This window comes from Mugil cephalus, chromosome 1, assembly GCF_022458985.1.
Source record: "Mugil cephalus isolate CIBA_MC_2020 chromosome 1, CIBA_Mcephalus_1.1, whole genome shotgun sequence".
In the NCBI taxonomy this organism is placed as follows: Eukaryota; Metazoa; Chordata; class Actinopteri; order Mugiliformes; family Mugilidae; genus Mugil; species Mugil cephalus.
The window spans coordinates 39,386,401-39,506,543 of NC_061770.1; the positions used below are offsets into that span (position 1 = coordinate 39,386,401).

Sequence of the window (120,143 nt, forward strand, 5' to 3'; positions counted from 1 at the left end):
GTGAGGGTAGAATTGAGCGAGAGATCAACAGACGAATCTGAGCAGCGTCTGCAGTGTTGCGGGTGCTTAACCGGTCCGTCATGGTGAAGAGAAAGCTGAGCAGAAAGGCGAAGCTCTCAATTTACCGGTCGATCTATGTTCCAACCCTCACCTATGGTCATCAGCTTTGGGCGATGACCGAAAGAACAAGATTGCGGATACAAGCGGCCAAAATGAGTTTCCTCTGTAGGGTGGCTGGGCTCAGCCAGAGAGATAGGGTAAGGAGCTCGGACCCTCGGGAGGAGCTCAGAGTAGAACCACTGCTCCTCCACTTCGAGAGGAGTCAGTTGAGGTGGTCTGGGCATCTGGTGAGGTCACCTCCCTTTAGAGGAGTTCCGGGCATGTCCCACCGGTAGGAGGCCTCGGGGTCACCCCAGGACGCGATGGAGGGATTATATCTCCCGTCTGGCCTGGGAGCGCCTGGGGATTCCTCTGGAGGAGCTGGTGGAAGTGGCCGGGGAGAGGGATGTCTGGACCTCCCTCCTAAAGCTGCTGCCCCCGCGACCCGGACCCGGATAAGCGGAAGACGACGAGACAAGACGAGAAATGGAAACTGAATGTCTTTTTACCCATTGCACGACTCAGTGTAAAATTATATATATATAAAACTCACATTGCTGTTAGAAAAAAGGAGAGTCCATGGGAAAATGAAATGGCGACACTGCCCCCTGCTGGCAAAACTGAAACACTCTCGTGGTTTTACTATGGGATAATAACTGGCCACTGTAGCTGATGTTATGAATATTTCTCTTACAGAAATACTATTAAATTATTACAATAAAATAAACCAATATTGCATAAAATCTGACCATATCATAGGTCAACACATACACATTTTTGACTAAATGTTCATTATGTTACAGCTGATGTCATACTGTATAACTACAGGTTCTTTTTTAGGAAAAGATCATAAGAACTCATGAGAACACAATGCAAAATTTGAACAGCCTGAAGGTGTGTTTGAATGTGCCACTAACTAGCTCAGGTAACAAATGGTAATCTGAGAGTGCCATGTCATTAACAATTTAATAATTTTCTCTTCAGGCTGAGTGCAAGTCAAAGATGGACGAGCTGTGGCCTTGGAGCGATTCAAGTCTCTAACACCTATTTCTATATCTTTTACTTTATGGAAACAGCTGGAGGTTCAGTGACATCAAGTAAAACCAACAATTCATTAACAAACCATGTATATGGTGCCATATTATTTACTATGATTTCATGATAACAGCAGAATATGGGGTAAAATATAAGGACAGGTTGATTTATACATTTATATTTAAGGTCCTCAAAGAACCTGAAGGCTGTAGAGAGGCTTGTGATCGTCTTTGAGATAAGAGTGAGTTATATTCTCCCATATTCTGACTTCATGTGGTTTATTGTGACACAACATTAGTATGTTTATAAATCCACAGTGGAAGTGATTCCATTTGCTTGCGTAATCATTGTTGCTCAGTTTCATTTCATCGGTGTGTTAGTATGACTGTTGTTTCCCGATGTGCTTCGTTTACTTATCATTTGCTTCTTGTTATTCTATAAAAGGTATTTAGTTAAATTTGATACACCTTAAGAAAAAACCTAACAAACTGTAACAATCGGTCATATCATAAGTTTTGTTATTCTAACGCTGCAATCCCAAGTCACTGAATACCAGTGTGATACGTTTCAGAGGAAAAACATGAAAATACATATCCATCTATCTAAAAATGGGGTATAAATGCATAAATAGGCATAAATGCATACATCCTGTCTGGGTGCTACTGAGAGGACTTCATTAAAGTAGATCTGTTCTGTCCGTTGTAACGTTTCTGGCACTGTCTCAATATTTTTGTGTAATTCACATTTTTGTGCAATACATTTTGCACAATATTTAATTACCTTCCACCTGGGGCCGTCACTTAGGAATTTGTGTGGTCTAACTGACGTCGGTGTGCAGATGTGAAGCGAAACAAACCAATGTCATTTCTGTAAAAGTGAAACAAAGCTCCCAACCTGCTTTGCAGTTACCTCAGGGTTTCTACTAAGGTAAAAACCTGATCTGCATATAACGAGGTACAAAGAAAGACACTGTTGCAAATACCCGCCCATACGCCCATTTACACGCACAAGCTACGGAAGTTCACACCAGTTTTATATAAATCACGCTGCTGCGTGTCATCATTTCATTCTTCCTTTGGTCACCTTCATTTTACCTCACAGGTAAGTACAGAAACAATAACTTTAATGCTACTCAACTTAAAACATTTTAATATATAAGTAAAATGTTGCTGATATATTTGTGATGAAAGCATTTTCTTTTATTTTAAGTGTTTATCAGCTTTTAATCAGACCCATGATGGCAGCAGCAGATCTCTCCAGACTGGTCCTCATCTTCAGCCTGCTGTGTCTGGTCGGCTTCGCCAGCGCCCTGATTGACAAGAGTGACCTGGTAAATTAATTATAGTTTAACCTTCCTGTGTAGAAACCTATGTCACATTTATTTGTGTGTCACTATGGGCCATCACAAGCAAGTTCAGACTTGAACTTTTTAATTTTCTTCATGTCCAGTTGGTTACATGTTTACTATATCTCAGCTGATTTATTTTATTTTATTTTATTTTTTCAAGGAAAGGCTCAAAGAAAGTCATGAAAAAGCACGACACCATTTGGACAACCTGAAGGTCAGTTTGAATGCATATAGCTTATATAAAATGTCTCTGATTACATTGAGTAAAACACTCACTAATATGATAAACCTTATCATAATGTAACAATGTAGCAAACTGAGAGTGTGTATGTACCATGTCATAAACAATTTAATGTTTTCCTCTTCAGACTTCAGAGTCAGAGATGGACGACACTTCAGAAGTTATTACCAAACAGATAAGATTCTTGGAAGCACTGGCAGAACAGCACAAGGAGGCTGAAGAAGGACTGCCTGATGACTTTCCCTCAACGGCCGTATTTCTGGAGACCACAATGGTTCAAATGCAGAACCTCAAAGCTTATAATGAAAAAACGAAGGAGAAACTTGGCAGACAAATAGATGACTTTGAAAAGAATTGTGAAAAACAAGCAAAATTCATCAAGTTCCTTGAGGAGCAGCGGGATGAATTGTAAACAATCATGTCAGTTAACCCACCTGTCTGCATCTACTGGCTCTTTGACTCTTTCTTTGGGTGAAACTTTATCAGCGTTTCTGGAAGCGGCCTTTAACTCATGAATTGCGTCTTTTGTTTGAAATAAAATATGTCAATGAAATTATGAAATATATTAGAAAAGCCTTATTATTCACATAGATGATATTTTGATGTACTGGCAATACATTGTGCGTGTTGATCAAACATTTGAGAAATGGGAAATAATATGTTTGCAAAAATGACGTAAAATAAACAAATTTAAATACATTTCTTGTCAAATGCTTTATATGCAAAACTTTTTTTGTGGCATATTCAGGCTTATCTTAGTAAATAGAAACAACAACACACATTTTGATGTTAATACTGTGGCGGGTAGTATGAACTAAGATGTGCTGTTACCACTTGTAACTGCAGGTGTCGCCAAATCAACAATGGCTGAAAATTTTTTACCTATAATGCAAACTGAGTGTTGCATGATTTTAAAACTGATTTCACAGTTGCTTCAGGTGCCACCAATAATATTATACAAATTCATTAATGCTTTACATTACACTGGAAGCATTCTATGATGTGTTCCCCTTTTATATGAGGTATATAGGAGGCTGATGTACTGTTTATTGTGATTGAAGTGTACATTTCTAGATTTTTTTTAACCTTTGTGAAGAATCTGAAATCATCTGTTTTCTTGTGGTTTGAATAAACATTTGTGCCAGGAAGGAATCTTGAATGTCTCTGAATTCCTCCCCCACCTACTTTTCTAGGTGCTTTCAGTTTCAAAAATAATCTTCTTCTCTGGCCACACCTTCTTTTGTGAATCCGTGCTTCCTGTTCTTCCTGCCGCACTAAAGCACCAGATATAGACACACGGTGAGGACAAAAAGAAGAAGGCTGTCAAAAAAAAAACAAGGTGAGTTATGAAATTATGCAGAAATCATTTAATAACTTCTTGAATGCAGCTTTGTTCAGTTTCTGTTCTGCCATCGTTTCCATCTGTCTGTCAGTTTCTCTCTATGCAGCAATGACATGTCATGTATTTGATTAAAGCTTATACAGAATATTATATGGACCACACGTTAATATTATCCATATATTATATTATTATACATTATATTATAACATCATCAAGGTTATGGTCTTTTATTATGTTTATTATAAGGTGCCTGTGTAATACAGTCACTTCTGTGCCAAGTTGTTTCACTTTCACTTATGCCCTGATGTTATTTTATATATCTTCAAGTATTTACTTGAGACCTACACACAAAAAAAAGAGGATGTCAGTGTCATGAAATATTTTGCGATCAAATGGGTGAAAACCTTTCGAAACCTGTTTATTGTACGTGTAGGATACACTCGTTGCTTACTACGTGGTGCTGTAAGATGTGATCAAAGTCCTCTAAGGAGTGTCTGGACTGTAGCTTCCTCTCAGTATCAGCTGTTTAGATCAATGTGCTGACTGTACATGACACAAGTGGCAGATTTTACATCATTTCTGATGTGCAGTAATTGCATTTCACTGATGATTTATTCTTTCAACTGCCTCACTGCACTCAGGCCTCCCTCATCCTGTGGAAGTCTGCCTTTTCTTGAATGTAAGCTTGTGTCATTGCCACCGTCTCCTGTCCTTTCGTCACATACAGCCTTTCGTTTGGTATTGCAGGTATACTCAAATGGCAAGGCCCATCTTTTCTTTCTTTTTTCTGTTATTAAAACAGTCTTTTCTATCCATGCCTCGAGTTGTGACGCACGGCAAGTTAAGAACGCAAGTGCAGGATGCACGGAAGCTAAACAACTTGAAATGAAAACTAAAATCGAAAAAAAAAGTGCAGAAGTAATGAGGCAGGGTTTCTCAGAGTAGCTTGAAAAAAATGAAAGCTGAACAAAAACTGAAAAGAAAACATGAAAGCATAAGGAACTGAAACAGGCCACATGACAGAAGTAACATAACACATGACTTGAGTAAGAACAAAGTGGAAGGCAGGGCTATATAAGCACACATGTTCAGAGGGGGGCTGACGAGACACAGGTGAAACTAATGAACCCATCAAACAATCAAAGCTGGGAAATCCCAGGAAGTTAAACTGGTCAAGAAACACCAAGAAAAAAATAACAATAAGAATAATAATAATAATAATAATAATAATAATAACAGAAACCAGATAGGACGACAACAAATGTATTAGGACATCAGGACAGAAAATACTCAAAAGTCTATATCATCACATGAGTTACTTTTAATTTGTTTCTTTTTTAACCTTTGAATGACTGACTGACAGACTCTTCCCTGCCCTACCCTACCCTACTCTTTTTGAAGGATTTCTTTAGTTTTCCATGATACTAAAGTAAACTCAAAACTGCCTATGTAATGATAGATAATGTGACTTCATATCAACAGTATATTCACCCACGTCAATGTTTTCTTTCAGATTAATTCAGCTCGGACATAATTAGCTTTGCTGTCCAAAAAGGCTTCTGGTCTCTGAAACTTTACATGCCAAATGTTAAGTTAACTTATGATTTACTTTCCGTTTCTATATTTTGGCATTTATTCTACTTGGCACCAAAAAGGTTATTCCAGTAAACCATCCACAGATGAAGTGTGAAAAAAATGTATCACAAGTTCAGTGTTAAGTGCGTGTGGTCAACGCACAGCTCGGTGTGCTGAATAAACAAAAAAGCTGCCATTATTGTTCTTCTCTCTTTAGTCTAAAAACACAGAATGCAAAATATTGGTTTGCAACATCTGTATTCTTGACCTGAACACATATTATAACGTCTGACACAAAACCATGGTAATATAAGCTTGAACTACTGTCAGCTGTAGCCCACACACATTCTGTTTGACACCTCTGCAGCTCTAGCTCTGCCATAACTTCCTCTCTCACATGGTGCATTCACTGACATCAAGGACAAAACCACGCTCTAGAAGAACAGTGACAATGACAACTAAAAGAACTCAACAGAACTGAACATCAACACATGAGCTTATTAATACTCTGCACTGCAGATATGTTTAGCCTATATATGTCAACACTGTATTTCACAGCAGGTTGTAAGAAAGGCTAATGTAGCCGAGATAAAAAAAAAATGCTGTATATCCATAAATCAGCTAAAGGTCTAATAATTGCAGACAATGAAATTTACCAACAAATTGCTGATATGCAGCCTCCTGTTGAAGTTGTTAACTGACTGGCATAGAAAGGATTTGGACCGTTCCTCTGCTAGTGTTAGCGATTACTTTTTGAGCATTGCAGTACAGTACATTTGTTGTATTTCAGGAACGATTTACAAATTTTCAATGTCAGGGCAAATTGGGCTTCATCTTTAGTGAAGTATTTCCACACACTCACCTGTCTCATTCTAGGAATTGTCTATGTTGTTATTGTCGTCAGTGACAAGTCGACTTCCTGCTTAAAGCTCATGGCACGGCAGCAAAGTCGACTACAACTCCAAGTTCATAGAGTACCTTTGAACATCACGACCCTTTCTGAAATAAAAATAGAAATAGGCTTTTCCACACTTATCAATGAGTTAAACCAAGTGCAAAGAATGAAACATGTACAAACTGCTTTGACTGTTCAGGTGGCATTCTGTCAAGAACTTGAGCTTGTCTCGTTTGAACAGGTGATGGCCTCATCCACTTCTCAGCAGTCCAGTTTTAACTGCTGCATTTGTCTTGACGACTTCACTGAGCCTGTCTCCACTCCTTGTGGACACAACTTTTGCAAAATCTGCATATACACTTATTGGGAGTCAACAAACATTATCCAGTGTCCGATTTGTCAACAAGAGTTCAAGAAAGGTCTGCAGCTAAACGTGAACATCCTGCTCAGAGATCTCATTGAGGAAAAACAGAGTAAAACCCAGAAGGCTTCAGAGGAAACGAACCAAACGCAGGATATTTTGTGTGATTTGTGTGCTGGAGAGAAGAAGGTGATAGCAACCAAATCCTGTCTGGACTGTGAGCAGTCTTTCTGTTGTGAACATGTGAAATCTCACCATGATGACGCTGAGCTGAAGACTCACGAGCTGCTGGATCCTGTGAGCAGACTGAAGGACAGGTGAGGACAGGTGTATAAATGAGAACACTGATAACATAATAACACTATTACACTAGACTATAAGGCACCAGATTGTATGGTCCATGTAACCCTAACCGTGCCACAAAACATGCAACATTATACTAAGTCTCTGTTGACCAGATATGATGCGTCTGTCATTTCTCCACCAGGGTTTGTAAGAGTCACAAAAAACTTTTGGAACTGGTTTGCCGTGAGGATCTGACTTGCGTGTGCGTGTTGTGCATAAAATCAAACCACCAGAACCATCTGTGTGTCCCTCTGAAGAGCCGCCTGAGAAGGAAAAAGGTACAACAACGAACCAGAACTAATGTACTCCAACAGCTTCCCATATCTGACCATACAGCTGTAAAAAGGTACTCATGAAATCTGAAATGCAGTGAATTGTTATTCATTACATCCAGTCCAAGGTAGACCAAGAACTGGACGAGGTGCTAAATGAGATCAAGGACAGGAAGAAGATGTTGGTGACGGTTGAGGGATCAGGAGAAATTGGAAAGGTAAGTCAAGGTAATTATGGATGGAAGAATATATGCATAGAAATGTATCAAAACTAATATGAACACGTGGAAGGAGGAGGTATATCACAAATACTGCAAATGCAAACAAACAACAACAAAAATGCAAAGTAGAAGCACAAGCATTTAAAATGTTCCTAACACCTCCATAATCATCAAGTTTATCTTAAAAAAAAAAAGAGATGTGATGAGTTTGTAGACAAATTCACAAAGAATATCCAAATAAACCCCTCCCTGGCCTATGTCACTGTAATAACAGTGTTAGCTGGAGGCAAAACAGAGGGAAGCTTGAGGTGAACACTGTCACTTTCAACAATGAAAATGTTGTCTTGCTGTATTTTTTGGTGCCAAAATGAAAAACACTAACTTGAAGTTTTGTCACATACCAGCCACTGCCAGTCGTAGACAACTATGGTTTGTGTTTGGTGATTAAAAGAAAGGACTGGAGTGAGACAATCAACAACGCGCACACTTCAAATCAGGTCAGATTAATATGTAAGGCATCATCAGTTTCAGCCTGGAAAACAGATTAGAAAAATAGATTAGACTAAATCGTGACTGAAATCACGTTAATGCTTATTTAGGGGATTCTCATTGTTAATGCTAATGCTAACTGCTAGCTAACGCAACATTAGTTGTATGTTTCAAGGTTGTCAAAGCAGAAGTTGTATTTACCCTCCAAAGTAATATCTTTGTTGGAGACGCTTCACTTGATAAAGACAGACCAGACTCTGTGTCCTCCTTTCGTCAAATCATCCGTCCAGTGAACATAGTCCCACCAGTCAGAGTCAACTTTTTAAAATAACACTCGGGGAGTGAGTGTATTAATATATTCTCTAAAATATGGGTTTTCTACGTCCATTCATGCCAAAATGGTCTGCTGAAATATGCAAACCGCCGTTTACAGGCTATAGTGTTTCATCCGGCTAATCATTGTTTACAAACCGGGAGGAAGTCTCCTAATCCTTAGAGCTAACAGGGAACTTACATCCTTATCGTGTCAGCTGCTGTTTCCAGGTAGTTGGTCCAGACAAGCAAGATGCTTCAGGAAGAAAACCAAAGAAGACACACATATTGTCCTCAGGTGTTGGAGGAAACGACAATAGCAACATTGCAGTGGCTGATCTACAGACACAAAAGCTAGTAGCATTTGCATTTTGTCGTTACTAAATAATTAAAGACTGCTAAATATACCCAATAAAACATATGAATGCCGTCGGGAAGCCTTTGTTTAGATGCACATGTAGATTTGTTCACAGTTCCAACTGCAACAGCAACTTCAACTTCCTCGGCTGTGCACAAAATTTAGTACTTGATAGGAATATAGTAACTCCGCCACGGCGTCTGTCGTTATCCCACAGCAGCTTCACGTCAAAAAAAGTTATTAGATAACCACGGGTGCATCTTAATTGCAGTGGCAAACAACACATCACTGTCACTGACTCAAATAATTCCACCTCAGAAAAACGTGAGGACCGACATCGCAGACGTCCGGAGGATCTTCAATCAACTCAAAAGTGTGCTACAGACAGGTGAGTCGGGGCTTGTGACAGCCCTCGCCTTGCTACAAAGAAAAACTGAAAAACGCAGAGAGGACATGAAAGAAAAGCTTCAGGAAGAAATCATCTCACTGGAGGAGAGGAAAGAGGAACTGGATCACCTCTCTAAGATTGGAGACGACCTGCGTTTTCTACAGGTCTGTTATTTCTTAGTAGTGATTTCTTCTTGCGTGCTCACATCCAGCTTATCTGTTCATCCTGAATTCTTTGCACAGACTTGGCACTCTCTGAGTGACCCACCCGTTACTAAAGACTGGTCCGGGATCAGTGTCTACAGTGATTCAGCGGTGGGGAGCGTGCGAAGCGGTTTCATCAGGCTGCTAAGTGAACTCCGCAACAAGATGAATGATGAAAGGAAAACGCTGGTTTCAAAGGGTAAGTGGAGGTTTTATTATTTTCATATTCACATACTTATCAGCTATTTTTCATAATATGTTCATCATTTGTCATTTGTCTCTTCATGAATTCCCTCGTAGAGATAAAGAGAATCCAGCAATATGCAGGTAAATCTTATGAGTTTACTGAAACACACGCGAGGAGTCCTCTTCCGCTCGTAGTTCTCACGGTTAATCAACTTCCTGCTGTTCTTTTCAATCCCCGTCAGTCGATGTAACTTTGGACCCCGACACAGCGAACAATCTCCTCGTTGTGTCTGATGATGGGAAGGAGTTGAGAAACGAAGGATTTCCTCAGACACTTGCAGACAACCCGGAGAGGTTTGACACTCTCCTCGGGGTTCTGGGTAAAGAAGGCTATTCCTCTGGCGCCTTCTACTTCGAGGTCAGTGGTTTTCCCGGTGTCCAGATTTGTCCCGTGTTTGTCTGCTTAGAACATGAATGCAGTGTTTGCATGTCTTTCCCACAGGTGCAAGTGGAAGGCAAGGTTGCATGGGACATTGGGGTTGCGTTGGAGACGGTCGACAGAAAAGGGCAAACCGATGTCTGCCTGCGAAACGGCTACGCGGTCCTGATGCTGAGGGACGGGAAGAATTTCAAGGCTTGTGACCGACCCCCGGTGGAAATTGTTCTCAGCCAGACACCCAGAAAAGTCGGGGTGTTTGTGGACTATGAGGAGGGGGAGGTCTGCTTTTACGATGTCGGGAACGAGGCTCACATCTACTCCTTCACGCGCTGCAGATTTCCCAACGGGAAGTTGCTGCCGTATTTTAACACCTGCACCCACCACGAGGAAAACAACGGCCCAATGGTTATCACCCCCGTTAGTTAGAAGCGACAGATTTGCTGTTTGCATTTAACAAATTCTACAAAAAGTGTTATGATGAAGGAATGACGGATGAATGAAGCATTTGTGTTTTGTTTTTTTGTGCAATACATGTAGAGATCAAAAAATAAACTGTTAAGCATCCTGGTCGTGTAAATAAGAAAACATTAATCAGTATTGTTCATGTTCTAAACTTCATGTATAAGAGCTTCACAGGGTCTTGGTCTCTGTTCTATGTCGACTGTGCCAGATACTAATTATTTGTAGTAGAAGGATTTAAAGGGCAGGTGATTGCTTTCAGTGGGTTGTTCTCTGTATCTGCCTCTGTGTTCTGAGTTTACACAAATCTAAGCTCATTACGATGGCAGAAGTTGTGGTGCTAACTTCTGCATGTCATTTATTTTCAGGGAGTAATGTATGATGTATTATATTGTTGCTAATTTGCAATAAACACTAAGTGCCACTGTGACTGGGAAATGCTTATAGTATTTCACAGTATTTATTCATAAACCAAAGTGAATCAATGTTTTTTTTTTTTTTTTTATTTTATTTTTTTTTTATCAAGGAATCAAAGTTATTATAAATCATTCCCCTGGAAACCACAAATGTCCATTCCATGGCCCCGTATGATTCACCCCGTGGAAAACATGAACTCATGTTAACCTGTGAACAGTGATGCCGGTAACGCGTTACTAAGTAACTGTTACTTAGTAACGCGTTACCCTAATCTGACTACTTTATTCCAGTAACGAGTAATCTAACGCAGGGGTCTTCAACATTTTTCGGGCTAAGGAAACTGATGGACAGATTAAGTAGGGACCCCCTAACTACTATATGTGTTCTATATTAAACTTGGCCTAATGCAAATTTATAAATATACATTATTATTATTATCATTTTGCATTGTATTAAGCTATTCAAATAACATTTTTTTTTTATTTCAAATTTGTGCAGCAATAGTCTGACCGTGCAACTGCTGTAAACAACTGGCTAGTGTAATATGCGGCCTCCTGATTGGCTCAGCAGCAATAGGGGCGGGGCCTAGTGTGTGCAGGAGGCTTCGATTGACAGGTCTAGTGTGGCGCTCCGTGTGAAAAGCTGCTGAGACAGCTCTTGTATCGCTGGATGTGTGAAGTGCTGAAAGAAAGATAACGTCTTCTGCCTTTTATTATTATTTATCCCTTTACTAAAATATGTTGGATTCGTATTAATGAGTTTTTAAATAAATTTAAAAGTGTGGGGAAAAATATAAAAAGTAGCTCCATCTAATGCATTTTTATTCCCAAACCAGTAATCGGATTTAAGTTACTTATCCAAGTTACTGTGCATTAATATTTTTCCTATTTTAAGGGAAATTTTATTTTATTTTATTTTATATTTTTGAGATGAGTGTTTTCGAGTTTGAAAAGAAGATTTACTAAGGAGGTGTGACTGGATTATATATCCAGGGTGAGGCTTTCTAAACCTCTGATGTACACATTTATTTTGCCATCTGATCCGGAGCTCACACATCACACTGCACGTGGAAAGCAGGCTTCAATATCCAGACGTGTTCCTGTAGGCGACGGTGCTGACTACTGATTTTCTCTGAGATCCAAATCAGCGTTGCAGCAAGGTGAGTAATTCTTAGGTTCCAAGAGCTCATTATTTGTTCTTTGAATTCTGTGTGGAAATGTGGATTTTGAAATAGTTTACCCTACTTGTGCTTCCATTGTTTCTGGTGTACACAGCACAGGGCGACACATCGTAAAGACATCATGGCAGTAAGCAGAGGATTCTTGCTCCTCGGTTTTCCTGTGCTTCTTGTTATCCTGTTCCTTTCTCAATGGGATAAGTTACAAGAGAAGACAGGTAACACAAGTGTGTTTCTGTCTAAGAACAAATGCCCTTTCTTTAACTGCCTAATAAATAGGAGCTGTATTTCATAACGGATCTCCAGCCCGAACCCCTGATTACACTTGGGCTATCGTGGATTAGCTTTAACGTGACAGTTCATTCTTCAGCTGAGTGGAGCATTTTTGTTGAAACAAGGGTTTGGCCTCTGACTTTTGTCTGTGATCTTAAGAGAAATGGCACCCTGGGGTGCATTTATTCAGCCCTGATAATTTTATTATTTTAAGCATTTTAGATATTTTTTTGTCGTAACAGAGAGGATCAATCCGACACAGGAGCAGAGAAAGCAGACGCTGAGAGAATCGTGCAAGGGATTTACTGGAGGGAAGAGCAGTATAAAAACCCTGACTAACGGTGACTTGAAACAGTTCATCGTGGACGACACTCATGGCATCATCTACTGTTACATTCCCAAGGTGATCTTGAGCAGAAGCCACACTTGTAATAATTCAGTCTGGGCCTTAACTACTGTCCATCAGGAAAGTGCAACCAGGGAAATCATGTGTATTAGTGGTGGTTCAGTTCAATTTAGTGTCCAAGTATTAAGATTTGACAGTAAACCACGACTCACTCTTACCTACAGGTGGCATGCACCAACTGGAAGAGGGTCATGTTTGCCCTGACTCAAAGCGAGCCATACCCTGACCCCATGTCCATCTCTGGTGACCTTGTCCACATACCCGACAAGTTCAGGCAACTAAACCACTTCTCGAGACCACAGATGAGGGTGAGTTCACACAGCGTCCTGAGGGCAGCCACAGTCGGACACATGTTCGCGTGACAGATGATCGGTGTTGTTTGCTTATCACAGGCAAGGCTGAGACACTACACCAAGTTCCTGTTCGTTCGGGACCCGTTCGTCCGTCTCATCTCCGCCTACCGGGACAAGTTCCAGCCACGTAATGAATATTACTACCAAAACTTTGGTAGGGAAATTCTACGTCTGTATGGCAACCAGCCCCATCCACCGCTAACGGTGGATGAGGCGTTTGCATCGGGGGTGCACGTCTCTTTCTACAATTTTATTCAGTACATACTGGACCCCCGCACAGAAGCGTATGTATCCTTCGAGCCGCACTGGAAGCAGATGCACCGCCTGTGCCACCCCTGCCTCATAGAGTAAGACAGGTTAACACCAACGACGCAAAAGTTAATTTAACTTTATAGATTGTGCAAAGTTTGACGTTTTTTTTTTTTTCCTCAGCTATGATTTTGTTGGCCACCAGGAGACTCTTCAGGACGATGCTAAAGAGCTGCTGAAGACCTTGAAGTTGGAGCATGACATTAATTTCCCTCCTTCCTACGAAAACATGACCTCTCCCAAGTCTGTGACGGACTGGTTCAGAACAGTGCCCCTAGAGGACAGGAGGAAGCTGTACAAGCTCTATGAGGGAGACTTCAAGCTCCTTGGCTATAGAAAGCCAAGTGAACTGCTTGACGGTTGAGATGAAGTTATGATTCCAGTTGAATATTAGATTGCACCACAAGCCTTTTATGCCTAAGCTTTGTATTACTGGAAGTAGACAGGTAGACTTGTGTGTGACTTTTTCTAAGAGAAATGTGTGATGTCCACAAAGATTCTGTTGTGATTCTTGACATTAAACTATAAAATGCGTTACAGGTCTTGAAATTTGTCCTTTCTCACCAGACATTATAGCAACGGGATGAATGCAACGCTTATTTTTTTTAATATTTTTTAATTTTATTACAAAACAACATGACAAAAACAATACATTATTATACTTCAATCCACACTCACAAAATGAGGTGATGTCGGCTTGGCAAGGTCCATCGCTGTGAAACGAACTCCACGTCCTTCAGAAGAAATTCCGCCTCATTAACGGTCCACGTGCACCTGCTGCACATCTTCAGTTTTCCACACATATCAGACTCTCAACCTCTGCAGCACCGCAGACAGGGACAGCCCCGTCACAGTCACCGCAGGCCGTCCGCGGGCTCTGCAGTGGATTTACGTGTCTTCAGTCTCTGAAGGTGACACCTCTGTGTTTGAAGCCCAGTACCGGTTCAGTCTGACTGGACAGTCTATGGCTCAGCAGTCACATTTGGACCCATCAAGGTTTGAGATTTGAGTGGCGTGTCAAGAGATTGAGAAATTCAAATGGTGAGAGACAGACAGAGGTGCTGAGAGAAAAGTGCACTTTTTTCCCCTTTGCAGTGCCATCAGGGAAACGAGAGAGCAGGCGACGACAACGACGAAAGGAAAGGAGGACATTATGGCTTTTCAACATCTACGCACGTAGATATTTCATCTTTGATTATTTCTTTTCGTATTGTTAACATTTGAAATAACGTTCACGCTCGCAGTCGACTTCACACCGCTTGTATTTACATCTTCTATGTACATCGGTTTACTCGGCTGTGGCTCTCGTCCTGAGTGACAGTCGATCCCGACCAGGTTTACTTCGCTGCCATATATTACAGGTCTCTCTCAAATACTTAGACATTAACTTATTATATATTTCTCATAAATCTCTGTAGTCTCTCGTCGTGCCACAGCTCCCATTCGAAGGCGTTTGGCAGCAGCCGCTTTGCGTTCATCCCAGCAGGAGTCAGTTCATTTGGACGATGTGAAAGGATGCAGCACGTTTCCGTCATATTGAACTCTCTTCGCACTGCGCCAGCGGTGCTGCCGACTTGAACATGGGGAAGCTGGCGATCTCCTCCTCTAGCCGTTTAATCCCTTCCCCAAAGCCGTCCCCGAGTCCGTCGACTTCATCCCTGTCCCCCAGCTCCCTCTCTCCTCCCTCCTGCCTCACCCTCTCCCGCTCCCCCGTCCTCCCGTCCAGCATGTCCGCGGCTAGAATTTCGGAGGCGAACGTGAGGCCGCCGCCCGCGTTGCAGTTGGCGTAGATGGAGTTCCCGTGTCCGTTGCTGGAGTTGCTGTTCATCAGGCCGCCGCTGTAACTGTTGCCGTGGTGACCCCCGTTGCCCTGGTGGCTGAGGAGCGTCGTGGCGGTCGTGGTCGTGGTCGCCGTCCCGTTTCGCTTCTCCGCCAGGCGGAACCCCTCGGACAGGAGGCTGGCGCTGCTGGGGGACTGCGGGGTGGCCGAGGAGCCCAGCAGTTCCCGCCCCTTCTCCGACGACAGCGAATTGTCCGGCAGGTGGTGCCCCTGGTGGGCGATGTCACGGCGGCGGTTCACGCAGTGCAGGGCGATGCCACCGAGCAGAGCGCCTATGAAAAAGAATAAGATGTAGAAGGCCAGTACGTGGCGACTCCCCGCTTTCGCGACCGCTCCTCCGGCGCTGGGGTCTTCCAGCGTCAGCTGATAGGCCGCTCGGCGGCAGGGAGTGGGGTCCGTGATGCCTGGCCCTGCCTCCTAAAAGGAGAAGAGACGGGAAGAATTTCATCCTTAGTGCTTTTCCGTGGGTAAGTGACAAAGCAGGTTAGAGAGGCAGCTGCCTGTGTGTGCGCGTGAACGTGCTCGCGTACCTGGCAAGTGCAGACGTACGTTCCCAGGCTGTCGTCTGTGACGGTCACCTCTAAGTCAGAGTTGTGCTGCTTGGTGTGTCGGTGCGGGGGGTGCTCCCAGGTGCAGGGCCTGGGGGACAGCTGGACGCACGGCAACAAGAGGCGCAGGCCATTGGAGACGCGCAGCTCCCTGATGGGCGGCTTGCAACGTCCTAAAGGAGAGGACGAGAAAGGAGGCAACAAGGAGCTGAATGAAAGGAGATTTAAAAAATACAAAAATGGGATGCAATCAAAAATATGGGATATAATTACCTTCTTCTTGATGACACTTTCTCAAGGCATTGTCCACCACGTCACCTGGACCAGGCCTGGACGTGCACAGAAAATAATCACCGTTAATACCAATACCTGCAGACGAGACTGTTTCGTGAAGCAAAGTACACGACAGGATTGACAAACCTGTCAAAAAGCCATTTTTTAGTTAATTTAAGCTGTTGTTTAAGCTATTCCCGGTCATACTCACTGTTCCGTACTGAGTCTGCAGGCCTCCTCTTTCCACACACAGCCCAGTCCTCTGGCTCGGGCGCACACCTCGCAGCCGCTGTACAGAGCGCAGCCTTCAGCCCGGACACGAGCCAGAGACAGGGGGCTGCCCACCAGGGCCCGGCCCTGCAAGCACGGGGAACCGTTGCAGAATTACCGAGCAATAAAGCAGATTTTTGCTGAACGAAAGTGTGTATGACTACACTGTGCTCTACCTGGTGCAGTAATATATTGTTGACGGGCTCCAGAGACGTGAACAGAGGAATCTCCTGCAGTAGGGTGGCGTTCTTATCCACCACTGCCACACGGTGGAGCTCTCCGCGATCTGCAACGCGCACACAGAGAGAAAGGTATTTGCATTATCAGTTCTCAGCCTCTTCCTCTATCCTCTTTATTCCATCTCATTCTCTGCTCACCCGTTCCGAGGTGCAGCACCGCCCCCCTCCGCTCCTCTCCGCTGCCCGTCAGGCTGACGGCCAGCTTGGTGTATCTGATGCCCTTCCGGACGAGCAGCGGCGCAGCAGTGACGCTGTTCTCCATCAGGGGGTGGTCCCTCACGAAGGTGAGCACTTTGTCGGGAAGCTTCAGGGACGACTCGAACCCTTCAGCCTTTAGCGCGTTGTTCAGACACTGAAAAACAAATGAGATGGGACTCGTTGAGTTTTCTGAGCTTATTTATTTATTTTGTGTTTTTCTAGTATGACTTTGTACCTGGCCAGGCCTCGGTGTGGGAACAGGTTCAGGATTGATCCAGTTGTCGCATGTTTTCTTCAGCTCTTTGAAGGGACCGTCCATCACTTTGCTGATGTCAGAGAGACTGAAGACACACACAGCTGACAACTCCTCACGCTCCCTGTTGAAAAAAAAAACGAGAAAAGTATTAACATTTAACCGTTTCTGCTTGTCGACTACTCATAACCTGTACCGTACACCAGAGCCGTTTACAGATAGAGTCTTTCCAACGAGGGAACGATCTGAACTATCCCACTATGAGCTGATGGGTTCTGAGCTGGTCACGTGTTTCCTTGGCGCCATGTTAGATATATTTTACCAATATTCACCCATAGAGAAGTGAGGGCCTTTTATATATTGACAGATGTTGGTAATATGGTAACATTTACAGACCTGTTAATGGTGAAAATAAGACATTTATTTCAACGTAGCCCATTCAGGTTGCACTGTAAAACCTTCCCTCCAATGCATGCCTCCACACATGCAGCTACTGCTGCTTAGCTTAGCTTAGCATTAAGACTGAAAACTGGCTAGTCTGCTTTTCTTGCAGTCACTGTAAAATTGTGAGGAGGTCAATAAAAAGAGCTCGTCTTGGGAATTTGAACAGGCGCTCTGTGTTTAAAACATAGGTCAGCGTAAAGCTAAGCCGACTCTCTCTTGGCTGTGTATCGTGCACTTTTAAGGAAGGTATTTTCATTATGAAATGTTTTCTATTTGGGCTCCACGCCTGCCTGTTCCTCAGCTCACCACTGGGAGGTGAAGAGTCCGTAGAAGTGAGTGCTGCCGGGGTCGCCTGGAGTGTGTTGCGCGGTGAAGACGTCGGTTAGGATGTTGTAGCGCTGACCGCTGGGTTTGTCCTCACACACTAGCTGGGCCTTGAGAAAAGTGGTCCAGCGTCGCTGCAGAGTCTTCATCCCTCCCACATCAGACTGGAAAAAAAAAGAAGAAGAAGAGGAGGAATCAGCGAAGGCAAATACAGAAATCAGTCAGTGGCTCAAATCAAGGCGGCGTGTTACCTTGCAGACCCGTGCCACCCTGGGCACTTTGACTTTGGTGTACAGGTCGTACTCTTTGGCCACCTCAGTGAAGAAGAAGTAGATTTTGTCATCGTCTCCTGTGGGGTTGCTGTCGGCGGACTGCTCTATGAAGGCTGAGCTGACAAACTCTGGGTCTGATGGGACAAACACAGACACACAACTTCACTCATCACAAGAGCAGCGTGTTTTTTTTTGTTTTTGTTTTTGCACTGGACTGTCGCGAATGTGCGCATGCGTGCGCGCGTTTCTCACCGCTGAGCCAGTTGATGGATCGCTCGGTCCGGATGCGCTCCTGCTCGGGGCCCGTCGCCCTGGAGATGTCGAAGAGCGTTCCCAGGAAGTTACTGGTGGCTGCTGTGTACAGGGTGCCGCCTACACAAAAGGAAAGACAGATATGTTTTATTTCCTCACTGCACAATGAGATCCAATAAAAGCTTGAAAGGCATTAACCACAAAACTAAACATTCACTGACCTGCCATAACAGCTGTGTAATGTTGACTGGGTTCAAAGGGACACTTGCCCTTCCCCGTCTCCATCTTCACCCCTCCGTCCTCGGCTTTCTCCAGGGTGTAGGAGGACACCTCCTGCAGGATGAGAGGAAGAGAGAGAGATATATGATAGGTACAATAAAATGGAAACTGATTTTTAATTAAAAAGGCCTTGGTCTCCTTTTTTATTTCCTAGGGGTGGCAGATGTGCTGCTTAAAATGTCACTCCTCTGTGCTGAAAGCATCAGCGACATTAGCACTCATAGTGCACGTCATAGGCAACAAAACATCCTTTGTTGCCTGACTGGCACCAGTTGCCAGTTGCTGAAAAAAAAAATGTGTGACTGTAGTGTGAAAACAAAAAAAACAAAAAAAAAAAAAGTGAATGAATTCACTGAAGCAAACAACACAAATGAGAGAGACAGTCAGTGTGTTTGCCCTTTTGCAAAATCCTTTTTTTGCTTTTATTGGAAAAGCTGAGGTTAATGTCTTCAGTGTCATTTTTGCACTTTTTTGCAAATTTATGGCGGTCCATTTTCGGGCCGCGGGCCATATGTTTGACAACGCTGAGTTAGAGGATGGAGGCACTAACCAAGAAGGCACACTGGGGGTCAAAGGCGTAGGTCCCACACACGTAGATTCGTCCGTCTCCCAGGAACTCCAGCAGGCGGATGTAGTTATTGCAGTCAACCTGCAGGGGGAGACAAACACACAGAAATAAAGAGTCAACTTATATAATAAGATGTATAAGTTCTTCCAATCAAAATACACACTGTCTAAAAACTGTAGTGACAATAACACTGGAATTTAAAAACTCTGACAATAATTATATATATATATATTCACATATGAGGAAAGTAACACATTTTAATTTATGTTTAGAAAAACATGTAGTTTTAAGGTCAAAATCACGTGTGTTTTTTTTTGTTTTTGTTTTGAGCACACGTGGTCTCAAATTACCCACAATGGGGTTTTGGAGAAAGGTGGAATAAGATTCTGAGAACAGCTGCAGCATCAATGATTCTGACTGGAAATTGGAGACCCCCACTGCTGATAGTGACACCTGAGACCCCCCCCCCATCTGCTGGCAGAGACCACCCTCACACACAGCCTTAGAAAGCTAAGACCAATACATATAATGCACATAAAATAGATATATTTTTCTCGATAGGTCTCATAAATACACAATCTATGAGATGTACTGTATTGTTTTTCCTCACTTCTCTCCTTTACACGTATATATGCCGTCAGCAACTGTTGTGGAAAAAAACCACCCCCATGTCCCACTGCGATTACCATGAAACCATGACGCAAACAATTTTTTATTAAGCTTGTGTGTGTGTGTATGTGTGTGTGTGTGTGTGTGTGTGTGTGTGTGTGTGTGTGTGTGCGCCATCCCGGATCACCCTTCAGGCCTGAGTCACCTACTCCTCCAGAGACCTGATCCTCTCCACCGCCCGGATCATGTCACCTAAATAAACCCTCCTCCGCTTGCATCATACAACTCCCCCCTCCACTCCTCACCCCGTCGTGCTGGTACAACTCCACGTGACACGACCGGAGAGAAAAAGAACAGGAGCTCAAGCTGGTGACAATGAGATCATCTTGGGATTAGCTTTTCCACTGGCTCAAATGAACCTCATTCATACTAATAAGCTTCATTCGCACTTATGAGGTGGATGGATTGGCTGTGCTCTATTCAAGTCTATTCTATTCTTGATCATAATTATGTCTCGTTTTTATTAATTTATTTTCTTTTATGTTAAAAGCTTCCATGACTTCTGTGCTCACCGTGGAAAATTAAACGTCCTGCCACCAACGTCTAAAAGCTTTTCATGCTCGCTGACATTTACCTTCCGACGGCAATTTTCCAGTAATTACAGAGATGTGAGTGGACGCGGCGAAACTTTCTGCTCTTCACCTAATGCTCCGCTCTCCGACCCCATTACCGCCTTCAAACTTAAATGCACACACAACTTCCTTCAATCACATTTTGCTCCAGCGCCAAATATTTCTACGGCTAAGTGACATTAGCAGAGAACAACGAGCAGACTTTAAATGTTAGATTACGTTTCCTTCAAAGCAGCGGTTTACAGTTTTACGGTTTTTCAGCTCACAGTTTGGTTTTCAGGATGCCATGCTGTACGCTACCAACCCAGAAACAAAACAGAAACCCGAGAACCTGTATCAGTTAGTTAGTAAAGATGGGCATATTTAATAATAATAATAATAATAATAATAATAATAATAATAATTGCAAGCAAACAAGCTGCAATCATTTGACACCTTTATTCAATGCAGTTATATAATAGCTGCAAAACATACTGGGTTTGGCAATACGATACGATACGTATCACGATACTTGAGTCACGATACGATACATTATTGTAATACTACGATACTGCGATATATTGCAATATTCTGCATAGTTCAGTGATAAATTTTAAATGCAGCTTAAAATACAAGTTGCAAATATGTAGGAGGTTTCCTTAAAAGAGGGATATTTATCAACCTTTAATTCTCTAAAATCTAGTGATGATGATAAAATAGCTGCTACACCCCCCTCCCCTTTTTATCTCGATATTAAATTGATATTGTATCGGAAGAAAAGGTATCGCAATATATTGCCACATCAATATTTTTTCCTACCCCTAAAATAAACTTTTTTTCTATCGTTCTTTAAGAGGAATGAGTCTTTACAGTGGGGGAAATAAGTATTTGATCCCCTGCTGAATTTGTAAGTTTGCCCACTTCCATAGAAATGATCAGACTCTGGTTTTTATGGTTGTTTACTGGTTATGGGTATAGACAGAATATCAGTCGAAAATGCATAAAAAACACACAATCTAAAAGTTATAAATTGTTATGTATTTTATTAAGGGAAATAAATATTTGATCCCCAAGCACAACACAAGTCAGTACTTTGTAGAGAAACCTTTGTTGGCAAGCACAGCGATGAGACGTTTCTTGTAGTTGGTCACCAGGTTTGCACACAGCGCAGGAGGGATTTTGGCCCATTCATCTTTACAGACAGTCTCTAAATCCTTCAAGTTTCTTGGCTGCCTCTTGGAAACTCGGAGCTTCAGCTCCCTCCACAGGTTTTCGATCGGGTTAAGGTCTGGAGACTGACTAGGCCACTCCATGACCTTAATATGCTTCTTCTTGAGCCACTCCTTTGTTGTCCTGGCAGTATGTTTTGGGTCATTGTCATGTTGGAAAACCCACCCACGAGGCATCTTCAGTGTTCTTGCTGAGGAAAGAAGGTTTTTGTCCAAGATGTTACAGTACATGGCTGCATTCATTGGCCCCATAATGCGGTGAAGTTGCCCTGTACCCTTTGCTGAAAAACAGCCCCAAAACATGATGTTTCCACCTCCATGCTTAACCGTGGGTATGGTGTTCTTTGGGTCATACTCACGTTTTTTCATCCTCCAAACACGGCGGGTCGAGTTAATGCCAAATAGCTCAACTTTGGTTTCGTCAGACCACAGCACTTTCTCCCAAGCCTTCTCTGAGTCATTTAGATGTTCACTGGCAAACTTAAGGCGGGCCTGTACATGTGCCTTCTTGAGCAGGGGGACCTTGCGGGCACTGCAAGAGTTCAATCCATAACAGCGCAGTGTGTTGCCAACTGTTTTCTTGGTGACAGAGGTCCCAACTGCTTCCAGATCATTAACAAGCTCCTGCCGTGTTGTTTTAGGCTGCTCCCTCACCTTTCTCATCATCATCCTCACTCCATGAGGCGAGATTTTGCGGGGAGCTCCAGACCAAGGACAGTTGATGGTCCTTTTATGGGTCTTCCACTTGCGAATAATGGCACCAATAGTTGTCACCTTCTCACCAAGCCTTTTGCTGATGGTTTTGTAACCTATACCAGCCTTGTGCAGGTCTACAATCTTGTCCCTGACATCTTTTGACAGCTCTTTGGTCTTGCCCACGGTGCTGTAGAAGTTGGAATGTAAGAAACTGATTCTTAGAGCAGGTGTGCTTTATATACATGACGAGTTAAGATCAGGAGTATTGGTAATTAGTTGACTGAGCACAGCTGTGTGCCACATGCGCACCAGCCAATCTGTAGGAGCCTGAATTCTAAGTGAATTGTTGGGGATCAAATACTTATTTCCCTTAATAAAATACATAACAATTTATAACTTTTAGATTGTGTGTTTTTTATGCATTTTCGACTGATATTCTGTCTAAACCCATAACCAGTAAACAACCATAAAAACCAGAGTCTGATCATTTCTATGGAAGTGGGCAAACTTACAAATTCAGCAGGGGATCAAATACTTATTTCCCCCACTGTACATGAGGTTTGTGTTGCAGCTGTTCATCTAACAGCTTATCATAGCTGGTTCTCCTGGTTCCTCCTGCTATATTCTTTCAAACCAATTTCGTGGGCATATTTCCGATAAACAAGAGCAGTACATTCTACTGGAAGCCTGCGACTACTTCATAATAAAAGTTGTTTTGTCTATTAAATACTTTTAAGGTGAAGCTGCAGCCGTCGGAAATTTCCCGTTCCCCCACAGAAATCTCTAAACATTCTGTATTCGTAACCAGGCAGATACCTGGGAGATAACACTAGCATTTTCCAGGAATGTCAACACAGGCACTCAGTTCATGAAAATGCAAATAGCTTAAATTTGCAATACTTTCATCTTTGGGCCAGGCTCAGTTCCTATTATCTCATCTGGTGACACTTAACAGCTATTTATTTAAATGAAAACCCTTGAGCTCGCCACTGCACAATTTCAGCTTAAACTCTCCCCCTTCATTAAACACTCTTAGAATTGATGACTACTAGGAAACTATGTTAGATTTTTTCCAAAGATGACTGTTTGATTAACCTGTCCGTACCCCTGGCAGCTTTTTTTTGTTTCATTTTTTTTTTTTACAAAAACCTTTGTTCCATCTCGTGGTGAATGTAGAAACCTGGTGTTATTCATAATGTCAACATCCCTGCGCGTTCCTGTGCCTACTAACTTCCTGCTGATAGTAAGGGCAACATTGTGTAACCCCGTTAACTCACCCAGATTTGTCAGTCTATGGTTTCTGTATGATTCACTCACGGACTCTCCCCTCGCTCCTTGTTCCTCCTGACTCACTCCTGTTATCTTGAAATAAAAAAAAAAAACAAAAAAACGAGCCCTTTTCTTTCCCTCCGTTATCAGCCCTTCACTTCCATGCGTGGGTACAGAGCAGGGCTGGTGGTGGTTGTTTAAAATGGGTCAAATCTAATTGCACTTCCCTCCCATTGAAACACTGACCTTCCGTGGGCTTTGTTTATCTTTTGATTTGACCCCATTTTTCTGGACCGTGGCCTTTCTTAGCATTAAGAGGTCATTTCAGAAAACATGGTTTGATTTGTCTCCCTCCACTACATTAATCTCAGATCTCCACTGTGACGCTGAAGCTCTTATCAGTCTGCCGGCGCCTCTTAAAACCAATGAGACACAACTTGACAGACACAGCTCCACTGTACACTTAAGCTTGCAGCCACACAACAGAACGAGATTTGCAGCTCGAGTGTGCGGTACGCTCTATTTGATCAGTTTCCATGGACAGTTACTGGACATCTGCGACTTCATAGACATACACACACATACCCTCTCTTTCTATAACATTTTTCACGTCTACACACACACACACACCCTTGATGAAGCCCTGGCATTAGTCCCAGAACTTCCCCTCCGATGCTTAACAGCATGAAACACACACACAAATGCACAATAAACTGTACATGAAATCTCATAATTTAAATTTCGGGGCTAAACGACTCTAATAAATCATACTTAAAGATTAACTGATATTTAATATTTTCTTCATAACATAAATTAGCCTTTTCAATAAATGAGTGAATGAACTGTGTAAGAGCTGTGACAGTGTAGCGTGTTGCTGCGATACATTATGATTAGCGCCCTAAGGCTTTGCAAACTTTATTTATTTATTCCTTTTATGGGACTTCGGGTATAAACTTAACCAAATCCTGATTATATTGCCTGTATATGTTTGTCTTTTAATAATCGCATTAAATCCACATATAAATAACTTGAATCAAATCTCTTATAATCACATTTTAATGTAATGTTGCTGTGTTTTTCAGGGGGTTCCTGGGTTGGAACAGGAATAATGAAAGGCAGCGCTACTCTAACGTACAGGCGTGATTGCGTGTTCTGGTGTGTTAGCATAAGTCCCAACCAATAATAGTATTTGACCTAAATTGGATAAAACAGAGAATGTGTGTGGGTTGTGTCACCACTTCCTTGATTGCATTTATCAAACTGGCTGCGGAGCTCGGATCGAGGGTAGAGCCACAACACTGATGACCCAACCACACTCCCTCCAGACTCATTCACATTTCACTGAATCAATACTACGCACTGCCAGTTACGAGGAAATGTCTGACTATACACTGTAGGTGTGACAGCTGGCCATTATGTCAGATCCTCTTTTTATAGCGTCAAATTACCAACGAAAACGAAACTTATTTGACTTCTGTTTAATGTTTTAGTTTGGCACAAGTCACCAACTACAGAGAATGTGGAGCTTATGACCTATACTGCAGCCAGACACCAGGGGGAGCTCTACTCGTTTCAGCTAGGCCGTTCCACGTTTATCCTCCTGAGACCCTGCGTCCTCATATGGGGACATGTTTGTCTGCCATGTACTTGTAATGAAGGATCAATACACTCATTCATTTATGCTTCTAGTTTCATATGACATGCAAATTTAACAAATTCACAAGTACATGTTTGAGGACGTTGGGATTTGATCATCTCCAATTCTGCTTTTGCATTAAAATAAACAGTTTTATATTTTGTTGCACATTGTCTACTTAAATTGTGACATACAGTGAAATAATTCCTGTATCCACGTATCTGTTTTCTTCCAAAAGCTACTTCCCGTTCAAAGATGATGCTTATTATTATTATTTTTTTTATACTTCTTAGGTTGTAATAATCCCAAATACCTAAAAATCTTCAACTTAAATTCCAAACAAATGCTTGGGCCTCAGGAGGTTATACTAACTGTGGTTGAAACATGCACACATAGTAAGTTTTTACCTCTGTTTTTCCCTTTGCCACACAAGAATCCCTCTTCTCCTTTGGTACGTCCCAAACAATCTAGAGGAAGAGACAAAAAAAAGAGAGACACAGAGAGAGCTGGATAAGTCACCGTCGGTAGCTGATTAGTAATCACTAATTAGTTTGATTCATCACCTGGAAGTTTCTCTTCCCATCCCCTGTCGACATAATTGCTATAGAAACTCAACAGGGACGAGACGCCCGCAGAGTCTTGAACGGGTTCACATCCCGTACCACTGTTTGTGAATCCAGCCACACACACACACACACACAGGCTGCACAGAGTCCACCTACCACGCGTGGAGACGCCTTCGGTTTGTTGGTGTCCACGGCCACTATCGCGTCCCTGGCGCCCAGGAAGAGCATGCCCGACGAGCTATCCAGCAGGAAGGTGCTGAAGTTCCCCACGCCCTTGAACGTGTCTCTTTCCAGGACGACGTCTGCGGAACCGAAACAGAGACGAGAGAGAGAGGGAGTGAGACTTTCAAGAGTCAAGAGAAGTTAGTGTTGAAGTCAGTCACCCGTCAGAGAAGCTGGCAAACGCAATGGAATAAAAGACATGTTTACACCACCTTTGTCACACTTATAACTGTGATAAAAGGTGATGAACACGTGTACACAGCAGAAGGTTTAAAGAGATGAGTAACCCTTGTTTCACCCTGACCTCTGACACAATCTCACTATTTTAATCCCTTGAACCCATTTCTTCCTCATTTCAAACCTCAACACACTCTCCATCCTAGGATATATATATATATATATATATACACACACTACACTAAATACTGAGCAGAAACAACAAAGTAAATTATGTATCATCATGATATGTAATGAATGAATCATCCTTTCGTAATACATGGTGTGTAATAAAAGCTATATCTGTCTCCTCATGATGAAATATATCCCATGAATCAAACGCCTTTGACTTGGGCTCCAGTCGTTCTCCCACCTACTCTTTCTAGTACAGGACAAAGTGTGTGTGTGTGTGTGTGTGTGTGTGTGTGTGTGTGTGTGTGTGTGTGTGTGTGTGTGTGTGTGCGTGTGTGTGTGTGCGTGCGTGTGTGTGTTCACCTCCCATCTGGGAGTAAAGAGCACAGCTGTGTGTTGAGTTTCTTTCGAGCGCCTTTGAAAGACTGTGTGTTCTCAGTCCACAGACGTTTAGCCCGTTTTAGTTGATGTTTTTGATCACACAGACATGTTCAGAGGACGGAATGAAAAAAAAAATTATATTTATATATATATCGCAGTCGCATTTCCACTCCCAATAGGTTTCCACATTGTAATCAAACACAGACACGACGGAGATGAAAGCACTTTGAGACACAGATGACAGATCGGGGGAGAGATAAAATGCTGATGAGTAAACCATGTAAATTTAACCTCAAACAGTAGAACAAGCAGATATCACATATTACTCAATTGCACAATTAAACAATTAATGAGTCGTGAAGTCTTATAAAAGAGCCTACGTCCATGTTTATTCGCGCAGCAGACAGCACACGCTCTTACTAAATGATTCGTTAGTAATGTCTAACACACACAAAAGCATGTAAGGGTCGAATGAGTTAATGAAATACGTCTCGATTTGGACTGATATTCAGAAGGGATGTTATCACAAATCTGCAGACAAGAGATCAAACAAGATCAGTGCTCACGTCAAAACACGAGCAGACTTTTATCATGAATTACTCACAGCAAATGCAACGTTTGTTTTTTTTCTTCTTTTTTTTCCAGTGAGCTCAGCACTTAACACTACACAAAAAAAAAAAGTGTCTACAAGACAAGACCACGGTGTCAAACTTGAGACAACTGAAAACACTGCAGGAAGTAGTGGAACAAGGAGGAGCAGCCGCACTGAAGCTGTTTGGATGCAGAGCTGCACATCTGTACAGGTGACGGCCCTACGTACACTCCTGTTACTCACGCAGTCTGCAGCATAACACCAGACGCTCGTGGGATGATGGAAAAAGGTCGACCGTTGCCAGACCTCGCTATTAAAAAGCCGTTTTTCGGTTTTGTTTGCAGTTTTCATCTGCAGAATTACGTGACTTGCATTACCGCATTTGCTTTTACCACCAGTAACCTATAGCAGGTGTCAGGGTACTCAAAACAGCCACTCACAACTGCAGTCGCACGCACAACGAACAAACCTCCCCGAGTTACGTATATGTGAATATGACCAGAGAGGCACATAAAAGGTGCATGTTGTGCCCTTTATTATCAGAACTGATAAATATCGCAGTATTTACCGACTTCCATTGACAAACCCTTTTATCAACTCCTGATCATGACAGAATAACTAAGGCCGAACACTTCTGTCGACCGAATCAAGCGTTTCCTTCACGGTTCCTCCTTTTCATGTACGAGAGGTGTTTTCATCCTTTCATCTCTCCAACAGCCTTTTCATGTTAATGTCCAGGCTTGCAACTGATTTAGCAATTTCATAGATACAAGACAAGGAGACGGGCAGCATTCATCCGCGCCTTTTTAAACAAAATGGGAAATTATAGGGAGGCGTAAAGTGGAGTGAACCATTTATTATTCCGCAGGTGGAGCTGAGAAGGTGACCCTCAGACGCAATAACAGAGGATAAACACAATACGACAACATTCATTAGTTCAGCTAAGGAAGGCGATGGTGTAATAAGAACTAAATAAGAACTTGATAAAATCTGTAAATGACAGGAAAGAAATATTCCTAAAAGGAAATCACACACATTACAAAGTCAGCAGGAAAGGTCTGTATATGTTTTGGTCATTTCCTGTTCAGAAAATGATATTAAAAAACAAAAAACAAACCAAAAAGTAGTGATTATTTGATTTTCATTGTAAAATTCAAAAATTTAAATTTATATTTAATTTCTTTATCGGGGTCGAGAATGGATGAACTAAAATGTTCTATTTCCAAAAGTAAAAAAATGAAATGGAAAGCGCCCACTCTTTTTTTCATATATTGTGTGACAGCAAGTTGTCGTTTTCAAAATAAGAGCAAGTATGAAGACGGCGCTGTGTAACAGAAGTTGATGGACATGGATCGGCAAGAGTCTCAGGCAAGACGACACGACTGCAGAAAAACTAGGCCATATATTTCAGGTAGAAACTAAAAACAACTACATATAATCAGGGAATTAGTAGCTACTCGCTAACATTACTTGGATATGCATGCAGAGATTTCTACAGATAACAAGCCTTGTTTTGCCCTGTCAAAAATCATCAAAATCCGTTTTAGCCTGGACTAGTCTACGGAAACCACAGATAGAAGTCATGTATTTTGGCGCTCATGTCATAAACGCGGTACCGTCCTTATACGTGCTCTTACTTTGAAAACGGCCACTTCCGGTTTTTGTTTCTGTCTTCTAACGACTTTATATTTTATTTTTAGAAACAGAAAATTAAAATAGACCGGTTTTAAAAGCTTTGTTTATCCATTCTCGACCCTGATGAAGAAAATGCCTTGAATTTAATTTTTATTTTATTTTTTAATTTTTTTTATATATCCTTTTCTGAACAGAAAATCCAATCACCAAAACATACATGGGCCGAGGGGCATGAACCCCAGTTTGGCAGCTGTCCACTAAAAGATTTAAACTAGTACAGTGGCTTTCTGTTTCTGTAACAGTGGATGAGACGACATCAGGACATTCTGCTAAATGGCACTCGGCGCTGACATGGTTTTCCACTTAGGGCCACAGTCTGTGAGTCCGTCTGTGTTTTTTTTTTCCTTTCTTTTTTTTCTTCCCTGCGAAATCAAAAAAGATCCCAGCATCTGCCTGTAACAGAATCGCGGACACTTTCTCTCCTACCCTGCCTCCATCCACTCAGTCTGCGTCTGTTTTCCCCGCAACATTTCAACGTGAATGTCACTTCTCATTCACTAAGAAGCCATCTGTTCAGCTAAAAGCCTCCAGGCTCTCAAATAGCAAGAGTCTGACTCTGACTTGCTCGCAGAGGGACGGCACCTCGTGAAAAGCAGCCAATGCGACGATGCAACAGAATCAATACAACCGAAGTAGGAGCACACACACATATATCTCTAAATGGTCCTCGAAGGCAACACAGCTGTTGATATCATACGAGTTCACGTCGCTGAATTATCTCCATGTTGTCTTTGATTAAAAGTTTTTTTTGTGCTGCCGTGTCTTTTCACTTTCACAGCCCGAGCTGGTGAAATAAACACCTCGGTCTGTCAGTCAGAGCTGACTTCAAATAAAAATCGAAGGGGGGCCGTCTCATTCCCTCAATCTTCTCCTTTTTTTATATTTGCATCCTTTTCTTTGTCACCTCTCTTCATCTCCTCAGTCACACATCCGTTTTTTATTTTTTATTTTCTTGCCGCCCTGCAGCCTCATCCACCACCTCTTCGAAACCCATCGCTGATACAAACGGGGAAAGAAGACATGAGTGTTAGTGACACGGGCCGAAGGCAAGGTCTGCAGAGATGTCCTTGTGTACTGGCTGTGTAGGACACAACAAACACACACACATGCACATGCACACAGGGCCACCACCTGCTGTGCACCCTAATGTAGAGAGATGAATCCTAGAGCTACACCATCTGCCCTTGTCACACACATATACACACACACATCTGAACCTACACATCCGGGCTTTAACATAGACTCTTACAGGAACACGACGCACGACGACAGCTTCCCAGCCAGTGTTTGTCTTTTATCCTCATCGTGACTCGCGCGGCTGTTGATTCGAGGGTGAATGCATTTGATTTGACGTGTGTCACGAGGGGGAAGAGAGAGGGAGGATGCTCTGCAGGTCGGTCGGAGTAAACGCCTGCCTCTGTGACAGCAGGAGGCTGCAGCTCCCCACGTATCAGATCTCACCTCCCGTCCGTCTGTCTCTCTGTCTGTCTTTGTCCATCCGAGCGTGGCCGGTGTGCACGCGTGGCGGAGAAGACACATGTTGCAACAGACAACAGGAGGCGATGTATATAATCTTTCAAATCCATGCGCCGTGTAATACAATAGATTAGTAGATTAACATGGTAATAGGTTAATGAAGTGGGTCTCATGTCCGACCGCTCTGTGGTAGCGGGGAACTGGCTAAGTGCGTATGATTGAATTAACTGGAGGCAATATAATCTTTCAACCAGGTCAAATCCAGTTCACATGCGCGCTTTGCATTTGCGATTCAGCCTTACCGTTAGCTCTGGTTTTGTTGTGTTTGGAAACTGTATGAAAGTTGTGGATGGAGTCGACGGACGCGCCGGTGCGTCCGAATCACACAACAGATTTAAGGCGATGTAGCAGCGAGACGCAGCGTCACTGAATCTCCGTTTCAACTTTTATAGAAAGAGCTAACTTCAAACCATAGACCAGTTTTTAAATGGTGTTAATAAGTAAAGCTAGGCTCATTATAAATGATTTACGCGTCTGTTGCATAAGAGAAGCGGTGAAAAGCAAAATGCTAGCAAGTGGAGATCGCTAGCCAGCTTCAAATGCTCGAAAGCAAAAAAAACAAACAAAAAAAAACCAAATGGGACATTTAATACTATTATTACTTATCGTTACACCTGATAGTTCTGCAAATGTTTGTTGATAGTTGTACAAAAATGCATTTCCTTCATTATAAATAGCTTTGTTTGCTAAATTTGCACATAAGCTTTTGAAATTTACACTTAAAGTTGTAAAAACTGTTCGTTAAACAGGTCTGTGGTTTTCAAAGTGAAAAGTCTAACAGTTTTAGTGTTGTTTTAGGTCCAGTGTGTGAATACAGTTTGTCAAAATTAAAAAAAAAAAAAACTGTAAAATGACACGGGTGAGGTTGTGCTGAAAAAAATGACACCAAACACGGCAATGTAAACCGACTTGAGCACGTGTTGATATACAAATATGAGCAAAAGCCGCTGTAAATACTAGAAACATTTATTTATGCCTGCCAGCCGAGGCTCTATTTAAATGCTGTGGCGGGACATGGGTTTAACTTGGACAATAGACAATGTGTAGGTGTTGCACAATGACAATTACATGTTTAGAGAACCTGGTGACCTTAAACGTGCTAAAATAAAATCGCACCCCGAGTTAAAAAGCGGCTGGTGTGGGTATAAATGAATAAGTAGTCCTAAAATATAAAATTCACTCCCCTGTCATGAATCATTCATTCATTATACATTAAACATGACAGCGAGGCATCCTGGGAGGGAGACCAGCCGAGTCTGTCTGTGTGTGTGTGTGTGTGTGTGTGTGTGTCTGCAAGTGTGTGTGTGTGTGTGTGTGTGTGCATGTGTGGGGGGTGTCCATTAAAGGTTTAATAAACTGACTTTTGCTCTGGGGGATCAAACCTGGTCCCTTGCTGCAGGGCATTGTGGGACTGGACCAACCAGGAAGTGATAAATTATACACCTCCCTGCTTCATCTGTCAGTCAAAATTGACGGCATGGAGAGAGGAGATGTGGAGAAGCGCACACACACGAACACACACACACACACACACACACGCACACACGCTCCTACTCAGACAGCCTCTTAGCGTGCACACACACACACACACACACACACACACACAAAGAACCTGCGGTGAGACAGGACACAGCTGCATGATCAACACAATCCCACACACACATATTTAGAGCGCCATCATCCACTCAATGCCGTTTTCTTTTTTTTCCCCCTCAAATTTCCAGCTGCTGTTTCCTTTGAATTGTTCTGCAGCGGTCGGTGGTACCTCACAGGTTAAAAAGAATGCGCCAGCTTCAGGCAGATTGTCCTGTTAGACAACCCCTACTCCATGCTAACACTTGCAGCGTGCACCACAGTGAATGACAGCAGACGGCTGGTACCATCCAAAGGGGGGAAAATCTTCCCGTCATTTATGCACAGCTGTAAAGCTGAGCTTTTGTTTTCAAAGACAATAGAAAAAAAGAGATTAGAGATTAGAAGTTTAGAAATTAGCCCATTTTCTTTCTTTGTGTAATTATTTTAGGTTGCACTACAGGTATTCATGGGTAAAAATCAGATTAAAGAAAAGTTAAAGTGGAGCTATGTTTCTTGATTACTATGTAATGCTATGTTACAATCCCTTGTGCCAAGATCCGAGGAAAAACAAGCCCAGTCTAAATGTGGCTAACAGTCAGCTACCAGCTAGCAACCAACAAGAAGACACCAGCTAACTAGCCTAGCGATCAGCAGTGGGTATGAAGTGATGGGATATGTGACCACATGTCAACCAACACTTCTCCCCTCTGCAAAACACATTGAGAAACCCAGTCCAACTGAAAAAAAATATGAATGTATTTCAACTTTTTTCGAGAAATTTCAACATTTTTCTCAAAGTGCACGATGAAAGAAAAAAAAATCTACCTCCTCTATTTTTTTTCTTCTCATGGGTGGCCCTAATACTCGTCCGTATGTAACAGACTACGTTTACATGGTTAACTGTTCACACGGAGGCTAAAATAATCTAATATGAAAAAACGACAATGATCTGATTAGATCATTATCATAAACCTTTACACGCTCCATAAAAACAATCAGAAGATGACAGAGATAGAGCCTCGTTTTTGTTCATCTGTTTGAACACTTTTACACGTTGCTGTTTTGCCACAGCCAAGCTCATCGGACGTGCAGAACGAACTTTTTGAATTTTGAAATATTTGTACCGTTGAGGTCAGACTCTGTTCACGCAATGTTCTTACAACACTCCCTGATATATACGACGCTGTTCTGGGCTCTGGGGCAAATGTCGCAATAACATCTGAGGATGCACACAAGCGACGCCCTTAACCGACACAAACAGCTGGTAAAAGTCTGCGTGCAAACATATAGTTATAAGCAAAAAAAAATCTCTATATGTTTGTTATCACTTAGAACCCAGAGACAATAAGTGGAAATGCCTGATTACAGTATTCTGTTTAAATTTTGCAGACATGATAATTTATTATATAGGCCTATGTTATAATTTACAACAAGAAAAGTGCAGTGTCTGTTACAGCATCTAGACAATGAAAATGGTTACTGAGATGGCGTTTGTGTCTGTGTGTGTGTGTGTGTGTGTGTGTGTGTTAATGTTTGGTTAACCCCTTGTTATTGTTCCTAAGTGGTTCATTGTCTTGGCTTTGATTGATGACAGTTGGCGGCCATTCAGGCGTATCCTGTGTCAAGAGCCGCTTCTAAAGTAGAAGAGAGCGTGGCAGAGATTTCAGCCGAGAAGATCCCGGGATTTAAAAATGAAAACACGAACAGGTGTCAATAGGTTGGCTGCATCTTCCTGCAAGACTTCGTCTGCAGCGTTGGATTGACACCATGTCTGATGAGTTGTGTTTGTGACTGACATCAAGAGACAGTGAGTCAAAGGGACATTGACAGTCCTCCTATTATAAAGCGGGTCGTGGTGAATTTCTTTTTTTTTTGCTTCGTTTTGGTCAATAAACGGCCTCACAAAGCCTTCAAAGCATCAAAGCGGCGCGGCTCGCACGGACACAAAGAAGCTGGTCATAATTTCGACTCCTCTCGGCATCAGTCATCACACAGCAACGCGGCTGAAAGCTACAAAGGCCGGAACATGCCATCCGTGTCAAGTCCTATGTACGGCCACACTTGGATTTGAAAAGTTAATTTGGCTGAAGCGCTTGCAGCAGTTTTCGGCCTGCGTGCTAGCGACCGCAACAACAAAGAGACTCGGCGCAGACAGAAAAGGGCCGCTGTGAAGCCGTCGCTTCATTTTTTTTTTTTTTGCAAGAACAAAATGAAAAATCACCATTAATTTTACACCAATGTCACGGCCGCATTCGCCACATACAAGCTAATCCACTCCCAATCCCTTTTTTATTTTTTTTATTTAGCACCAATAACAAACAAATCTGTCTCAAGAGGCTTTTCCAGAAGCAAGAGCCTGACAAACAAGGTTGCGAGGCTCACTCACACATCATAGAGTCTTTTTTTCTTTTCTTTTCTTTTCTTTCGCGTTCGATATATTAGAGCCACAGCAAAGAGCTGCGTGCCTGCCTGCCCGTCTGCAGATTTCATCAAGTCAGACGTAATGGCTCGTAAGGCCTTTAAATAGCTGCCACGCTGAAGTACAAAACCACTCCAGCTACTGAAATGAACTTTGAAATGAAAAAATAAAATGTTTCTATCACAGCTCATGGTCGGAGCCGAGAAACCACAAGATCTCTGGACTTTTAAAAAATTAAATGGGGCGTGTTTAACAGCGCCGCGGTGGCCTTCTAACAACTAATACTTCATGTGAAAGCTACTGGGTTGTGATCCAAAACATTTGGTTGCAGTCGCTGTGATTTTTAAGGATTTTGTTAAATATTAATCAATTGTAAACAGCCACATTTGGGGGGAAAATATACTTTGTTTAGTGCTTTTATGTTTATGTTTGCACCTCATTGAGGACTTTTATTAACATTATGAATACCTATAAACTGTTGGTGCCTTGGAGCGCTCTCCTTGGTTGAAGCCAAAAGGGATATTTCACACATCCTGTAAGCCACAAAACATTTCCTGCTAAAACTTTTACGAATAATAATATGAAGTCCTGAGGGAAGGTGTGGGGAAGCAGCTTTGTGGAGGGGGGGTCACAGGTTTGTTCATGGCTGAGTCACCTTGAGAAAGCACCTGACCCCTTAATTGCTCTCCGGGTGCTACACAAGTGGAAGTTCATTGTTACGAGAAAGTTAAAATGACTTAAACATTGAAGATTTTACTTGCATTTAAAACAACGACTGCACTTTGTAACTGCACTTCTGAAAACCTACGCCGATCAGCCATAACATTATGACCATCTTGTGACAATCCAATGTTCTGCCGGGAAACTTTTGGACCTGGCATGTTACATAGACATGTTGCACCCACCTAGACCAGACCAGACACCCCAACCCCATAGCAATGACACTCCTTGATGACAGACACACAACCCCAACACAACACACCTCCCAACCCAGAGGGGTCTGTTGTGAGACACCACAGGACACCCTCAGAGGGCCCTTGTTCATTGATGTGTTGGAGGCACGAGGGACACCTACACAATATAAAGACTGCATCGGTTCCCAAAGCAGTTGGGATCACGTGATATCCGACTCATACCATTCAAATCTGGGGGGCAGCACAGCGGCCCGGTGACTAGCACTGATGCCTCCCAGCGAGAAGGTCCGGGTTTGAGTCCAATTTGCATGTTCTCTCCTTGTGTCCGTGTGGGGTTTCCTCCCACCTCCAAAGACATGCTCGTTAGGCTGATTGGTGACTCTAAATTGACCCTATGTGTTAGCCCTGCGATAGACTGGCGACCTGTCCAGGCTGTACCCTGCCTCTCGCCCAATGACAGCTGGGATAGGCTCCAGAAACCCCCGCGACCCTAGTGAAGGATAAGGAGTAGCTGGAGATGAGATGAGAATATTTCGAAGGAAACAGCCACCACTCGTTGCTATGGGAGGTGGATATGACGCCAATGACAACAGGCAACCGAAATGAAACAAACTCTAGGTTGCAACATGCAACCACAAGCAACTGCAACTATATATGTATATATATGTATAGTCGCTTTTAAGCATCTCAGTGTTTACGTGTGATATATTTAAGGCGAGCTCAAATATAGTTTCCCAACTTCGACGAGTAAACACGGTTTGCACATTTATCACTCTGCAGCGAAGCAGCAATGAGCACGACACATGTTTGAGTACAAGGGGGGGCAGCCATTAGTTTCAACTCATAAACCTTTTGTGAAGCGCCCTGTTAGAGAGGGGTGCCTCCTCCACAGACCATGTCCCCTATCTGGCCGTCGTCCTCTCCGCTCCAAGAGGTGAAGACATCAAAAAAAAAAAAAAAAAAGTGAAACGACCCCCGACGCACAAAGTTGAACTCTTCTTTGAGGTTCTGCTTCACAGGCCCTCGCACAAAGTCAAGGCCCAAGAGGGGGTGGAGGATCACCAAGAATAAAGAAAGGGTTGACAGAGAAGGAAAAAGGAGGTTAGAAGAAGATGTAGGAGGAAGAAAAGGAAGCATCGGGAAGTAAATGATATTGAGAGTCAGGGAGGAGGAGGAGGAGGTTCAAGGTTGCGGTGAGTGACTGACTGTCTTTTCATTATTCTGTCTCCTTGTGCTGCTTAAACGCGGATGCTTTTATAGGAATGGCATTAAGGAACAAATTCCTTTATGCGAATCCATGTTGCCATGCATGCCGCTCGCCTCCTTCTCCCTGCCTCCCACCACCTCTTCCGCTTCCCCAATTTCCTAATTTCTCTCCCACCCCCAAACCACTACTGTCTCCCTCCCTCTCTCCGTCTCCTTCTCTCTCTGGCTCTGGGTGATAAGCAGTAGCACTACTAATCAGGCTTGCCCTAAATTCGTCCATGCCCTGCAGGATTAGCATGTGTGATAGTGTGCGCAGTGTGTGTGTGTGTGTGTGTGTGTGTTGGTTCAGCAGCAGCCCTCACACGGGAGGCGGCGTGTGTACATAAAAGCCAGTGTGTATGGAAGGGAGTAAGTTTCTGTATGAATGAGTCAGAATCGGGCTATTTTTACCTTACAGTAAGACTGTACCGCTACATGTAATAAAAGGATCCTGTTCCATAATATTAGAGTCTCAGATATAAGTTTCTCAGGGATCTTTAAATGGCTTTTAAAAGAGTAGCTCTATAAGGAGAAGACGAAGAAGGAAAAGGTAGATGGTAATAAATATCAATATATATTGAGAATCTCTACAATACTGGCTCCTCAAAGGAAGTAAAACCAAAGTCTGGCCTCGTGCGACGAATAAAGAGCTGCACAATAATTAAATCTGTCCGGGAGCCAACGCGGGGCCGTCTTTCACGCGCAGACACACCTGGCTCGCAGTGTTTAAGTTCTGGCCGGTGGACTCAGACTAAACAAGGAGAGAATCAGTGTCTCCAAAGCCAAACAGAGCGGGGGAACAGCACATAACATCTGTCACACTAGAGCTGTTGTTCCCGGGTCTTTTTTGGCTCGTTTAGGCCTCAAAGTGACGCAGAGCGTTACGTGCGAAGCCTCAGCGCCGGCTACGGCCCTTTGTATAAATCACGAGAGGTTCAAAGTAATCTTCCCCTCTCCGAGTGTTTCATCTGAACGGAGGCTGCGTATAGCTCCGAAAGAACAATGCTTAAGCGTGGCTGAGTGTTTATCCCTGTACGGCTCGCGCGTGGGACCGTGCCCGAGTGGAAGCGAACGCTCAGCATCCACCGAGTTGAAAGTGAAGAACCGCCGAGCTTTGACCTTTGACCCCGGCCGCGCAGGGGATTAATACAAAAGACAATATCCGCACGGGGATCAGTCACGCTTAAAAAGATGCGAGAGACAATCAACAGCACTGCTCGTAACAAACTGCTCCCTCCCCCCGGAGAATTGCAGTACAGGAGGAGGACGTCTCTCTTTTCTGACTGAATGAACACGAAGCTTGTGCTGCGTTATCGGAGGACCGACTCCGCGGCTGCAGATGTTCTCCCTCGGGTGAAGAGAAAAACAACGTGAGACACAGAAACAACGTGAGACACAGAAACGCATCAGCGCGCAGATGTTTTGCACCTGATGCGTTTGGTGGAGCGGCTGGTACACGCGCAGATATACGGCCTTTGCCACCAGACTTTGTGCAATTGGAAAATCCACGCAACTGCTGTCATTTCTCCTTTAATTCTCTTCCTTTAAAACTTTACTGTGTCTTTATCCGCTACGCACGCAACCACACATTGGGCCCCACACATTTTCTCATTAAAGCTGGAGGCACCACACAGTTGCGCCACACACACACACACACACACACACACACACACAAAGGCCCGATGCCACTGGTGCAACAGATGGTCAGAGTCACATGAGTGTCGCTGAAGACCTGTGGGGTCACCAAAGCCAAAGGTTACCCATCACACGCTGTAGATCAATGAGGCCGGGACCCACATGGGCGTGCACAGCAAATAACACACACACAGGCGCAGATTAGTCTTAATAATCACGGTTTTCTCTCTCTGTGGGAATTTCAAAATCTGTTATTTGCAGTTGTTGGATGGACACGAAGCCGACGGCTTAGATAGATAAAAGCAGATCAAAAGTCCGTCGTGACGTTGTTATTTGGAAAGTATTACCACTTCCTTTCCACAAAAAAGGCCGCTGGGGTTTTATGACAGAAAACCAAAATGTTCTGGGTAAAGGTCAACACCAAGCACACCCATGACACACAAAGCCTCAAAATGTACCATATAGATAAATGAAACAATGAGGGTTTTTTTTTTTTTGTGGCAACAATGACTAAGACGTGGCAATAAGTTCCCTGTGAACTGCTCATGATGCAACTAAATGACTGTTCGTCCTGTGACTGTGTGAGGAAATCGGCCCAGTGAGGGAGAGACAGCCTTTGGCCTGGAAACAGCTTTACGTGGCAAACCATTGGTGAACCAGATAGTAGCACATGCTAATAGAGAGGAGAGACTAGAGCTAATCAATAATGGATACATCAGTTAGTTGTTGGCTGAGAGGAGAGGATGAAGAATGGCTTCTCTCTCTCTCTACATAGCAGTTATTATTACCTCCCTTTCTCCTTTTACCCCTTTTTGTTTCATGTACCCCTCCCTGTTTCAGTAATGGTGCCACGGTGCACTAGGTCCAGAGGTTAAAGGTTGCATCACCGACACTTACAATACAATTAATCCCGATTAAATATCAGTCAGTGATCAGTGATACAATATAAATACTGAAGTTGTCATGATGTATATTTTCGAGCTGTGGTCATCTGTTCAAAAACGCTATAGCTCAAAAGGTATAAAACCTACAGCTTAGACATTTGTGTATATATAATGTGTTCACGGAAATTTACATTTTGGAGTTAACATCCTCAACCATTTGAATGACTAGCAACGGTTAGAAAATGAGCTATGATTATTACACAGGATGAGATGTTACAATCCCTTGTGCCACGGGAAAAACCAACCAGCAGGCTAGCAGCTAGCTACCAACTAGCAACCGACAAGAAGACACCAGCTAACTAGCCTAGCCAACGGCAGTAGGTAAGAAGTGATGGGACATGCGACTACATGTATCAACCAACAGTTTTCCCCTCTGCAAAACACATTCAGAAACCCAGTTCAGCTGGAAAAAAAGAAAAAAAAAAGTTGACCAGCAGGCTAGCAGTAAGCTACCAGCTACCAACCAACAAGAAGACACCAGCTAACTAGCCTAGCCAACAGCAGTAGGTAAGAAGTGATGGGATATGCGACTACATGTCAACCAACACTTATCCCCTCTACAAAACACATTTAAAAAAGGGTCCATCTATAAAAAAAAAGTTGACCAGCAGGCTAACAGTAAGCTACCACCTAGCAACCAACAAGAAGACGCCAGCTAACTAGCCTAGCCAACAGCAGTAGGCAGTATGCGGCACATCATTGGGGTTTTCAAGTGGGCACCTCCCTTCACCGATGTTTCGTTGAGTTAGACCCACGACACCACAACAAGAAATTAAGCATTTTATTGTCTACTGCTGCTACTACTATAAAAGATCAACCATGTGGTTACGATGCCAAAGGGTTAATGTTAACCTCACTGTATGTCACTGTATACAAAAAAAGGGAAGCGTTAAGATGAAGTGAAAAGAGTGGCTGTCAAATTGACACCAATGTCTAATAACAAGGGTTTTTGATAAAGTGTACGACTGAGCTGAGGTCAGAGAAATGAAAATAGACGAGTTAAATAGAATGAAGTGCACCGCGAGGACGCACACCAGACCTGCACACACCTCATTACTGCGGGTAATGGGGTAATTCCATCCACAGCAGCCACAGTGAATGACACACATGTACCAAGTGGCCCCACATCCCAGACACCACAACCGAACACCCCCTACTGCTAAACGCAGCGCTGTTTGCACCGACCACATTTCCATTACACGTCAATTTAGAGAACCAATTTAGAGACACGTCTGTAAACCCGACATGAACGTTTCAGACGCTTTATTTCTGCAGCACTTTTTTTTTTAAATGAAACAAAACGAATTTAATTAAAAAAGTCAGACTAAAGCAGCAGGTATTGAGTTTAGTTTTAAAAATTCCCAGTTCCCCTCAGATCTTCGAGAAAACTAGACCGTGAGGATGTTTCAGTGCTGGTTTTCATCCATGTTGCGCATGTTTGGTTTTCACTTCCTACAATGTCCTTTCTTTCACAAAGATATACCTGCTTTAAGGCAGAACAGTTCCCTAAACTTGTCCAAAGAAGCCAAATAAAGATTATTTGAGACATAAAAATATAAAGTAAACGCACGCAGGATAACACTGGAGGGATGCTCTATAGGATGCTCCCAAGACAAAACAGAACACGAGGGACCGACCGAGTTGCGTGCCGAAAGTCACCTCTTCTGAACCAAGTGTGAACACGGAACGACTTGTCTGGTGCACGCTCCCCCTAGATAAGATTAGAGAAGGGAAGCGGTCAAAGCAAAAAAAGTTGCAGGACTCAGATACGATGAGTCTGGTGTCTGCACGCACACAATTCAGTGCTCAAATCTGACAAATCAATGATGTGAAAAGGGGAAGCAGAGAAATATTCAATGTCGTTGCCTGTTTAAGAGACTGTGCTGTTTCCTCTACTTCCTGCACTGGTATTGATCATTAGCAGAAGACAAAAGATATAAAATGAAAATGTGTCCAATATGAACAGAATCCCATTTGGGATAGTGGGATATATGAAACAGCCCTTTTTTCTTTGTGCAGAAGATGGCTTGGAAACAACATACTTTAACTCCCATTCAGTCCATGGTGACAGGGGCTGGGTTTATTCTTGGCTCTGAACAGAGCAGTCAGTGTGTCGAAGTGAGTTTGGCCACTGAAACAGACCGCGGATCAAAGGAACCGACATTCAGCCTCTATCATCTGTTTTTGAGGAATGAATCCTTCATTACTGCGTTCGGAACAACTTGCCAAGTCAGTCTTGAATGAAATGCTGATTAGATAACCCTCCAAAGTCTATTAATACACTGCAACATTGTGCCACGTTATCCAGCTGCTGTAAATCTGTCTCACACTTCCTGTCTTCGTCAGTCGCTGGCTCTCCAGTAGCCGGAGCTGCCGCTGGATGAGAGATGCTCTCAGCGGCTCCCTCGCCCTCGATTCTCCACTCCTTTCCTTTCATTTTTTTTTTTTTTATTCAATGTAAAGAACAATGAGCACATTGTTTCCGCGACTCTCCCTCTGTCTCACGTTACCAAAATAATTACCTCTTCCCGGACTGTACAGAACCGGTTCACCCCTACGAACACACACAGCTCACCATGTGGCTGCGTTCACTCCACCGTTTCTCACACCGACACAAACACGACACCCTCCTTGACCCGTGACCCCTCTCTCTCCGTTCAGATCCTTTCACACACGTCTACCACCGCGGTAAGTGATAACCCCTCGGTTGGTCGGTATCAGTGTAATGTGTAATGTGTGTGTGTTTGGAGGACAATGACCTTCCAGCTGCTGCACAGAAACCAGTCGCACAAAATAACAACGTGATAACGAGGAGTGAGTTCCAAAACAGACGGACAGAGACAGAGGCAGCGATGCGGAAAGGAAGAGGGAGAAATGGATGTTTCCTGTTGGAAACGCAGAACCCCACTTCCACCCGTCTTGAGCTCTGTTTCCTCCCTGCTACCCATGCTTCCCTCCATACTTGGCTGCTTCATCAAGGTCAGTTGCATCCCGGTTTGTTTTGATGCTCCTTCAAATTGCATTTGTTGCAGTCACTGAGTGTGTGTCTGTGTATATATATATATATATGTGTGTGTGTGTGTGTGTGAGAGTGAGAGCAGTTTTAGAAGCTATTTAGCATACCACCAAATCACACAACAGGAGCTCCACAGGGGGGGTAGAAAGCGGGAGAGTTAAAAGCGATAGAGAAGAGCAGGCACTGGGGAATCTGAATAAATAAGAGGACTGGAGAGATTGAAAGGAAAGAGGGGGGAGAGAGCGGCTGAGTGTGAGGAAGAGGTAGAAATTGGAAGAGGAAGAGGGAGAAGTTCAGGTGCGCTCGGCGACAATAAACAAGTTACGTGCAAACCAATTACAAGCCTTACAATAAAGACTGTTAAGAGCCCACTGAGACTACACACAGTATTACTAAGTATTGTCTTACACCGCACCCCTGTATATGAACTTCATTTGGCAGGCAGCATAAAGTTGCGCGTTTAAAATTCTGTAATTATCTTCTGTAACTCAAACACTAGAATTACCAACTTGTGTTTGTGTTATAACAATAGCTCAAACGCATCTTAATTTCTTTTTATTAGTAGGATTAGTAAGAAGTATAAAAAATAAGTATAGTCTCTGAACTGGAAGTAGGTTTATAACAATTATTTCACTGTATATTACAATGTAAGTCACAAGTGTGTCACCAAAACATAAAACTGTTAATTTTAATGCAAAAGCAGAAGTGGAAAACGACGAAACCCCAACGTCCTCAAACGTGTTCCTGTGAATTTCTTAAATTTGCATGTCGTATCCAACTAGAAGAGTTAATAAGCATAAATAAACAACTGCATGGACCCTTCACTACTAGTACATGATTATTGAGGACAACAGGACTAAATGAAGCAGAATAAGCTGCTACAAACCTAAAACGTAACGTCCCCATACGAGGACGTCGGGTCTCAGGAGGATAAGACTTTGAAGAAATGTCAAATAAATACATATTTTCAGTCACTTCATCTTTTCCTTTTTTTTTTTTTTAACATTTATGTCTAACTTGTGACATTAGAAGAGTTTTGTGGTTTGTTGAGGTGACACCGACCTTTCACCCCTGAGCTCCAAATCCCAGTCACCTCATCTCGAGTCCAAGTGGACGCATGTGCCAAATCTGCTGCCCTCACGACAATGGGACACAACAGTGACCTTGAACCGCGGCCTTCTACCACCGAACTCTAAACATCCTCGAGTCTAAAAGGACGCCTGAACCGCATTAACTCGAGGAAATCCTGTGATATCGATCACCTTCACAAGAATGGGCGACCACTTAGAACCAAAATCTAATCAATTCAAAGTTTCCTGGAGCCCCAGCTGGATTTCCCCGGGGGTATGGCTTTAACACTTTCGATTAAAGAGCTCACATACGACAGCATTCACCTGCTTACACATTAACCCAACAGAGATTATAACAAAATGACTCTTCTAATTCAGACTCTAGCCACAGAAGACGACTGACTTCACTAAATATTACATGATATATTAGATTGTATGTAGAACGAATATATTTGAAAATGCATCTGACAGAGAGAGAAAGAGAGAAAGGGAAGTGGACAGATAATTGTGGCTCGAAACCAGGGTTGTTTTCAGAACCCTCATTTCCCCGAAAGAGCTGCTGTGGTTTCGCGTGATGTGAAGTGATATATAGCAGTAAAGGTCGGTGGGTTAAGTGGTCTGTTCTCGTGAAATGGGTGCCAGAGGTCCTCTCTGTGTCTGCAGAGCCGATTCCTCCCTCTGTCCTGCAGGCAACTACCTGTTTCCAATCGGCAGATGGAGCCTCGTACATCATGCACGTCCCGCTCCAGCCATCAGTCTTTTAAAGGCTTACTTATCTGGTAAAAAACATTATTTAAAAAGTCTCCCTAAAACCACGGCTGTAAGACTTACGGGGAAATAATTGCCAGTTATAAATAACCATCACCTGATGACGGATGTCACAGGTAACAGGTATGATGTGCCGTAAATGCTCGGTTTGGATGAAAAATTGTGCAGCTGCATGAAAATGTCATCCTTCCAGGACGCTAATGAAACGCAGCCTTTAATTTGGCTGCACAACCAAGCGCATCGGAAAATGTAATTTTCTCTCTGGATCCCAGAGGTCGTAGGAACTTATGTGATATAATCTCGGATAAAAAATAAATGAAAAACACGTCCGGGAGGCGGCGAAAAGCAAAAGCAAAACAAGATTACTTTTAAGTGCGAGAGGAAAAACTGATAATTGATGAGAATTAGCTTTTGTTTGCAGCTGAATGAAGGAATGAATCCTCAAGCCACAAATCATTGTCCACCCAGGGCCTGTTGTTGACTGCAGAGACACACCTCTTAAACACACAGTCACGCACAGACACAACAGAGACCAGGGTGTGTGAGACAATGTGTCATAACAACAAATGAGCGCAGAGTCTCAAGGGTTGAGCACTTTCAAATGTCTATCACCTCCAGCATTTAGTCAGATTTCCCCACACGTGTGAAACGCCTCAGTGAGGCTCAAATAAAGTTTATGTTAGGTTCAAGCCTGGGCAGGAATTTGAGAAACACACCAAGTTTACATCTACATTTTTCAGAGAGACGTCAGAAGGCCCGAATATGTGGAAAAATAAATAATAAAACTCAACAAGTGATGTCACGCCCCTAAGCAGGTAAGTAGCTTCTCTAGTCCTGAATGACTGATGGGGAGTTTTTATTTGGATCGACTGCGATCGGCCCCAACCTGAGCTTGGCTTGAACAAACTCTGGCCTGTAACGACCTGATACTCGGCTCTAAGGTGTTTTTAACCCGTTTCCCCAGTGAATGATACTCCACTGACCAATTAATGCCTGTCAGGACAAGTTAAATTCAAGCATTTTGATCTCCTAAGGTTCAAAAAAGTGGTCTCCACCCATTTTAATTTGCCACAAAGGCTGTCGGCAGCAGCAAAAGACCAGAACTGTCCATAACCTCCCGAGACCTGACGTCCTCATGTGGGGACATTACGTTTTAGCTTTGTTGCAGCTTATTCTGCTTCATTTAGACAAGGAGACACTTTAGTCTTGTTAACGAAGGGTCGGTGCACTTGTTTATTTCTGCTATTAACTTTTCTTTTCTACAAATTTAACAAATTAACAAGTACTCGTTTGAGGACGTTGGAATTTCATCGTTTCCAGGTTGATATTTTCGTACACATTCCTGTCTTAAATTGTAATATGTAGTGAAATAATCCCTGTGTCCACATAATGTCTTTCAAAAACTACTTCCCGGGTCAAAGATGATGCTTACCTTTTTTTGGGCGAGGAGTTTGATGCGACGACTGCAGACGGCCGCAACACCAAGACCACCATCACTTTTGATTAATTTTTATCTTATCTTAAAAAAATGATTCCAAATAAATGCTTGGGTCTCAGGACGATAAGGCGAACACCTTAACATCTAGCTAACCAGCGTCAGCTAAATCTTGTTTGCTGCTGTTAAAGGCCCGTGCAAAAACAGCATTATCATTACCATCAAGCCGCTCTGTGGGAACTACTTGTGCGCGTGTGAAAAAGCAGACCTGCAACCCTTTGTGTTTGCATAGATGCCATCGCAAACCCCACATCGTCTTTCTGTGTGTGAACTGTGTGAGCGGTTTCCAGGTCGAGAAGACAGTATGTGACATGAGTACCTTTGTTTAGCCACCGACTTCCAAGCACTGGTAATTGTAGACACGTGAGAAAGTGCCTCACCTAAAAGAGGCACGATACGCAGGCTTTAAAATGCAACAACAACAACAACTTGTGTGTCTTGCAGCCACCTACAAACAAACACTCACAAGGATGCAATGCAAAATAGATGATGCGTATTATTTCCACATGGCTGCAGCTCATGTGCTGATTCACTGCGCTGTCAGAAGTAAGATGAACTGTGCGTGCACACACACACACATTTGGAGAAATAGCCTTAACACGTGAGCACACATCATGCATTAAAGATTTCAAACCACCGATGTTTCGTATGCAGAGGCAAGGGTGAGGGGTGGGTTGGAGGGAAGTCAAAGGGTGATGCACAAGTCACTGGAAGGTTGTTCATGTGGAAGCTGGAGGCAGAACGAGGGTGTGGGATGAAGCTCGGGCAGCTAGGAGCCACGGGGCTGGAGGCCGAAGGTTAGCGGCGCTTTCTTTTCTCAGAGCAAGAAAACGCTTGGAAAATGTCGCAGCACCAGCTTCATGCAACCGACGCTGCGTCGCGTGCATTGGGTTTGGCGGGTTGAGTTACACTTCCACCCTACGGGGGTAAAACAACCACTAGAATGGAGAATACAGAATGGAGCTTCTGTATATGTGTGTGTGTGTGTGTGTGTGTGTGTGACACAAGGAGGATTGTCAGTTCTACCTTTCCCCGTGTGTTAGTTTCCTGCTCAAAGCTCTTGTCAGTCATTTTGATTAGATGTCAACCTGAAACTGCCTCCAGCCGGAAACAGCAAACAAGCCACTTGAGGAGGTGGTGGAGTGGAAGAGGACAGTAAATCAGTGTGGAGTGGACCACTGGCTTGTTCCACTTCAACGCAATACATTTCTTACTATGCTGCATGCGCCGGTGGGTGGAGTATGACTCAAGGTACTCCAAAGTAATGTCACAAACTCAAAAAATGGGAGCATTTAAACCAGAATAAAAAGGGGTCTATTCAACACAACATAGCATTAAGTGTTTTTTTTATCAGAATATCTGCCTCTTTCTCTAATCAGTGTCTAATCCGCGTTTACAGCAACATTTTTTGAGTCTTAAAGCCTCTCATTTTTCCTCCAGCTGGCACCTCAAACACGCCAATTATTTACCTCATGAATGTTTCCTCAAAAATGATTAACCACTGCAGAGCGGAAATGTGTCGTTGCAAGTTAATGATTATCCTCCCGTGTTTCCTCGAGGCTTATTTGCTCTTAATATTACAAAAATTCCACTCACTGGAAATCAAAATCCAAAGCTTTCTAGTAAGAAGAAATAAAGGCAAACAGTCCCATTAATCAAAGATATTTTTCCCCTCCTCCATATGATTAATGCCTGACCAAAAAAATCAATACCCTAAACCATTCCAACGTACCCGTGGATGGAGAGCAAGCGGCGCTACGTTAACTCCGTACCTGGAATGCATGCGTTTCCGTTTACAGTTTAAATGTTAGAAAGTTCAAGACAAGAAACTGACAGTGAGAGCTGGAAAATACCACACACGCTTGCTAGCTGATGGCCACCGACACCCTTCAGTGTATTGCTGATAGACGGTATGTATGTGTTTGTGTGCGCGGGGGTTGAGATAATGGAGGCCTGACATTTACAAAATTTCCGCTTATGGGTGAAGGTGAAAACGATGCACACTTTGCTTTGCAATTACATGTATGAAATGTTTTACGCTTCCCGCAAATCACGCAAACTGAACAGTACACATCGCTGATTAACAAATCCCCTGGTGAGGGACGCCTGAGGTGCGTCTTTGGTTTACCTCGTGCTGAGCAGAGGTGTCATTCACAGAGGTTTGGTTGTTTTAAACTTGATAGTGTCATATAATGTTTTTTTTTTGTTTGTTTCATGTTTCAAATGTCCCTCCTGACTCAAAATTGGAGCAACACCATCAGCCTGTTTGAGTCAGTGTCATCATAGGATGTGAAACTTCAACTTCACCACTGTCTATCATGATCCATATCAGTGTTTACAGGTTTTGCTACAGTTCAGATGAAACGCTCACATTAGAGATATTTATCGTTTTGAATTTGAAAGCAGCACGTCTTTCGACACAACGGCTTTTAAATAAACAAAGACAAATCTACTGTAAATTAATGAATTTTAATTGCACTGCAAAAAATGAATTTCAAGATAGGAAATAGTCCTTCTATCAAAGAAATACATGTCATATGTTGTTCAGAGACAAGAACTTTGTGCTTATTTTAAGAGTTTTTGTCAAGTAAAATAAGCTAAACCCATTGGCAGACTTTTTTTTTTCTTCATACAAGACGATTTGATTGTATTTAAGAATATTTTGCTTCTTTCTAGTAATGTTTTTGCAGTGTAGAATGTGTTTGTTAAATGGGAATATATTTCAAGCAAGAGTAAGGATGATAGAGCCTCTACGTCAAAAGAACATTTTTATGAAGTACTCTTATTGTTTTAGAGTCAAATGTCTCAGTTACCAGCACAATTAGCTTAGCTTAGCTTAGCTTAGCCGAAGATGGCTCTAAACACATAATTTACCTACTAGAGCTGTACAGTGTGTGAAAAAGGCATGTTTTTTTGGACGGGTTGTGTACTGGTCTAAATCTTGGATGACACGTGTCATGTCAACCAGATGGTTGCCAGGCAACAGTGGGACACTCCAGGAACCTGCCCAAAAACTATCCACACACACATAAACCCCACCATAAAAAACAAAAAAACATATTTTCTTCACCAGTTTTCAGACAGAAGCAGCTTCATATTTTGCCAAATTAAACAAAACACAAACAAATATCCTGATAATACCTTAACAGGCCGTGCGTGTAAAGTTAATGCTAAAACCATTTTAGTCACAGATTAAAAGGACTACACCTAAAAAATCAATAGAGCTATTTTTCATGCACAGTTTAGCTAAGAGCGCATTTAGCACATTCGCTCCGCACGTCGTAGATGTATCTTACTGCGCACAGCAGGAGTTTATTTTCATGGGCTTCAATTATTGGTAATAAGGTCCTGACACATACAGATTGAGGTTAGCGGCAGCAGCAGCACAGTATCACACATAATAAACACTCGAGCTCAGTGTGTCTGCTCGTTAATCATGTCAGTGGGGTTGCCTCCGTCCATTTATCTGTCCCCTCACCCCTTCTCTCTCTCTCTCTCAAACACACACTCATGCACACACACACACACACACACACATGGACAGTGACTAATCGCTGACATGGGGAGAATTTTACAGAGTCGGGGGATGAGCGTCCCACGAGTCCAACCCCCACTAACCTGATTTCATATATCTCTTTCTCTTTTTCTGCCTCCCTCCCGTGGCTCACACTCATGCACACACACACACACACACACACACACAAACAAATGCGGCCCGCATGCATCTTCATGTGCAGAGGTCTAAAGGGCATTTCCCACGATGCCCTGCAGCTCCAGGGTCTTCTGTGACGTCATCATCACTCCGGGCGACAAGAGGAAATAAAGAGGCGGGGCTTTTCCTTCCTGACACCATCTCCAATACAATGGACAGTGTTTGGAGTAGCGCAGGAAAGGCTCTCGGATGGGTTCAGGCCAAACCGTGTGCATGTAAAAATGTGTGTGTGTGTGTGTTTGACTTCCCTGTTTTATGAACTCCACTCAGCTGCTTCTGAAGGTGACTTATAAATGCAAACAAAGAGGCGGAGCGGGAGTCGACTTTTTGGGAGCAGTTCCAAGCGCGGCAGGAAGTAAAACTAAATGTGACGAGCAGGTGGTTACAGAAATCAGTCAGACAGCAGAAGTTCGAGGTCTTCAACTGACCGCCACGTAATCAGGGAAAGCGCTCCTGGAAATGAAAATACAGAACCAACACCAAAACAAACACTGTCCGACTGGCATTTCATCAGAGTGGAAGTAAAGCAAAGTGAGACGGAAACAGACCACATCACTTGAAACGCCATATTTCTGTAAGCTGATCGTCACGGGTATAAGAGAAGGAAACGAGTTTAGCTGGTCTGGTGTCCTTCTCTTGAAATTCTCTTGAAATTCCCTTGAAATTCTTTTAATCAGGATGTACTGAGAGACATTATTATGATGCAGGAGGGCCAGTGTGTGCACATAAACACATAAACGAATGGCGTTCGTGTCGGCCAAGCTCAGCCCACTCTCTCACGCTCGTCCAGTGACACTGAGCTAAAATAAATCCAAGAAACAAAAGGTAAACTGTGCAGAAATTTAGATTTTCATAATCTAAAAACATCCGTTTAGAAAACCCCCATCATAGATAAGATTCAAGGGGGAGATTTCAGATACATGCTACGCAGCACATTTGCCTTCAGGCTGTTGTGCAGAACCCGTATCCCCAGGTAGTATCCGCCCCCTCATCCTTCCTGCCAATCACACAAACATGCAGGACCTGTTCTACTACTGTACCGAGTAATGTGCACGTCATTGTGCGTGTGCGCATGTGTGTGTGTGTGTGTGTTGCAAAACACTAAAACTGGGTCAGCTCGGTGGGGTCAGTCATCAGCCACAACCTGCCAGCTTGTTGCCGAGCCAAGCGGCAGCGTAAGGAGGGGAAGGGGGAGAGAGTTCAGACAGTTTATGGCTGCGGTGAGGCAGTGTAAGGCAGTTGGATAAGGTAATTGCAGTAGCATGAGTCTTTTCCTGGAATGCAGCTTTTACAGCAGGCAACATCCTGCATACGTTTCCTCCCAACAGCCGACATCCTTCTGCAGAACCCGCGTCTTGAGATTCAGTCGGGAAACCGAAATCACTTGAAAAAGATGTTGAACAGGGCACAAGCAAAACAACTTAAGGGAAATGCACACCCTGTTGAAGTGTCCTAAAGCAGACACTTGAAAAAATTTAATTACTGCCTTAATCCGACTTTAACCGGACAACTTAAGCGTGTCCTGTAAACTTGTACTTCGACTAAGATCAGAGTTCTCCTTAGCTGATTAAGACACCCAGATACGCCCTCTGCATTTTCACTGGCTATACAGGTGTGCTTGGCCTGTATCTCGGCCTAATCACCTTAATCAGCCACACCTGAGCAGACTGACTAAAAGGCCTTGTTGAAGAGGCCTGAGGGATGACTTTTCCACTGCAGAAGCTCACCATGGCTCACCTGTTTTTCTGTCCCTTCTTGTAAAATAAATACTTTTTGAAACTCCATCATGTGTCTCCGCTTTTATGTTGCTCCTCTCGAGCCGGGGCATAACACTGGACAACACGTGTGTGCACATGCGCCACAACCATATGACCCCGGAACAAAAACATCCAAGAAAGACGGTCGCAGAAGAAGAAGAAGGTAAACAGAGCCGGTAGAAGAACCACCTGAGCACATCTTGTTGTTGTCACATGAACGACTCGTTTATTATTTAACGTAATAGGTCAACCGGAAAGGCGTCTGTATTAACCAGCTGAAAAGACACATATCGCCCCCTAGTGTGGAGGAGGAGGACATGTTCCCATCAGGGATTCGATTTTCTCCTTTGCATTTAAACTGGAACCAGGATCGCATTCAGAGAGTCGTATCTCGATCATAGCTCGATTAAGCATGGAAACACAAAGGAGTAAATGTTTACCATCTCACTGGATGACTGTCCAACAAATAGCTGTCATACCAATCAAACAAAGTGAATCTATTTAAGGAATGAACATAAGGTTCATCAGATCACCTCGCCCTTCATTTTCATTTTCGTTTATCCTCCTTCATTAGCGTAATTAGGCGTGAGTCAGCATCACAACACAGGTGAAAGGTGTTTTGCAAGTGAGTTGTAAGTCTCCTCTCGTGATATCCGAAATATCTCGTCATGCAAGACTTCACTTGGAGGAAGATGGACTTGAAAAACCACTTCACGAGAGCGTAAAAGCAGTTTAGCTTTAGATATTTGAGAGCTTTTTCGAAATGTAGGCGTCTCCATTGCCAGTGTTTTTTACTGCGAAATGTAAGTTTTGAGCAACGGAAACGCAGCATATGTTCCCGTCGGCCGCTTTCTGCAGCACAGTTGCATTTGGTGAGTGAGGGGAGCTCGGTAAAATGCAGCTGGGCTAAAAAAAATCAGGAAGAAGTAGAAGCAGCCAAGAGTGTATAAAGTATTGAAAGGGAAGGGTGTCCTCACATCCTCCCTTCGCCCGAGGAGACGCCGCGCTGCAACAAAAAAAAAAAAAAACTCTGGAGAGCTGCTGTGTCATTACATAATCGGCACTAAAGATCAGTCGCTCATGTGCGAGCACAGTGTGCAAAACGTGTACTTAAGAATATATACACACACACAAACAGGGCAGTGTATTGATACTGACATGAACAACACTCGGATAAAACGATGTCCAGACACATGCAGCACATCTCCCCCGTGCTTTTAATTTTCTTTCACGTCAAAGCGACGTGTTTCTTCTTCTGTCTGGTTGCTCCCTGACGTCAAATTGCCATTTTCTGTTTCCCCTCCCGTCGCCTCGGTGCGACTCCCTCCCTTCCCTCCCCCCTCTCAGCCTCCTCTCTCCCCCGTCAGGGCCAGCTCCATCCACTGTGCGAGCCAGCAGGGGTGGTCGCTCTCATCTAATAAGCCCCTGTCACACAGATTAATACCCGCTGGTGATAAATCTCCCCCCGGATCGGGTCGGACCAACTGTCTGCACCATTAAACCCAAAGGGAGCGGCAGTGCGGGTCAAACAGTGTGAGAGAGAGAGGAGGGAGAAAACTCCCCTTTTCCTCCGTCCTCCTCTCAGGCTGCCATCAGTCCACGGGACGTGACAGCTCGCCTCGACTTCCTGCACCTCTTTCTCATCTTTCGTCCTCTCTTCCCATCCACTTTCATATTTCTCCCATTGATGCGAAAATGTCCCTTTCACCTCTTCCCTTTCATCTTACTTTTATCCTGCCTCCGTACACGGGCGCAAGCGCAGATTTATTCCAGCGGAAAAACAAGCCCAAAAATTTCTTTCATTTTCTTTTATCTCCTGGCTGTGTCCTCTTCCTCTTATCTTCTCTCGTGGGCTAATCCTGGAAACACCTCGCCTCATCCTTTCATAGCGAGCTCAACCTATTTTCTCTCCGTATCCTTCGATAGGGGTTTATGTGCTGTGTTCCAAGGTATCGAAAACCACAGACTTGTTTCCGCAACTTCTTCTTTTTTTGTTTTTTTTATGAGTTCAAAAAAGTTTAGTGAACAGCAGACTTACTCTGGCCTGATGTGGTTTAAAGCATCTAATAGACCCATTAAAGTGAAGTGGCTAATCGGCTTCAGTGACGTAAGGCACACGTCATTGTCATTTGGTCGGTGTCATCATGAAACACAGACAAATTAACTGACATTCATTCATTTTCTGGAACTGCTTGTCCTCTGGAGGGTCGTGGGGGGCTGGAGCCTTTCCCAGCTGTCATCGGGTGAAAAGGTGGTGGGGGTTAATTTAATTTGTTCCCAAGGTTTGCTTTAAATTCAGTCTTAATATCTTAAAAAAAAGTAGGACTCGACTGATTTTGATCATTTTTTCGGGCCTAATTTAAGTTTAGTTGTTTAATATAAACATGTAAAATTAAATTAAATTAGTCGGGGTTACAGACCAAACCTTAACCTAAGGGCCACTTACACTTTACTGCTTTACTCCAGGGGTCTGCATCGTTTTCCAGGTCAAGGACCCGAAACTGATGAGAGATTAAGTAGAGACTCTCTACCTACTAATGTGTTCTATGTTAATCTCGGCCTAGTGCTGTTTATAAATATACATTATTATCATCATTTTGCATTCAATATTAACATATTCAAATAATACACAGATTTCACCTGGGGACTGAAAAAGCTCTCGGCCAATTGTGGGGAACCTGACACATTCAGGGTGATTGGCTGATGCAGTGATAGGGGCGTGGCCTAACGCGTACAGGAGGCTTAGATTGACAGGTCTAGTGTGAAACAGTGCGCTGCTGCTCCTGTATTGCTGAATGGGCCTGAAAGATGACGTCTTCTGCCTCCATTTACTCCAAAATATGTTGGTTTCATGTTCATATGTATTTAAAGAAATTTAAATTTGTTGGGAAAATCAAAAATATAAAAAAATGCTTAATCAACCGAAGATTTTGCGACTCTCCCTACTGTGCAGTTGGTCTGTGGATCCCCTAGGGGTCGCAAACCCCCTGTTGAAGACCCATGTTTTACTCTATTTATGTAACAGCTACCAAGCACATTTCAGTTAATTCAATAAAAAGCCAACTGAGGATAAATCTCCTCCCTGCTGTGCAGATTAAACTACAGCAAATGGAGCAGCAAATCATTTGTGCCTCTATCAATTAAACCTGAGTTACCTCTTATATATTGTATTACTGCATCAATAGTAGTATAGTATAATCCTAACCCAGTGGGGCTGAGATACATTCAAAAACAACAAAATACTGTTTTGTGGCTACTGGAAAAGCTTTTAATCAGCACAGACAGTAAGAGGGAACTGGTTTAATCCGATGTACCCCCTGCTTCCATAATCACTCAAAAGGTCACAAATCCTCTTCTTCACTGCCGATGCTTCACACTGGAAAACACCTGTTTGCTACTGCAACAATCGTCTGTTGGATGTGGTTTGATGTTGCGCGCGGAAACGCTGGGGAGCAATATATTACGTGCGCACATCAACGTTTTGTAAGTGGTTTGTAAGGTGCACTTTATGTTGGTGTCTACGGCTACAAGTAACCTGAAGAAAGACCTGGAGTTTGAGGGTAAACGACACAAGCAAATCTAAAGAACGAAGGTTGGATTTCTCCAGACCAGAGCTGGAGATGTTTGACGAAGGAGAAGTGAGGAGGCTGGTGGTTGAGTGTGTCGTGGAGGATGCGTTGCCTCTTTTTTACAGCTGAGTCGGCGGCGTTTCATAAGCTTGTCGGCAAAATCCCTGTTCGACCAAGTGACAAGGTAAAAACTAATCTCTAATGATTTAGTCCTATTGTTAAGGTGTAAACACATTCCCACAGATAGTTTATTTAAGATGAGACACTACGGGTGGTGTTAGAGGTGATTCAGTGATTAAAAATGGTCTTAAGTTGTTAAGTCGGTTGTGTTTGCAGAGGGATTTTCACGGTTGTTATTGTCACATCATCTCAGAATACTTTAACACTGAAGTAAAACATAAACGTCTTCATGTTTTACAGTACTCATAAATGAGACTCTCTCAATAAATGGTAATGAACAAAGCGCCGACTAAGAAAAAATATGGATAGAAATATATAAAGGAAAAATCATTCACGGAAGACAACTTTTAAAACTGTGCAAATAAATACATTTCAGTTCATATACTTGCAGCAGATTAAAAGAATACAAGTGAAAATATTAAAAGGACTATTCGCCGTGACAAAATGTTGCCTTCATTTTGTAATGCCTTGTTGTAAATGTTTATTTTGGTGAAAGTAACTAAAACGTAAGTAACTTATTACTCTACGGAGAAGGTAATATTGTAAAGAAACGTATTACTTTCAAAGCAAGTAACTTGCAATATGAAATATGTTACACTTTAGAAGTAACTCGCTCAACAGTGGAGATGGAATAGTTGGTGTGTGTGTGTGTGTGTGTGTGTGTGTGTGTGTGTGTGTGTGTGTGTGTTTGTGTGAGAAGTGGTATTCCACTGAAGCTGCACCGCCCAGTCAATTTACTTTACAACACAGACATGTGGTTGCACCTGTACGTGGGAACACACCTGGAGGGAGGAGCTTGAGAGAATTTGGCTTCAGAGAAACAATGTGTGAGACGGAAAAACAACACGGAGGTATTTTAGACGAGGTGGGGGGGGCGTGGTTATTTATTTCTCGGCCCGTCAGCTTGTGTGCATGAATATTCAGTGTGTGTCATGTTGAAGTTGGTGTGTTTTCTCCAAGCAAAGCAAGATTAATGAGCCTTAGCTCATTCCTGGCAAATGCTGAGATCTGTGTGTGTGCGTGTGTGTGTGTGTGTGTGCGTGTGTGTGTGTGTGTGTGTGTGTGTGTGTGTGTGTGTAGGTGACCTAACAAGGGAAGCTTTGTCCGTGTAATGGCTTTTAGCTGCACATCAACCTGATGATCAGCTGTATCTGTATGTGCGCAGACAGAGGAAGTGTATTTTTTTAGATATTGAGATATAGAGAGAGAGAGAGAGCGGAGTGATGTCCTATATTTCGGTTCAGCTACAGGCGTGAATTTGTTCACTTCCTTGCGTCTGAAAATAAAATAAACCTGTGCAGCCGCCAGTGTCAGTTTCTTCTGCGCTAAGTTACAGTTTCGTAACGTTGGCCGTGCAGGCCGTTTGACATCTTCATCGGAGACGAAAGCTTGAAAACCGGCGCCATGTTGCTGACTAGGTGACCAAACACACACCCAAGAAAAGCACACACACACAGACACGCAGGTCCAAATAAGAAGCTGCAGAAACTAGAATGAAAACAAAATTTGTTATAATGCATGTGTATGTGGGAATAAATCATTTCCCAGAGGTCACAGTTAAATCTATTCATGTATTCATTATTAGGACTCTTTATACGCTTCACTCAGCAATGTGGCAACGTTCATTACTCTGCATGTATGGCTCTGGCCTGGGACATATGACTGGGACATGCAAATTCTAATTCTATAATAGATAGTGAGAAAATATAATAACGGACGGTAGAAAGATTAGGAGTGAATAATTGACCGGTGCATTAGCTCTTTGCTCCTCTCAGCGTGTTTTTTAAAGTATTTCATGTTTTCTGCACCACTTGCGTTGTTTTCTGCGTCAGAAAGTGTTGACAACTCACTTGACTGTCACAACACGCCTCTCTCAGGTGACAATGCAAATAAGCCTGCAGATGGAAACTGTTTAAATAAAAAAAAAAAAAGGAATAACTGAGCTGACACTCTGCTACTTGGCTGCACGGGAAGTAGCCTCTTCTTTACGTCGATGCACGTGAGTTGCAGCCCTCTGACAAAAACTGTATGAGATCATGCCAGACGTATGACTGCTCATGCTTAGCAACCATTCTCCAAATCTGCAGACTTCCCCTTTAAGAAGCATATGTAAAACTATAACTATATTATGTAGCTGTTCTAATCTATGGCCCTCCCTGGCTTGAGTCTGCGCAGGTATCTCCACCTGATGACCAACAACACACGACGACATGCAAACACATCGCTCATTAATAATGCAAACCAGCGCCTAAAGCAGACACACCCATCACGGTCAACGTGACACACATTCTTAACATGTCAGGGATTCAGTTCACTTTCACAGCACAAAAACCTGCAACCAGTGGCTCTGACGGCCTCACCTTTAAAAGTAAATGCAGTAAACTTATTGCAGTGTAAAGCATGCTCGGGCTAAACGGTTCATTCGTCCATTACATCCTCGGTCAACCTTCAGTCGGCACGGTGGCGTCGTCCCTCCGACTCTTTTTCCTGCTATAAATAGTGAGGAAAGTGACATTTACAGCAGTTATTAATGGGACTGTGCCTTTAAGACCACACGGGCACTTTGCATGCCCTGCTGTTCACCTTCAGCTGCCGCTGTACATGTGTGTGTCAGGATATCTGTGTGATAAAAAGGACTCATGAGGTAGGGTAAAGTGCACCTGCTAAAACAAACAAACCCTTATTTGTTTAAAAAAAAAATACCAGGAAGTTTTTTTTTTTGCTTCTTATTGACAGACTGGAGGAAGGAAAATGACAAACCTACAAGTGCAAGTGCATTCAACCACCTGAAACATTTAAATAATCTGCCAAATCTTTATTTATTTTAACAACATCCACGGGGGAAGTTGGTTCTGGGTTTGCCGCTCGCTAGCGTCTCCACGCATAAATCCCCTCTGCCCTATGACACGTAGCATGGACAAGCTGTGCAAGGTAATGGGATGTTACCAAGCGCGGTACAGTACAGTGAGTCTCATTATTCGCTGCTGAGAAGATTGTGTGCACAGGCAGGTAAACATCAGCTCCCCGGTGCACGTGGGTAAGTCGCTAATGCATCTGCATGTGTGCAGAGGGAGGAAGTCTCATAGATGGGGTACTAGCATGAATTCAACCGTGAACTTCCTGTTCATATTCGTATGAACTTAGCACTGCATCCTGCAGGCACAAAGCAACAGAAAAGGTCGTGTGTTAGCATAATTATAAAGATTGCACACAACATACACGAGCCTCAGAAGATCTCGGAGTAGTTTAACATTAGGTCCCAAACTACAAGCTCATTAGCCCCATGTCACACCCCCCGAATTCCCTCTTAAGCACACACAGTTTGACTAAACCCATATGTTTGGGTGGGATAAGTCCAAATCACCTCTTAGTGTCTTTAATGCATTAAGTCTTTTCTTTCAAACCCCCTGTTAGTGGGACTCCACTCAACACACACACAAGCAGACCCGCTAACGGACTGGCCTCCGTTCACTCCTCTGTTAGCTCGGCAGCTGAAGGCTTTGACTTGTCCGAAGCCGACTGCCGACCAAACACTGTCACCGCGGCGTTAAAGAAAGACCGGCCTGTGTGTACGTTAGATTCACTTAAAGGTGCTATTTGCACGAATAAGATTGAAAAATGTGTTGGAATTATCAACATTTTAGCAGATGTCCTGCTCTCGCGTCCGGTGTTTTTGGCTGTTGGCTCGTTACAGTCGCGAGTAACACAGAAGTCACGACGGCGTACGAACATGCAAACTTCATCCGTAGTGGATGGTTTACGTTACAGTCAGCTAAGTCCGGTTTTAGTACGAGCAGATGGTTCGTTGCGTTTACCTCGGGAGGCAGAATTTGGCGTCGTCTGCGTTTTAGTTACAGAAGTCGGAAAAGTAGACGGCCACAAAAGCTCTTGACTGGTCCGAATATAACTTGTTGTGTGTTCAGTAATTGATTTTTTTGAGTGAAATTAAAGTTTTTTCATCATTGATATCATGTTAAACTCAATTTAGGCTATTTAAGCTGCACAAGTCATGATTTTTTTTACTAGAACTATTTACAGTGATGAAATCTGCAACAAAATAGTAGCAACAAAAGCTTTAATTGTTTCATTTAAAAGTACAAAAAAATACGCTATTACTCACAGTTTGCCACGATGGTGTTTCGCATTGTTTTGTTTTTAGCCGTTATTAGCATGGCACAGGGCTTGTAGCTCCCATGTAACTCATTAAAAACTTAAATTACACTGTAACAGCATTTCAACACACGTATGTTGAAAAATACTGTCTGTACAATCGATTTAACGCAACAAGAACTAATCAGAAGAGCTAATGAACAGAATATTACAGCAGCTTCTAACTGCTGTTTACAATTGGGGCGGCCATCTTGGTAACTCATCTCGGGGTTAGTGAGGATTCAACGACTTTCCAGTTGGAAATTACAACTACAAATTTGGAAGTTTGACTTACAAACCCATCTTGAAACGTCTTCATCATTTAAAACACTTAAAAAACAAAACTAAATAAAATATAAAATGACATCAAGTCACTTATTCACACAAATTCAGGTTGATGCTCACATGATTAAATCATTTCAGTCTTAGCTGCATTTGTGCACGCGTTTTTTTGTGTGTGTGTGTGTGCACTCCTCCACATATTAGGCAGCGTGACGTTAATCTAATCCGGACTGCTGGGATCTCGGGGTCCATCCCGCTCCACGTGGACAAGGGAGCCGTTTTATATAAGAGCACTTAAGCTGATGAGATCGGCCCGAGGCGAGAGGGGGGGGGCGGCCGCTGTGATGTCCCGACGCCACACGACTGCACAATCTGACTACAGTGATGTCATCGGAAACCTTTCTTTATAAGTTACGATCAGTTCGGCACCGTTTGATGTCGCTTCCATTTCTGGGTGGCGGTTGTCTTGAGCTTTGGTCCGACCCATTACCGTCCTCTCCCATCGGTCGGTCCACGTCTACGCAGCGTCCTTGTAGTGCTTTGTAATGTCGACATGCTCACTAGATCAGTGTGATAATGCTTTTAGGAGGCTTTTTCCAGCCTCCTGAGTAATGTTTCGCACACACACACACACACACATATATTTGATGGGAGTCTGTCCTCTATTGTGATGTTAAGCTAAAAGATGAAAGTATGGTGTCTGTCTGGCTCTAAAGACCCTCTCCTGCTCTCTCCGTATTCCCCCTGGACGCGCACACACACACACACACACACACACACACACAAAGTCCACAAACGGGCTCAGCAGACACCTCAATTATGATAATGTGGATCAGCATTAATGTAACCTTACAGCGCGGCTGGCTTTCAACGTCGCTGCGTGCCGGTGTGTGTTTTGTGTGTTTTTTGTCCCAGACAGCAGGAGAGGAGGGGCGGCTACTGTATCTCATTTAACACGGAGTTGCTCCCCGCGGAAAAGAAAAGAAAAAAAAAAAGCCTTTATAGACAAACAAGAATATGAACAAACGGAATGATTTGAGGCGCCGAGAAGTGCTGAAGTCAGAAAGTAATAAAAAGAAACAAAGAGGAAACAAAGAGGACGTGAGGACTTTAGGGTGTTATTTTAAAAGCACACAGGCCTCAAGTAGATGTATTTACCACCTTTTTTTTTTCTTTTCTATCTGTGCGTAAATCAGCGCAGACTCCAGACGTGCTGCAGCAGCTCAGACCACAGCGGCTAGAGGACGTTAAGTAATAGAAATAGAACAGTGAGGCAGATGAAAGCGTCCACAAACTGTGAGCTCTAGTGCTAAAAGCGGAGAAGCAGGACGGGGGTTTCACCTGAGAAAACGCCAACGAGCCAGTTCTCAACAACTGGCCCCCTCGTCCCTTCACGCACCTCTTTCATCGGAGCCACGCCGTTCCTTTTTCTTCCTCCTCCTCTTACCTCCTTCTTCCTCCCTCCTCCTGTTTCCCCCCCCCCTCTCCCTCCATCCCTGTAATTACCACCTCAGACTCCAATTAAAAGAAACCACAATAAAGAGAGCAGAGGAGGGAGGCTGAGGGGCGGTGGAAGGGAAGGAGAGAGGGGACGGCGGTGAGAGACATGGGGGGGGATTTAATGAGAAGTTTGTCCACACACACACACACACACACACACACACACACACACACACACACACACACACACACACACACACACACACACACACACACACGGGAAATTGGGAGTCGGTGCAGGTAACTTTAAAGGCTTTTTAAACGGCGAAATATAAGTTTTAAAAAGTTTGGTGACATTTGCATTCGCAGGAAAGTTAGAGGAAACGTCCACATAGATGTGCATGTGTTTGTTTGTGTATATATTTATGTGTGTGTGTGTGTGTGTGTAGTAGAGGGGGCTGCTGACAGTTTTTCCTTTGTGTTTGCCACGGCCCAGTTTCCTGCCATTAAGGTTCCCAAAGTTGCTCTGCCTTCGTTAACGGCATAAACACATCCTCACATAGACACAGGGGGGGTAAAAAAAAAAAAAAAGAAAGAGACAGAAGGTCAATATGCTCGAAAGAGGATGATAAAAAAATAAATAAAAACATGGAGAACTGGAGATCAACAAGTCATGACAGCAACGCGGGGAGACGGAAGCGGTCGATATGCGGCTGATACACACAAAATAAAACCAAAGCAACTCTCGGCAGCGCAAGATACTATCAATCAATAAACACAAAGTAGGCACAGCAGGGTAGCCCTTCCTGTCAGGCCGCCTTTGTGTGCGTGTAAGTGTGTGTGTGTGTGTGTGTGGATGAAATGTGCCCTGTGGTTGTGTGCCAGGCAAGACTGCCAAAAGACACACATGCACAAAGGGACTGAGAGAAAGGGTCCAGAGAGGTGCTTTGATTTACTGGGCTGCCAAGAGGAGACTCGGTGCATTATTGTGCACCGGGAGGAAATAGATACTGTATCTTCACCGCACAAACACACACACACACACACACACACACACTAGCCTCAGATGTCTTATCAGTGTGGCCGTTTTACTTAGGAGATCCATTAGTCGGCTTCTCCTTGAAGGCTACGAGCGTGTGTCCCAGACAGGGAGTCGCTTTACGAGCTGGTGCGTTACCTTGATCGTAGCAGGAGTGGTAACTTACTCTGCATTACAGGCCAAACACCCTGCAGCGTACATGTGTGTGTATGTTCTCGCGCACACACACCACCTTTCACTGCGCCGTGAATTAGCCGAAACGCCTCCTAAGCTTAAGCTGAGCATGTAGTTCCTCTGAAAACCAGTTGAACTGAAGCTTTTCGTGTGTTTGCTGAGGCCTGGTCCGACCTGATGGTGCAGTTCTCATGCCTGAGTGAGGGTAATTACCCGTGCATCCCATATATTTACTATGTTATCAGCAGGCTAATAACGTCCATAAAGACCGCGCTGCATACGGCATGTTTAAGTGGTAATGATATAGCTTGCTAAACGCGCCTAATATAACCAGCTGCTCCTCTGTTAACTATTACCATTGCTGTTAACACAACCTGACACAAGTTCTGCTGCGTGACAATCGTTTACATGCAGAGCTTAACCGAGCTCTGCTCAAAATTTGACTTTCTGACTACAGTCCTTGTCCCAGTTTACATGCAACGGAGAAAATCAAATAACTGACGGGAACATGTCCTCGTCCTCCTCCACACTAATATGGTTAATACGACTCCCTTTCCAGTTGACCTATTACGTCATATAATAAACAAGAGTCGTTCATGCGTCAGACCGGCATTTCAAACAACAAGAAGGTGGATAATAGTCCAGCTTTTTAATCTCCTACATAATGTGCGCGCTGCTTATGGTGCAGATAAGATGGCGCTATCCCTCAGGTGCTCTGTTTACCTTCTTCTTCTGCGACCGGCTTTCTTGGATGTTTTTGTTTCGGGGGTTGTGGAGCACGCACGCACACGCATTGTCCAGTTAAAGTTGGATTAAGGCAATAATTTGTTTTTGTTTTTTTCACGTGCACATAAACGTACTAGGGATTCACAAAGACCCTGGGGTGAGTTAAGTCGCTGGTAATCCAGAATTTAGACCAATATCTCGCACCTAAACGTGTCTTAGTAAAGTTGGTTTCGTACCATTTCACAGAACCCAGGTTACAATCAGGTAACTTTGGTTTCAGAGACTGATGCTGCGCAGTCAGCGTGTTTGCACGACACACAGATCTGCAAAGGGTCTGTTAGTGAGACGCAGCAGATTACTGAGATTTTCTTTGGCTTCCCTAATGTTGTATTCACTGAAAACAATCCATATTTGCCACTTAAGTCCTCTCAGAGGAGGGGAGGGCGGCCCACACAGGCTGGTCTACGTGTGATATCTACCCTAACCCCAGAAACACGTCCCCATACATGATTGTTGTTGTTACTTCAAAACTGATTAACACGGCCAGTGTTCTGCAGGACATTGCCCCAGCCGTGTCACTGAGCGTTCACTGGTTTTTATTCGGAAGCAGACGGAGCAGCAGAAGTGGAATTTACAAGACATTTCCTCTGCGCTCGATCTCTCCACGCACTGACTTTCTCCAGCTTTCATCTGTCACTGGTAGTAAAAAAAAAAAAAATGCCAGCAGGCACAAATCTGTAAAGAGCTGACCTCTCACTGCAGGGGCTGACGTGGGGAGTTTAACGACTCCCGATACGAACACCAGGGCGACAACACACCGTACATGTGGCATTATAATTGATTCTCGAGTTACAACTGGATGGTGGAACCAAAGGTCCAGAGAGAAGTGCGATGAGATGAAGAGTCTGTTTGCTTGCATGCACCTAGCAGGAAAAGGAAGTGTAGTACTCTGCTCGAGAGGAGAGACAGAAAGACAGAGCGAACCCCCCTCCCCTTTTCTCTGCTTGCACATGTGTTTCCTTCCTCCCGCCTCCCCTTCACTCATCCCTTTGCCTTACTGCTGACACAGATCCTGCACAAAGAGAAACACTCGCGTCGACATGAACACATGCTCGAACTGATCACCTCCAGTGTAAACACAAACACACGAGAATGTCAGGTCGTCAGGTCGTCAGGTCATCGAGAGACGGCCACTTCAGTCGCATCTGATGCATGTCAAGTGCACTGATTTCAAAGAAAAAAATAGATGGAGCGTGTCTTCACATCAATGAACGCACTCACTGACCTGAAAACACAGAAAGGCCAACAGACACACACACACACACGGATATACAGACAGGTCAATCGACTGATGAGTTTTCCAATCTGTCTGAGCAAACCTCCAGCTCTCTGAGGATCATCTCAGTGCCACAGCAGCCGTGTGCTCGCAAAGATGCCAACAGGTCAAGTGGACGCAGCATCTCACCATGAGCAAGGTGACCCCGTGCGATCTCTGACCCGATCTCAAACCCGTCACGTCCTGTCTGGCTCGTTTCACCCCGAATGAGGCAGATCAATCATTCCCTCCTTCTCCATTTAATCTAATCAATATCTATTAGCCTCTTTTTGTATCGCATCTGTTTTAAATATCCGTGTTTCCTAGTAAACTTCGCCCTCTCCCCCCAAATGCTTTTCATCACTAGATTCGCCTCTGCTGCTTCACCTTGAGTCGGCGACCGATAGGATCAATACTGATTTATGGGACTGGTGATGGCCTCAGACAGCGGTCAGCAATATTGCAGCAACAGACAGGAAACAGGAATATAAAGCCCCTGGGTTCGTCTACCTTTGATTAAAACTGTAGAAAAAAAAAGGGGTTTGCTTTAACTCGGAATACATTAAATGTACCAGAAAAAAAATCGACACCTTAAGTGCACCACATTGCGTATGTGTCTAAAATGCTGAACACCATCCTTCATGCATTATATTTGGCTTCGGCTTGACTTCTATCAGAGGGGATTTTCACGCAACAGAGGCCTAAAGAGGCAGGAGATGAGGAGTGAAAGTGGGTTTGAATCCCAATGAGTTGATGATATATGCTTGAGCTTCTTCTACTGAGGGTAGCACACACACACACACACATCCTTGTACTTCTATCTTAGGGAGGACACTCATTGGCATAATGCATTCCCTAGCCCCTTACCCTAACCCTAACCATCACATCTAAATGCCTAACCCTAACCCTAACCCTTAAAACTGAGTTTTAACCTTCAAAACAGACAAAAACTGAGGCCAGAAAAGTGAGGACCGGCCAAAATGTCCTCACTTTCCAAATAAGACTTCACTTTGTTGGTTAAAAATTCACACTGGGCCTCAGTACGTAGCGAGTACAAGAACACACTAATGGCCTCTCTGCTAAAGCATCAAGGCTTTAACATGACGCGGCACATTTCGCGGGATTTTTATGAACGAGGGAGTGAGAACGAGGCAGGAATGGACGAATGGATGAATGGAAGGAGGAGGAGAATTCCACCGACCCACCTACGGTATCTCTGCCTACCACGCCGCTGACCTTTCGGTTTGAAAAGTTCACAGCGGTCAGGCTAGGTGGGGATGCAAGGACAAGAGGAATCCCAGTCACGAAATAATCTCGGTAATCCTACCGAAACCTGCTTCTGTCAGCGAGCGTGAGACAGCGACGCAGCCAGTGTTTGTGGCCTTTGACATCTGACTGGGTTCGACCTTTACTCTGACAGAGTCCAGTCACAGAAGGGCCTGTGTGGGCTGACCATTGACAAACAAAGCGAGGGCGCACATTAACAATTACGTACGTGCGGGATGCTAATGCAATTCTCAGAATAAGAGGCGACGTCTGAGGTTCATAAAGACAGCATTATGACTCAAGAGTATGAGAAGCTTACGAACTTTGTCCAAAGAACGCACGTAAGAAGGAGTGAGAGTATTTTTCTGTAGGAGGCTGGTGGCAGCTGGGAATTTACTCCTCTTCTCTTTTCTTTTCTGTCATTCATTGCCTCGCTGGCTTGGTTTCGGTTGAGTTAAATTCAAATTTTTTCATGTAACCAATGCTGCATTCAATGGCGAGTGGGAATTTCTGATTTCAGGCTAAGAAAATGAAAGAAATTTACTTTGAAGGCACAGTTTCTAAATCCAGACATCGTCTCTACGTCTCCCATTATTCCAACGTAGCAATAAATACTACAGATGAATGTGTAGAACCGATACTTTTAAAAGCAAAACCTGCGCTTAGCTTTAACGCTAGCTTACGGTGGTTGCACACCTAGTCTGTTGTTGCGAAATCGGGAGTGTTTCCCCACCCAGGTCCATTCGTTTGGGTACAATAATCACACTAAGGTCCATGACAACTCAACAGAGCTGAGACTGTTTAAGGAAGATGGTCGATACTGCTACCCATAAAGATGTGACTGTCTATTATATCCAAGATTTAGAAGAAGCAACAAAAAACACTTGATGTATTTCTGAAGAAGATAAGGGAAGATATGCATAGAAAGAAGCAGCACTATTCCCTAAATGCAATAAGTTATGGCCACAGCAAAGGGTTATCGGACCAAAGTGACAAAACTGCTAAAAGCCTTTCAGACGCCTTTCTCCAGTCCCATGGCACCACTCAACTCCAACAGGCCCTCTCAGCTACTCTTGGCAAAAAAAGGAGATAGATGAGGGGCTGCAGAAGAAAGACAGAAATAGACAATGGGATGGACGGATGAGAAAGAGGAAGCTGTTCTCTTGTCTTTGCATAAACCGCGTCATATTCCCCCTGTGGGAGACAACAATGCAGCCTCAACCCAAACAGATAATCCACTATAGTCCACATGTATTCTCACAGGCAAAGACCATTCAGACACTTCTGTGGTTCCACTCTTCCTGGAATAATCCCCAGGCATTTCTCTGACATGGAATCATTGAAATACTTAGAATTTTGCACGTCACGGCAGACAAATGACAAAACGCATCATGAGTCATCGTTGGAAGCATCGCTAAGTACCAGCATCTTGTCCGTATCAAGTTTTGACACAAATTTACTTCTTTAGAACTGCAAAAAATGAATACACAAGACATGAACCTGACTTTGAAAGCAGAGCGGCTGGTGGAGCAGGAAATTCCACTGAACTGTGATATCCACTTAAGCTTGATAGCCAAAAAAAAAAGGTTGGCAACGGTTATACTCTTCGCACACGTCAGTAAGTATCACAGTTCAACACTTCTTTGTCATCTGGTTTGAAATTGACAAGAATCTCTGGCGAGTTTTAACCTGGCCCTCACCACAGCCACATCTGAAAGCAGACGGGCACGACAGTTTCCAACGAAAAGATGTCGGAAACCGTGCTGCTGGCACGGAAAACCCAAAGCTGCAATAGGGTAATAAATCTTCGATCACTAACAGCAAGTGGAGTGGGAAATGTTTGAACGGAGATTCTGTTAAGCCCCTGTTGACTGCAAACAAAGAAAAAGTATAGTTTTGGAGAGCCAGGCAGGCGGTACGGTGGGTGGACACTGGGTGGCCTGGAGAGCGACATAATGCAGATACACCTGCAGAGCGTCTGGCTAACCAAGCTAATCGAGTTAGACACAGCTCATCTCCCCCCTCACTGTAAATGGACCCCGATCCATGCAGTCGCTACTCTCGCCGGAGATGGACCCTCCGGTGTGTGCCGACACCCTAATGAGTTTCACGTGAGAGGCATTAAAACTATGGCCGACTGGACGTGGCAATGTAAAGTTTGGAGGATTTTTGGCTCCATTTTTTTCTAAATATACAACGAAAGGCGGCGTGTGCAAGATCCCTTCAAATTGAATCCCAACACTTCTTTATGCAATTTCGGCCGAGCAGTTTTTTACGACTCCCCACCAAAAGACTGAACCAGAGAGCCGCTACAGTCCCACATCAGCCTAATTAGCCGCACCAACAGTTAATATAAACACGACGGCAGTAAAAACAGATGTATCACGGGTTCCAGAGAACTCTGGCGATGCGACACAGATGGAAAATATTGAGCGTGTGCTTGACAAAAAAAAACAAAAAATCCAAAGCTGCGTTCGCCAGCAGTTCTGACCTTTAGACAGAGCTGCGTCAAAAGTAATAATTATTTAGGATTCATTCCGGGGAGACCGTAAATGTTGGTTTGGGGAATAACATCAGAAGGCAGGATGGTATCGGGACGCTGCTCTTAAGTTTTACTGTACATCCAAACCTAGCTTAACACAAACACACATCACCTGACTCGCTGCAACTCCTCTGTCTTATATAAGAGGCTTTCTTCGGTCATTATAACGCATGACTACTTTAACTCTCCAAGCGAAACGCTGCCGGAGGTTTATGTCTTTTCTGATTGTACGTTTCTGATTGGGCAGAAAATGAGATCCACCTCTTTTTGCAGCAATGCAGGAAGGTTTCTCCGTCATAGCTGTTCACTGCCCCTCGTTCGGACTGTATTCGTAGCCAGAATGCCACAGGCCGTAGTTGCATAATAGTAAAGGGACAGGGAGCCGACTTCCAGACACTGCTTTCATTCAGGAAACGGGCCTGAAGCGGCGGCACGCAAGTGTCCAGAATTAAGATGTAGGTCGACCACGGATCGGAAAGACAAAGGGTTAAAGAACAATAAGCTCTGCTGCAGAGCGCAGTAGTGGGGCAAAGCCCATTAATAGTCAGGTGACTGGAGCACGGGCTAACGGTCAATGAGCGGAGTGACGCAACCCCTAAATCTTTTCCTCCTCGCTGCATCGGGGTGTAAACACCATCACATGGCAGGGAAAGGAATAAATGACCAAAAGCAAATGACCCGTGAGAAAAAGCTGAAAAATGAATGGAAGAGTGCGGACGGAGAGAGGACATGAGCAGATGCAGAGTGCAACCCGATCTCCGAGGGGTCACAACATAGTTCTGCGGGACTTATTATTTTGTTGTGATGGATGTCGCCTCTCGTTCTGTGTCTTCGGTGGCTTTCAGAAAACAGGAAGACTGGCGTGTCTGCGCTGCTGACCCCGGCGGTCACAGCACAAAGAGGGAGCTTGTTAGAGAGCCGGGGCTTGTCTTCTCTTCACTGTGGCTTTTATGGCCGCACTAAATCTGAATCTGGCTCTTCTGCGATTCCTCTCCTCAACATATAAGCCTCCAAACAGAGATGAATAAAAACGGAGACAGACATGATGCACATTGCCACTTTGGAAAGACATTTGCTATCATCTTGGTACTCAGGATCATTTCAGACCTCCATCATCCAGCCCTACTTCTCCCCTCCGCTCGAGTGACCCGGAGCAAGATGCTGAATCACTGCCGAGCCACTGATCCCGACCTTTTGCATTCTCCAGAGGAGGGCGAATGAAAAGACAGATTCCCCACATGCATCAGTCCCACCAGCAGAGAGTGCATTTGGCTGAACTGTCCCTTTAAATTTAAAAGCGTATTGGCTACGTGTCTGGATGAACCAGCTCAGCCCTCAGTCTCAGCCCTGCCTAAGCACTTGTTGGTTTCTCAGCAGACTAAGTCTGGCACCTGCCTGATTCGCCAGCATCACTGTTTCTCAAGCAACAATAAAAGCAGCAGACCCCAGTCCCTTTGGCACCGCGCTCTGAGCGCGTAAAACACCAGAGCGGAGCAGAGGTTGACAGCCAGTTAAACTTGGGGTGTTTCCGCACAGCACTGCTGTAAAAAAAAAATTTTGGTTTATAGTTCGTGACATAAATCACAAAGCAAATTTCCAAAAAAGTTGCCTGTGCACCTCCAGCCTCACGTGTGACTGCTTTGAAACCATTAAAGATGCCTTTTTACTTGGAGACATGACCCACGCTGTCTGGTTTATATAGCAACCCCCCCCCCCAAAAAAAGAGAAGCTCTTAAGAGATTTGAAAGCTGACTGCATGGTTTGACTGTCACCATCCATCACCTGCCTTCCTGTTTCACTCCACCACGCCGGTTGCACTCACCTTCCAGTCCGCCCAGGCTCGCTGCCAGTGAGCCAGAGGAGAGCAGACAGCACACGGGGAGCAGGATCAGCATCGCACCGCCGAGAGTCATCCTCATTCAGCCTCCGTCCTGTACCGGGGAGGTGGATTTGATATGATTTCAACACCAAAGTCCCGAACTCGTGCTTTCAGCTGCGTTGCATCCTGATCTTGATCCGAGCTTCGCAGGTTTCTCCGAGTTTCAAAAATTCAAATAAAAAAATAAAAGAAAAACTCAAGTCTCCTCTTCAGTGATAAATACGTTGGAATGATTATTTCTAAATGAAATAAACAGTAAAAATAAAATGTTATTCTGCTACAGGTTACTGCTTTCCCGTAGCTGCGATCTGCACAAAGCGCAGAAGTGTATGCGCGCCTCCGCTCAGCGCAAATGTGAAGGATTTATTATCCAGTCAATAAAAGCGACATGCACAGAAGCATGGGTTAAACTGTGGCAGTATTAACTGAGGCGTGTTCTGGCCATAAACTGCGCGCTAAAGTAATCCAAAGTAGCGTCCTCTGTCGTGCAGTAGTACCGTCTGGTGTCCCGGGCTGTAATGAACCGCGGTAGCCTCTCTCCTCTCTCTCCCGGTGGCTCTGCGCACTGGTGTCACTCGTCGAGCATGCCCCGCCGCTCGAAGCAAACCCCTTCACTTTTAAATTCTACGAAGAAATAAAAGCAGGTTGGAGGGGGAACGGCATTAAAGATAAAATAAAGAAGAAGAAAAAAAAATCCAAGAGCGCGCGTTGTGTCGCTGGAGCCGGAGTGCAGGAGGAGGATCGCAGCGCTATGGAGGATTTGAGAGAAATGGTTTGAAGGGAACCATCTCACAGCCCCGCCTTCCCGGAAGAGGCTGAACGTTCAGGTAGGTGATGACAACCGAGACAGGTGCACAGCTACGTTTACCTCCAGGAGGATTACGCTCTTAAAACGACCGTGGCAAACTTTTACAGCCTCGTTTTTACTATTTTACGGAGGTTCCGGAGAATTAAAGATTTATGTCACGAATGACTCATAGTGGGTTTGTGGAGCAGTGGCATGTTTTCATTGTAAATGACCCAATTTAGCCCTGTAATATAATGGCATAAAAGCCTTCAGTGGTTAAGTGTTATTAATCCATTACTGATTCCAGTGTGAAAGTGAGAATCAGACGGTTTAGGTCAACACTCACAGAAGTGGTTAGCCATAGATCAGGTGTTTGATTTGCTCCTGCTTGGTTTGAACACAACAGTGGACTGGATCGACCTTTCATTTATTATTGGAGAAAAACAAAAGAAAAAACATTCAGAATCTTCTTGTGCTCATCGATGACTAGTGCAAAATGTATTTGGATAAAAAAAATAAAAAAATAAGTGTGTACACGGACTGAGCATTTAAAGTGTGGGGTAAATCTCCTCCTTAATCCACATGTCTGACATCATAAGGGGGCGGGGCGCCTAAAGTTAAAACGATTAAAGGTAGATGTGAGGTCACTGGCAGAGTGGGCTTACTATTATGATGATGATAAGTTATTTTCAGGAACAACCTCTTAAGCTCGGGCCGTGGTTTTTGATTAATTGCTCAGCAGCCATTTTATGCTCCTCCTTCCCGCTTCCTGCTTCCATCTCCCAGGAGGAGAGGCTGGCAATGCTGACCGACCGATTTCACGGGGCGGGGGCGCAGACATGTACCCCGACTCCGGGATAAAGGGAGGGGGTCACAGAGGAGCCCAGATTAAAGGATTTGGAGGACGAGTGGGACGAAGGAGGAGGAGGAGGAGGAGGAGGAGGGCAGGGGTCAGAGGTCGAGGCAGGGATGTCAAAGAAAAGCCAAATGGGGCTAAGAAGCGAGCGGCGCCGTCTCTAATCGAGCCCGATTAAGCTCACACTGTGCGTGTCTCATCTTTGCGCGGCCAAAACGACTTTTGAATGACTAAACGTCACTCAGCGTCACAATGGATGTCTTCATCGGCGAAGGCCGCGCGACCGTTGGGGCTGAGGGCAAGTCACGAAAAACCCACCCTCCGCTTTTCTGGGTGGGGAGGATATTAATCATTGTCGCTGCGGAGGTCCACATGTCCACATGTCTGGATCAGTCAATTTAGACTGAGTGAAGTCCATGTGGAATAAAACATGCTAAGACGGGGGTCTTCAGGTCAAGGACCCCAAATTGATGGAGGGATTAAGTACCTACCTACCTACTATATGGGTTCTATATTAAACTAGTTCTATTTATAAATATCCATTATTATAATTATCATTTTACATTTAATATTGAGATATCCCTTAATGGCAGGAAAATTAAAAAAGATATAAAAAATGGCTAATCAACCAAAGATTTTGCGGCCTGCCTGCAGTACCTCCGCGGACCCCTAGGGGTCGCGAACCCCGTTGAAGACCTACGTGCTAAGAGGTTTTTTGTTTTGAATAGGATAAATAAAACCGATTCATCACCAAGACAACTGTTCACACATTACGCTTGAAGACAAACAAACAAAAAACAAACTTGTAAATGGGGAAATAAAAAGCTGCTTCCCCATATCAACAAAGTAAATGAGGAAGAAAAAGACAGACGCAGACCCGCACGTCACACTGGCTGAGACCTTCGAGTCACTCCGCGCACAGTGGCTCAAATAGAAACACAACATTTGCATAAATTGGGAGCTAAGATTGGCATAAATTAACCACAGGCACCAACCAGAGAGGAGTACGGCCTTAAAGGGATTGCCACGGCTGCTTATCTGTCCCCTCGCATTAATATTCAGACCCTGATGTAAGGAAGCTGCAATCCGTGACCCCGCGCGCCTTCGTTTAACGTGTATGTCGTTGCACATGCCTGTTCATGCGTCGTGCTCTATGAACGAAAATGTCATGCGTTTGTGCCTCAGCCAAGACCAGACACTGGCCCAGGCCGAAAGGTTTTCTTTCTGGTTCTGCATCACGTGTGCGACTGACGGTTGAGGGGGACACTGGCCGAGGCTGGAGGGGAGGTTGGGAGGGAAGAGGGTGACAGGAAGGAAAATCAGACACAGGAAAGAGATGGGCAGAGACAGAGGCCCACCTCCTCCAGCAAACGCAATTATGTGGCTCAGAATCAGAGAGGGAGCGGCTTCGTCGATCGGCTTTAGGGCCAGGCAGGCACAACACACACAAACACACACTAACACACAATCGTGACATTGACCTTGTCCTTGGACATCAACGCAGACAGAAGAGGTGACTTTTTAAGAGAAAGAAAATAAAATAGCCAATTGCTCCGTGTCGAGCCTGTGACTGATCTAATCGCTGGGTTAGTAGTGGATACACTCATGGATATTAATTGTGTTTCAGTGCTTGTGTAGTCACAGCTTGCCTGTGTGTGTGTGTGTGTGTGTGTGTGTGTGTGTGTGTGTGTGAGTGTGTAGGGGGGGGTCACAAAAGGCAGGGGACTTCTGCTCTGAAGAGCACAGAGGCCACATGCACTCACTTACTCACTCACACACACTCATTCAATTCATTTACTTAATTAAACCCAAAATATACTTTGCACATTGCCCCCCTCCCCTCCCCCACGTCCCTGTTTCCAATCACACTCTCATGCTCAACATCTGTGCAGATTCTCCCCCCTCCCTCTCTCTGTCTGAGTTTATCAATCAAGCTGTCAGTCAGAGGGAACTCATAAAAACATTATTTTTTGTGCTGAACGTGTACATTTTCCCCCTGTCTAAACCACATTACAAGGAGAGCGTGGGTCAGCCCCCACCTCCCCAGTTTGATATCCACGACTGTGTTTGTGACACAGCTGGTCGGTAGCCAACTGATTTACCCCCCATCCCTCACCTCTGCTGAGGAGGAAATGGAACAAACAGCTTAAAACCTCTTTTTTTTTCCCGGTAATCCCCCCGACAATGGGTTGTGCTGTTTCAGTGAAGGCGGAGATGGAGGAGATCCAGGCAGTGGGCCCGAACTGTTGTAATAAGCCCAGGTAAGCCTGGAGATTTGGATCAACGCTCCGGTTAAAGCGTTTGATTAGCTTCATTCCACCCAAATGATGCATGAAGGTTGGTATTTTTTTTGTTTTGTTTTTTTTTATCTGGGATACAAGAGGGAAATGTTGTATAAGGCTCCAAGGAGGACATTGACTAAAAGACTCCAACAGAGAGTATTTACAACTACAGGTTTGTTCACTGAAGGTATTTTCCCCATTCCAGATTCATGATTTACCTGTTTTTAATTAAATCTAGGACCGGTCTGCTTTGAGTGACAGGTGACTCCACTCATGCTCCCCCTCATTTTTGAATAAACAGGGATGTGATGTCACAGAGGTTTTGTCGTTTCCTTGTCAAAAATGAGCAAAATCACAAACAGCATAATAATAATAACTAAGAGAACAGGCTCAGAAATTAGATTTCCCTCGTCTGGACTGCATGCTCACATTTGATTCTACCCTTTGTGCCTGTTCGCTCTCAAAGGTTAGGTTCTCAAATTAGTTTTGAGCAGGAGATTCGTTGCTGTTGTTACAACAGCTTCCGTCATGTAGAATCCAAAATAGGACTTTTCAATGCTAAAACTGCCTTTAACTCTTAAAATATCATGTTTGACAAAATATGGTGAGCAGACGAAGCATTGGACCATGTGTTATAATGATAACTACCATCCTGTACTGTCATCTATGTTTGTTGTGTCCATTCCTGCATGTTGAACTAAACTCTAACTAGACACAGATACTATAGACTATACAGTAGGCATTTCCATGCCTTTCATCTAATAACAATGCACATTTACTGATCAGCTTCATGAGTTGCATTCCTGTTCACTCGTTGACTTTTAACTGTGAGGAAGCACACGACATGTTTATCATCTATTGATGTGCAGTTCTTGGAAACCTGGGTGAGCTATGTTAATGTCCTATTGTCATGTACAGGAGGCTGCTCAGCTCTATGTGACAATGGAGGGTATGAAAAAGAGGGGATGTAGCTCAGTGGTAGAGCGCATGCTTCGCATGTATGAGGTCCTGGGTTCAATCCCCAGCATCTCCACCTTATTGCCCTCCAGGACTCGGCTTTGATTGCATGAGCTGTTGCTTATACTTGAACTGGAAGCTATGCACTAACTTCTATGGTGAATTAGTGCACTTGGTCCAGGGTTCACTGCAGTTTTATCTCTAACTTGATCACACACGATGACTGTGTGTATCACAATGAGAGTAGCAAGGGCAAGATGATGGAAGGTAGTGCAGGACCCCCTTGATACACTCACTAAAATAAAATCATTGCCAAAAGAAAATGTTTTCCAGCGTTCTCAACATGAAGATGATGAAACAATTCCTTTTACTCCCTTACTGAACCAATCTCACAAATGCAGTGATTGTTCCCTTCATTTTTCCTTTGACTCTTATTGGTGTCTCCGGGCTCTATTACAGGTGTGTTGCATGCATGTTGCATGTTGCTCTGGCTGCCTTTAACTTCACGGGGTAAAATGAAGCATTAATCCGTTGGCTCCTTCCTTCGCTCTGCGGCAGCAGGTTACACGAACACAAACACCCGCGACGCTTCCAAGAAAACGCGGTTTCTCCTGCGGGTCCAGCTACACCTGCTGAGGTGTTGCGACACAATGCCTGGCTGAGGAAACAAACAATCGAAACACAATGCAAAGTGTGCGTTTGGCAGTGTTACTGAAAGTGTCGTGATCAATGAAACATTAGCACATGTTTGGAAGCGCGTCAGCGGGGACGAGCGTGTGCGCTCTCCGCCCATGTGATGTGAATTAAAGATGTTTAAACAATGGTAACGGTTAATTATTTACATCTACCACGCAAGGAAAACACAATATATATGTGTGAAAGAGCGCACACATACACACACGCACACACACACACACACACACACACACACACGCACACACACTAGCCTCATTCTTCAAAGGGCTGACGACTGAAACTGAATAGCTCTAAATCTAATCAGCTAATGCAGTGATTTCCAATCAGAGCTAGCACAGTTAGCAACTAGCACAGTTAGCAACTAGCACAGTTAGCCACAGAGTCAGCTGTGTCCTCAACATGACCAAAACAAATTCATTATTAATCCAAATACATCCTCACTACCTAGTTCAGTTTTAATACCTGCATTCCTTCCTTTCCTCCTTACCTTTGTCTTTCCTTCCTTTCCTGTTTCCTTCCTTCCTTCCTTCCTTCCTTCCTTCCTTCCTTCCTTCCTTCCTTCCTTCCCATTTTCCTTCCTTCCCTTCCCCCTTCTCGTCTTCCTTCCTTCCTTTCTTCCTTCTTTCTTTCATATTTCCTTCCCTTTTCTTTCCTTTCCTTTATTCCTTCCTTTCCTCCTTCCCATCCATCCTTCCTTCTCTTCTTTCCTTTCATTTATTCCTTCCCTCCCTCCCATTTTCCATTCTTCCTTTCCTCCTTCCCTCCCATTTCCTTCCTTCCTTCTTTCCTTCCCATTTTCCATCCGTCCTTCTCTTTTATTTCCATTCCTCTTCGTTCCTTCCTTCGTTCCTTCGTTCCTTCCTTCCCCTTTCCTTCCTTCCTTCCCTTCCTTCCTTTCCTTCCTTCTTTCTTTCATCTTTCTTCCCTTTTCTTTACTTTCCTTTATCCCTTCCTTTCCTCCTTCCCAATTCCATCCTTCCTTACTTGTCTTTTCTTTCCTCTTTCATTTATTCCTTCCTTCCCTGCCATTTTCCTTCCTTCCTTCCTTTCCTCCTTCTCCTTTCCTTCCTTCCTTCCTTCCTTCCTCCCTTCCCTCCCATTTTCCTTCCTTCCTTCCTTCCTTCCTTCCTTCCTTCCTTCCTTCCTTCCTTCCCCTTCCCTTCCTTCCCTGCTGCTCTTTATATTGGTGATTATATTGTATTTGTGTTTTATCTTATTTTATTTGTAATTTTATTTATCTACTGTATTGCAATGAATTCTTTATTACACTTGTGCTATCCAAAATTAACTATTTAATGTCATGTCTTAAGTGTCTAAGTCTAAGTCTAAGTTCCTAATGTCGTTTCCTAAGTCTGTTCTGGGGGGCAGACCCCCGATGTGACTGCGATGAAAGATCTGTGTTAAACACGATTATTCTAAATCAGTCTCCTTGAGGCAAACTAAGGTAAAATGTAATTACCCTGCGTTGCTCTAACCCAGTTCCTCACGTAGATTGATTCCACGGCAGATGGTACTATCAATTATTGAGCCTGTGAAGACGACTGTGCCCTCAATCAGATTAAGGAGATTATGCCAACATCAACTCCCATATGATCCAGACTGAGTTTCTTGGATCAACATGCATCAAGATGCACAGCCCCCTGCAACACCTCCTTAGCCCTCCTCTAATCAGTGTCAATCTCTCTCTCCCTCCTGTGACTATCCATCTATCTACTGATGCTTTTACCCCCCTCCTCACTCTTCAGCATCCTCTGGGTTTGTTTTGGATTTGTGTGTGTTTAATGTATGCAATTCTCGAATTTGACCTAAATACGCCGCGCGTTGAGTTTTCCCGTAACGGCTACATACCATGATGGGAGTCACTGCCAACGTACTCAGCGTTCCACACAACCCAGTGCTTGTCCCCTTAATCCTGTTAACCCACTCCAACTGCGTGGAGAGTGAGAGTGAGCCCGGGGCGAATACCACATTGTACCCCTCCACCCCGCTGAGATCTAATTGAAGAAACAAGTGCTCGGTAAAAAGTGAAGCTCCTTGGTTCTCCGTGACATTAATACATGACTAGCGTAAAAGAAAAGAAAAAAAAAACTGTGTCATTTGCTGTGTACAAATCTGAAAAACTGGATACTGAATGTGGGAGTGCAGAGGAAGAGGATGCAGTTTAAATAGAGACTTGTATTACATTTGAATTGAGGTTCACAGCTGATTACATGCTACAGGTGTGGCCAAAGACCAGGAAACATCAGTCAAAGGGCCAGTCACAGTGACATCGACAGTATCTGTAGAAGTGATGTTATAGAAAGGAACCAGTTGTTAGTGCTGGGCTCAGATTTAAAATCCTAAAATCTGATTTCTTGATAAAGTTACAGCTCACATATGTAAGGAGAAACATCACAGATATTCTCTATTGTCAAACTTGCACACATGAATAATAATGAATCTGCTATTATTAATTAACAACAGCCCAGCACACACTATTACCATTACTTAATTTTTAAGATCTTTGAGCACTGAATGCAGCATCTGCAGGAAATAGACGCAAACCAAACAGCGATAAATGGACCGATCCAGCCTCCAGTCCAGTAGGGGGCGATATTACACCTGCAGGTTCATTGGCCAACACTCAATCATCAAATAACTTGCTGACTGAGTGTGGAGGACATAATGTTTTTTTCTATTAGCTGTCAGCAGTATTATGCTAGCTAATATTAGCCTCAACTGCTTACCGTTGCTTGGCAACACTTTTTCGTGTTCTTGTGAAAGTACTGCTATATTCATCCAAAAATATTTTAAATGTAAATACCAATCATGGTGACAAGAAACTGAAGATGTCAAGAGTATTTTCTTTTTCAATGACTTCCTCAGACACATTCATTAGCTTAAAACCATGTTTTCTGTGGAATTCTTCCATTTCCGTTATATTAGATTTCCATTGTACTAGACTCTGAGACATCCAATCCACCAAATTTCCTTAACCTATGGTACGTTTATAAAGCCACAAGCCTCCACATATTAGTAATTTATTCTAACTAAAACCAAACCATCCATTCATTACGAATTTCACCACAGTCATTGTTTGTAGTGTTATTTGTGTGTCAGGTGTCAGCATAGACGGTGTGAAGCTGTTTACAGATTCTTAGCCACGTGATGCAATTGAGGTCATTGTTGCTTAATAATAAACATGACCTCTGAGAGGATAAGACGAATCCTTTGTGTCCTAAGCTGCTCTTGACGACGTGTTTTCATTCTCATCCAGCCGGAAAAGAAGAGTTAACTTTAAAGGAGAGGGGGTTGCATTGGGCATCATTAGCAGCAGTTAGACGGTCCACATGTTTCACAGTGAACATAAATATACAAGTCACGGAGGAATGGCAGTGAGGTAACGTCACTGGGATAGATTTCACAGTAGATTTTTTTTATTAGAGGCATTCTTGTAAACAGACTGAGCTGTGGGTGACTGATAACACACAGATTTAAGCTCTTGCAGTATATGCTGCCTCAGCTTTTGACTCCTGCCTCTGTTGGTGCTGCAATGTGGAATATCCCCTTTTCAGGATGGCTTTGCTGAAAATGTTCAAGGCCTTTCAGTGTCAAAGCTTTTATTGTTTGAGGGAGAAGAAAGCTTTGGCTGTACTAGAGTCACATCTACAAAACTGTATAGCTTTAGCATTGAAGCTCAGACTCCTCGTCCAGCATGTCCATCTGAAAGGCATAGCTAGCATTAGCCTAACTTCTGTTTAGTACGGATTCAGAAATGTTAGCAAAACTGAAGCAACATTAGGTTAATATTAGGATTGCTAATGCTTAGCCTAAAATGCACTTGATGTTTTATTTGGCGTTTATTTAGCGCTTGCTTGCCAATGTTAGCAAAGTTGAATGCTAGACTTGAGATTATATTAGGATAGCTAATGGTTAGCCTAAAATGTACTTGATGTTTCGTTCTAAGTAGCTAATTTTAACCAAGTAGCAGACGGGCCTCAGATATGGCAAAAGTTAGCCTGCGTTTTACTTGTTTACTTGTTTAGAATTAACTACCAAATTTTAGCAATGTTAGCATGCTAAATTAAAACGAGCAAAATACTGCTATACATCCTGGGCTTCAACACGTTAGCATGCCAGTGTGAGGTATCAGATTGAGACTTGTTAACATTTAGAAAAGGATGTATTTATAAAATTTCATTCATTAAATTAAATCCTACGACCTTTCCTTGACATATTCTTTACGCTTATTACATTTCATTTTGGCATTAAATATTATCCGTTTCAAATGAGTCAACACAAACTTTTCATGCTGGCATTTTCCTTCCGGGAACAGGCTCTTAATCCATTCAAATACACTGTCATGTTTAACTCAGCCTTTATACTGAGATGCCAGCCTTTTGAGCCTTGCATTTACAGGAAAAAAATTGCATCAGAGTCAGACCGTGCAGGATCAAATTGGAATAATTACGCAGCAGCCACAGACGAAGGGATGAGAGACGATAATTACGTGGAGGAAATAGATTATATCATTCAGCCGATTCAATGGATGATTACACAGATTAGACACAGATACTATGAACTTTACGTCACTGATTAAATAATTCTGGGGTGCACATGTGTGGCTGTCTGCAGTTAGAAAAATCTGACGTGTTAAAATAAATAGCGGTGTATGTAGGTATTTTCATGCCTCGTCACCTTTTTTTTCCTAACTCTCTAACATAGAAGTTGCATGTTACGTAGTTTTTCCAGTGTGAACACCAAAATGAAAGATTTAAGGACAACCACCATCTTCCTATGATATTCCATTACAGCTTTCAAATGATTTAAGGCGCAGAGGTCAGGCTGTTTTCAGACAGTTAAGTGTAACATGAGTCATTTTATTTGTTCTAATAATCTAATAATAATGCATATACACAACATGTTTATTATCTATTAATGTACAGATATTGGAAGTGGGATAAGCTATTTAAATGTTTGCAAAGAACGCTCCTCATGTTGTTTTTGTTGTAAGGGGATGTAGCTCAGTGGTAGAGCGCATGCTTCGCATGTATGAGGTCCTGGGTTCAATCCCCAGCATCTCCACTTTATATTCACATTAGTGACCTGTATTAAAGAGAAGTAACACAGAAGTAAGGAATGAATGAAAAGAAGAACTTGGGGTCACTCCAGTCTTCCTTTCTGCTACAACTGAAAGCTAAATGACCAACCAACGAAACAATAGAGCATCATCAGCGTCTAATAATTAGCACACACATTCACTATTTCATCAGCTGGCACGACAGCAGCTCCTTCATTTCAAGCGTCACTGAAAGAAATTCAGAGGGAATTAAAAGTGGAGAGAGGCAGTGACGAGGGGACATGAGGGAGGAGAAGGAGAATGGCATCCCTCCCAAACATCTGCCGACTGATTAGGAGAGAAGAGGATAACGTTTTTTTTCTTTTTTCCTTCCTTGAGAGCTCCGAAATGGGAAAGAGGGTAGAGAAAATAAATCATATGTTCTTTAAATAGTGTATGAGATCAGAGGATATATTATTGAACTGTCCCTTTTAAGTAAGAGTTCATCCTTCATGAGACTCAGAGTGCATTTCAGGCTTCGGCATCTCTTCTCCTCCTGTACGCGAGCACAAGAAGAAGAGAGAAATGTGGTATGTTTGCTGTTAGAAAGCCATTAACTGTGTCTCACTTATTAAAGTACCTTTGATCGTTCGTTTTAATTGGGTTAAAGAAAAATGATCGCCTTATAGGAAGCCTTCAGAGAATCAATCAGAGCCGACTGGTCCCTGAAGATGTCATCTGCTGAAATAACATGAATATGTGTTCATTTTCATTCCACTACTCCCACAAAAATGCATTTTGGGTCAAATGTGGTGTGACGGCCAGCTGGCAGAGGACTGACTTTGACTCCAGTGACCAGCCAAAGTCTATTTTTACAGTACAGCTGTACAGATTTTCTCATAAAATAAAAAAAACTATCACAAATGAGCTACAAGACGTTAATCTAAACGGCGTTCTCTACAAATCCTGTTGTGTTCCATGTATCTGTTCTTACATGCATCACAAAATATATTAAATTTCCTTTATTTGAACCCTGAGTACATGTCAGCGAGTCTCTTGTAAAGTGCAGTCAAGTGCATGATGTTGTCACTGTACTCTGGAAATACACCAAAATGAATGGCGGACAACAACTTCCAGTCCTGATATAATCGCTTCAACTGTGCTGCGGTCACAGTTTTACTGTGTGTACAACAAGAGCAAGACTGAAGGGAATGTATTTTGACAGCGTCAGAACGAATTCTGTGGTATTTTCTCCACAATTGCATGAACAGGTAGTTTCTCAGGGGTAAATTTAACCTGACAAGCTGGGTTTTCTGGTGTTACCCCCGAGGCGGAAAAAACAATACCAATCATCTCTGGAGAGAAATGTTGGGACAACATGTAGGAATAAATGTCAAGAAGTATTAGATGTACTTGAGGTCACTCCACCACATGGTGCCTATCACATCTCATCCTAAAATCCTGGAAAGAGAATTAAATACTGTCATTTACCAAAATACATTTTCTAGTTAATCTCAGACAAATAATTGAAGGCTGTAATGTAACAGTCGTACATAGTCGTTTTCTGTATTGTTGATATAACTGGTAAATTAATGGTCTTACAATTGGTGCGCTGAGACATAACACCATGATGCTCTAAAGTAGGGGATGTAGCTCAGTGGTAGAGCGCATGCTTTGCATGTATGATGTCCTGGGTTCGATCCCCAGCATCTCCACCTTATGCTGCATTAAAACATTCACACTCTGTTGAAGCAAATACCCAAGAAAGGAAGGAGTCCGGCCAAAAAACCATCCTAGTAGAATATCTTGCACCTACCTTTCTTATTATGTCGCAAGCTGACAATAATGAGATAGTCACAAAGATCTACAATAACATCATAATGAAATCCTAACAACAAGTCTGATGCATAGTTGAAATTTTGGAGAAGGCTGGAGTCTGTCCCAGTCTCCAGTCTGTTGCAGGACTAACACAGAGAGACAGACAACCATTCACACTCACACCTACGGCTAATTTAGAATCACCCAACGAACCTAATGAGCATGTCTTTGGACGGTGGGAGGAAGCCGGAGCACCTGGAGAAAATACATGCAGACACAGGGAGAGAACATGCAAACTCCACACAGAGAGGGACCAGTGGGCAGGTGGATCTGAGCCCGGAAATTTCTTGCTGTGAGGCACCAGTCAGTGTATTTACATGCACAGCTTAATCGAGCTATGCTTGAAATTCGACTTTGTGACTACAGTTCTTGTCCCTGTTTACTGTACATGCAATGGAGAAAATCAAATAACCAACAGGAAAATGTCCTCCTCCCCCACACTAGGTGGCGATATGTGTCTTTTCAGTGGGTTAATACAGCTTTTTTTAATCTTGTATGCAAAGATGTGCGCTATAGCTCAGGGGGTTCTTCTATCGGCTCTGTTTACCTTCTTCTTCTGCGACTGGCTTTCTTGGATGTGTTTGTTCCGGGGTTATACTCCAGTGCAGTGATTGTGGAGCATGCGCACACATGTGGTCCAGTTCAAGTCCGATTAAGGCGTATACATGTAAAATCAATTTGCAATCACATTATCTGTTGGTCTTATTCGAATAAGGAGAACTACGATTTTTAGTTGGAGTAACGTGCTTACATGCACAAAAGTTGTCCAGTTAAAGTCAGATTTAGGCAATAATTAGTTTTAGAAAACGAGGGGATGTAGCTCAGTGGTAGAGCGCATGCTTCGCATGTATGAGGTCCTGGGTTCAATCCCCAGCGTCTCCACTTTATATTCACATTAGTGACCTGTATTAAAGAGAAGTAACACAGAAGTAAGGAATGAAACACTTCTTATGTTATCCTCAACTTCCTGTTGTACCCTCTCTCCAATTCTTATAACAACACTCACCGCCCTGACATTCATCATTCATCATCCTGAAGTTTCCTCCAAACAAATATCCAAGAGAGATGCTAGCAAACTAGCAAGCATGTATGAATGTGCTCTTCATCATGTGACAATATAAATCTGTCAAAAAGAGCTACAATACCATCATAATGAAACCCTACGAACTACTGTCATTCATAGTTACAATTTACAATAACACATCTTACATATGGTTCTTGTACACTTAGCATCACTTGGGGATGGGACTGTGGGACTGTGACTCCCAAACATACACCGCTCACCGTCCCATTCGGTTGCCACAGCTAATGCATTGCAAAAATGAACCACATATACACTAAATATTTGTTATAGAAATGACACAGATGTAGCTTACATACATACAGTCTTCAGTATAGAAACAGTATAGAGATAATATACACAAGTAGCACATGCACACAGACTTCTGTTTGCTGTTCTTACCACATATATTGCAGGCATTTGTATTTAATTTGTGCACAAACGCCCCAGTTCTCCACATATATATATGTATATGAATACATGTGTAACTATAATACAGGCTTTGCACATGTACTCACACATGAAATTCCCACTTGTCATTTAATCTCTTATATTCGGTTGTTCTACATATTCTGTCTATGCTGATCATGTGTTATTTTGCAAGCTGTTTTGAATTCACTGGTAGGCTCGCGGTGGTTTTACATTTCTCGATGTTACCCGTGACACCCTTGAATTTCCCCAGTGGGAGATGAGCAGGGTATCTGGTACCATCTCTTATCTCATATTGACACATATAGTGGAGATCCAAGGCAGGAAAACAGGATAGCTGAGTCTCATGAGTCTCTGACGAGAACCGTTACCTCTGGCATAACAATCCAGTTTGCAAATATCAGACATCACATGGGATTATCATTTTGGAAGAAAATTAAAGCACTTTAACGGTTTAACAGAAACATATAATCTCTAAATTGTTTGTGTTAGATTCAGGCTTCTTTGAGGAGTACGTAGTACCTGCAGCACAGAGTTAATGAGTAAAGAGAAAGAAAGAAAGAAAGAAAGAAAGAAAGAAAGAAAGAAAGAAAGAAAGAAAGAAAGAAAGAAAGAAATCCCTTGTACTTTCATGTGTAAAACCATTTAATCACGTACACCTTCATTGAAGGTAGTGTCCATAGTACGTTCATAGTGTTTCAGCCTATTTACTCCTGAGCACCATTCACTCTCCCTTTCATCTATTCACTCTCATGTGTTCCCCTCCAAGCCTTCAACCCTTCCTCCAGCTCTCCTCCAACCACTCCTGAGCTTCTCCTTTGAGCCCCTAAGACTCCCCGAAGACAGACGGGGAAGCTGGCTTTGGGGGGATGGGGTGACGATGGTGCTGCTGATGGAGGATGGAAGGGTGCAAAGAACAGTGTTCCCAGAATATCAACTCCCACACATGTACACATCAACCTATATATATATATATATATATATATATATATATATATATATGTATACACACACACAAAGTGGAGAACCAGCTCTATACCCACTGGCACAGACATACGCACACACCGACACGTACATACAACTGCTGCCAGTCTTTCCACACAGAACCCCCTACGAGGACCCCTGCGTGGTTTAATTGGTGTAATTATATTTGCATAAGGCTGTTCTGTTTCAGCACACACACACACACACACCCCTGACAAGTTTTAATAGGCAGGATAATTGAATATGGTTTTCCCACCAGTGCCCTGAAGGTCCTGTCTGTAAATACTGCCGCGGGTCGAGCTCTCTGCGTTTACTCAGACAAATAGGGGTCAAAATCAGCTCAAATTTTAATTATGAACTTCAAAGGTTGATCAACGTAAAGAGGTCTCACTTTTCTTTTACAGCTGATTAAGAGAAGCCCTATGTCTGACAATCTAAAACAGGATACATATGACACGGATATTTCCTCTTGCACGAATCCGCACCTCCACTAAAATGTAAATTGAAAAGAAATGAAATAATGAGGGAAGAGGCTCGAAGTGGAAATCAACATGACATTTTCCCAAGCGCAATTTTCCTCCTAATTACTACTGGGCCACAACTTAATACGTGAATCTGAAGGACTGAATGTCTGCTGCTTTGTTCTGAACAGGCAACAACGAGGGCAACGTAATTACGGCCCGAGCGCTGCGGCTGGAGGTGCTGATTAAAGTGGTTACAAGAGACGATCAGTTGTTTTCTTTACGGCTCGAGTAATTGGAAGAAGCCTTGAGGTGGCCCAGTAGAGAATGGAGCTAAACCTCGTGATGTACGATTCAAAGTTATCACCTCAAACCTCGAAAGCCACAAGAAACCTTGAATATTAAGCTACTTCCATAGGTTTCATACGCATATCGATTGCTGCACAATACATATACTGTATGTCTGAAGTTATTCTGTCAAAGGTGCAGCCATAAATAGAGATCTATCCTTACCAGGTCAAGTATTCCAACCACAGGAGTCTTGGATAGTTAGTGGACGTTTGGTTAGTGCACCAGCCACTTTATTAGGTACACCTTGTTAGTAAAAGGTTGGACCCCTTTTGCCTTCAGAACTGCCTTTATTCTTCATGTCATACTTTCAACAAGGTGTTGGAAACATTCCTCAGAGGTTTTGGTCCATATTGACATGACAGCATCACACAGTTGATGCAGATTTGTCGACTACACATCTATGATGAGAATCTCCCGTTCCACCACATCCCAAAGGTTCCTCTATTGGATTGAGATCTGGTGACTGTGGAGGCCATTGGAGTACAGTGAACTCATTGTCATGTTCAAGGAACCAGTTTGAGATGATATGAGCTTTGTGACATGGTGCATTATCCTGCTGGAAGTAGCCGTCAGAAGATGGTCCACTGTGGTCATAAAGGGATGGACATGGTCAGCAACAATACTCAGGTAAGCTGTGGCATTTAAACCATGCTCAGTTTGTAAAAGTGTGCCAAGAAAATATCCCCCACACTGTTACACCACCACCACCAGCCTGAACCATTGATACAAGAATGAGAAGATTGATACATGAATTAACATATCGGGGGTCAATATATAACCAAAGCTGCTCCTCTAAATCCCCCAAAAGCATTGGCAGTGGTGGGATTTGAACCCACGCCTCCGAAGAGACTGGAGCCTTAATCCAGCGCCTTAGACCGCTCGGCCACACTACCACATTCTGCCTAACTAAGACCACAGTTTAAGTGCAAAGACGCAGAAACAGACACTCCAGATCAGGTGGCCATTTTTCAGACCTACACAGAAAGCCTCAACCACCAATGATATAATCAACATGGACACGTTGCCGACCTTGTTACCAATGTCCAGCCATGGACTGTAGAAAAAGATGGGTCAACCTTCGATGGTGTCAGTGTGCATGGTGACCTGCTACTGTACATTGAGACGGTGGCATTCAGTGGTGAATCAAAGACACTTGATCAGTTGACGTGCAAGTTACTTCAAAAATGTACCGTCTTTGAATTGTAAGGCATTACATTACTTTTGCATTGCTTTGAACTGACTTCCACCAATATAACTGGAAATATGGATTTTGCATTCTCAGTAGATCTTATTGCATTCAATGTAGCTCATTCACACATTCAGAAGGAGGTGATGGGGAATGACATAATGACTAAGCTAAGCTTAATGCCAACAACAGTACAATAAAATACAGTTGTGGCTCATGGCGCAATGCATATTGTGACAGAGATACTGTAAATTCAGGTGTATTCACATTGAAATCAATACTGCTAGAAGCTACTACTGTGTATCGTAACCGAACACCTAAAGAAAGCTGCCGCCGCGCTACATGTTTCCTTAAACCACTTGTGCTATTACAGAGATCTTTTGGTTTCGCACGCAAAGTGAACTTAACTATTATAATATATCAGCTGCTCTCTCGCACTAACAGGAAGTTAACATTTTGATGACCCCAGACGTCACCATCTTGGCAGCAGTACCTCACTCAGCCTAACTCCCAGCTGATCCAGCCATTTATAAAGAAGTGGGAGGCAGAGAGATGGGGACCTGTGGTTGCACCCACTTTGCACTTAAAATAGCCACGTCCCAGATGATGCATAATTAATAATAATAAAACCAACTTTCAAGGACTTACTGTGTTTTCAAACATGAAAAATTCACTGAACACAACTTGTTCCCACAGGTTCAATGTTTCCTTGCTCAGAGACGCTGCTCCAAGTCCAGTCTGTATCATTCCCTCCGCCTCAGACATCATCTGTCTTCTCTGCGCTGCACTATTTCCTGTACATGTGAGAATGAATTGAGCACAGAAAAGAAAATCTTTCAAAACTCAAAATTACAATGAAGTGATCTCCATTAAAACAGAAACTAGACCCAGTTTTCTGCACCTGAAAGTGATTTGAAATTATTTTACCCTGAAACACAGCTGACCATGATCCTGCATTTGTTACGTTTTTTTTTTAAGATTTTCCTTTTTTATTATTATTATTATTTTCCTGAAACCTTTTCCCATTTTTTTTCTTTGTTAACATATTTCCCTTCCCCCTCGCTCTCACTCTCTCTTTCATTTATGAACTCACCTCACCTACGCTATCCATCCCTCCCCTCTCCCCTCCTCATCTTCCTCCTCCTCCTCCTCCTCCTCCTCCTCCTCATTCTCCACACACCAAACCCCTCGCCTAAAACTGAAATCTGATTTTCCTTTTCTCACTCTCGGTCTCTCTCTCTCTCTCTCTCTCTGTGGATGAGGGTCTCTGGGTCTTTTGTTCATCCACCCGCTCATGTGGCCTCCTCCGGTTGCCACGGAAACCGGGTGTATACATACTGTTGCTCCGGGAGAGAAATCGAGATGGAAGAGAGAATGGGATGCACAGAGAGAGAGAGAGAAAGGTTGAGATGCATGAGCTGGAGTCGGGGGAGACAGAGGCAGGAAGCAAATAACGACAGAAATGGAATTAAAAAAAAGAAAGAAAGAAAGAAAGGGAGGACATGGGAGGAGAAGGAGATGCCACAAAAAAAGAAAAAAAAGAAAAAATGTAGGAATTAAAGACACAAATATGGTTTTCTAACGCTCGCAAGAGCTCTGATTTTTCTCTCCTGGAGCAAATGTACAAATGTAATCAGCGTTTCTTCATTTTATGGCACGCCTGAAGATAATAGATTTTTTTTTTTTAGCAGCTCAGCAAAGTTGATATCTAATCTCCCGCACCGTTGTTTCATTATCAGCAGCTGAGTGTAATACATGAATTGAAAGCTCGCTGAGCCGCCGCAGCGCGCGCACAAAATGCTCTGAAAACAGGGGGCATCAGCGGGATGCACTGAAATAGGAACCGACAACGCAAAATGTAGATTTAAATGGGCCAATCAATGCGTACGGTCGTCGCGTGCGAATGGTTGAATTACAGCAAAATGAGCTCATTTGAGATCAAATTAAAATTTAAATTGCGCCAAAGCGCGTCACCTTAAACAAGCAGGAGAGGAAGGGAAAAGGGAGCAGGTGGGATATTTTAGATTATGCTGAATCAGGGAGGCGGAAAAAAAAAAGAAAATCAAAGGTGAGGAAACGAAAATGAAGGAATAAGTTGAGAGACAGAGAAGTACACACTGAGAGAAACAATAAATATCAGCATCCTGGTCCGGGCGGCATCTTCCTCCACCCAGTTGTCTGTGTTTGCTGTATTAGAGACCCTGTAGGAATCCAAACCCTGCAGACAAGCAGCCATCTGCCATCTTGGCTCCAGTCCAGCGGAGCTCAGCGGAGCCAAGATGGCAGCCCAGTCGCACACACACATACTCTCAGGAAATCAGCATCCAAAACTCAGTCAAACAAGGCGTGTTTTATTACATATCTACACATATAGACGGCGGAGGTCTGTCTAAATGTACTGGTTTATCGAGCAGGTTGGATAAAGTGGGAACCAGATTTCGCGACAGGCTTGTTTCAGGCTGGTTTAGTGTAAGTTCAAAGATCAGCAGCTGTAAGCGTCTTGGCTGTGAAGCTGCCAACAGAATAATAATACAAGACTACTACCACAAAAACACAAAAAAAAACAAAAAACAACTGAAATAGAAATAAGAGCAGCAATTAGAATATTTCACTGGATTTGAAAAGCAGCAATTTGCAGCAATTTTTATCATGAATGTAGCCAAGTTTAAGATTCTGTGACTGAAAATTACAACCAGTTTACACAGAGAAGTTCTTTTGCAAAGGATCCACGCAGAGTCAACATAGTCACAGCCTACACTGGTGCCACACTGTGACCCTTTAAGCATTTACATTGGAGTGTCAGCAATGGTTTTGTAACGGCAACCGAAATGGTAGTCAGCAGCGTCGAGTTTCTCTGTACGCTTCAGCGATTTAAAACGCCGCGGCTCGTGTTGGAGTTGGAGTTAGTAAATGTTGGACCCTTAAATCACTGCAATACAGAAAAGAGAGGAGAAACACTGGAGATTTTCAGTTCCTGTCAACCAGGAGACACGCACATGAAACCAATCGCTGCATTTCTTGCATATATGATGCATCTACACCACACCGGCCACTTTATTAGGTACACCTTGCTAGTAAAAGCTTTTAATTGCAGAACTGCCTTAATTCTTGGTGTCATACTTTCAACAAGGTGTTGGAAACATTCCTCAGAGGTTTTGGTCCATATTGACATGACAGCATCACACAGTTGATGCAGATTTGTCGGCTGAACATCTATGATGAGAATCTCCCGTTCCACCACATCCAAAGGTTCCTCTATTGGACTGAGATCTGGTGACTGTGGAGGCCGTTGGAGTACAGTGAACTTATTGTCATGTTCCAGAAACCAGTTTGAGATGATATGAGCTTTGTGACATGGTGCATTATCCTGCTGGAAGTAGCCGTCAGAAGATGGTCCACTGTGGTCATAAAGGGACGGACATGGTCAGCAACAATACTCAGGTAGACTGTGGCATTTAAACCATGCTCAGTTTGGTAACCAGACAACGTTTTTCCAATCTTCTATAATCCAATTTTGTTGAGTCTGTGTGAACTGTAGCCTCAGTTTCTTGTTCTTAGCTGACAGGAGTGACACCAGGTGTGGTCTTCTGCTGCTGTAGCCCATCTTCTTCAAGGTTGGACGTGTTGTGTGTTCAGAGATGGTATTCTGCATTCCTTGGTTGTAACCAGTGGTTATTTGAGTTATTGTTGTCTTTCTATCATCTCCAACCAGTCTGCCCATTCTCCTCTGACCTCTCACATCAACAAGGCATTTTCATCCACATAACTGCCGCTCACTGGATATTTTCCCTTTTTTGGACCATTCTCTGTAAACACTAGAGATGGTTGTGTGTGATAATCCCAGTAGTTCCGCAGTTGAAATACTCAGACCAGCCCATCTGGCACCAACAACCAAACCACGTTTAAAGTCACTTAAATCTCCTTTCTTCCTCATTCTCAGCTCGGTTTGAACTTCAGCAACTTCAGCACTGTCTCAATCTCCTCTACACGACTAAATACAGTGAATTGCAGCCACGTGACTGGCTGATCAGCTATTTGTGTTAACAAGCAATTGAACAGGTGTACCTAATAAAGTGGTAAGTGAGAGCATATCCAAAGCTGCTCTATAATTCCCCCCAAAACATTGGCAGTGGTGGGATTTGAACCCACGCCTCCGAAGAGACTGGAGCCTTAATCCAGCGCCTTAGACCGCTCGGCCACACTACCACCGGCTGCCTAACTAAGACCACAGTTTAAGTGCAAATAGGCAGAAATAGAAACGTCTTTGGAGGATCATATCAACATGTCAGTGACGAAGATGTCATTTTGGATCTATCGGCAACAAACTAATAGAACTCACTGTTGCAAAAAAAAAAAAAATGGCAGCCACTAAAGACAAAGTGTAAGAAGTAGCTCACCTTCTTTAGGCAAAACATTCAAAAGAAAAAGGGGGAGGGAGGCTGGAAACGAGAGCGGCCAACTCTTTCTGTAGGTTACAAACGAGGGCTGGCGAGGCTAACGCCAAGTGACACTTCTTCGGTGCCACAACATGAGCAGGCTATCGACCGACTGGTTCGCAGAGTTGGTGGCCGTCCCGCGTGCATGACCTGCTTACGTGAAGACGGCCTGGCCGAGTTGGAAGCCGATGAAGGAGTAATGTAAAGAGGCAGGACGGAGGGAGACAGAGGGAGACGGAGGAGCTATCGGTATCACAGCTAATACCCACGCCAAATGCACGCACACGCATCCAGCACTGCAGAGAGATCACGACTCTTACTGGCACCACTCCATCTCACAACACACTCTCTCCGGGCAGTTCTCCATTATATTACCCTCCACTCCCTCCCTCCCTCATGCATATACATACCCACATGCTCAGAGGCTGCCACCGTACAGCGAACCACAAAATTAAATTATCCCCTTTATAGGGTTTATCTTGGAATTTGACAGATTAATGTTTATTTCACGTTGTAACTCATATTCTCTTTGAACCGATGGCAGAATACCCTGAGACTAAACCCGAGGAGAAGAAACTACATCACAAGGAGCAGCTAGAAAGGTGGAGCAGGCGAGGAAAAAAGTGTGAAAAGTACAAACATGGACTGGAAGCAACCTGAGGTAGCCTTCAGAACTGGCTGAGAAGGACGAGTTGAATCACAGATTTTCGGATGGAGGGAAAAAGTCGGAGCGAGGAAAGAGTTAAACAATAACAATGAAAATGTACATTAACCTCTCAGATGTGGAGAGCTGTAAGTTAAACTCCTGGTTGCTAAGTGGTTGCCATGGTACTGCCAGTTCTACCAAGCGGTTGCTCCATTTAATTATTAATTTCCCTTTTAAAATCAATACCATGTATAATGAATGGATATGTCTCTTTCCTGAAACATACACTGTTCACCGTCATACTGCCGTGCGTCGGTATTTTGCTCCGTGCGATCGGACGATCGTAGGAGTAAAGGGAGTTCACACAGATCTTTTGTTTCACGTTGAACTTTGGGGAAATCTGACCCGTATGCTTTTCACCGCTGGCAGCAAACCGTCTTGACGGCGCTGACCTTTGAGAGGATGCACGGCACCAAACCGCCCAAAAAATGGGTCAAATCACGTTAGCCGTGATGAACCACTTTCTATAACTGTTCCACAAAACAATAACGGTCTGCAGACAGTCATACGGTAAATGTTATGTTATTTAAATTATTTATTAGCGACCAAGCAAAGTTAACAAGCCAACAAATTTTAAAAGCTTGTCTCAGGCAGTTTAACAACCCATGTTTGTTTGTGTATAGAGTTTTGTTTTGCGTCTGTTCAATCGTCTGTAGTGTACTTTATTTTATTTATCTGTTTTAAAGTCTTTATACTGTTGGCATGATAACGATTAAGCTGCCTTCAAATGAAGCTCGTGATTACAATGTGGTCATGCACACACAATCCCTCAAGAGGTAACATCGGCCGTTATATAAATTTTAAAGGAAAAATTCCATTTATATGCACCAATCAGGCATAACATTATGACCACCTTCCTAATATTGTGCAGGTCTCCCTTAGGAAAGAGGAGGGGCCTCTGTGGATCATCACACAGATACCGGATCACTTTGCGATCTAGTGAATTTTCATGTTATTTTAGTTGTTCTTAAACCGTTTTGTTAGGCTGCATCCTGCTGCCATCAAGGAAGAGTGCCAGTGCTGTGGCGTGCGGGGGCCTGGTGTGGTCTAAGCGGGTGCTACACATCCAGGTAACAAGATGGACAATGCTATTTACTTCACCTGTCAGTAGTCTTAATGTTGTGGCTGATCGGTATATATATATATATATATATATATATATATACATATATATATATATATATATATATAGACTCCACTGAAAACTAGTGCGTCCGACCTGAGCTAAATTTCCCTTCCTGACTGCTCTAATGTTCAGTTTACATTGAAACAGTGTCAGAAACATGGTGGTAATTCAACACTTAAGTGTTTTTTATTTAGTCTAGAAACACGTGTTGATACAGAACAGTTCAATAGTGCTACAAACCACAGCCTCTGCTTTTAAACTGAATACCATAGCCTTCATGAAGCTAAGATTTAGTGCAGGGCTGTCCTATTAAAAAGCATATTTTTAAAGCATTTGCAAAAAAAATGCAAAAAAAATAAAATAAAAGAGGTTATATTTCACTCGTTCCTCTGAACACAGGGACCGAGCTACGACCCTTCATCGTATCTTTGCAGCTATCAGTGTCTTTATCAGGTCAGAGGGATTACATACATCACTCATGTGTGTTTATAATTACAGATTACATGCGATTACACGGCACACACAGACGTGTGTGTGTGTGTGTCGCTATAATCCAAACATCATTCTTCTGACGTGTGGTGAAAGTCAGCATATTTTCGTTGTTTGTCTTATGACTGACACTGAGGCAGATTAACAGTGAGCACTTAATCACCTTATTAATTTGTGTGTGTGTGATGTGTATGTGTGTGTGTGTAGCTGCACTAATGCCTCACTCCATTTAAAATCAGCCGTATGTTCACTCATATGTGGTCACTCTGGGGAAAAGGGCTGCATGAGTATGTGTAAGTGTACATATATGCACATGATTATGTGAGATTACACAGTGCAGCAGCATAATTCATATGAGTGTGTGCATTAATATGTGTCCTCTGCTGGTGTCATGTGGGCAAACGCTGAGGGGGCAGTATCCCTCCGAGAGGATTGTCACATCTAATAAAGATGCTGTTAATAATGTGTGCGTGTGTGTGTACTGGAGTGAAGGGTATATAATCTCTGGGATTAGTGCCTGTGGATTGAGACTGAGATTAAATTCACCAAGCGGGGGCTCCTCATGCAGACAGATTAATGTAAGTGCATGAGCGTGTGTGAGGTCCTGCGCTTCCTTTGGTGTCGTTTTTATCGGTCCAGACAAAAATAAAATCACAACAAAAACTGTGCCACAACAACAACAATTTTAAAGAAAAACTATTCATTGTTTTCTTTTCAATTCCAATGACTCAGATTAAATTATTTTTGATGTACTGCCCAAATCTTCCTCTGACGCGCACACTGAGACACACACAGCGCCTCCATTCTTCAGTTTCGACCTTTAAATACACTGTCGGTTTTTTTTATCGTCTTTTGTTGAGACACAAACAGAACCTGAAATCGCCCGTGGGCTCCTGTTCACAGTCTCACAATCAATGCTTTCTGACATTTAGAGGGGACGGAGGTGGAGGGAGGTGGGGAGGCGCTCATGTGTACTTGCGTAAAAGAAAATGTGATAGCGCCATGTGTAGGAATCTGCCTCCAGGAAACACAGTAGACAGGTGAGGTCAATTTTGTTAAATTCATCTATTAATCATGAATGTGTTACATTGTAAATGAATCAAAATCCCAAATATTGTTTTTTTACTTGACTCCACCGGTCAATCACAACGTTTCGCTAACAGACATTTTTAACAGACTCAGTTGGCGTTTTCACACAGTGAAAAAGTGCAGCTTCTGATAAATATTAGCAACAAATGAAACAACTTTAATTGTGTAGCTTTAGCCGGGAATCTTAACTTACTGAAACTACGACAAACAACGCAGCACTGTGGGAAAAAATCCACTTTAAGAGTGTTTTGAACCATGTCGTCCACGTATGGCAGCCATACTAACCGTACGTCCCACACTACTGAATGAGCATTTTCGTAACATGGACATATTAAAACTGTCTCTGATGTATTTTGTGCTGCATCCATATTTTTTTTTAATTTGTCCTACAAATGTTTCAAATCCACATTTTCTTTCTCTAATGTCATATGTGCACCAAAAAGCAGGTACAGAAAACGGAAAAGTGAATTCTTGGCTACTTGCTGTTAGCAAGTCCTTTCTTTCAAACAAAGAAACACAAAACTTACTTACTTATTTTAAGTTATTTGAACATCGTTTGCACGATCTGATCCCGGCCTCTTAACTTCCAACTTTTCCTCCAAAGACTTTGAGGAAAAATGGATTAGAAAGCAAGTAATCCACCTCGTTCATGCTAACGCCACCATAGCTAAACTTCTTCTCCCTCCTCCCACTCTGGCACCAGCAACAATTTTGACCAATGACCAGCGACCTGAGAGTTGACTGGATTTAGCCCACTAGCTACTTACAACAGTTAAATGAATGGAAAAATCAGCCCATTTAAAGATATTATGTTTTTCTTTGGACTGTTTGGTGCTGTTGCTGCCATTGGTTTCACCAAAACTTAAAACAATCTGTTGTAAGTTATTTAAAAAATGATTTTCCCATCTTTTTTTGTGTTAGCTTGGGAGGTCTTAGCCCTGTTAGCCCATTTATACCAGCTCATCCCTGCTTGTAATATACATTAAATGCAAAAAAGGTGTTGAAATTGGGTGCTTAGATACATTTTTTGCCCATTTACTACCTCACCATTTAAAAATAACGACCCTATCAAGCCCTATGCACAGCCATGAAAAAGTGTTTTGCAAAACAGAAAGGCCCCCGAACACTGTGTGCGTTCACTGTCCAAATCAATACACATCTGATCCAGCTATCCCAGCTAATGGAGGGCAAATTAGCTGAAGGTACTGACAGCCTCTGTACGGTAGCAGTCAATCAATATCAGCAACTGAAACCATAGATTCATAGTTCTTCAAAATATTTCATTCAGGAGGGAACAAACATGCATCGACGGCCGCCGCAGCCACGCAAGCTGACACAGAATTGCACGATACTCGAAATGTTTTTTGCGTAAACGACCTATTGGAAAATTGAGCGTGCCTTCTGAACAGCCAATACAGCGCTGTCGATGAGAACACTGGATTGCACAGACGTACACAGATTGACATGTTAATGGAGTCATGTGGCATCGGCGAAACTGACCGAGTGTGGCCTGGAAGAGGGACTCTGGGTTAAAACACGCACTTAGCTTCGGCTTTTCCCTTCTTTTCTGGCAAGATTCGCGACAGCGCTAACAACCTGTTGCCTCAGCTCTTTGTGCGCCTCGGCCAGAATGTCCACCGCACTTTCAACAAATTACAAACCAGCATGATTGAGCGTTTGTGCAACAGCAACAGCGGGCAGCGTGAGGGCCACTTCAATAAGCAATCAGCCTGATTGTAATGGCTGTTGTGGTGCATTCAGGGCAGGGGGCTTGTTAGCGGTGACCGTCACGGCTGCTCAAAGTGTTGTTTGTTTGTGGGCTTTAACGCAAAACGGCCCGGAGAGAAAGGATGATGTTCTTATTTGGGATTGTCTCTTAAAGGGATTTTATTAATTTTCTCCAGCAAATAACAATTCGCTTAGACCTGGAACAGCAGATAAAGAGGAACAAAGAGCAGCTATTGTTAATCATTCATGGTCGGGCAAAATAAATATGTGCTCCAGCACCTAAGGGAAATATTGGTTTAATAACTAAGCTTATCGGATGTTGCAAGACAAATATGAAAAGACAGGACTGCACGCATTTCCTGGAAAGGAGTCCCAGTTTTGCCCCGGGCTGCTCACAGAGTCTTGGAAGGTTGACCAGCTAAAGGTTAGGAGACGCTCGGGGGTTGAGTGAACCAATTAGAGGGAGGTTAGAGCTCTACCTGAGCCGGTTCACATTGTGTCTGTTAAAATCACGCATTGTCTCACAGAAAATAACTTTTTTCATTTGCAAACAGGGTTTGAAGACAGTTTAATCCCTCATCTTAGACATCAAAAAGGAAATGCTGTTAATTAATGTAACTGGTTCAAATATGTTCAAAGACACAGGAAATTTGTTCACAATCTTAAAGACTATTATTCAGTGTTTTGAAGTCTTGGCCCTTGAATAACATTAGGGGGATGTTTGCAGTCTGGTTTAATAAAGCGAAAGTCCACAGCGAAGTGAGCTAAGACACAATGCATGTGTTAACATTTAATCAAAAGGATAAAGTTCTGTTTTTCCTGCCCTAACCACGATCACAGAGGAGGGTCAAGCTCTGGTGTTTGGGGGTCACATACTTTCTGTGCTAACCCGTCCACGCAGACCACTTTCCAGCAATGCATCGCTCCATTTGACAGAGAAAACATCCCTCAGATCATAATTCATCGGGAGTTTTGCCCGAGTCTTGATCCCACCAGCAGGATGAGGCAGTAAAACATGATTTAGTGGAGGCTTGGATGTTTTTCTGTGTAATGGCAAAGGATTGTGCAAGGGGGAAACTTCCTAAAACTCAGCCTTTCCAGACAACGGTGAAAGAAGGAAAATGCTGATAGTGTTAGGAACTAAATTACATTTTCTAATCTTAGACTAAGGGCCACGACACATCCAGCCACCAGCATTTGTGGCGCTAGTCTTTGTGTTGTATCCTACAGCTCTTTCTAGCTTCCTTCTAGCCATGCTAGCTCAAAGCGTCAGCTAACTGTTGGCTGTTGGTTGTCGTCTTTGCAACTTTTTAGTCCAGGCACAGGCAACGTGAGGCGATGTCACAATCAACGTTTGTTGCTAGTAATTCTCTGATTCCAGTTTGTTGTGTACCTTAGACCATAGGTCTGCGACCCCTAGGGGTCCGTGGAGGTACTGCAGGGGTGTCGCAAAATTGTTGGTTGATTAGACATTTTTCATATATTTTTATTTTAATTTTCTTTTTGAAATACACATTAACATGAATATAAAGGGGTGAATGGAGGCAGAATGACTTAGTGAGTCAATCCTTACTACATTTAGCTATGTTTAAAGGTAAAACTTGAATCTGTCAACTATTTTCTTTAACTGTCAGTTATTTATACATACACCAGTCAGGTATGTTTATGTCAGGTATGTTTACGGCCATATAACTGTTGCACATGTTTCTTAATACTGAATGCAAAATGATGACAACAAGGTATATTTATAAATAGCACTAGTTTAATGTAGGACACATGTAGTAGGTAGGGGGTCCCTACTTAATCTCTCCATCAGTTTGGGGGTCCTCAGCCTGAAAAACGAAGACCTCTACCTTAAACTAAACCAAACTCAACTGTTTCTGTGCATCTGACACAAATAAGCATGTTGTGACAAATATTATCATCTGTCTAGACGGTCACGGGATCACACCAAATGACAGTGGGACCCCAAAACCAGTCCACTGAGGGACAGTGGTGCCTTAAAACCACGTCATGTCTCACAACAATGGGATTAGAGGAGAATTAATAGCCATCAAACCTTTATATCCCTTTCTGTAATCCTCTTCCTCCATTCACCCTGAAAACACTTCCAAAATAAGCAGCTCAGTCGTAAGACTGGAGCTCTTTACGTTCACTGCTAAAAAAAAAAAAAAAAAAAAAATATGTTCCTTTCAAGACTGTTAGAGAAATTAAATTAGGAATTGGATGTAGGTCAGCACCATTGTCTTCCATCTATCTTCGTAACAGTAGAGGATTTTCTGTGAGTCAGTTTTTCAAGAATCAAGCTGAATTCCCTCTACATTTCATTAGCTCAAATATTAGCACGGTCTAATCCATCGGAGCTTATCAGCTTTTGTTTACACTTTGCACGGTGTCACGTTATCTCCTTCAGAGTTCCAGTTGCATAGGCGGTGGCTCAGACTGGATCAATGAGGTTGATTTAATCCACAGTGAGATCAGTCAATACCTGTAACTGATTCTAATTTAGATGTAAATGATACAATCCAAATAAAAGATTATAATTAAAGGTTACGTGGGGATGAAGGACGGGAACGTGGAAACAAGGTGCTGGTGGACCGCCTACAGGATAAACAATTAACATGCTGCAGAAAATATCGGATGGGGTGTTATAGGCTCAACCAAGTGGCTGGTTAACTTGCTTTGTGACAAGCTAAGGGTTAACTGACAGAGCTGCTTCTGTCTTCATGCCAGTGTGTCCTTGGGCGAGACATTGAACCCCAAACTGCTCCTGATATCAAGTGCCTTTTGTGGAAGCTCTGCCAACTTTGGTGTGTGTGGATGTGAATGGAATAAGACAGAACAAAGCAAAGCATTAAAACAGACAACAGAATACGCCCTTGACCTGTCTTCCAATATGCGAGAGCTACATTGCAAGATAAATATGTTAAAAAAACACATTTTAAGAATCTAAATAGACTGTTCTTACTGTATATACTCACCGGCCACTTTATTAGGTACATCTCGCTAGTAAAAGGTTGGACCTCCCTTTTATTTTCACAACTCAAAGTGTGCCAAGAAAACATCCTCCACACCATTACACCACCACCACCAGCACCAGCCTGAACCATTGATACAAGGCAGGATGGATCCATGCTTTCATTTTGTTTACGCCAGATTCCTACCCTGACATCTGAATGTTGCAGCTGAAATCGAGACTCATCAGATCAGGCAGTGTTTTTCCAATTTTCTCTTGTCCAGTGTTGGTGAGCCTGTGTGAACTGTAGTCTCAGTTTCCTGTTCTTAGCTGACAGGAGTGACACTTGGTGTGGTCTCCTGCTGCTGTAGCCCATCTTCTTCAAGGTTGGACGTGTTGTGTGTTCAGAGATGGTTTTCTGCATTCCTTTTTTGTAACAGGTGGTTATTTGAGTCACTGTTGTCTTTCTATCATCTCCAACCAGTCTGCCCATTCTCCTCTGACCTCTCACATCAACAAGGCATTTTCATCCACACAACTGCTGCTCACTGGCTAATTCCTCTTTTTCGGACCATTCTCTGTAAACCCTAGAGATGACTGTGTGTGAATCCCAGTAGATCAGCAGTCTCTGACACACTCAACAACCAAACCACGTTCAAAGTCACTTAAATCCCCTTTCTTCTCCATTCTGATGCTCGGTTTTAACTTCATCAAGTTGTCTCGATCACCTCTACATGACTAAATGCACTGAATTGCAGCCATGTGATTGGCTGATTAGCTATTTGCGCTAACATGCAATTGGACAGGTGTACCTAATAAAGTGGCCAGTGAGTGTATGACATTGTTACTCCAGAGCCTAGCAAGGGTCAAAATGGGGAACCTATTACATGTAATCAGATTAGCTATTAGTACAACTACTAACACACAAAGTCTGGTTTATTCTGTTGTGAGGTAACCGACCGTGTGTGTGTGTTGGTGGCAAATCCTCCAGCCACCACCAGTGTAACCCTCCCTGACCTTAAAACACGAGTTTAATCCCCAAGGAGCGGCCCCCTGGTGTCCCCACACACTCTCCATCATACCCGCACACACACACACACATCACACACACACAAACATACAGCTGGCTGATCATGAGACACACTCCCTACAGCGTGGGAACAGACTCTCTTCACAGCAGACAGCAGAGTGCTAAGGAGGTTGTGTGTGCGTGTGTTTTTTTGTTTTTTGTTTTTATTACTGTGTGTGTTTTTGGGATTTTTGTGTGTCCCTTGCTCAGTCACCTGCCTGCGTTTGATGGTTCATTATTTCTGCCTGTGTGTGTGTGCGCACAGGTTTCAAAGGGGAGCTTTAAAGACAGGGACTAACAATGATATCACTTCAGCCTCTATAAATCTCCCTCTACCTCCCACAGGGCGAAGAGTGGTGAGAGCAGAGGGAAGAAAACAGTCGAGTGTCAGAAATGAAAGGGAAGTGTGTTTGCGCCTGGTGGGAGATGAGTGTGTTTGAGGGAGAAAGAAGGGCAGGGTTGAAAAGGGAAGGAGCATGACAAGAAAAGATGTGCATTTGTTGGCGCATGTAAATCGAGGCTGGAACCGACTTTTATTAGAGGATGAGAAGAGCGTTACCGGGATCCGTGTTCACTTGAAGGAGCTCTGTGTTTTTCCTCTCTTGTTTTCTTGCAGCTGTTCTTCTGTATTTACGTAACAAGGACCTCGTGTTCAGGGGCTGAATGGAAGTACTGTGATGTGTTTTGGTGCCATTCTTAGTTAATGTACACACACACACAAAAAAAACTGCATTTCCTTACATGACCACCGGAGGCAGACTTCCTTATTAAAATGTACAACGTTACAGGAAAACTAAACATTCTTATAGTCCGAGAGTGGCAGATAATTCCTACATTCATGATGATCTTCGTGCATAACTCACCCATTCAAACCTTAAATCAGTGCGCTATCCACTTTTATTTATTTATTTTACATTTCTAAAGTCCTTCAAAACCAGTTCCCTATCTCCAAGTGGGTTTGCCCATCTTCATATACAATCAGTGCCCAACAATCTTCTTCTGTTGAAGAGAAAACAATGCCAGAGGTGTCAAAGTCAATTGGGTTCAGGGACCACATACAGGCCAATTTAATTACAAGGGGCTGGGTAACATTACAGCATGATAACCTATATGAACGTGATGTCATAGCAAGGGAAGTTTCCATGGTTACGGCCACTGAGTAGATTAGTTTGAATCATAGGCTCTAATAATAGCTTTAATAAATTGTAAAATTAACTTTAAAAAGGTGAAGAGCTGTTGTGTGATTGACTGAACCAACAGATTTGAAAAGCAGTCAGAGATATATTTTTACAGATATCTGCCAAAGAAAATAGTAGTAAATGTGTCGCTGCATTATGAAGAAACAAGTGGAATCCAGGTACAGAAAACTGGTGTTGTGGTTTACATTTAGTGTCAGGTAATATTAATTTATGCTGTATTTTTTTGATGGAGTCATATCTTCTCAAGTAACTTCTTAAGTTACGTTCTGGATGGCTGTCAGATAAGTTTGTGGATGTTGTTGTTTTGGTGTAGCTACAACTGACAGTAACTATTTCAGTCCCAACAATAAATAACAATAAAAGAATAAATGCAATATTTGTTAGACGCTACAGTATTGTGTGGCTAACGTTACTTCTCAGTAAAGCTCTTAGCATTAGCACCTTTTATTTAGCTACATTTATCATAACTGAAAGGACCTAAAACTTAAACTTAAGTGAAACTGAGGCTAATCCACTTTCACAAATCTAGTTCGTATGGATCATTGTCGAGTCCAGTCGTTCTTAATTTGATCTGATAATCCACATTTTTCCCTGTCTTGCTGTATTTACCGCTACATTTCACCATGTTTTTACCCCCCTGAGCAGTGACGTCAATGCATAACCTCTATAAACAGAGTTGGCTCCAAATTCTTTCTGTTGTTTTAGTGCAAATAAGCTAAAGTATGAAAATGTTGTACATTTAATGAACTATCCTGAACAACCTGAAATTAATTTCTTAAGAAAAATAAGTGCAATTTTGTGCATATTGGCTGGTCAACTCTAGAGCTCAGTGTTGTTTTATGTCCACGTTTACTAAAACCCCTAGTGGACAAATTAGGAATAGCAGCTACTTTAATTAAAAGAAACTCTCCAATGTGACACCAATGGTTCAAAGAGGAAAAAGAATTCACTTCATCAATGGATATAATGTAATGCCAGTCAAACACTTGTGTCAGCTTTAAATTTACTGATCTGGTTCCATCACACAGTCACACAAGAGCCCATATTTGGTTTATATGCTGTAAAATCAATGCTATGTTCATTCATGTGTGCTGGGACGGTAATAAGTAACTGGTATAAAGTCTGTCACGAGATTCTTTTGGGGGGCACTGAAGGAAACCGTCTTTTTTCATTTAGTTTGGGGCACCTGTTGCTTTTTCTCTTTTAATATGTGTGAATGTGAAGTCATTCTGTGCCTTTTCCCCAACCTACTCATCTTTGTCATTTGAAGAACAGCACACAAAGCTCCCCAGGAAGAGGAAAAAAATGAATTTCTTTTTTTTTTTTCTTTGAAGAGACCACACTGATCCTCCACTCTGTCGTTCTCACTTTCTTCCTTCCCTCTTTCTCCTCTCCATTCTCTTCCGCCGGAGTCTTTCATGTCCAGATCAGAGACGCCTGCCACTTATCACAGGGGCAAAGAGAGGCTGGCGTATAAAAGCTGGCGTTACATGCCTGATTTAACAGGGCACACACACACACAAAGAGCCCTCCATCTCGCCGTCTTTTCCATCTATAGGATATCCCTCTCTCATCCTTTTCACTACCGCATATTTCCATAGAGAAATAATGTCGCGGACTCTCGGCTTTTCTTTTGTCTTTGCACCCGCACATATTGGCCCGCCTCAGCCCTTGTTCTGTCACAATGGGATTAGTGGTGTGATTCCTCCACTCCTTTTAAGTGGGCACGCCACCAATCCACTTAAGATAGACTCGGCTGAATACTGAGAAGAATGAAACGAGGGGAAAGGAGAAAGGGAAGGGATGAGGGGAAAAGACGAGGATAAAAGGGAGGGAAAAAGGGGCGAAGCTGCTGTGTGTTTTGAAATTAGTTTATAGAAGACGGGGGAAAATTAAATGTCCAGACGAGACAGATGCACAAGAGAACTGACACTTACAGTAACGGTTGCCTAAATCTGACAGACGCAAACACATAAGTGAACCTGTTGCCAGGGTGACAAGAGGCAGCAGAGGCCCCGCCCTCCCCCGCTGTGTTTCATGCGGTGATGTCATCAGTTGCCGCCAGCGCCGGGTGGGCCTTTAGCCAATAGGACAAAGGCACCGGAGGGCGCACCCTGTCCCTGTCCTTGTCTCTTTCTTCTTCCTGCTTCTTTTTAACTCTCCCATTTTTATTTTCTCTCACATTTTTTTTTTACCCCTCTTTCTTTTTGACTTATTCAACTCAGTCAGCGGGCGGCTGCAGAAGTTGGAGCTTTAGGTCTTTCACCGCGGATGAAAAGTGAACCTGATTAGGCCTGCCGGGAGAATATTTCACGGCAGGAGAGGCTTCGGTGATTGTTAGAACCCAACAAGGGGAGGGATGGGGATGCAAGCTTGTTTGTTTCTTGACTAACCTTCCCATTAGAGGGGTTTTTTTTATTCGTCGGAGCAGGATTCGGGGCGCTAAACCAAGCTGGCAACTCCGTGAGGCTTTAGGCTTAAAAAAAAATGAAGACTGGAGAAAACTTTATTTGTCCCCAGAGGTCAAATAAGGGCACACAGACAATGATATAAGACCGAGTGGAAAGGCTCACTTACAATTTTAAGTATGATTTAAGTACAATTAGAATAAATATATACACAAAATTAATTAAAAATGACACACCTGGTGATGAGTGGTGCAATAATTAGTAGCGTAATGACTGAACATTATATATAATATATAATAATAATATATACATCTGGGTGCAATGAGGCGTTCACCTTCAGTTCACAGTAAAAGTCTGGTTGATTTTTTATGGTGTGATGTATGTATAGGAATGTAAGTTTATGTGACAGCCCTTCTCCTCTGTGTCCTACACACAGGGCAGCCTGAGGGGAGCCACTCAAGCTCTGGGTAGAGGACATGGGAGGGGTCCTGGACAATCCAGTTAAAAGACAGAATTCACATGGGTAGTCCTATGATTTTGTAGCAGATAGTCAGTGCGTTTACATTAAATGAGCTATGCTCGAAATTCCACTTTCTGACTACAGTCCTTGTCTCATGTTTACATGCAGCGGAGAAAACAGAATAACTGATGGGAACATGTCCTCCTCCTCCACACTAGGGGGCGATACATAATGTTCGCACTACTTCTGGTGAAGATAAGATGCGCGTTATCCCTCAGGTGCTTCTTCTACCGGCTCTGTTTTCCTTCTTCTTTTGCGACCGGCTGTCTTGGATGTTTTTGTTCTGGGGTCACATGCCAGCGTAGCGGTTGTGGAGCATGCGCTCACGCATTACCCTGTTTGTTGTCCAATTAGGGTGTAAACATTAATTCGGAGAAAACCGAATTGCATTAAGTAGAACTCTGTAGCGTAGCGTGTTTACATGCACTTAAGTTCTCCAGTTATAGTACGATTATTGGCAATAATTCCTCTGCAGTCGGTTTCTGTTCTGGAGGCTGGTTGAGTAGAACCAGGATGTGATGGAGAAGGTTGTGATGCTCGTGATGAAGGAGTAGTAGAATGTCTGCCGGATGGTCTTACTTGTTGAGTTTTCTTAGTAGGTACTGCCTCTGGTGTATTAATACTGGATGAATATTGCACACATCGATTCTTATTGCTCATCATACTGTAAGTTTAATGACCTGTTGTAATATATTTATATTAGTACTATCAATTTCTATTTAGATTTATGATCAGCATTATATTTATTATAATGAAGTTGACTGACGATGAATATGGGGTAATTGGTTATAAATAGGGACATGCAGGTGGTGACAGAGAATTGGACCAACACTGGTAGTGGCAGTTGAAATGTCAAGGGATCTCAAAATTTCACATCACCCACAGATTGTATGCTAATTTAAGCAAAAGTTGGATTGCTAAGCAGTTGCTAAGATACTTCAACCTGGAAGTGGTGGAGCAGAGGAGTGACCCTAGGGGCTGTGCCGCTAGCATAACTAAAGGGAAAAGACCTGGCATTGTAATTGGTCTAGAGTCAAGAAAAAAGTTATCATGGGTGATTTCATAAGGCAGTAACTAGCTGGGTTTACATGGAGCCAAATATTCCGATTACAATCGTTTTAGAAGCTCAAACCGAGTGAAAATGCTCCATATAAACACCTCAGTCGAAATAAACAGGCCCAAACTGAATGAAATTTCATTTGGTTTCACAGGGGTCAAATATTCCTTTTCCTAAACCGATCGAAAATCATGTGAACGGTGAATCCGTTCTGTCTGAGCATGCTCTGTCCCGACGTAAATGTGCAGCAATAAATAAATATTACTATCTTATTTAGTAAATATTGAACTGTTTAAAAAGGCCAATCAAAACTTAATTGAAGCTGAGATGGACCAAAGCGAAGAACAATTTCAACCTGCTACTATAAGACAACTAACACAAAAGGCAACGCAAAAGTGGATATAATCCCACAAAACTCTCCAAATCAAGCTGTTGCTTTAAAAATAAAAGTGTATAACAATAGCAACTATTGCTGATTAGACAAGAGATCAGTCACAGGATTATTTTATAGGATGTAGATTATCCAGATCCACACTCTGCACATGTCACATGTCTGTGAAACGGCCGTTCTGGTTAAAAGTAGAGGTTCATGTAAACATCAGATCAGAATAGATCACCTCACATGTAAACATCCGACCTGAAACCTTCGGTCGGAATGAGGAAAAAGTCTCCATGTGAACCCAGCTAGTGTTGGTTAATTACTTCCTTCAGAAGTTTTCTTTTTCTTGTGTCTGTATTGCAGGAACTGACAACGATTATAGTTCTTGGAACTCAACCTTTGTGTGCCATATTTTATTTTCCCAGAAAAGGAAAAGTGTTGGTGGCATATGACACGTTCTAAGCGTAAGTTGATTAGTCGAACACACAGCAGCAGCACAGCTTGGTTGTGCATGTCATCTCAACGTTAACCTTGGACATGTAATAAAACAAAGATGAATTCTGACACACTGAATGAGTAGTTATGAGTGGAAACCAAGCTGGGTGAGAATATGAAGAGAAAAGTGCTGCGTCATTTTGTAAGTTTATTTTGTCTGAGAAACTATTTTGGCAAGTGGGTGTTTTCTCTGCTCTCTGAGCTCTGCAGAGTTGAATGCCCTTTCCCCGCCACATTCAAGGGAAATCCAGAGTTGATAGAGTCCAAAAGCCTCACTTGTCAGAAGGCATTTAGCTTTCACTTCCACATCTTGCACAAAGAAATAAATAAAACACCTGGGTGTTCCTTCTGCTTCTCCTCTTCAACTAAAAGAACGTTTTATCTCTGACAGCCGTTCGGCGGCTTGACGCACACTTGTTTTGTGTTATCTTTGGAGGTTTGCCCCTGCTTCTCCGTTATCTGCGTTTATTCCAGTGTTTATTGGAGTTAATCGTGTTTTTGTTTCAGTCCTTATACCGCCGGACCATATTTGACCGTGCGATCTAATTTTATTGTGATGAGTCTCTCCTCTGTGCTCTTGTCACGAGGGAGAAACACAACACAGAGTGTTGTTGTGCTTCTTTGCCCCTAAGCTGCCGCCTAGAAGGACTCTTCACAGCTGATAAGAACATTCTGCAGACACGAGTGAGTGTGTGTTTGTGTGTGTGTGACACTGTGTGAGTGCCAGGTCAGTGAATGGAGCCACTGGGCCGAGACTGATTGCTAATTATTGCGTTGGGTGTCGGCGGCGTGCAGGGAGAGGATGAGATAATAGAAAGGAAGAGGCAGCAAAGAAAGGCCCTCAGAAGTCCTGTACCTGACACGCACACACACATACACACAAGGTCCACTATTTATGTGCTCACATTCAGATTTGCAGTCCTTGCATTTGCATGTTTTGACCCCTTTGCAGACAATACTCAGCGACAAGCGGATTAGATGTGTCGACAGCTTCTTCGAGAGCTGTGACCTCCAGGAAAGTGTCCGAGATCATCTGAATGAATTATCATATCCTTAAGTGACCTCAGTTTCAAAGACAATATGAGAAACATGAGTGCACTTCTTAACAACACTTCAGACACGCACTCCTTTGACAGCCCCCGCTAACACTTTCCTCGTGGCGAAGCGGAGACAGGAAGCAGGTACGCCCACGGGAGACCCCTTGCAGAACCCTCGTCCTGTTTAAAAGTTATGAAAGAGGCGGGGTGAAACGGAGTTAATTCTCTCTGCACGCTGACGCCTATTGTAGCCATAACAATTAATGTGGCAAATCTCCAAAGTGACACAAGACCAAGGTTAATCTGAAGACAGTCGATGCATCCTGTCTGGGAATAAAAGCATTGTTATCAAAGTGATTATTTTTGATGGTTGGTTTTGTTTTTAGCCTTGAAATGCAACTGTAGAGCATAAAAAGACAGATATGCGTGGTTTAAAATCACTGCGGGGTGTTCTCATTTCACATAAGCTGCCCTATTTAAGAAAATAAGAGGGGAGCAGATGCAGCTTTGTGATAAAATGTCATTGACATCGACGGGAAAGATATAATAATGTCACGATTCAGGTCTCAACCAAATATTGTTTCCTGATGATCGATACTGAAATATCGATACTTCCGATACCAGCTCTAAAATCGATTCTCAAATCAAAATATCGATACTTTGGATACTTCAGTCATTCAAGGTAATGTAGGAACACAACCCCAGGTTAAACCACAACACACGACAAGGCATTTATGATGAAGAGGACAGATTTATTAATTTATTAATAATTTTTTTTTAATAGTATTATTATTTTACAATTTTTTTGTGTGTGTGTGTGTGTTTAAAACAGCATTTTCACATATTTTGGTCTATTTTGTATGTCCTGTGTTTGGTTTTTCTGTTGCTGTAGTAGCTCGGCCATATAGTAAATGAGGCCGCTACCTCAATATACTTCAGAGTTCAAAATCAATAAATATTCATTAACACACAGGACGAGATGTTACGATCCCTTGTGCCATGATCTGAGGCAAAACTCCTTTAGAAGCCCAGTCCAACTGGAGAACTGAACAGCAGACCAGCGGTCAGCTACTAGCTAGCCTAGCCAGCAGCAGGAGGTAATGAGAGGTGGTGGGACATGCAACTACACTTCAACCAAACATCTCTCCCTTCTGCTAGGATCAGAAATAGAACACTACCAGACCCCAGCTAATTAGCCTCACCACGGAAGTAAAATACTAGAAGACAGCAGCTAATCAGCCTAGCCAGCAGCAGTAGATAATAGAGATGATTGGACATGCGACTACACTTCAACCAAACATCTCTCCCTTCTGCCTGTATCAGAAATAAGATGCAACCAGACACCAGCTACTAACTAGCCTAGTCCACAACAGGAGGTAATGAGAGGTGGTGGGACATGTGACTACACTTCAACCAACACCGCTCCCTTCTGCTAGAATCAGAAATAAAACACTACCAGCAGACCAGCTAATTAGCCTAGCCACGGAAGTAAAACACTAGAAGACACCAGCTAATTAGCCTAGCCAGCAGCAGTAGATAATAGAGATGATTGGACATGCGACTACACTTCAACCAAACATCTCTCCCTTCTGCCAGTATCAGAAATAAGATACAACCAGACACCAGCTCCATAGCCTAGTCCACGGCAGGAGGTAATGAGAGGTGGTGGGACATAACACAATAAATTACTCGGATGTCTTTTATTCTTTATGAAGTTATGATTTGAAATACACTACTTTATTTGGGTTTACCAGATCCATTAGGATGTATTTGCTGCATAACATATATCACTGCATCCTTTCATCGCTTATCTCAAATTATTGTACTTTGACAATGTCATCCATCGCAGTCCTTAGTAATATTTACAAGTTTGCTATAATTTATTGACTAAATTAAAACACAAAATCTAATAACGTTTTGTTATTAAAAACAGCAGAGCAGTCCAACTGCACCCAGAGAAGATTAACAGCATCTTCCATGGTCCACAATCAGTTTAGCTTTAATCAGAGACCTCATGTTTGTCACAATCTTTAGGAGATGGATTTACCGTGAGCGCTCGAGGCGCGCGTGAGTACATTCACTAGAAGAATAGACCAGAGAATTACCTAATAAATATGACTCCCTCTTTCCTGTCCTTTGCCCATTTCACAAATCCTGACAAATTACTAATGCTCGACTTATAAAGCATATCTGGCACTGAAATAATCCAGCAGATCACATTGCTGAGGAGAACTTTTTTATTAAAAACAGGCAGCGGGATGATAATTGGAAGAAGCTTTCTCTTCCCTGATATTATCAAGTAATAGATGGTGAGCCGGCCTCAGAGGCTCGGCGGCTAAACTGGGATTTTGCCACAGGACGCAGCCTGTCATCAATGATTAAACAGGGCACAGGAGAGACTTGTTTTTACATCGCACATGAACAGCTTTTACGAGTCGTTGACTGCCTCACACGTATCATATGAGCGTTCCGTCTCATTTCAACTCACAGATAACAAGTTACAGAGAAAAAGAAAAACAAGCTTCTGGCGGTGCAGATGGTTTTTACGTGGCTGGGAGGAACACAGGGTTCACGGGGTTGGCTGAGAGGAGATCAGGACTATCTGTCTCCACTTGACAGAAATCAAAGGCTGCACACAAGAAAACAACCTCATGTGACTGGGCAGGAACACGCAGCTGCGATAACATTTGAAACACACCAGGGAGACAAGGGTTTACTGGAGGTAGCGTGACTCACTGTGGAAGACAGCGAAGGAGAATGGCAAGGTGGATAATAAAATATAGAAGAAGGAGCTTAAGTCACCGGTTTTGGTAAATGTATTCGTGCTTTTAAGTGTAATTAACAAATCTGCACAGCACTTCTCTTAATGGCTACTGTTAACTGGATGTAGGATTGTAGTTCTCACGTCCAAGAGACACCAAACCAGCAGATTAACTGTGAAGTCGCCTCATTTCTAGACCAAAAAAGTTGCACCTGAACCCCTCGCATGTGCTAGCGCCAACGGCCAGCTGGTATTCACCAACATGCACCACACCAGCAGATGGCATTGGTCCATATTTGTTGCTGAAGAGCTGATACTGGGAGGGGGGCTAGAAATCTAGGAGGAACCAGTGTCATGGTTGTAATAAATAGATCCAGGATCTTAAAGGTAAAAGTAATTAAATTTATGACAAGGCTTGATTTAAAAGAGTTGATTAGAGTTGCTATTTAATATGTCAGGGTAGCAATTTATAACAGAAAGTGATAAAAAAAAAGAGGATGATAGTTCATTTGTCCAAGGATAAAAATGTTAATAAATTATGATTATTATGATTATTTTTTCTGTGTTCAATTGCTTTGGCCTTCCAGGTATACAAAGAACAATGGTAACACCACACAGTTATAGATAAATATATTTTATTTTATATTACTTTTTGTTTAGAAGCTTTTACTTCTCTGGTATGAAAATGCAGTTGTTTTTTTGTTTTTTTGTTTGTTTTTTTCCCCCTGTGTTCGGAGTGAAGCAAATCAAATGAAATGTGAAATAGAAATATACTGAATGAGGGCAAACACGTGTGTCCGAGTAGTTCTTCAATCATTTTTCCCCGGTATCGGGGCGTAACGCTAGAAACTGTTGTACAGAGCTGGACTTTCCGCAGACATCATCGTCGGATAGTTGCTCTAAAATTTGCTGTGAAAATATTAGATTTTGACAGACTTTAATGACCCATCTCTAGCTGATTAGTTGAAAATTTGCCATCAGAAGTCTATCTAATGCAGGGGACCATTTCTTAATAAAAATAAGTGCACGTAGGGCACACTTCTGTCTGCTGTTTAGTCCTGGGTCTCAGTGTTGTGTTCTGTCTGCTCCCCTTACTAAAACAATGGATAAATTAGGAAAAGCAGTCATTCTCATTAAAAATTTGAAGTCTTCTACATAATTTTCGCACTTTGCAGAGTCTCTGGTTGTACGTTTGACACCTGTGATGTGGCGGAAAAAGAGAGACACTCTGCAAAAACTAGCGTCATCCATGCTCATCGATGGTCTCCCACTTGCAACCAGCCAACTGTAATGAATTCATGTCACGGAAACAGGAACAGGAAAGACAAAGTTGTAAAGCAGCCTGACACTCCCTATTGAAAAAAGACCAAAAAAAAAAGGGTGCGTTGAACATTTCCACCCACACGAACACACACTCTCAGACGCACACTGATTTCCATGTTCTTGTAATTAAGACAAAGTGCCTTATTAGTTCCCCATTAATGGCTGGAACAACTACATGTCCAATCAAGTGATTTGGTCCTTTCATTTTGGTTTCCACGGTAACGGACCTCTCCTTGCTTGATTAACAGTGAAGAACGCGCAGCACAGTGTAGTCCATTATGATGCACTTCATCCACCGTTAATCAAGAGCAAAGTGAACACTCAATTTATTAATGAACACAAAGAAGCATGCAACAGGCTGTAATCAGCGCTCTCTCCCTCTCTCTCTCTCACTTTAATTCACTTAGGATCATTGTGCTTTAATGGTGCACGTGCACGTTGTTACTTGCTGTTTTATATGTGCTTGCCTTACATCAAATGGATTCAGCGTGTCTTGATTTTTTTTATTTTTTTTAGAAACTAGAAACCAGTTTTGCACTCAAGTAGTCAATTGTTAGTGCGCCTGGTTCTAGACGACAATAACTAACACTAGGTTTTGTCTCATGGTGTTGGGTAGACATTTGAATATTAATTAAGTGGTGCAGAACACAGACTCTATATGGGAACAGATAAACCTCTTGCTCTTGAGTTTCAGAGGCAATGGTTTTAGGAATGGAAACGTGTCTATTTCTAATGTAAAGTTGGACATTTTAACATTTAATTTTATGCTAATATATTCACAGCAACAAAGCCAACGTGCAGAATTATGGATTCTGTCTCTGTATTCTGTAACACATTTATAAGATGAATATAAGGACATAATGTACTACTTATTCAGTGTGAATAATATTAAAACTTAGACAAGTTAAAACAAATAAATTAGACAAAACATAAGATAATCCTTTTATCCTATATTTATTCTACATTTGCACTTCAGTAACATATTTATTCGTTTGTGAATATTGTTGCTGTTGTTGTTTTCTGAAATAAGTTGCCAAGCTAAATTAATCATTACAGAATACATTCAATTATATAAACAGAAAGACCATAATAATAATGATAATAATAAACTAATTAGAACTGAAGAAAAGGAAATGTAGAGCACCATGTGCAGCAAACTTAGGAAGAATAAATCAGCAGAATCAGTGTTATCTCCCACACTCACTCTTCATATTTCAGCCAGCATGGTTATTAAGACCGGCCAATTTGCATCAGTACCAATGAGACCGAGGCATTCAGCTCTAGCTTTTTCTGAAGCACCCAGCCTAGTTTTTCTTTGAGGATCGAGCAGTTTTGAGCCCAAAGCAATTAGGCAAACCGAATAGCCTTGTCAGCGAATGCAATCCCGCACTGAGAAATTAACCACAGGACAGGTTTTCTACCTTCCCGCCTCCATTCACCACATCTTTTCCCCTTTTTCCTCTTTTGAAGGAATAACAGAAAGAGAGATTAATCCGTCTTTTGGCCTCGCTCACACACATACACAGATTCATCGTTCACATTTTAATGTGATGGTGGGGGGGTGAAGGGGTGCTATTTGAAGAGCCCAATTTCCATGACAACAGGTCTGAGGATTAGGGTGAAAAACTGTCAAGCCAGAGCAATTGTCAGAGCACCTTGATTCAGAAGAGCTCTTAAGAGTGAAGGGAAAGGGAACAAGACGGGGGTGGAAACGGAAGAATTTGGAGTCGGTTAGAAGAATCAAGGAAGGAATGAAGAAATGGGTAATCTGTTAAAGATCGCTGCAGCCCCACTTGTTCACTTATTGAGCTATGGATGAGAGATTAACCCCTCTAATGCGAATCTACGTTTATTGCAGGATGGTTGAAAAATAGGAAGAGAAACAAAGGAGAGGAAAAAAACTTACAAATCTCTTTGTAACGCAATTTAAGAAAGCTAATAGAAAAAGAAACTGCTCTACTGTCTCAGTGTGGGTTAGTAGCACATTTATATACAATATAAAGTTGAATTTATAACATGTACCATATCTTCTGTTGTATTTGAATACAGTCGTGCCTGGAAGCCAGCCCACAAAACATTTCCAGCTGTAAGTTGACCTGGAGTAGCTCTGTTGGGAGGTGATTATACTCCAGCAAATATCTGAAGAGTACAGCACAACATTGTCATACACAACATCTGAGCATAGAATAGAATCTGTTTACAACAAAACAGCTCTTGATTGGTTGTAGAACTTCCCAAGAGCGTCCAGAGGTATTTTTTTTCCCTGTAGCATCATGGCATATGGTATCAATTGTGGTAACTTAAAGGGATGATGAAGGGAAGAGAAAGGCAGAAACCTTTCTCAAGATTTTAAAAGATCGTATAGTAAGGAATCATATCCTGTAGTATCGTATCATATAGTACTACAGTATAGTATAGGTAGCATAGTATCATATCGTACAGTATAGTATTGTATAGTATTGTATGGTAACGTAACGTATACTGTAGTATCGTATTGCATCGTTTCGTATGATATTGTATAGTTAGCATAGCATCGTATAGTATAGTATCGTACCGTATAGTATAGTACAGTACTATATTTTATTGTATCGTTTCGTATCGTATCATATAGTATAGTATAACATAGTATAGTATCCTATCGTATTGTATAGTATAGTATAGTTAGCATAGTATTGTATTGTATAGTATAGTATCGTATCATACAGTATAGTGCAGTATAGTATAGTACAGTACAGTAACCTATTGTTATCGTATAGTATCCTATCGTATTGTATAGTATAGTACAGTACAGTAACATATCGTTATCTTATAGTATCCTATCGTATTGTATCGTATTGTATCATGTAGTATAGTATAGTATAGTATCCTATCATATCGTATAGTATAGTATAGTTGGCATAGCATTGTATTGTATAGTATCGTATCGTATTGTATCGTATAGTATAGTATAGGACAGTCCAGTATCCTATAGTTATCGTATAGTGTCCTATCGTATTGTATAGTATTGTATCGTATAACATTGTATAGTATAGTGTACAGCATAGTATAGTATAGTATAAAATATATTAGATGATACATTTGAAGCAACTTTGATGCAGTTTCACTTTAATGTATTTCTTACTCTGTATTTATTAAAGTATGAATTTATGACAGGCAACAAAATGGCAGTTGAATCTATACCCTACCAACTGGAGTGTTGGAGTATTTATATACTTGCATTTTTATGAACTAATTGAGCATTTTTGTGTATAATATATGGCGTATTTAACTGAGTGCAACATGTGGCTCTGGCAGCAGTTTAACTGAAAGGTATTAATCCAGGTAAGTGGGAAGCAAAACATATCCCTCTGCCTCATGACCATGAAGAATGCTCAGCTGCAGAAGGAATTTTAAGGAAGCTTTATGAACCTGGAGGCAGGTTAAAGGAACACCTTGACATTTTAAGTTTGTTTCCTTTGCTTCGCCTAATCTTTCTAGGACAGAAGGCCTCCCACAAATTTTCATATTTACTTTTCAAAGCACAGACAGTAGAAAAAATCACCTTGATGCTTGAGGTTTTCTCTGCGCCAGCTTCTTAGCTGCTGTTTGTTTTCATACCTAGTTTTTATATATGCATTAATTTTAGTTTTGAAATTCTGTTCATAAACTTTCCCGTTGCACAGACCTGCTTTCATGACGTCCAACCCGAAAACTCACCAAAGCAGCTTTTTTTAAAGATTGGTTTGCAGTAATGTGAGAGATAATATGCTCTGAAGCATTACACAATTCATATCCATTATACGGGGGCAAGAAAAATGTTGGATAGCGGCAGAATTGGGGATTTTGACTTAACATGTTACACGTGAGGCAGCTTCTATGTGCTGCAAATGGAAAAACACATGACAGGGACCTGATCATTAAACATCCCAGATGTTTAACATCACAGCTCTGGGGTCAACCACACAGATGAGCCCGTGTTCAGAATTACAACATTAAACCTGACCTCAGATACATGAACAGTAACTGCTTCACTGTGATTCTTCTGTGGTTTTATTCCAACTAAGGTACATCTGATCTCATAGATCTTATCAGGTTATATCTTATTGGACCGTTTGTTACCGTATTCTACTGCCAGCAGTCATGAAGTCAGGAGTGGATCGACAAACCTATCAATTGATTTTATGTTATTTCCTGCAGTGGGTCAGCAGCTTTCTGTATGACTCTTTGCAAGGAAATGAAGCAAACAAATCCTCTCGCTTGAAGGCGCTTACATGTCACGTCAGCACAGCTTGGCCCGGTCCGTCGTCCGTGCTGCTTGTGTTGTTCCTTTTTTTTTGAACGTGGAATAATAGAGCATCAGTGGCGTACAACAGAGCGGATTGTTGGGGAGTGACGTGACCCATCGGCAGCTCAGATGACACCATGTAGTGCTGTTATTGTTACTGTACAGAGCTATACTGTCTATACTGTCCCTTAGCAGAGATGAGCAGGAAGCGCTTCCTGACGCCTCGGCACCGTACGTCTATAGGACACAAAGAAAGCCAGTGTCCACTGTCGCCTACATCAACAACTGTCTTGGTGGTAGCTTTTTTACATATTATTTGGCATTTGTTCTGAGAAAGAGAATGATGAAGTCATTTAGAAATGTTTTTTGGCCAATAATTCAGTAGCTGAGTCTGAGATCTGCTGCATCTATGTTCATTTCTTGTACGTACTTAATAAGTGGGTGTGAACGGACATTAGCAACATCTCGTTGCCTTTTTTCATCATCATAATGGGCGGAAAACAGTGATGTGAGGATTCAGTCTACTTATCTGCAACATCATGAGACAACCAGGAAAACGACCTGACCAGACTAACGTCATGCAATTAGCCCCAGAGGCGTTTATGTTCAGTTAGAGATGAGTCATCCAATGAGGGTTTTCCTCCAGAGAACATCTCTCAAGTCCATGCGGCACATTATGAACACTGACTTATTGATGAGGCGGCGGCAGTCACAGGATCGTCAGAGGCTTCCTTTGTTCGGTGGACAATGTGTTCGGTTGATGCAAACCACGCTGGAACGAGTTCACAGGTTGAGATGGAAAACCGACACTGGAGACGAATCTTCTGACGGCCATGCGCTACAGGCTGGAGGATCATCTGTGTGTTGCCAATTTTAAAAAATTGGAGGAATAAAAGGAAGGAGACTGAACAGGAAACAAAAAAAAAAAAGGATCCTGGCGGCAGACCAGCAACATCCATCATCTCATTAAAAGGGGAGTCTCCCCAGATTTTCAAGAACAAATTAGATTTCCAATTCATAAGTGATGGATAATTACGTTGAGCGGAGCTTGAATGGTTTCAGTTACATGCCAGAAAAGCAGGTGGAGAGCTGCAAATTTAGCTGCCTTGGCACAAATCTATCACCAGCCAAAGTACATTAAACTGAAGAAAGAAAAAACTTAATGCGATTGAGAAACGAGGGGTAAAACAACGACTTAATCAGCTGGCATGTAACCTAATGTATGTAAATTACAGCAGCATCCGCTGTGACTTCACTACCTAACAATGTCATACCCTTACAGCCTTATAGATTTAGGACACGGGTCTTCGACATTTTTCAGGCCAAGGACCCCCAAACTGATGGAGAGATTAACTTTACTACTATATGTGCTCTATATAAAACCCGGTCTAGTGGTATTTATAAATATATATTATGTTATTATCATTTTACATTCAGTTGTGGAGGAATTTTTTTGAAAAAGTGTATAAAAAATGTCCAATCAACCAAAGATTTTGCGGCGCCCCTGCAGTACCCCTGCGGAAACCCTGTTGAAGACCTATGATGTAGGAAATCAGTGGCCCAGCAGTGGGTGTGTTGGTAACACAAAGTCTGCTTCAAGACATGTTATTCTGACTTTTTGGACGCACCTGAGCCGATTTGTATGAACCCAAAGCAGACGTCTCTTCCCAACACTCTCAAAAAGCAAAAGGTCAGGCTCATACAGACGGTGTTATTTCACAATAATGGGCCTCTCGCGACAGAAAGCAGCACTCCTAACCGACAATTAAGGCCCAAACTCACTCCATCCAAATAATTACGGCACTGCCTGTCGAGATAAGAGCAGCAAACCCACGAGCCGCATTCATCCGCCCTTTTAGCTACTTCTGCCCTGCTCCCTTCTATTGTGCTCTGTCGTGGCAGCAAACCTCAGTAGAAAACCACAGTAAACAGGTTTGGCTTTGTGCTCCACGCACACGGCCAAGAAGCATTCCAGTGAACTCGTTTTCCCACCCAAAGAATTAATGATTACACACACCGAGACACACACAAACAGATGATTTACAACAATAGGGTCGGATTGCTTTGGAAATGGCACTCATGCGGATAAAAGAAGAGCAGTGCTCATCCTTAAAAACAAATAAATAAATAAGAAGTTTTAACAGCTTAAAAAAGTGACTTTCAGCCGAACTGCCAGTGTTATAATATATAATTTAAAAGCTCCAAAGGTTACATGTTAATATATGTATTTAAAGACGTAACAATCTCCTCCAGAGTGCACGGAGCCAGGTGCATTTTCTCCCGAGGGCAAACGCCTGGAGGTGTATTAGCTCGATCCTTTCCCCGAGTTTATTTTGGCGTGCTCCATCTCGTGTTCTAGCAGCTTTGTTGCAACACACAGCACCCTGCCGGGTGGGTTTGAGCTGATATCTTTCCTGTCTTCTGAGTCATCGGAGCCGCTGTTCTGCGGAATTATTCCCAACCGTGACGGCTCACCTGCCTCATCTTTCATGCCCTCGAGGGCCGCAATTCGGTTTCAACATAACAAAAAACACTTACCCGAGCTCCCGGTGTAGGGATTGTCTCACGTCTGTCATGGTGTGTCATGGCAGACGTGTGCACAGTTTAATACTTAACCAGCTAGTTACACAGAGGATGTCCGGTAGACGCGCTGAAGCAAGCCTGTGGATTTTACACCGAAGTCATGCCCAGACACTAATACTCACGGTCAGTGTGTAATAATGACTGGTGGACGTGACGTATGCAACAAGCAACGATTAATGAAATAAAACACATAAAGTTACTTCTGGAAATTCCCCCAGCTCACCTTCTTGCCTCGAGTTAGACACGAAGACTAACGCTGCTCTCATGGCTGCATGCTAAGTGGTGTGATGATACAAGTAATCTAGATTAGTTTCTAAAGTCTATAAAACCACACATTGCAGCAGGAGCCAGTGAATAAGCAATTCTACCTGCGTCCTGGTGTGTCAGCACTGTTCTGTACCTGCGTCGACTTCATTTTGTGGTTGGAAACGATCGACTCGTGCTGGAGTTGAGGCTCATAACTTCTCACCATAATGGAATCACTGCAACACAGAAGAAAGAGGATGAAAAATTTAACGAAACTGGACCCGTCTCCATCCCGTCTCCAACTCATTAAAAACTCATATTGTGGTATTTGTGCTGTCGTCAAACCTCAATCTCTTCAGTTCAAACAGTTAGATAGGGACGTTATAATTAAAATGAAATGAAGTTTAGAAAATGAATTGCTATTTTACAATGTTTATAGGCTACGACAAAACAATTTCATTTTTTTTTGCTTTTTATTTAAACATTTTACATATTTTACAAAAAAAATTTATAAAAAATTCTTGACCTATGATTATATACATACATATATATATATATATATATATATACACACACATATATATATATATACATATTGAATGAGTTACCAAAAAAAAGAAGGAATAAATTTCAAAAGAATAAATAAAAAATGAAATGAGTAAAAAAATGACTTAAAGTACGGAATAACACCAACACACATCTACACATAAACATTCACACATGCATACATGCACGGGTAAATATAAAGTATAAAATTACAATCCATAAAAGGAAAGGAAAATTTTTATGGTATTAATAATAGTAACAAAAGTATCGACGACAACAGACAGAGGAGCAAATATATGTAGATTTGCAGATGTAATTCATATTTTCTTTTAAATTAATACATAAAATTGTCTTTAAAGAACAATATTTTCAAAAACAACCACATTTAAGGGTTAAGTAATTTCTCTATGCTTGCCCCTTAGCTGGACCGTGAGCAAAAACCAGAATGGTGTAACAACGAAAAACAAAAATCAACTAGTGTGCAAAATACTTAGTGGAACTACTGGGCAAACTTTCCCCCAATCCCTAAGAGGAAATCAAAATAGCATGGCGGATTAGTACGCAGCCGCAAAGCTCCCACTGACCTAGAAGTATGTGTCTTCGTCTAAATTAAGAAGCATGCGTGCACTTCATCCAGCGGCACCTAATCCTTTTACATGGGCCCTCGTGCTTGACAGCCGTGGAGATCTACGCGCCCCGCGATCGTACGTGAAGGGTGAAACAAGAGCGCTGACGTGCAGGTGGGACATAGTGAAATGAGATAAACCAGGAGGCGAGAGGGACGCGATGAGCGATTTACCCAGGGAGAAAAAGGGAGAGAAGGAGCAGAGGAAGGGATGCGAGGTGGAGAAATGCCAATGCCTCGAAGAAGCCAACACCCAATGGATGACATTAAGCCCTGATCAGCTGCTGACACACACACACACACACTTTGCTTTCCAGTGGCTACAAACTCATAAGAAATCGGTTGTGCCAGGTGCACAGAGTTAGTTGGCAG

At 42.8% G+C, this 120,143-nt stretch overlaps 3 protein-coding genes, 1 long non-coding RNA gene and 6 other non-coding genes across 11 annotated transcripts; 7 read left to right on the plus strand and 3 right to left on the minus strand.

Moving 5' to 3' along the window:
- Window positions 1–2,087: 2,087 nt before the first annotated feature.
- LOC124998850 lies at window positions 2,088–2,777 on the plus strand. The gene is made up of 3 exons (XR_007111102.1): window positions 2,088–2,235; window positions 2,344–2,464; window positions 2,643–2,777. It is a non-coding gene; the product is annotated as an uncharacterized LOC124998850 (long non-coding RNA).
- Window positions 2,778–2,848: 71 nt separating this feature from the next.
- On the plus strand, window positions 2,849–11,044 carry LOC124998841 (E3 ubiquitin-protein ligase TRIM68-like). Of its 2 annotated transcripts, none has more exons than XM_047573438.1 (9): window positions 2,849–4,812; window positions 6,777–7,213; window positions 7,384–7,519; window positions 7,636–7,731; window positions 9,212–9,445; window positions 9,524–9,683; window positions 9,785–9,811; window positions 9,913–10,088; window positions 10,173–11,044. In XM_047573438.1, the coding sequence occupies exons 1-9, from the start codon at window positions 4,615–4,617 to the stop codon at window positions 10,533–10,535; spliced, it is 1,827 nt and encodes a 608-aa protein (XP_047429394.1). In that variant the 5' UTR covers window positions 2,849–4,614; the 3' UTR covers window positions 10,536–11,044. The 2 variants fall into 2 exon arrangements, with proteins under 2 accessions (XP_047429394.1, XP_047429402.1); XM_047573446.1 differs by having other exon boundaries at window positions 2,849–4,062.
- A 614-nt stretch (window positions 11,045–11,658) lies between these two features.
- On the plus strand, window positions 11,659–14,042 carry LOC125013319 (carbohydrate sulfotransferase 12-like). Its single transcript, XM_047593887.1, has 6 exons — window positions 11,659–12,144; window positions 12,260–12,380; window positions 12,678–12,838; window positions 13,006–13,149; window positions 13,234–13,541; window positions 13,627–14,042. Exons 2-6 carry the CDS (start codon window positions 12,287–12,289, stop codon window positions 13,865–13,867), a joined length of 948 nt encoding a protein of 315 aa, XP_047449843.1. The 5' UTR covers window positions 11,659–12,144; window positions 12,260–12,286; the 3' UTR covers window positions 13,868–14,042.
- Window positions 14,043–14,099: 57 nt separating this feature from the next.
- Window positions 14,100–70,636, minus strand: sema4f (sema domain, immunoglobulin domain (Ig), transmembrane domain (TM) and short cytoplasmic domain, (semaphorin) 4F). The gene is made up of 15 exons (XM_047593873.1): window positions 69,708–70,636; window positions 26,036–26,181; window positions 25,721–25,780; window positions 19,246–19,344; window positions 18,638–18,749; window positions 18,417–18,536; window positions 18,144–18,298; window positions 17,875–18,056; window positions 17,107–17,248; window positions 16,812–17,025; window positions 16,611–16,720; window positions 16,376–16,521; window positions 16,165–16,220; window positions 15,874–16,064; window positions 14,100–15,760 (listed from the first exon to the last, which is right to left on the minus strand). The coding sequence occupies exons 1-15, from the start codon at window positions 69,802–69,804 to the stop codon at window positions 15,035–15,037; spliced, it is 2,556 nt and encodes an 851-aa protein (XP_047449829.1). The 5' UTR covers window positions 69,805–70,636; the 3' UTR covers window positions 14,100–15,034.
- A 4,014-nt stretch (window positions 70,637–74,650) lies between these two features.
- On the plus strand, window positions 74,651–74,722 carry trnaa-cgc. Its single transcript has one exon. It is a non-coding gene; the product is annotated as a tRNA-Ala (tRNA).
- Window positions 74,723–80,334: 5,612 nt separating this feature from the next.
- trnaa-cgc lies at window positions 80,335–80,406 on the plus strand. Its single transcript has one exon. It is a non-coding gene; the product is annotated as a tRNA-Ala (tRNA).
- Window positions 80,407–82,023: 1,617 nt separating this feature from the next.
- trnaa-ugc lies at window positions 82,024–82,095 on the plus strand. Its single transcript has one exon. It is a non-coding gene; the product is annotated as a tRNA-Ala (tRNA).
- A 973-nt stretch (window positions 82,096–83,068) lies between these two features.
- trnaa-cgc lies at window positions 83,069–83,140 on the plus strand. Its single transcript has one exon. It is a non-coding gene; the product is annotated as a tRNA-Ala (tRNA).
- A 3,214-nt stretch (window positions 83,141–86,354) lies between these two features.
- Window positions 86,355–86,436, minus strand: trnal-aag. The gene has a single exon. It is a non-coding gene; the product is annotated as a tRNA-Leu (tRNA).
- A 4,417-nt stretch (window positions 86,437–90,853) lies between these two features.
- trnal-aag lies at window positions 90,854–90,935 on the minus strand. The gene has a single exon. It is a non-coding gene; the product is annotated as a tRNA-Leu (tRNA).
- Window positions 90,936–120,143: the final 29,208 nt, after the last annotated feature.

Coding starts and splice junctions, on each gene's coding strand:
- LOC124998841 (XM_047573438.1), top strand. CDS start 4,615: ATGACACAAGTGGCAGATTTTACATCATTTCTGATGTGCAGTAATTGC. Junction 7,732..9,211: donor GATCAGGAGAAATTGGAAAG/GTAAGTCAAGGT, acceptor ATTCCACCTCAG/AAAAACGTGAGGACCGACAT. Junction 9,684..9,784: donor GAAAACGCTGGTTTCAAAGG/GTAAGTGGAGGT, acceptor ATTCCCTCGTAG/AGATAAAGAGAATCCAGCAA.
- LOC125013319 (XM_047593887.1), top strand. CDS start 12,287: ATGGCAGTAAGCAGAGGATTCTTGCTCCTCGGTTTTCCTGTGCTTCTT. Junction 12,381..12,677: donor TAAGTTACAAGAGAAGACAG/GTAACACAAGTG, acceptor TTGTCGTAACAG/AGAGGATCAATCCGACACAG. Junction 13,542..13,626: donor TGCCACCCCTGCCTCATAGA/GTAAGACAGGTT, acceptor TTTTTTCCTCAG/CTATGATTTTGTTGGCCACC.
- sema4f (XM_047593873.1), bottom strand. CDS start 69,804: ATGAGGATGACTCTCGGCGGTGCGATGCTGATCCTGCTCCCCGTGTGC. Junction 25,781..26,035: donor CGAAGGCGTCTCCACGCGTG/GTAGGTGGACTC, acceptor CTCTTCCTCTAG/ATTGTTTGGGACGTACCAAA. Junction 18,750..19,245: donor ACCCCCAGTGTGCCTTCTTG/GTTAGTGCCTCC, acceptor CTCATCCTGCAG/GAGGTGTCCTCCTACACCCT.